We start from the raw sequence: 117,046 nt of genomic DNA, 5'->3' as shown, positions 1-117,046 counted from the left end.
TTGACTGAAGTTGACAAATCAGTGGTGATCAACTTTGGTGGGCTGCTCTTAGTCCCTTCTATATATGACAGCAGCTGCTGGCCTTCAAAAAAATGGAAGATCAATCTTTGTGTACATTCGAGCTGAAGAAAATAGTAAATTTCTGGAGATTAATCTGTTATCTGGAGTCTGGACCAAGAACAAAAGTTATGTAACATCGATTTGAGGTTCTTATAAAAACCCCATTTGGGAGGGTTTTCCCACAGCAGCTTCCAGTATTGTAACTCGTAAGGTAGGCCCATATACAAAGCTAGGAAGCTGTGTCTGATGAAAATCCCTGAAAGTCAAAGTATTTATGGTGAAGCTAGTTTTGTTAGTTTTCTCCGAGGCAGCTCAATCAACGCAGAAGCCCTCCCAAACGGGCCCTTAAAAAAGATTACTTGAAAATCTGAAATACGATTTTAAAGCAATTGAAAGGTTGGTGAGGGCAACAAAACATAAGATTGCAGCAGAAGAGAAACCCATTGGCCACAAGATTTTAACAAATAAGTCCAATTACTCTTGCAATGAGCTTTTGCAACATCCAAAATATACAAGGCGCATTTCCCTCTAATGTTCTTTATAGAATGCACCACCCCCTGTACACAAATTTGTCTCCTCTGGGAGAGGCGCTTTGGCAACGGGAGATTAGAGAGAGAGAGAGAGGTCTACCAATTATTAGCGCAAACTGAAACTCTTAGAATCATCTCTGAAATTAAGATGAATTCCAAGTGCAGTGGTTTCTCCCAGTGAACACAGAACACATCTAATAGTTTCTGCTGATCAATTTACACAGCAACTACAGTTCCATCATTTCGATGATCATTTCTCTGATTTGTATATAATATATCATGAAATACATAAAAAAAAACAATAATTAATTATGATCTAATCTTTTTCTGATGGAACAACTATGATCTAATCAAACCATAAAAATTATGGGATTATAATAAAGTAAAACAAAAGATCAGTATCAAAAATCTGGGTTGACTTTACCTCTCTCAACGTTCAACAATGAATAAAGGAGAGTTATTTTTTATCAAAAATAAAGGGGAATTATGATCAACTCTACATGAATTGTGTTAGGTGTCCAATCCTTCATAAAAGGGTAGGCTCCATAATTTAGTTCCTTTCCCAGTCCTTTGGTTTCGCCTAAAAATGTGTGGGTTCAGAAAGAAAATTTGAATGCACCCACTTTGGAATCTGTCACAGAATCCCAGAATGACAGTTTTTTCTGCTTAGCTGCCTTCTCTTCAGTTTTCAATACCAACTGGTCAATAGTCCCAGGAAATGAAGCTTCAATGGCACTCCTAAACTTATCGTACAAAGTTACCCTGTCTCTTGTTCCAGATACGAGGTCATTTGCATTTGGCTTCTTGAGAAAATCCAAAACATTCAATAGATTCCTCCTACAATACAGAGGACACTAAAAAGGTTATAACACAAAAAAGGGAATAAAAACTGTAAGAACACAAAAAAGATTTTTAAACATTGAAACACAAACAGCAAGAATCACAATAAAAGGGGATGGAGTAGAGTTGTTAATCTCGTTTTACCCTATCCATTACATTGCATTTGCTAACTTAAATAAAAAATGTCATTTTTATTACTGTTCTTACTAAAAGCACAAAACAAAGAAAAAAGTTGTTTCTATTTCATCTACCTTCTCATTGATAACTAACTATTCATTCATCAATAAAAGGCCAAAAAGAATGGGTAACACCACATGACTCTCTGCCTAAAGAAAAACTTCCAAGAAGAGCCTAACACCAAATGTGACAAGGGAGAGATTGAGGAGGATCAGTGTTGGGAAGTCAAAAAACATGTCCAGAAAATGTGTGGCAGAAGTATGTATGCTGAGGTAGATGGGTGGAAAAACCATATAAAGGATAGGATAAAAAATAAAGTCATTCATAGGAACTTAGGAGTAGCTCCAATAGGTGATAAAATGAGAGAAAGTAGACTAAGATACCTTCAACACATGTAAGAAGAAGTGATTTGTTACAAGTTGAAGGGACTAAAAGGGTAAGGGATAGACCAAAAAGGACAAGGGTAGAGGTAGTAAGAAATGATTTAAGCACCAACAATTTAACAATGGATATGGCATTAAACAGAACAGACTGGAAAAACAGGATTCATGTAGAGAACCCCATATAGTTGGGATAAGGCTTGGATGATGATGATGATGATGTCAGAAAAACACCAGGCTGTCCAAGTGTCAAAAGTTTTCACCAGATAGAATGGGGGAGTATTTGGGGTTGGACTCAATAAGAAGGGAAAGAAGACCAAGAGGAATGTAAAAAGAAGCAGAGAGGTTCCTGTTACAGACATAAAAGACAGAGTATTCAAACAAGGGTTACAGTTTCTACGAAGTAGCATGTGAATGATGGGCTTTGGAAGGTCAGAGGTTAGGCAGTTTCTATCAGGTGCTCCAGGGGTTTAAAAATCAAACTAGTTGTTTTGTTGGGATCTTTGTTGGTCAGTGTTCGGTGTTTGTGTTCTTTGTCCTTGCTTTTTTGCAAGCTATTTATTGTCTGGAAGGTAGGAAGGTTCCAAAGGGAGGTCTGGTTTTGGGGTCTCTTTTTAATTTATCTTGGGTGATTTCTTATCACCTCTCTTGCAATAAATTTTCTCTTTTATCTTGGGGTCTCTTTTTTAATTTCTCAATAAATTTTCTCTTTTATTTATTACCGAAAAAGCCCAACAAATGATGAAACTGGAGGAATCCTGTTAAATAAATGAAAACAAAAACTAATTCTAGGTCGTTCCAAAGGCAAAACAAGTGAGAGGCAAACTGTAACAAAATAAGTGAGATTCTTCAATCACATATTATGGATGTGACAGAAAGGAAGACTCCTCTGAAGTGTAGTGCTGGTATCAGTATCCACATGTATCCAACATCACCCATTTTGAAGTCTCAATGTAACATAGTTAAAGACAGCTTTCTAGTTTCTTGATGATGGACCCATGTTTTAAAAGTGCAAGGTGCAAAAAAGGCGCAAGGGTCAATTTGCGCCCAAGGTGCGTGCCTTTTTGAATTAAGGTGCAAAAATTAAAAAAAATCTAAAAAATCAAAAAAAAATGTCGGAAAAATCAAAAAATGCAAAAAAAAAACATAAAAAATATTAAGCATAATATTAATAAAAATATAAACTTTAAATTTTAAAATAAATGTTTTAAAAAACCTATTGTCTAAAATTAAATACATAATCATAACATGTAAAGCATATTCAAATGTGAATTTAAAAATAAAACCAAACATATAAATTTTTTTTTTGATAGATAAACATATAAAACATTTTCAAGCATGTAAAACCCACAATCTCTTTTTTTCCTCAATTGCATTATACTTAAAATAGTGAGCAAAGCGAGCGAACCGGAGCGGAGTGGAACCCCCTATTTGGTAATATTGTTCATTCATTCATCCTACTAAAATATCTTCTTAAAAAGCAATTAAAATTATAACTCATTATTTTTTGTGTGAGAACTAAGAATTTAGGACCCTAACATGAACTTGTTTGGGCTTGCCTCGAGAGGCGTGGCACAGGGGTCTAGGGGTGGAGCCCCCGCCCAGCCTTTAGGTTCAAAAAAAGCAAAAAAGCGTCAAACTTTCTAAAGGCGCACACAGGCTGAGGCGCAAGGCGCATCAAGCACACGTCTAGGCGCACCAAGCATGCACCTTTTGGAAGGGCTGCGCCTAGGACCTGGGCAAGGCGCCTACCTAAAATGTGCCTTGCCTGTGCACCTAGGTGCGCCTTTTAAATCATTGGATGGGCCCAATGAACAAGTATTGTCTTTGTTGATTCACTAGGATTATGTTCATTCCAAGTTACTGACATAAAGCAAAGGCCAAAGAGGACAAAAGGTAGAGCATCCAGGATCTTGCCAAGTTGCCCCTCTCCCAAACAGAACAGAGTTCCAAGCCTAGATGTTCAAATGGGAAAGACAAGGACATGGAACATATGGCATTCACTCCAGAAAATGGCAGCCACCGGGAATGCCTAGGTAACAAATTATGATGCAGCACACAAATCCAAGTAGGATCTTAGAAGTCACAATTAAAAATAGAAAATGTAAAGATAAATTAATAAAAAAAAAAGATACGAGATCTATCAAAACAAAAAAGAAGATATGATGTGAGGATGCAAGCAAAAGTCTCCCTACCTAAGCCCTAAATCCTAAAAGACCTCTTAAAACACTAATGTTCTTAGCATTTATCCCCTAGTAAAGTCGAAATCTTACTAAAAAGATGCTAGCATTTGTGGGGCCCAAATGAACAACCAAACTAAAGCAGGCAAGATTCATTGGTCTAATTAGTATCCCATGTGGGTTAATGTTCAGGTCATGATTTAAGTAGTAGATTGTGGCGTGCACTAAACCATGAAACCAAGGTTTTGTGATTGAGAAAATTCCATTATAGATGCCTAGTAATGGCAAAGTTATAGTCTTCAAAATCTTACAATTTATGATGCAATTTTTTTGATAAATAATTTATGATGCAATTCATGATTTGAATCATGAATTTTTTTTTGTAGTAAAAATAAAATTTACTAAAAGAAAAAGAAAGTACAAGAAAGGCGACCAGAAGTCACCCTCACCCAAGAGAGAAAACACCAAACACAAAGAAAACAATTTTCTTCTAACCCCTCTTTATCTACAATTTTGAACTCTGTCAAAGGCTTTGAATCATGAATCCCAAAGGGTTTCGATTCAAATCTTATGTGTAAATCCTTTTCTGAAAAAGCCTTACAATTTTTGTTTGAATCCTATGATTTATCCATGAATCTTTGGACTTATATGATTCATGTCATTCAAATCAATTTAATTAAGACTATGTTCTTTACTTCATCATCTCTTTGTTTCTTTTAAAAAGAAACATTTTTTTTTGGAAAAAGGTAAAGTAATTTTATTCAATGAGAAAGCCAATTACAACAAGACTTAGGCCAACTAGGCCTTCCTGGGCCCAAAACATATTACAAAAAACATCCATGATTTAGTACAAAGAAGGAGAGAAACATTCTGACTTTTAAACTCCTCATTCACCGACGCCCAGGAGCAAATCTTCCCCACCACTTTCTGCACAATCTCATCTGGACTTTTAGATTGATTACAGAAAATTCTATTGTTTCTTTCCATCCAAATGGACCAAAGAACAGCCTATGGAATAGTATTCCAAATAAGCCTGCCTTTCTTGCTAAGACCCTCCAATCTCCAACTCATAAACAGCTCCTTCACAAACTTTGGCATAGCCCAACACACTTCTAGTTTCTTGAAGAAATGTCCCCAGATTGAAGAGGAGATCGGACAGTGAATGCACAAATGATCTATAGATTCAGCACCCATGCCGCATAAAACACAAGAAGGATCAGGAATCTGAATACCCCTTCTCTCCAAGTTGACCCTAGTTAGACATTTATTCAAAACCATTGTCCAAACCAGGAAGTTAACCTTGGAGGGACAGGTGGGGTTCCAAATCTGCCCATCCGGGAAGTTCTCCTGACCTGAGCTGCACATCTTAAGAAAAAGGGATTTAACTGTGAATCTACCATCTGCATTCCACTTCCAAGTCCATTCATCTTCCATACTCATATCAATTCTCTGATTTTGAATCTGCCCCAATAGACCTACATACTCCTCCACTTCCCAGTCTAGCAAATTCCTCCTACATAGGGGAGTCCAAGAAAAGGAGCCCCCAAAGGTACTAATGTTATCAGCAACTGAAGAATCTTGATTCACTGCAATTTGGAACAGCCGGGGAAAAGCATCAGCCAAGGGGCCTTCCTCACACCACGAATCCTTCCAAAACTTAATTCTATCCCCTTTTCCAACTTTAAACTTGACCCCGTTCATGAAAAGAGTACTAACCTTAGAAATACCAGCCCAGAGTTTTCCAATTAGAGTACTGACCATAGAAATACCCCCAAATGAAAGGGGATCGAGAGTTTTCCAATTTCCCCAATCCACACCATACTTAGACGCAATGAGGCACCTCCACCAAGCATTTCTCTCATAAGCAAATCTCCATATCCATTTGCTAAGAAGAGCAGCATTGAAATCTTTTACTTTCCTAACTCCCAAACCACCCTTCTCCTTAGGCTTACACAATTGCTCCCACTTAATAATGTGAATTTTCTTCTCATCCACCCATCCCCTCCATAAGAAGTTCCTTTGAAGCTGTTCCAACCTCTTTGCAATTTTATTTGGAATTGGAAAGAGAGAAAGAAAGTGTGTTGGGAGGTTGGATAGGGAGCTCTTAATCAATGTAACCCTAACGCCAAAAGACAAATATTTAGCCTTCCAAAGAGCCAACCTCTTCTCCATTCTCTCAATGATTGGACTCCAGATTGAAGAAGAGGAACATTTTGCCCCAAGAGGCAGCCCCAAATACTTAACCGAAAGGAGCTCCATATGGCAGGCCATTATCTGTGCACAATCCTCCAAATTTACAACTTGACCCACTAGGATGATCTTACTTTTGTTCAGATTGACTTTGAGACCCGTAACCACTTCAAACCAACTCAGAATTCCAATAACTGTTTCCAACTGAGGCAGAGATGCGTCCACAAAGCAGAGGGTATCATCAACAAACTGAAGAATATTAACTTTCTCTTTACCTGGAGAGATAGCAAACCCATTCCATAATCCCGATTCTGCAGCCTTCTTACTAAAAAGAGTGAGGATTTCCATAACACAGATGAACAGCAAGGGTGACAGAGGATCTCCCTATCTCAGCCCCCTAGAACTACCAAAGAAACCCATGGACTGCCTATTAATTAGGATTGAAAATTTAGAGGTCTTAGTACAAAAACTAACCCAGTTTCTCCATTTCTATCCAAAATTCATGCAGTCCAACACCCTATCCAAACAATTCCAATTGACATTGTCATAAGCCTTCTCAATGTCAAGCTTACAAACAACCCCCGGAATACCCTGTCTTCTCCTTGAGTCAATTAACTCATTAGCAACTAAAATTGAGTCTACCATCTGTTTGCCCGGAATAAATGCACTCTGATTATTTGAAATAACATCACCTATCACCCCTTTCATTCTTTCTGCCAAGACTTTCACCAAAATTTTATAGAAACTGTGAAGTAAGCTAATCGGCCTAAACTCCTTAATATTCACAGCCCCCTCAATTTTTGGAATAAGGGAGATAAAAGTGGCATTTAGACTTCTTTGTAGGGACACATTTGCATGAAACTCCTGGAACACCTTCATCACATCTTCTTTCACAAAGTCCCAGCACTTCAGATAGAACAGATTGGTAAAACCATCCGGCCCAGGGGATTTATCACCTTCAAGCTTCTTAATTGCTGCACTGACTTTTCATTCTTTCTGCCAAGGCTTTCGCCAAAATTTTATAGAAACTGTGAAGTAAGCTAATCGGCCTAAACTCCTTAATATTCACAGTCCCCTCAATTTTTGGAATAAGGGAGATAAAAGTGGCATTTAGACTTCTTTGTAGGGACGCATTTGCATGAAACTCCTGGAACACCTTCATCACATCTTCTTTCACAAAGTCCCAGCACTTCAGATAGAACAGATTGGTAAAACCATCCGGCCCAGGGGATTTATCACCTTCAAGCTTCTTAATTGCTGCACTGACTTCCTCTTTTGTAAAAGGCCTTTCAAGCCAACTTTTTTGGGTCTCACTCAGTTGCCTAAAGGAGAGATTGAAGGGAAATGGTCTCAGCTTCCACTTTTCCTTGTAAAGTTCTTTATAGAAAGAGGTTGCAACTACTTTAATCTCTGAATCAGATTCACCACATCTCTCATTCCATGTCAACTTCTTAATAGCTGAAACTCTAGCTCTAGCATTAGCCACTTTGTGAAAGAAATGTGTATTTTTGTCACCTACCTTTAGCCAATTAACTTTAGCCCGCTGTCTCCATTTCAATTCCTCTTTCACCACCAATTTTTCAATGCTGTTTTTTGCTTGAAGTCTTTTCAGCCTTAACTCTTCAGAAATAGGAGCCATTTCTTCTGCTTTATCAATCTCTTCAATAATACCCAATAAAGCTTTTCTTTCAGTCCCCAACCTTAACTTATTCTCCAAGTTCCAGATTTTAATTCTTTTTTTTATAGCCGCCATTTTTTTTGCCAGAACAAAGGAACTGGATCCCTCCACCTGAAGTTCTTCCCACACTTTCTTCATCAATGGTCTGAGAGTTTCCTCCTCATACCAAGAGTTTTCAAATTTAAAGGGAGATTTGACCTTCTCCCTCTCCCCACAAATAAGCTGAATAGAACTGTGGTCTGAGACAGGTCTGGGTAAAGATATCTGCCTAAAGTCTAGAAAGATGTCCTCCCAATTTGAGGAAACAAGAAATCTATCCAATCTGACCAGGGTAGAGGTATCCTGGTTATTTGTCCAAGTGAACCTGTTACCTTGAATGGGAATGTCCATTAGATCCATATTATTAATGAAATCTGCAAACTGCCTCATCGATACAGTTCTGCCACTTCTTGTATTCTTCTCTTCCACCGACAAGGTGACATTAAAATCTCCCCCGATAACCCAAGGATGAGTCAAAGTCCCCCTCATATCAGCCGGTTCCTCCCAGAAACTCCTCCTAAGATTAGAAACTATTGGACCATACACATTTGTGACTTGAACTATATTACCATCTTGCAGCTTCAAGACAAGAGAGATCGAGAAATTCCCACTTCTGCAAGAAATCAAACTACAAACTAGGGGGTCCCAAAGACATAGCAAGCCTCCCGGACTCCCATTGGCTGCCTTTGCCCTCCATCTTACCTGACCATCTCCCCAAATACTCCGAATAATACCAGCATCAATTTTCTCCAATTTGGTTTCTTGAATCAATACAATTCCTGAATTTGAAGCCTTTAAGGAATCACAAACCACCATTCTTCTTCTCCCAGACCCCAGCCCTCAAACATTCCAAGAAAGAATTTTAATATTCATTGATATGACAAAAGAAGAGCCAACACCTCCCACTCCTAGAACTCACTCCCCCCACCCTCTCAGTTTTTCTTCGACCCCCTTACCGCCCCAACACTGCTCCCAGCCTTCTCATTCAAGCCCCAAGAGAGACGCATCATTTATCTGCTCCTCTTGGAGTTTGTCCCCCCTCTTTTAGTCCTCATCTTACCCCTTTCCAACAGAATTCTTTGTTCTATCTCTTCCAAGAACTTCACTGTCTCCGCTTCCATTCCCTCCATCGAGACCCCCAAAAAGCTCCCCAACCCTAGAAGTTTAGAAGTGACCCAGGAAGAGGACTTAGAAGTGCTGCTACTAGACTTACCTGCTTCAACGGTCCCAAGATTTGAATTTCCCACACTCACTATCTGGCCACTTTCTTCTCTCCTATCTGCCGCAGCATGACTTAGCTCATTTTCCTCCACCACTCTATGCTGATTCTGAGTATCGCTCCTAATTGCAGACTAATCTTCAACTTCCACTACTGCCAGCGGCATCACCTCCATATTGAGTTTATTTCCATCATATGTAGGTTAAAAAACCGCGATAAGTGGATTATTTAACATTCAAGTTGAACTTGATTAGATCATCATAAATTTCTAGTGTGCAAGTGGTAAACTCTGATAAAATTACTCTTCAATATATACTTAAACTTTTAATGTATCTGTTTTTAATTTTAGACAAGATTGTAAAAAACTTATTAAGTCGTATATTTTACAATTTACTCTATGATTTATGATTCGATTTGATTCTCCATGATTTACAATATGATTACAGTTTTTAAAACATTGTGAAGAACTAATGAAACTTTAGACCTGCCAAAACACTACAGAGGAAGTAGAAGAGAAAAGTTCTATAGAGGTCCATGCAATTGTATTTGTATATAAACTCTATAATGATCCATAGCAAAACAATTTATCATCAATCCTAAGAAAAGCAGGCACTAACACATCCAAATTTAAGACTAACAACCAAAGCAAATCATTCCACAAAACCAAGAATTTTTCTATAAACTCTCTAATGAGTGTTGGATCCCAAAACAGCCTATCATGAATCCTGTTCGGCTGTTCGTACCAAAATAGACATTTACACATGCTTTCAACTCAAGCTTATATAACTATAGAAAACCACCCCAAGGATCCAAACTTAAGTTCTTAGGAATACCAGACACAAAGACTCAAAAGAATAATAGAACACAAGAAGCAAGACAAATTAGGGGGAAGGAGAGTTAGAAAGTAGCCTTTGGAAGTTGGATATCACTCAATTCCACAATTGCATCTGATTCTTAAATCTTCCTTTTCTCTTGCTACCAACTACATTAATTTGATTTCAAGAAGAAGAAGAAGAAACTACTTCCAGACAAATGTTTTATTTCTTGTAGGTATGTGATACATGCAGAAAATCCAAAATCAAAGATAGAGAGAGTTCCAAGTTCCAACCAACATGTTTTTTATATTTAATTATAGCTTGCAATGACCAGTTGAGCTTTTCCCTATGACAATTTTGAGCTTCACTAAAAAGACAAGTATTGAAATCAAAATAAATTAGATTTATATCAGAATTAGCTAGCAAAAGGTATTTTATTAAGTTGTTAATTCTTTTTTATCTTACAAATTTAATATAAGAAATGCCAAAAATATGAATTTATATGACATGATATCACATCCATAGGTTTCTAGACTTCTATTACATGGTATCTCTAGAAATAAAGTCAGTTCTAGTAATATCATCTAAAACTTCAGAACACCAACCTATCTATAAGAGATAGGAAACTTGAAATATTTGATGAAAAGTCATTGACATTGGTTTTTCTGGCTATCTGAATATTGATCTAAATTTTCACTTTATGATCAACTAACTCAATCTTTCAACTGAGTTGAACCCAGAAAAGAAGTTACTTTTCTTTTTCAAACTGAATTATGGAATTTACCTGATCTTAGTTAAAGTAGCAATCTTTAATTTATGATTGAAGAATACTTAATGAGTTACTTTTCTTTTTCAAACTGAATTCATAATGTCTTCACTTGATCTTAGTTAAAGTATTGATTTAATTGCAAGAATAAATATAAAAAGAAAACAAGTTTATCAGAATTTTTACCACTCTAGCAAGCAAAGAGGAAAACAACAAGAAAGAACCTTACCTACTAACATAATTCTGTGTGATGGCAATAGATTCCTCAAGGTTGATCACCAAATGCCACCATCCATTAGGCACAAAGATCACCTCCCCTACTTTGCACACACACTCAACGGGCCTCTTCTTCCAATTCTTAGTGGCACCATAGAAGTTCATGAACCACTCAATTATTGAAACAGGGCATGCCACTTCTGCACCATCAGGGCTTGGATGGACTCCTGGTGGCACTACATCTGGTGGAAACAAGATCCATTTTTTGGATCCCTTGACGATTGCATTCCAAGCTGATGTTGAATTTGGATCAATGTGGAATGAAGAACCCGACCCAACAGGTCCAATTATAATCCATTTGTAATCCGGTCTCTCACTACCCAAAACAGAAAATAAATCCTCTCTGAAGTACACGGGAACTTCATAATCAGAACCTAGTTCAGGTACCTTCTCTGCAAACTTTGGGTCGAAGAGATACAATGGCCTTTCCTCTTTCGCCCCATCTGCATACCTAAAATAATCCTCAAGCTTCATATTAACTGGCCCAACTGAAAACTCAAAATCCTTGGAAACCCGAATTAGATAATCCCTGCCCCACTTCTTCATAGCAGCCCAATTCTCGAGGCAACCTTCCAACAAAACTGGTTTATTTGGTTCTTCAAAGTTCAGTATAAACTCCTCCACTGAAATCCCTCTCCTTCGCTCAATATTATCCCTTTCGAGCCATTCCGGTTTCATTTCAAGGTTCGCACAGAGCCAACTTTGGAAGAGATAATCGGAATAAAAATCCCTCACTTTTAAACCCGACGAACAGTTAATCAACGCAGAAGACAAAGGCCTGTGTGCAGAAACGTAAGTAGATTTCCAAGACCCATTAAAGGAAAACCCTCCCTTGAAATTTTCCAAAACAAGATTCCTCCAAAGAGGTTCATGGTTACAAAAAATATAGAAAGACCTGCTCACTGTAGCTAAAACACCTAAATGGGTACCATCAAGAAACCCTAAAATATCAAGAACAAGTTCATCTGTCAGGATTCGAAGATTACCCAGGCCTGTATTTCTGGAGTTGCAAGGTGATGTACTAAGGAAGAAGTTTCCTAATGGCTGGACACCATGACTGTGTGAAGGAGCAGAGCTTTTCAAGTCGAATCCTTCTTCTCTTTCTTCTTCTCCCTCTAAGGATTCTTGTTTCTCTAGATCAGAGTTCTGGGTACTGAAAGAGATCTCTTCATTGTTCTTCATCTTCTTCCTTTTGTTCTTCTTTGTCTTTCTCTTGATGACTTGAGATAGTAAGGACTTCTTGCAGCTTAACATTTTCGTAGTAACAAAACTTTTGATGGCGGGAGGAAGATGGCGTCCGTCCACTCGCAACACCTTATTGCTGTGCTTGGGTTTTAGGCGCCGGCAGCTGCCGTAAATGATTCGTCTTTTTTTTATAGTTATTTTTTTGCAGCAATGCAGTGTTCCTCGCACTTATTTGGTTGGCCAAGCCCGTCCTGTGGGCGGCTCATTGGCCGTCGTAGCCCAAGCCCCATGGTTTTGTGAAGCAGCTCCTTTGAGCGGTTAATTTGCAATTTTTTCCAGCTTCTATGCAAAATCTACGGTGGAAAAATAAAAGATTAACAGAAAGATTAAAAGACTATTCTACCCATCGTTTTTTCCTTAATTTTCAAAATGTAATATTCCAATAAATTAACCTGCAACATTTGAATAAATTTGCTGTTAACACAGCTTGACTTTGGCGCAGCAGTTACTGGTTCAGAAGAATCAGAATGCTAGACGGAAGCAAAAGTTGTTTGTTTGTTTAATTGAAAACGGGAAACCCATTCGCATGCAGTTGTTTTTCTTCGAAATCATCCTGCAAAAGCAATTCCATCTTCTTCTATAATTATTTATAATTTGTCCAGTTTTTTATCTTCACCTAATCTGAAAAATAATAGCGGAGATTAGCCGTTTTTTATCTTCACCTAATGTGAAAAATAATGGTGGAGATTAGTCAAAGAGAGGGGGGGACTAAGAAGAAGCTATGTCAAAATATCTTATAGAACTGATTGCGGAACGAACGGAATCCTGATCAATCTATCACAGCGGAGATTAGATAGTCAAAAAGCGCATTTTTAAGTCTGAACGCGGTGTAAGAAATTGAAGTGCCAGCCAATGAAGACAATATATAATGTAATGCATCCAATAAGAACAATTTTTCTTGGGGAGTTTCTTCGGCTAGAACTGAGCAACAATAGCAATGATGATGATGATGGTGGTGATTCCTATGAACAATTTGATATTGCTCATCCTATCGCCTTAATGGAATTTGGATCTCAGTAATGGATTCATCGAGAAGATGCTTAAATCGTCGCTCGCCATCAGGTTCGTCGGAGATTCGACAATTTTACAAACCACGCACACGCACAACCGTGAATATAGATAATAGAATTGGGATGCTCAGTTGGAAACCCACTTGAAGATGCTTTTCTTATGATGAAATCGTTGAAGCTACTAATGGTTTAATTCAGGTTTGTTTCTTTAAATTTACGAAGACCCAGTTTTTCTTTTTATAATATCGATTCTTGTTTGTTAAAGGAGTTGATTCATGTGTATTGGTTTGATGGGTATCAAATAATCTGGTCGGAAAAGGTTCTGAAAGATGGATGGGTAATTGCTATGAAAAGGCTAAGCAAAGCTTCTACAAATGAGAGGAAAGAGGAGTTCTTAAAGAGAGCTTGGAACAATTGGCCATATTCACCATCCAAATGTGTCGGCTCTGCTGGGTTGTTGTATCAACAATGTTCATCTCATCTTTGAGTTCTCCTTCCACGGCTCTGTTGCATCTCTTCTATATGGTATTTCTGTGAAAAACACAATCCATATCGTAATTTCACCAGAGTTGGCAAACAATGTCAAAATCACATGGCCGGCTGCCCGCTCCATATACTCTGAGAGCTTTATCACTCTCTGATGTATACAAGACAACCATTCGAATAGATTGGGTTAGGATTTAAGGTAGAAGGTTTTAGAGAATTGTCCAATTCTAATTATCAAACCAATATTTAAATATTTAAATACACAGAAAAACTACCATCTTTATCTATCTGTATTGTAGCTGCACTTCCGGCCTCCAGGCGATGTGAGTACCTCCGAACCAGTCTTACCGTTTAAAAATGTATAACGTGATGGTGGAAGCAACCACTCGCAAACAAGGTCAATTAGTTGAAAAATCATTTAAAGGAAAAGCTGGCAAAACTCAAAACCCAGCTTGCATTTGCAATGAATCCCAGTTTCTCAGGAAAAATACAGAACATGTTAATGGACTAGTTCCCCACCCAGGTCCCATTTTCAAGCTTCTAACCATCTCCGAAACCATTGGAGGAATCTAATCATGAATGGTTGTAGCAGCAGCAGTAATAGTGGTATCAGTAGTTATGTAGTTAGAACACTCAGATTAAAGAACCCAAAACTCTTATTGTTGGAAACTTGTTCCAACATTTCTCACCTGAAAGTAATCCATGCCTATATGATCAGAACCCATATCATCACCGACTTATTCGCAGCTAGCCGACTGATCGCCTTTTGCACAAACCCCACCTATGGAACAAGCTTTCTGGATTACGCCCAACGAATCTTCTCCCAAATTCAAAACCCCAACCTCTTCATCTACAATGCAATGGTAAGAGTTTATTCAGGCAGCAAGAACCCCCAACAGTCCTTCCAATTCTATAGAAAGCTTCAGCAGGAAGGCCTCCTTCCGGACAATCTAACATTCCCATATTTAGTGAAATCATGCGCTGAATTTGGATGTGTAGGAATGGGTATTCAAGCCCTTGGTCAAATCATTAAACATGGATTTGAATCTGATGTATATGTACAGAATTCTCTAGTTCATATGTATGCTACATGTGGAGATATAGGAACAGCAAACCGGATCTTCCGTGGGATATATCATCTGGACGTTGTTTCTTGGACTTCCATGATTGCAGGGTACAACAAATGTGGGGATGTGGAATCAGCACGCAGGTTGTTTGATAAGATGCCAGAGAGAAACTTAGTAACATGGAGTATTATGATCAATGGGTATGTCCGAAACCACCATTTCAACAAGGCAATTGAGCTGTTTCAAGTTCTACAGTCAGAAGGAGTACAGGCGAATGAGACAGTCATGGTTAGTGTGATAGCTGCATGTGCTCATCTGGGAGCCCTTGAACAGGGAGAAAAAGCGCACAACTATGTGCTTAGGCATAAGCTAAATGTGAATTTGATCCTTGGAACAGCTCTTGTGGACATGTATGCGAGGTGTGGAAGTATTCAAAAAGCTATTAGAGTTTTTGAAGAACTGCCTGAAAGGGACACACTGAGTTGGACAGCCGTAATAGCAGGACTAGCCATGCATGGCCATGCAGACAAAGCACTGGAATACTTCTCAGAGATGTTGAAGACAGGTATAACACCAAGGGACATCACCTTCACAGCAGTTCTATCAGCTTGCAGCCATGGGGGGTTGGTGGACAGGGGTTTCCAAATCTTTGAGAGCATGGAAAGGGAGTATGAAATAGAACCGAGGCTAGAGCACTATGGGTGCATGGTTGATATTCTTGGGCGTGTAGGGAAATTGGAAGAAGCTGAAGATTTTGTAAGGAAAATGCCAATGCAACCTAATGCTCCAATTTGGGGAGCACTGCTTGGGGCTTGTCGAATTCACAGAAATACAGAAATCGGGGAAAGAGTGGGGAAGATTCTGATTCAGTTGCAACCATGTCATAGTGGGTATTATGTGCTCCTCTCAAACATCTATGCTCGTGCAAACCAGTGGGATAATGTTACACAACTGAGGCAGATAATGAAGGAAAGAGGAATTAAGAAACCGCCTGGGTACAGTCTGATAGAGATAGGTGATACTGTTTACCATTTCACCATAGGGGATAAATCACACCTGGAGATTGAGAAGATTGAAGCAATGTGGGAAGAGATTGTTAGGAGAATAAGAATGGCAGGATACACAGAGAATACTGCAGATGTTCTTTTTGACATAGATGAGGAGGAGAAGGAGAGTGCGTTATACAGGCATAGTGAGAAGCTTGCAATAGCCTTTGGGATGATGAAGACCGAAAACCATACACCACTCCGGATCGTGAAGAATCTGAGAGTATGTGAAGACTGCCATACAGCCACAAAGCTGGTTTCCAAGGTCTTTGGCCGGGAACTAATTGTAAGAGACCGGAACAGATTTCATCATTTTAGAGGAGGTTCCTGTTCTTGCATGGATTACTGGTAATAAACAGCCATTTTGAATTTTTCAAGGCCATTCTTGTTCTTAATATTCAACATAACTCTAGATTAAGGTTTTCAGCTTTTTCCTATGATCTAAGCTTAACAAGCAGTCCAAATACTCAATAAACATACGGTTGATACAAATTATACAAAAACTTTAGGCTCAGTTTGGAAAAGAGTACAAATACAAATTTGTAGAGTGCAAAACCTTGTATTTTGTATTATTTTTATGTATTTGCACTGTACATATTCGTATTTGTACTCTTTCCAAACTGAGCCTTAAGTCCAGGGAAAATTAGGACCCGTAAAAAGGAGAAACAGACCAATTACTTTTCCTGATAACACCTCAAAAAATTGTTGAAGCAACATTGTGGAAACATTGCAACAAAAAATGCCATAGTATGATCAGTTAAAGTTACAGCTGTAAATGACTTGAGCTAGCTAAGTTGCCAATCCACAAAAGAAGAAGAAGAAGAAGAAGAAGAAGAAGAAGAGGAATCAGCCCATGCTAGCTGAGACTCATCTTGAATCCGAGCTTGGGTCCACTCATAAGGGGGTGTTCAATAATGAGAATGTTTTTGCTTTAACTTGTTTTCAGAACTGATACATCATCAAAAAAACAAAATAATGTTCTTCAACTCTGCTTTTGTTTTGAGAGGTGAAAATAACAGTCATATTTTTGAAACCATCAAAATTATGTTTTCTAAAACAAAAACAAATTTTCAATCTCCAACTTCTTATTACAGTGTTTGACAGAGGAACAAACCCTGTTGCTCCACCTCTCCTATTTAGCTTGACTGGACTCCAACGGATACAGTGAAGTCCAACAGATTTGGTATTATGATGGTAACGTAGGAGCTTAGAACCAATGAGAAAGCCATTAATCTGGAAAAGAGGGTTTAGATCAGAGGTAAACGAAGCTCTCACGGAACTGGTTTCAGAGATACATCCAACAACAAAGCAACTTAGATCAGATAAATCTGGTTTCAGAAATATATTCAACAAAAAAGCAGCTTAGATCAGGTGAGGTTCAGAACTCTGAGATGCTTTTGGTGAGTAGACCTATCATCTTATTTTTTTTCCATATCTGCTAATCTTACTACCTTGAAGTCCTCCTCTGTTGAGTAGATCAGGCAACGACAATAAATTGTCTTGGAATCTCATTTGCAAATTGTAAACCTGGTATCAATGTTTTTCAACCCGCCATTGACCCGGCCAATCGAACCGTCACCTGGTCAGGATTCCGGGTTTGGTTCAGTTAAGACCCGTCAGATGGTCAAAAACTGTTTACTTGGTTAAGAATCGTTTGACCCGGCTGGTTCGACCGTTGATCCGTTCGACCCAGTGACCGGGTCGCGGGTTGCACAATCAATACACGCAAAACTTTTGGAGGCCATAACTTTGCATTCCGATTTCTGATTGGGTTTTTTTTATTTTGGGTAACTTTTCAAGATCTATGCGTCCCAAGATGCCGTAGACGCCTTGCCCCGCTATTTTCGTGAAAAAAAAACCCCTTTTTTGGCCTCAAATTATAAATTTTAATATTTTTATAAATACAAAATTAAAAACATAAAATAATACATATAACATATCTAAAACATATTTATTATTTACACACACATATGTGTGTATACTTAATACATATATGCGCTGATGTGGCATGGTCTGAACCGTTCGACCCAGCCAGTCGAATCGGCGACCCACGACCTGGAGGCAAAAACAGTTCGGCCTCCGAATTGGTTTTTAAAACATTGCCTGGTATGCAAGGACCTTGTCTAAAGACTTGGCATCCAATTAGGCTTCTAGGAACAGCCACTTCACCCTCTTGACATCCGAGGGAGAGCCATTAATCAAAATCCGACAAGACATCGACTTTAAACAGGCCATGATCCACTTAATCCATTTGCCATGAAAGCCAAACTTTTGAAACACCTTCTCAAGTAAATTCCATTCTATGCTGATGAAAGAAGATTTGGCCAGACCTCGTAACCACTCAACACGTGGCAAAGGCAACAACTCGGCACAACAGCATGCCCAAGGCGCGAGCTCCGAAAGGAGGAACCAGCGGTCCGAACTCCCCACAAGGAGCCTGAACTCTCCGCAAGGAGCCCGAGCTCTCCCTTAGACCCCGAGCCTTACGAACACAAAGGGCAACAACCCGAACTGGCCCGCCCCATGGCAGTTCGGGCCACACCTCTATCCGAACCCAAGACTTCACCTCGCACACCACTCCAGCACTTCACCTCCAGGACGCCGAACTGAACAACCGTATCGTACCTGACACCAAAGGAGTCCGTATCCTGAGGCGGCACACCTGACTGACTTGGGATCTGACACTTGACAGCCGCACTTCAACGGCCACCTACCACCGCCATCTCCAGTTATAGAGACAGCTCCGACAAAGAGAGCAGTGGCGATTCTGCCCCAGCAGAGGTGATGACACCCGAACTGGTAGAAGCGCAAAGGTAATCATACCCGACCTGACAGAAGCTTAGGAGTGAGTGCGCGAAGTGGTTATAAAAGGCCCCCTTCCCCCCAAGAAGAGAGGTATGTGATAACTTTGCGCCATCTGGTTTTATCTTGCCTTTGAGGAAAAACAAACTTGAGCTTCGGAGCATTCTCACCGGGTTCTTCCCCGGAGATTACTCGCTTTCTCCTCCGTTTCAGGCACCTTTTGCTCCAGCCCGAGGCAAGATCTTTGACAGCTAGGACCGGCCGGATTGCGCACCATCAATTGGCGTCGTCTGTGGGAAACGCTTCTAAAAGCCTCCCTCTAAAACTCTCATAACCCCTTTTTTCCAAAAAACCCCAACACTCATGGCTTCTTCCAGCAATGTCAGACATAGCACGGAGATGAACGCCCCCGGGGAACAACTTCAAGTCCCTGTGGTGTGCATCGGACAGTTCACCATCCCCCTTCTGGTGGATGGGATCCCCAGCCTGAATGCGCCAGTGAACTTTCCCGCCGTGAATGTCCCCCTTCCTCTCCCTGTCGAGACAACCTTTACCGAACCAACTGTTGTCCCCCTGGCGACTAGCCAGAGCCAGTTTGACGACTTGATGCAGTGCATGCGGGCAATGCAAGCCCAAATGCAGCAGTTCCAGCAGCATCAGCTCCAGCAGCACCAAGTATTGCACCACCTCTCTCAATATCACTATCAGTAGCAGTTCCCCCAATTGCCTCCTCTAAACCAACCACAGCTTTCACCTCGGCATCCTGCTCCAAAGTCGGTTAAGCCCTCCCCTCAGGGTGGATGCCATCACCGAGGAGAAGCCTCCCAACTTCAGAACCCCCCTAACAGCCAGGCCTCATTCCCAGGCCGGAGGGAAAGAAAAATCACCCCCGCCTTGCAGCTCGCCAATGGGTCAGGAACCTCGCTTGCCAAGTCAACACCTCGGCGCTCCAAGCCAGAGCTCCCGCTCACAAAGAACCGATTCAACGTCCTAGCAGCGGACTACCAACAGTCCGGGCCCATCGAGCTCGGCAACACAGAGGCCAACAGCGCCAGTACCAGGCCCACCCAGCAACGAAGACGCCGGCGAAGTTGCCGAACTGCCACCTGTGTCCTGCCCGAACTCAGAGGTAAAGAAGAGACAAGTTCGGACGAGGTAAAAGCTGCCCCTATTCTCTCAGTTCCTTCCCCCCTCTCATCAGAACTCCTCGCAGTCCCCATGCCCAGAGACTTCAAACTCCCCCCTTTAGACAAGTATGATGGGTCCTTCGACCTCAACGACCACGTCGATGCCTTTCAGTCCCAAATGCACCTAGCAAGGGCCAGTGAATCGTGCATGTGCGTGGCCTTCACCACCACCTTCAGGGGGGTGGCCCGCACCTGGTACAGGAACCTGGCCACCGGGTCAATAAGAAGCTGGACCCAGTTCGTGTAGGTCTTCACTGCACAGTTTGTTACCAACAAACAGTGCCCCAGAATCGAGGAAAGCATCTTCGGAGTAGTCCAGAGGGAAGGAGAGTCCATCCGGGGCTACATCAAGCGGTTCAATGACGCGTGCTTGCAGATACCGCGACTGGACCCCGCGGTGCAGCTCGTGGCGGCCAAGAGAGGAGTAACACACAAGGAGTTCAAATGGCACATGGTAGCTAGCCAACCCGCGGCCGTGGTCAAATTCCTCAAGCTCGCGGATAAGTTCATGAGAACAGAGGAAGAGATCAACCAAAGGACCGAAGGCGGGATCCAGAAAAGGAAGAGGGAAGGCAAGCCCTCCAACCCAGATGACAGAAGAAAAAACCCGGCCCGGGAGGCGAAACCAAGCCAGCCGTTCCGAGCTCCCTTAGCAGCTCGGACGAACTACACACCCTTAAACACGAGGCGGGCCGAGATCTTGATGACGATCAAAGACGCCCCATACGTAAAATGGCCACCTCGCCTAAAAGGGAACCCAAACAAGAGAAACAAAAGCCTGTACTGCAGTTTCCATAGAGATCACGGTCATAGTACCGAACAGTGTAAAAATCTCCGGGACGAGATAGAGGGACTCATCCGTCGCGGGTACTTGAGAAATTTTGTACAGCACAATAATAACAATAATAATAAGACAGGTCGGCAAGGGGAACACGGTAGGGACGCCCTCGAATCCAGCAGCAGGCCTGCCGAACCGTCGCAAAAACAACCTCCAGAAGAGAGGCCAGTTCGGGGAACCATCCACGTGATAGTGGGAGGTTTGGTGGTAGCAGGTTGTACTTCGGCGGTAGCCCGGGCGTCAGTTCGCGAAGCTGCCCGAGAAGAACAGAACCCTCCGAAGAGGCCGAAGACGAAGAAACCGATTTTCTTCACGGAAGACGATGCGCGAGGGGTCCACTACCCTCACGATGATGTGCTTGTCACAAAACTAAGGATCAGCGACTTCGAAGTCAGGCGCGTACTTGTTGATTCGGGCAGCTCGGCGGACATTCTCTTCAAGTCAGCGTTTGACCAGCTTCAGTTGCAGAGAAGCAAGTTGAAGCCCGCGAACACTCCTCTGGTAGGCTTCAACGGAGAGGAAGTCAGGCCCCTCGAGAAAATAACAGTACCTGTGGAAGTCGGCACATGGCCTTGTGCGGTGAGACTCAACCACGATTTCCTGGTGGTCGCGATCCCCTCCCCATACAATGCCATAATAGGGCGGCCAATCACGCATGTCCTACGGGCAGTGGTCTCCACCTACTATTTGGCAATGAAGTTCCCTACAGACTTCGGTGTGGGGGTAGCGCGGGGCGACCAGCTTGAGTCCTGCAAGTGTTATGTTGTCGCCCTGAAGGGAAAAACCAAGGTGGTCGACGATCTCGAACTGGAACGGCCTACGGAGCAAGGCGAAGAACGAGCTGCGCCCACAGAAGAAATGGTCGCGATCCCAACTTCGGCTGCGGACCCAGCTCGGACGCTACAGATCGGTGCTTCCATCCAGGAACCTCTACGATCCGAACTGGTAAGTTTCTTACTTCAAAATTGAGATATTTTTGCATGGTCCGCGGCCGATATGCCCGGCATTGACCGCAGCCTTATAACCCACAAACTTAATACTGACCCTGTAGTGAGACCCATTAGACAGAAGAAACGCAACTTAGCCCAGAGCGCTGGAGGGCGGTCAACGAGGAGGTCGAAAAGCTCCTCGCAGCAGACTTCATAAGGGAAGTTCATTACCCGAGCTGGGTAGCCAACCCAGTGCTGGTAAAAAAGGCGAACGGCAAGTGGCGCATGTGCGTCGACTACACCGACCTGAACCGAGCTTGCCCGAAAGATTGCTTCCCCCTCCCCAGAATTGACCGCCTAGTGGACGCGACCTCAGGACATGAGTTGCTAAGCTTCTTATACGCCTACTTGGGCAACAACCAAATCAAGATGGACCAGTCCAATGAGGAAAAAACCACCTTCATAACCGAGTTCGGCCTGTACTGCTACAAGGTCATGCCCTTCGGACTGAAAAATACTGGGGCGACCTTCCAAAGACTTGTGAATAAGCTATTTCGGCCCTTAATTGGCATGAAAATAGAGTGTTATGTAGACAACATGGTCGTCAAAACACAGTTTTCACAGGAATTAATACAAGACTTAGATTTTGTCTTCCAAATTCTGCGTCAATTTAGGTGTGTCTTCGGTGTCACCTCGGGTAAGTTCCTAGGGTACATCGTCAACCGGCGCGGTATTGAGGCCAACCCGAACAAGATAAAGGCCATCTTAGATATGAGACCACCCCGAAAAGTAAAAGAGGTTCAGAGGCTAAATGGCCGCATAGCCGCTCTGAGCCGCTTCATGTCCAAGTCGGCAGACCACTGTCTACCTTTCTTTAAAGCAATCAAAGGCAAAGGGTTTGAATAGACCCGAGACTGCCAGCTCGCGTTCGACGAGCTAAAGAACTACCTCGCTAGTGTGACGGTCTTAACCAGGCCCGAGGGGGGCGAGGTCTTAGAACTGTACCTCTCAGCAAGCGACGAGGTGGTCAGTTCAGTACTAATAAAAGAAGTAGATCGGGTCCAACGACCCATCTATTATGTTAGTAAAATTCTACAGGGAGCAGAGACGAGATACCCGCAGATAGAAAAGCTGGCATACGCACTGATAATTGCAGCTCGGAAACTCCGCCCATATTTCCAGGCTCACACTGTCATCGTCTTAACTGACAAACCTCTGAGGCAAGTCCTACTCAAGCCCAAGGTTTCCGGTCGGCTGACGAAGTGGGCCATCGAGCTCAGCGAGTACGACCTCCAGTATAAGCCGCGAATTGCTATTAAGGCCCAAGCCTTAGCAGATTTCATCGCCGAGTGCACGTTCAGCTCCGAAGTCCTTAGGCCGGTTGAGCCCGAGATCCCCAGTTCGGGTGAGCCCGGAGCTCCCAAGCCAATAGAGTCCGAACCCCGTGAAGTAGCAGCCAGGGTGGCATCTCTCCTAGTTTGGCCAAACGCGAACTGGGATGAGGAGCCCTGGATCCTTCACGTAGATGGCTCCTTGAACCAACAGGGCAGCGGGGCTGGAATAGTGTTGCGCGGCCCGGGTGGCACGAAATTGGAATACGCACTACGCTTTGAGTTCGCAACATCCAACAACGAGGTGGAGTACGAGGCATTGATAGCCGGGCTGAACCTAGCGCAAAAGGTAAGAGCAAAACACATAGTTATCTGCAGCGATTCCCAACTTGTGGTCAACTAGGTTACGGGTGAATACGAAGCACGCGAGCTAACTATGATTGCCTACTTAGCAAAAGTAAAGGAGGCTATGCTCAACTTCCAGTCACACTTCATCAGGCAAATCTCGAGGTCAGAGAACACTGAGGCCGACGCCCTGTCCCGGTTAGCCAGCATCAATCACAACGCCATGAAAATCGTGTACATAGAGAACTTACCTCGGCCTAGCATTCTCGGTGGGGTAGAGGAGGTCGCTCCCGTCCTTGAAGCAGAGCCGAGCTGGATCGATCCACTCGCGAACTTCTTGCTAGATGGAACCCTCCCTGTGGACCGCAATGCAACCAGGAGGGTGCAGCGCCAGGCAGCCAAATATGTCATAATAGACGAACGGCTGTACCGACGGTCCTACACGCTCCCCTACCTGCGTTGCTTGCGACCTGCCAAAACCGAGCTCATACTCCGCGACACTCATGAAGGTCTGTGCGGCGGACACTTGGGGGGCAGAGCCCTCGCCCAAAAGGCACTTCGACAAGGGTACTACTGGCCAACGATGAAGGTAGAGGCTGTTGAGATCGTCAAAAAATGCGACAAATGTCAGAAGCATGCCAACATCCACCATCAGCCAGCCGCCGACCTCAAGTATCTCACCAGCCCATGGCTCTTTGCACAATGGGGCATCGACCTCCTGGGTCCATTCCCGCCAACAACAGGTGGGAGGAAGTTCCTAGTGGTGGTGGTAGATTACTTCACAAAGTGGATAGAAGTTGAACCTCTTGCAACAGTTACAGCTCGAAACGTACAGAACTTCATTTGGAAGAACATAGTATGTCACTTTGGGTTACCTCGGGTACTGATCTCCGACAATGGCAAGCAGTTCGAGGATATCAAGTTCCACTTGGGCCGCCAAGGCATGGATAGAAGAATTCACCTACCAAAAGGAAAAATAACAAATGATCAAAAGAACGATAGCAAGAAAGATAATAGCAAAGAGCCCGACAAGAAATCGCTGACTTACCACCATGGCATGAGTGACAGCACGACAAGCTACCTGGTTCAAAGGAAGCTCGGTCCATGCCGCGACCTCCTCAGGGTAAATGGCCTCCCTACTCTTCTAAAGAGCGTGGTTCGGCGACAACACGCTCCTGAACTCGCCTTGGGCTCCCGAGCCTAAAGGCCCTGCTCGCATATAAGCAAACTCAGAATAAGCGGGAGCCCCCGTGTAAGTAGCCTCGACGTAAGGGGCCCCTGCCGCTTCTTGTACTGGAGGGGCCATCTTGGGCTCCCTGGGCGGATCCACTGACGGGTAGTCTAGTACCTCGGACTCCGCATCTCGGGGCAGCTCGGCATGAGTTCGTTTGGTGACTCACTTCCTCCTCTTCATGGCGTGAAACAGGTCCCCACCACAAGTCTTCTATGCGTCCATCGCACCTGCAAAAAGAGCTCGGCATCAAGAAAATGAAAGAACAGAGCAAAACAAAAGGCAAGCCTTTGAGTAAGGAACCTACCCGAACTCAGACCGGCCTCGATGAGCTTGGCCTCCGTCAGATAATGGTGGCATTTTAGCCCAAGCCGTGCCCATTTCCGGAGGCCCTTCGCCGTCTCCCTATCAAGCGTAACACCGACATTAGGGGCAGCCATCCCCCACCCGGTTTGGAACGGCCACCCCAATGCACTTCGCACCCCGAAGTAGTCCCGTTTCCACGTCGGGACCTTGTTGGGAAGATCGTGTAAAAGCTTAAACCCCGGGTGAGGAGACAGGTAATACGCCCACCTACGCCCGGGAAGGGGACCTGCTTGCTTCTTAAGCATTAGAATGGAAGAAAATATCTCCAGGTCTAAAGGCAAGATCTGTTCGCAAAATAGGGAGATTGTCCCCACCAAGTTACGAATAGAATTCAGGTGAAGCTAGCCGACAGTAACACCGAAGTGGTTCATAACCTCGACAATGAGGGGTGGAAAGGCAGGCGCAACCCAACAACGAGCTGCTCCCGGAAAATCACGATCTCATTAGGACCGTGTTCCCAAGGGAAACTGCTCAAGGGTATAAAATAGGTGTACTCCCTAGGCAAGTTGAACTGGGAGTGAAGCCCCTCAGGCGTCATGGTCGAGGGCCCAAACTTGTCTAACGTCCGACCTCGATGGGAGGACGCCAAACTACCCGAGGCGACTCGGCCTATGGGTTCGAACTCTTCCTCGAGCTCTACCTCGGGTTCACTAGGGCTGTCGGGGGATGCAGCTCGGTTCGTAGAACCTGCATCTGACCCCCTCGAAGAATTGTCTGAGCTATCCGAGCCAGACATCGGGAGGAGAAGGATTCCAGGAAAGTACTCACCCGGAAAAAGCAAACGGACTACGGGAACTTGAACGCGAGCTAAAGACTTGGACGCGAGCTCAAGAAGCAAAACGCAGGAAAATGACAAAGCGACTGGGGTCCCCCACTATTTATACCCACAGTAACCAAAAATCAACGGTTCTGATCAAAGCAAATCCAACGGCCCGCAGTCGCGCTGACCGCACGTCTTCTGAGACCGAGACGTGACTGGCCGCACGTCTTTTGAAACTGAAAGAGCGCCAGCGCACGTCTCCCCGCGTTAAAGGCGGCAGCGACGCGTTTTCTCAAATTTGAAAAGACGCCCATTGTCACGTCTCCCAGTGGCGCGTTTTTTAAATTTTGAAATAAATGCGCGTTGTCACGTCTGTCAGCATTTATAGATGGATTGGCGCGTTTCCCAACTTTTTGGCGCTCGAGAAACCCGGAAAAATCCTGACGAACGCGCACTTCGTGCTATCAGTCAAACTAGTTCGAAGTACAAGTCAAATCCACCCGCCACCTCGCGAACTCCCCGCGCCAGGGCAAGTCCCTTTGCGCGAGGAGTGGGGGGCAATTGATGAAGGAAGATTTGGCCCGACCTCGTAACCACTCAACACGTGGCAAAGGCAACAGCTCGACACAACAGCACACCCAAGGTGTGAGCTCTGAAAGGAGGAACCAGCGGTCTGAACTCCCCACAAGGAGCCCGAGCCTTACGAACACAAAGGGCAACAACCCGAACTGGCCCGCCCCATGGCAGTTCGGGCCACACCTCTATCCGAACTTAAGACTTCACCTCGCACACCACTCCAGCACTTCGCCTCCAGGACGCCGAACTGAACAACCGTACCGTACCTGACATCGAAGGAGTCCGTATCCTGAGGCGGCGCACCTGACTGACTTGGGATCTGACGCTTGACAGCCGCACTTCAACGACCACCTGCCACCGCCATCTCCAGTTACAAAGACGGCTCCGACAAAGAGAGCAATGGCGGTTCTGCCCCAGCAGAGATGATGACACCCGAACTAGCAGAAGCGCAGAGGTAATCATACCCGACCTGACAGAAGCTTAGGAGTGAGTGCGCGAAGTGGTTATAAAAGGCCCCCTTCCCCCCAAGAAGAGAGGTATGTGATAACTTTGCGCCATCTGATTTTTATCTTGCCTTTGAGGAAATACTAACTTGAGCTTCGGAGCATTCTCACCGGGTTCTTCCCCGGAGATTACTCGCTTTCTCCTCCGTTTCAGGCACCTTTTGCTCCAGCCTGAGGCAAGATCTTTGATAGCTAGGACCGACCAGATTGTGCACCATCATATGCTATTGTAGATTTTTTCTATGTCAATTTTACACGCTTGAAGTTCCTTTTTCTTTTTCATGGAAAGTATCATTTCATGCGCAATAAGGATATTATCATTAACATGCATTAGGAATAAAATGCACTTTGAAATAAGGGAATAATATTATCCAAAAGAGGTTTGGTTCTATTAATAAGAATTTTGCAAATAAATTTATACACCCTATTGTATAAGCTAATTAGTGTAAAGATGTTGATAAAATCAGGTTTCTTTGTTTTCAGGAAGTCATTAAGGTCTCATTAATGATTCTGTTCATTCTACTCGAGTGGAAGAAAGCTTTCACAGCATTACAGATCGACTCCCCAATGGTAAACCAAACTTAAAAAAATAAATAAATAAGGTACCCAAACCATCAGGGCCATTAGGAACTTTAAAATCCTTTATAGATGGAAGCACTTCAAAATTTCCTCATTTGTATCTTCTCTAATGATAGCTTTGTTTTGACACTCAATGATACAGTTATTAATTCCACTAATAAATTCATCAATACCATTTGTGCCCTTGCACTTGAACCTCTCCTCAATTTTATTACAAAAGAAACTTGAGATATCTCCCAAGCCATGGTTCCAATTACCATTATCATATTCCCAAAATTCTATTCTTAATTCTTTTAACTGTCATCATGGTGTGAAAAAAATTATTATTTATCACCCAATTTAATCTAATCATTCTAACCGTTTGAGCCCAAAATATCTCTTCACGTTTAAGAATATTTTTAAGCTAATTTGAAAGGCATTTTCCATTTTTTTTCAAGGCAAATTACTTGGGTTATCCAACATTATCTTGGACTTCTTTCAACCTTAACATAATATTTTCTTTCTTCTTGATAATATCCCCAAAATGTTTTTTAATTCCTGAGCTAAATAATTTCTTTACTTAATGAACTACATAATCCTTGATCTCATAGTACTAAGGTTTCAAGCAAAATTGACAACTTCCTCTAAACTTGGATCCAAGCACCACAAGTTTCAAATCTAAAAGGCCATGGGCCCAAAACCAAGGCAAGTATCCACTTTATAGTAGCATGGATATACAAAAGTTTATCGAACCTACACCCATACCCATTACATAACTAAAAATTGACAACATTTTCAGTAAAGACAAATCATTGATTCGAAGTTTCGAACATAGGGCTCAGTTTGGAAGGAGTACAAATACAAATATGTAGAGTTCAAAAGCTTGTACTTTGTATTATTTTGTATGTATTTGTACTCTTTCCAAATTGAGCCTAAGGCTGCGTTTGGAAACAATGCAAATGGAGTGTAAATCCTGGTTTGGGGTAAATTTGCACTCAGGTTCACTTTTGCCTATGTTTGGTAACACTACATTTATGCATTGACAAATGACAGACCAATGCATATTTACATTGATAATAAAATGTAAAAGTACATCAATAAAAAAGAAGTAAATTTGCATTCAAGTGGGATTTTGATAAAAAAAAACCATATGCTTTATTGGAATTCATGTTTGCATCAATTACAGCTAAAAGTTTGTTTGGTAAGAAGGTAAATTTGTCATTGCAAAACGAACTCAATTTTACAATTTATATGAACCGTTTTACACTCTACATATTTGCATTCACTTATTTGCATTGTTTCCAAACGCAGCCTAAGGGATCATCCCCGATACAAATATGTAGATCATTAATTACAAATTGGAATATGATTATTTGGAAATGAAAACCAACGCCCATCCCTACATTATTTATTTATTTATTTATTTATTGCCCCCATTCCCACATTCATGACTTAGCCAAAAAAATGCACATAAGCATTTCTTGATCTATCAATATGAACACTACTTGTTCAAAAAAAGAATAAGTTGGCAACCATCCATGATATTTTGCAAATATGACAGTAGAATAATTATCGTTTGAATGTTACTATGTTAGAAATCATCTAATCCATGCAAATATAATCACTTTTACACTTACCTAGAAAATGGAAATTTTCAGGTAGCTTAAGCATTTTTATCAAGCCATTTTACAACAATGATTTCAAGTTTTGTTACAGTATGATAAGTCACCCAACTCAAACCCACAAAATTAAGACCACCATTGAGAGTTTCTCCCAAAACCCAACTGAAACCCGCAATTCAAACTTTGCCCGTGGATTTACCCGTAGTATTAGCTTTGTTTAAATATCTGATAAAAGTTGTTTTTCATTAAGAAAAAGTCTAGAGGACAGAAATTCCCGGTCTCTTCCTTGAACCTAACACAAACTCAAAGGACAAAAATTCTTTATCTTCTAATTCATATATTCTGTTTTTCTGCTAATGGATTTAAGTCCTATCCTAGACAAATATTTACAAAACTTAAACTTACAACCATACTCGGAGATAGCAGGGTCTAAGATTTATCCATGATTCCAAGTTGTCAATAAGTTCCACGCCTAGATAGGGTGCTTCCATTGAACACTGATAGCATGGAAGAGAAGATACACATCCCCCATGATCTTAAGGCTGCATTTGGATGTGGTGTAAATCAAGAACCGATGTAAATTTATATCAGTTCGGTTTTGTAGGCATTTGGAAAGAGGGTATAATTATTATCGATGTAAAACTCTATTTTGGTTCAGTTTTACGTGCATTTGGATGGAGTGGAGTTTTACACCCTTTCACCCATCGCTATTTTCAAAAAGCAACGATCACTTTCTTGGTTCAATATAAAGCGTCATCAATGTATTTTTACACCGATAACATTTTACAGATTCCAAACGCAGCCTAAGGAGTAAAGAGGTGAAGAGCCATACTAAAGAACCCTACTCAGAGCAGGAGTAGAGAGGAAGGGGAGTCATTGAGGACTAAGGATGAGCAACAACTTTTGAAAGGTCCAATTGAGATTAATGTCCAAACTCTATTGCTCCTCCCACCTTCATAAAGACACATCCCTAATTACTGAACCATAAAAAAAAGCACACACACATCCTTAAGGGTCTCAGTGAGAGATAACACCTCACCAATTTTATAGTATTTAACCTCAAACCAAATTTCAAATACATCACTAAGGGAGGACGATACAAGAAAAACGGTCCAAGTGAATGGTCCAACCACCAGCTTAGGTAAAGACCGTCGCATTTGATTGTCAGTCCAAGGTGATTCAAACATCTCTAACGCGAAGATATGTCAAAACCGCCGGCTTAGAATTGTTAAAAACAGTGGTCTAGACCGCCGCCTTAGACAGGCAGCGATCTACCACCTTAGGTTTCGACAAACATTATGTGACCCTTTTAGACGGCATTCCGAACCACCGCCTTATACTTGGCCTCAAATTGCCTGACTCTTCTAGACAGCGGTCTGGACCACCGCATTAGTTCCTTTTAGACGGTGGTCTTAACAACCGCCAGCTTAAATCCTTTTTTTTATTCGAACACCAGGTCAACATTTTTTCTGTACTTTTGTACCTGCATTTTTATTGATTTATCACTTTAATACGTGCTTAATTCAAATCCCATGACAATTTATACATAAAAGCTTAAACAATTTATATAAACATGCAATTTAAAACAAAATCTATAAATTTCACGATTATTATAATATCCAAAATAAATTGTTCAAATACATCTTCCAAAAAGTCCACTTGGTATAATGGTTGAACCTACAAATCATAACACTAAATTTCAGTACTTATTACTAGAGATAAGCTAAAAGAGCTCCCTAATAAAAGTTATGGTGTAGAGAACAGACTGTCTCAGGTAGCCAGGTAATAGATAAACACAGAACTCATAATATTTGCCATGGAAAAATCCTGCCAAAGAAGAAATTAGAAATGAAGAACAAAGAACCAAGACTGCACATGATACTAGAATATCAAATTATTACCTCTCATCATATACATTAGATTTCCCAACACTTTCGAATCCTTCTGTATCAAGGTAAAGCACAAATGTTCTTACTCCACCAATATCCAACTTAATGGGGTTTCCCATACCCATATACCTGTAACCAAGGGAAAAAAATGTCAGTCAAAGGTAGGGTTATTAAAAAAAAAATGCTAACCGAAGGCCAGAGGGGGAGAGGGATAGACAGGAAGACAGAAGATTAACCTTTTATTTTAGTATCATGCACGTGACCTGTGACCAACACCAAATCCTGAAAAGAACACAAGGTTCCAAGAGTTGAAGAAACCAAAACTTACACAGAAATACGACCAGATGAGAGTACCAAGCTCTAATATGGGGAAAAACATTAAGAAAAGATTTGCCTGACCGGTATGGACCAATTACCTAAGAAGGCAACCATGAAGATAAAGTCAAAAGAATATTGATCAAAAAAAGATAAAGTCAAAAGAAAAACAGTATAATAAAGGGAGGTAGTTAAATGGCCCTTGATGTGTAATGATACCTATAATAGGTAAAAAGATAGATCACTGGTTATCATTCAAAAAGGAAAATAACAACAATAGTATTTACAATGGCAAGCTAAATTATTTCTCTTTTCAAAGAATAGTGACACATGCACCTCAAAGCATCAGCTAAGCCAAGTGTCAGTAGAACACCCAAAAACCTTGAAATCAACTTAAATTCTTATTCACAGTACGTTTTCTAAAGCAATTGAAGTCATGAGAATGATTTGTTGCTTTAATCACATCAATGTTTGCGCATCAGACTATCCACAAAATAGATACTTCGTCAGATTGTAATTGCAAGGTCCAGCTCACCTACATTATACCAGCCCCATGGGCCAGTCCTAGACATGTTTCAGTGGCTGATTATATATTATAATGCATAGGGAATATCTCGGGTTGGGAGCTCAGTGATGCAGGATGCTTATATGGGTTTGGGCCCTATAACTTGCCACCTGTCACATGTATAAAGACTCAAGACCTACTATTGAATGGATCCCCTCCCCCCTTTTTGATCAGTAACTGAATTCATTTATTAATATATAACACCACTTTCAATTTGGTTAGAAGAACAGCTAACGGAAGGGCTAAGTATCGGCTAAACAGGTGGTCAATGGACTTTAGTTTTTCTGGTTCATGGGTACCATGATTCATAGGCACAGCAACTAATTTACAAGTATAGGCAGCCTATTAAAGCAGTCTAATTGTTTCCATATGGATCCCAATTTCAATGTAATTTCCTCTAGGGAAGTTTTAAAACGTCCTCTATGACAGTTTTAAAGGAAAATGAGGATACTTTTTTTATCAGCAAAGAAAATGATATATTGATTTAAATCTGAAGGGCTCTTAGTTATCTCTATCCAGTTTGACAAGTATTGAACTTTTACTAGTAGTACTAGGATGGGTGACCTCCTGGGAAGTCCTTGTGTTGCACCCCAACTTTTATTTTATTGATAAAAAAAATAAGTATTAAACTTTTACTATTTTTAGCAAACATCTGTTTTTATTGATAATAGTTTTCGGATCTAACATCTATGACTTACTAATCCTAGCAAGTTTAAGGCAGAAGTGTAAAACAAGGTTCTAGGAATCTTACAATGTCAAATCACCAAAAAAAACTCTAAAATTGTCTATTGGTGTAAAACCTTGTTGTAATACCTCAATTGAAGTTAATAAAATCTTTATTTACTGATCAAATGGGACCAGCTAAGCCTTATATCAACTATATGGGCCAGCTACATGAATCTTGTTGCCACTCGACTCTATTCAGAGTCATCTGTTGTTAAACTATAAGCCTTCTAATCATTTCTTGCTACTCCAAACCATGTCCTTTGTGGCATGACATGAAATAGACAAAAGTAAAACAAAATGTGCAAAACTCTTAATTCTTCCCATTTAAAATCAAAGTCAATTCTGTTCATGTTGAACTACTTATGAGCCAAGACTAATCTATGATATATGAACTGATTGAGATCTTTGGAGATCTTATGCAACAGACAGGATTGTTTTACAAAAATTCTGTCCTTCCAAGTTCCACAATGAACAAGCTTGTATTGCAGAAGGAAAAATTCTCCATAATGATCCCTACAGTTCAAAGGGCTTTTTTTATCAATCAGTTCAAAGGCTATTATCATAGACAAGATTGTAAAGTTAAGGCAATTGACTAAGGCTAAATCTGGTGCTCTTAGGGAGTCTGTATAGTGACAGTTCTTTGCCTATGTAATTCTAGAGTTCCCTTGTCTAAGCCTTGATGCTGTTGTACATCTTCTCATGTAGCAGCTTCCATCTTAATGAGATTCTGTCATCTTCTTTCCTGAAAAAAAAAATTACTGAGTCTCCAATCCACATAATTATTTTGCTACATCTAATTGTATTGACCATATTCCCTTCACTTGCTAAGGGCATTAGACGATATAGGTTAGCAACCTGAGCTACATCTGATTGTATTGACCATATCCCCTTCACTTGCTAAGGGCATTAGATGAGATAGGTTAGCAACCTGAAATCCTATGAAAAAAGTAAGCACCTCAATCTTTCTCAAGTGTGCACTAGATGGAAATTGGAACCAGTAAAAAACCAAAAAGGTATGTGGGCCTTGTCAACTTTTACCTAAATTTTCCGGTTTCCTAGGGTGATCTCAAAGGTCTAGGTCATGGTCTTCTTAAATACTAAAGCAACTGAAACAGTGAAAGAAGAGTCTTAAGTTCAACCTAGATATCATAGTAAAAAGATTAGAAAGAGCATAGAGTTGATGATCTTATCCTAAGAAATAGAGTGAAGTTCCCCATGGAAGTAACAAGACCCTAGATCTTTTTTCTTCAGCTCAGATATCCTATCCACCTAAATTAAACAAACCAGTACCTTCTCGATCACCACAAGGTAGCTGCCACATATGTCTGGATCCAGCCCACTTAACAGCAGTAAATGGACGAACATTCATTTCATATTTAACAAGATTTTTCTGTACATAAGACACATATAAAATATAACTGATGTCAGAACATAACAAGATGCACCAGACACAAGACACATGTAACTTGGATACAAATGCAAGGTGGTGAATGCAGCTACCCACAAAACCAATATATTGATTCATCCAATATGGTTACATGATGACAATACCAAAGAATACATTACAATGACAAATGGTTTTCAGTTAACATAAAAAGCACTTATTCAAAAATGTTTAGATTAACGGATATACATTAAAATGTTGTCCTAGATTAATAGCAAAAGCAAAAGAAGTGTGCAAATAATCTGACTACTCACTTGGACATGCATCCAAGAGCAGATTGAACTTATACCTGATATAACAATCAGTCATGGAAAAAAATGTATATTTTAAATAGAACAATTGAAACAGAACCATACATAAAACTTATTTAACTTACCTCAGGAATGCTTTTGGAAATTTGTAATTTTCTCCCTCGGCAAAAATGTATGATGAGTAATTGGAGGACAGTTGCTATCTCTTCCTCGGCAAAAAAGAAGGTCCTGAAGGAGTGGGTGCCCCCTGAACCAGGTTTTATCAAATTAAACTTTGATGGAAGCAGTTTTGGAAACCCAGGAAGATCCAGAATTGGAGGGGTTATAAGAAATGAAAGAGGAAATGTGTTGGGGCTGTATTCGGGTCCCATTGGAATTGGAAATTCCACTACAGCTGAACTGAAGGCAATGGCATATGGGATACAAAAAGCTAAGGAGATGGGGGTGGAAAGGCTGGTTGTGGAAGGGGTTTCCAAAGTTATCATCAGTTGGCTAAAACAACATGACAGCACACCCTGGATATTCAGAAATGACATCAAGAAGATTAAAAGTCTATCCAAGGACATGCAGCTTTCAATTCAGTGGACCCATAGAGCAGCAAATGGATTTGCAGACCAGCTAACCAAACAAGGGGTAATCAGGGATCACTGTTTCTGGGCTCAACTGTAAGAATGAAAAATCAATTTAATAGTGGATACATTACATTGTAGTGGGGTAGCCGAGGCTACTCATAAACTGTAACCCCTGTAATTTCTATTTTCATCAATGAAATTTCTTTTTACTGATTAAAAAAAATTGCAATTTTCTCCCCAATCAAAAGGCAAGCTAGTAAATTCATAAATTCCAAGAAACTTAGAGAGCTTATCTTTGACATCTCCAAAAAAAATCTGCAACCTTCAACTAGTTTTGCATAAGGATCTATAAGGACAACACTGCTGTCAAATCAATGCCCTTGCTTCCATCCTCGAGGACCATCAATATGATAACCATAAAGAACACCATGTCAAGGCAGGTCCTACATTTCATAGATGCATACTTAAATGATATTAATATCTCCACCCAGCCTACACCTTCAGTTCTTTCAGAAAAGCAAACTGCTTCTTCCCTTGCCCAAAATATTGATAGAGAGCTATAAAACTTTATCATTGCTTTTTTTATCAGTGAACTTTATCATTGCTTTTTCTTTCTACAAATATCTTCTTTCATCAACTTCTTTCGCTGCTTTCCATTCACCATCCCTTTTGGAAGAAATTGCACCCTCTATAAATCCTCCGGACCAGTCTATAGCATCTCCCACTAACAGTACCAATGCTACCTTAAACTCCTTAATCTTTACTGCAGGTTTTCCATTGATTCTAGCTTCCTCAAGTAGGAAATTCTTTGATTCGATCTTCAACCTCTTTCTCCAGCTAAACGCCATCTTGCTATCTTTCAGGATCTGTCCCTATTGATCCTCTATAGTACAATCACTGTTCTACTTCTCTCCCTCCTTCCACACTCAGAGCTCCCACCTTGAGCACCTGGATTAATTGATTGTCTGATTGATTCCTCCATTTCTTTCTTCTTTGCCACAGAAATGGAAGCTTAGACTGGCAAGTGGAAAAATGCACTATTAAGAAGATACTACCAAGGAATAAATACAATTTGAGTAGCTCCTATAGCTTCTTTGTTGCGGTGCCCACCTTTCAGTAGAAAAATAAAGCTAAATTTTGAAAGTTGCATGTTTGGGAACCATGGCATTTCTGGCATTGGTGGTAAATTTAGGAACAGTGCTAGGCATATTTTCTGTTGTCCTGTGGCAACTCCACCACAGCAGAAATATTAGCAGTGCTACAAGGGCTAAAAATGGAAAGACCACTCAACTATGGCAATTTAATTGTGGAAGGGGACTAAGGTAGCTGTGGAAAGGCTTAAAAACAAGCAAAAAGGTGCATGGAAGCATAGAGACAACATGATAAAGGTGCAGAGACTAGTTGAGGAGTTGGCAGTAAGTGTAAAATGGATTAAGAGGTTGGGTAATGGCCTAGCAAATATGCTAGCTAGGCAAAGTGTGCAAAGAAATAAGAAATCACATGTTTTGGAGTTTTCTTTCCTAGGAGGGAAGAAAATTATAAAAGGGCAAGTAGGATGGGGCCTAGCCTAAACAAGAAGGGTGTCTTAGACCACACATTATGCATTCTGTGTACTATCAACAATTGGTCTTTAATGCTTGCTAAAGCAATACAAATATACCCAAAATTAGAAAGATACCACCCTTAAGAAGGTAAAAATAAATACAACAAGCTTCTCAGGGATAGCCAATCCCCAATACCCTTCAACCCCTCACCTAATCAATTAAGTCAGTTTCTCTAGGTATCCATCTGAACAAGCTGTCCACCCTAGAAACCTAGCTCTACTTTCTCCAATATGATGACTCAAAGATCATAGACCAAGAGGTCTGTTTTTTTTTTTTGGTAGTTATAGACCAAGAGGTCTGCTGTGCATCCACCTAATGACTAACAGGAAATAATTCTCAATTTCCAGTTTTCCACTCCCTCTACACCAAGGAGAATAAAAGTCTCATGCATTGGAGAAATGCGAAAGATCTAGCTGAAAATAGAACCACCCTAATAATGGACCTAACCAAAATAATATTGCTACTTTGGTTTCCATAAGCTCCATCATTACCAGTTTTTTTTTTTTTTTTTTTTTTGGAGGGGGGGGGCGGGGGGGGTCACGCCATCATGCCATTCATAAGGTGTAACCAACAGCCAAAATTTTTTGAACAAAGGAAATGCTAAGGCATTAGAATTTACTTTTGGTTCAGTCCTATAGCTTTATGACCTTTTTTTGGTAAGTTCATAGTTTTACTACTTCTAAGAACCCAGTTTTATAAATACAGTTTATCCCTACTCAAATAATAAACCAATCCAAACTTAACAATTCATCAAAATACTTGTTATAGTTGAAACAAATTCTCCAAAACTTGGTCCAGGAAAAATAGGTTATTTGGATTTTGGACCAATGTTTTAAAACACAGAATGACAGAGGTGTGAAGCCAGGCTTCCACTACCCGGAGGCATGAGGTGTACTTCAGAATGCAAGAGGTGCAGTAAGCCTCCCAAGCACAAGAAGCATGGTTCTTTCCTTTCTTTCTATCTTCCTTTGCTTTTCTTTTCTTTCCTTCCTCCCTTCTGCAAGAGGCACATGAGGCATACCAGAGGCACACGCCTCATGGAAAAGGTGTTTGAGGTGTATGCCTCAAAATGCTTTTAAAACATTGATCTGAACCACATTAAAAAACAAAACAAAAAAAAAAAAGTGTTCTCACAAGGTGCCAACCAGCTGGTTGGTAAGGTCTCCTGCTGGTCGTAGCAGAGATTTAGGACCGAATCCCGCCTGCACATGAGTTGGGGGATGAGCTACCCCCCATTGTGTAGCCCTTCAAAAGAAATTGGAAAAAAAATAAATAAATAAAAAAAAAAGTGTTCTTGAAAACAACCAAATAAGATCTATGTGAAGTTCCCTACATCAAGTCTTAGTTACCTTGCCAAGACTTTTCAAATAGACTTAACAGAATGCAAGGAGATTTGTAAATGGTGGCCAAATAATTGTATCAATTTCATTATAATAAAAAAAGCAATCCATGAAACATTGAAAAAAAAAAGATAAACTCAGTGAAAATGTATGCCATTTCTCCAGTAAATTGATGAACCAACTTACAATTGAACTTCTAGAGCTATTGGTAATCCTTTCAAAAAAATAATATCAGACTTTACGGGCTAGGGTTCTTTGCTTTGTTGCATGCTGGACCACTTTTTCCTCCACAGGGAGGCCTTTCCGCCGCCTCACAGCATCAATAAGTTTCCTTGCTGTGTTTGGTAGAACACTTGAACCATCTCCAAATTCTTCAATCTCCTCTTCTGTTTTGGGTACAAAAAAAGGATCCTCAGAAAGTACCTCCCAATGGCTAAGTACAAGTAGAGCACTTGAAGCTCCAGAAGTCCATCTCCTAAGCTCATCTGCAAACCCAAAGCTTTCAGCAACTGGTACATATGCATGCACACTAAATAATGGAGATCCTTCTTGCATCTCTTCCTTCAAAACTCGGGCCCGTCTCCTGGCGAGAACAGCATACATGGGCCCCAGATATTCAGTTGGTGTGTTCAGTTCACAGAAATACATGGCTTCCACTAGCCGAGGTTTCTTCTGAAGCACAGCTGCTCTGCATGCATCTTTGACAGCCGTCATTACCTGTCCTGAAAACATTCCATATTGGTCTAATTGCTGAGCTGAAGATTCAGACTCATCAGAATGCACCCCTAATGGAACAATATAAGCTTCTACAAGAAATGCCAAACCCCACATGGGTTCATCACACAATGGTCCAGCTGCCATAGCTAGTTGGAACCCAGATACCACACTGCTCTCAAGATTCTCCGCCTCCATATACAATGCTCGATCAGGTATATCTTCATCTCTATTTTTCATCCTAGCTACATCCACAAACCCCAATCGCTCTGATACATTTGGAGAGCCCCGAATAAGAACAGAACCACTGATCTTTGAACCTTTGGAATCAGGAACAAGGAGGATATTAGGACCCACCTGCCTAGGCCCAAGTGCCCAAATCCTCTGAAGAAAATGATGCCACAGACATCTATATTTCTCAATTCCTTCCTTATCTATTTCTTTACTTCCAGTCTCGATTTCACTCCCTATGGCATTGACAATGTATTTCTTAAGTGTTTCAATTGGATCATCACCTTCAACAGTACACTTTCCTCTCTGTGTTCCCAAGATTTGGTTTCTCTGTCCTGGTTTGCCTTCTATTATTTCACCAAGTATATCTGCACTTTCATCAAGCAGCTTAGTGAGCATAGGTGGAAGTTTCATGACATGCACTCGAATAACACATCGTCCATTTGGTGTTGTCTTCTCAATATAATCAGAGCTAGCAGTTAATACCTTCAAATTCTCTAGTGGATTAGATCCCTCCCCTTCAATGGTTTCTTTATAAGAGACAAGGGGTGGTGAGACTTCCAGCCTTACCCTCGCAAATCTCTCTTTCAAATCCTTTATGCATCTCTCAAGATGAACCTCTCCTGCAGCTGCAAGTACCTGTTCCCCCCTTGCAGAAACAGTAACCTCTACAAATGGATCTGCTCGATTCAGAAGCCTGAGACCCCGCATAAGTGCACCCATATCTGCTGGATCAGAAGGTTCAATTGCCACTCTCAAAGTTGGAGCGACTTGGAAAACCATACTTGAGAAAGGCCAACAGTTTCTTGTGGATGAGAGAGTGGCACTTTTCAAGATATACTGCCCAAGACCTCGAATTGCCACAACATTTCCTGCCTTTGCAGAAGCCACAGGTTTCAAACCTTGGCCCATCATTAGATACAAGGAATGTATCTCTGCTTCCTGTACATGCTTCTGCATTAATTCCCCTCTCAATGGATCATATAAAGCCGAAAGTACAAATATTCTTTGTCCTGAATAAAGAATCCCACTGAAAATCCTTGCAAAGGCTAGGAAAAACTCATCTGATTCCCCAGCCCCTCCTTCCATTAAATTGTTCACAACTTCTCCATTTGGCCCCCATTGGGGGAGCATTTTTAATGGCACAGCAAACATCTTAGATACAAAAGCAACACATGGCGCTTCTGGGCTAGAATCACAAGCCTCAACAGATTTTCTTATTTGTTCTGCCTCTACAAGCACATCAGAGTGATCCCCATTATCCACTACCTCCCTCTTTGGAAGCAACCGTGAGATCCGAAAAGACTGAGCTGTAATGGGATCAGGCATACATTTAACCACCATGGATAAGATTGTATTAGACAAAGGAAGCCAGCGGCTCATGATAGCTTGAAGCACAACTTTTGGATCCTTGTTCTGAAGCTCGCGAGAAGGTATAGACAAATTGAATGACTTGGTGACTTTCTCCAGCAATTCCTTCTCCCCATCAGATTCAAGAGCTGCCCGATAGACATTCCAGAGTGGTTCAAGCACAAACTGCACAAACATAGGCCGTGCCTTACTCAAGCCACTGATTCCCTTCTTTCCCACAATCATCTTGGTCTTGGGATTATAATAGTGAGGACCCCACAAAGCCTTCTGCAACGCAGCTGTACTTGCCCCAAGTTTTAAAGCATAGAAATCAGCGAACTTGCTAATGCAAAAGCCCCAACCATCCAAAGCACAAACAAAAGCCACATTTCCCTTTTGGGGTTGGAAAGTGTCTTCCTCATCGTCATCCACAAACTCCTGACTCTCAATCCCCACCTGACCGGCAGAGGCAGCAAGTATGGAATCTACATCAGAAAGATACTTCTCTGACTTGTATCCACTTACAATCCCATTAACTTCGTGAACAATCCTCTGCAACCGATTATAAGCTTCTTCTGGACTCAATTTTAGTTCTGTGATTAACCGATCAACTTTGTTGAGGACCAGACAAAGCGTAAGCTTCTCTATCCATGCCTGGCGCAGAACAGCATGGGTCTGTATATGAACTCCCTCAACAGCATCGACCAGGATCAAGGCACCATCACTCAATCGAGCAGCAGTCGAGACCTCGCTACAGAAATCCATGTGCCCCGGAGAATCTATTAGATTGATAGAGTAGTCCGTGTACTTCAGAGCTATTGAGGAACTCTTCATTGTAATTGCCCGCCTCTGCTCTTCGTCGAGGTAATCCATAAACCTCAGCCGACCAGCTTGCTTCGGGTGGAGTAACCCACCAGAGTAGCCCGCAATGAGATGATCAGCAAGTGTAGTCTTGCCATGATCAACGTGGGCAAGAATACAAATATTTCGAACTTTCCGGCAATCAAAATCACTCATTTCAACCACAAATCAAACTCGAACCCAATTAATACCACCGAGCAAACACCAGAAATTTGTCGATTCAATTTAGCCAAAACAAGAAACCATCAACTGGGTTTTCCTCTCTAAGAGAAATTTGAGGGTTTTGTTTGGTACTCAAATCTTTCAACCAAAAGGAAAGGGAAAAACGATTTCTTTTTGGTTGAAACCTCACAGAACCAAGAAGTTATCTGTAGATTGCTTAAGGATGTAAAATAGTGAATTAGTTTTGTTGGGTTCTTTTCTATGGAGGATTCGAAAGACCCAAGTAATGATTCGGTTCTCTCTGCGGTTATTTTGGGGAACTCGAATAAACATATCGATGACGTATAAGAAGGATAAGCACTTGAGAGAGGAGAGGGGGGAGTTGCAAAGAATACCTTCTGATCTGAAAAGATACAGGCGAAGCGGGTTCACGATTTCTCCTTTTCACCCAGAACAGAGAAAATTCGCTTGCTGCAAATTAGCAAATATTGCTGCTAGGGTTTTACAGGCTGAAACTTTATTCCCTCTTCTATGGTTTTACAGAGGAAACTCCTGAGTTTTCTGATAATCTTATAAATTTCCCCTCTGTTTTTTATACTAACAAAAATCTCCCATGAACCTTTAAAGAAAGATAAGTGCCAATAATCCGCTTGTTGGTAAGGTCTGTGCTTGTAGCGGAAACTTTGGAATCGAATCCGCCTGCACCTGAATTGGGGTCATGGCTTGGGAATGGGCTATCCCACGTTGTATTAATAAGATATCAATTCAGTACTCAAACTTTGGTTCTAATGCCAATTTGGTCTCTGTAAAACGTAATAATTCAGCACCTAAACTTTCAAAATATATCAATCAGTAATTGTATTAATCAATTCGTTAATCAATGTTAAGTGATATTTGAAAAGACATAAATGCTTTTTGAGTATCATCTAATTTTCTTTATCAACCATCACATGTTGATAAAATTGAACGGTCTCAAATCTTTACCTCTTCTATTCAAGAAAGTTGAGGTTATGTCTCAGTGGGTCTTAGTGGGCATTCTGGTAACCTTAACTTTCTTGAATAGAAGAGTCAAGGATTTAGAACTATTCATTTGTTGTCAATGTTTAGATGGTTGATAAAGAGAATTAGATGACACTTAAAAGGCATTTGTGTCTTTTCAAATAGCACTAAATGGTTAGTTAACTGAGTGGTTAATGGCAGGTACTAGATTGGCACATTTTGAAAGGTAAATACTAATTGTCGCATTTTAAAGTTTGGAGACCTAAGTGACACTAGACCCAAAGTACAAGGTATTAATCTGAAATTTTCCCAAAAAATAAAATATGAATACCTTCCCCTCTGAAATCATCAAAATGCCTTTCTTTTTTTTTTCCTTCCTTTTCTCCCCTTCTGCTATATCCCAAACCATTGTTCAAGATATAGCAATCAATAGTGTTACCACAGGTATGCCCGTGACTTCTTACCATTCTACTAAATAAGAAAAGGGTAATTTAGGGATTAAAAAATAAGCAACTAAATGAGAATCTTTTTCAAAATTAACTGTCGGAATACTAACAGAAGGGATCTTTGTTTAATGGCCAAAGTTCAGCCAGGGCCTTTGCCTCAAAAAAAAAGTATAGGGGGTATTGTTACAAACCCCATAGTGCAAGGGGGTCCATGTAATATATCCTTTTTATTTCTCTCTTCCCTTATGCACTTTAAGATGGACCCACCGAGCTAAGTTTGGATTTCCTACCTATAACAACTCTACTCACACTTACCCACATAACATCACACAGCCACACATGAATAACATCTCATCCCCTTACATGTTACTATGCATAGTGAGATGCTCTCAATGCATGGAGATAGTATTTTGTGGGTAGACATGGGTAAAGTTCTTCTTATAAGAGATCCGGAGTTGACCAAACCAAGGAGCAAGCCGATGCCTGGTCTTATGGGGTAAACTTGTTTGTTTTACTCGTTGGGTTTCTAGTTTCTACCATTCGGTGATGAATGGATTCAAGATTATTTCATTGTTTAGGATTGGATTTATTGGAGCGCTTTGAAGCAAAAAAAGGAAGAATACCAAATGATTAGCTACAATGGGGCATGCAATCACCCAATAAAATTGTGGAGAGTACTTGTTTGGAGAAGCAAGGGAAGAGATACAATGGGTTTGGGGAAGGGAAGATTAATAATGTTAGTTTAAGGCATCGGAAGTGCCACAATCAGACGTATAAGGGATTGGAATTTGGTGAGGAAGTGGGGAAAGAGCATAGAATGAGGAAACTCAAAGTTGAGCTTCAAGACATAGTTTTTTGCTGAAAAAAAAAGAGGGTGTCTCTGAACCTTGAGGAAATTTTGTGTTGATGGTTTGATATAAGCATGACCTATATTGATCAGCAGTTTTGAAGGCCAAATCAATGGCGAGATAAGGGATTCAGGTGTATTTTAGTAAATTACACCCACAAGGTTGGTTGAGGATAGATATGTTTATGGGTCGGGTCGGGTCAGGTTTTGCCTCTTTAAAACTAATATTATATTAATTTAGTAATAATTTAATAAATTAATTTGTATTTTATAATAGTAAATTAATATTTATTAATAATTTAAGAAACAAATACATATATTATATATTTATTATATATAACATAAGTACTTTTTTATTATATGTAATAGAGTTGGGCCGGGCTTATTTGAGAAAGCCCAAACCTGGCCCAAAAAATGATCAGGTTTGGTATTTAAAGCCCAAGCTCGAGCCTGCGCCCGCAGGCTTGAAATTTTGTCCAACCCCAAAAAATAACCGGCTAGGTCAGGTCGGGCTGTCAGGCTAGCGGACCCATGAATAGGTCTAGTTGAGGATAAACCTAGTACTTTAAAAAATTAGAATATTATATCAGTCTTTTATGACCGGAAAACTACGATAAGGGAGGTATTTGCATCTTTTTTAAAATGTTAGGAGAGGTCTTTTGCAAGGTTTTTAAAACTAGACCAGACAAGGAACCGTTCTTGGGTCTGGTTCCTAGGTCAAACGGTCTGACCGTCCAATTCAAATAGATGGCCTGTTTTTTCAAAAAAATTAAAAAACAAAAAACAAAAAACAAAACCAGCAATTCACTGACCAAATCAACATTTTTGGCCAAAAAGTGGTTTTGGGTTAAAACAAAACCGATCTTCTAGTTCTTCCAATTCGGTCTGATTTTGAAAACACTGGTTTTTTGTTAAGGTCAAAATATAAGGGAGGTTTATAGGATTGTCAAAAAACTCAGACAGGTTTTTATGGTTTTTACTTTGAAGCATGTTTGGATGGGTTGGATTTAAGTAGGGTTGTACTTGGATCAGATTCGGGTCAAAACAAACAAAACCCAAGTCCGATCCTATTAGTGAAATCGAATATATATATATATATATTTTGAAAATCAAACTTGGATTTTATTCGGATCAAATGGGGGTTAAATCCATAGGCTTATCATTTGAATGCATATCATAAAATCTGAATTCAATACAATTATATAAATCGATCCTCCAAATACTAGATACTAAATATTGGATGTTGGATCGATTTTTAGACTTTTTATTCCATTAACAACCTTGGATTTTAGCAACAAGCTGTAACATTGTATGTAGATGGCATCAATTTCAGTGATACTACTTTTACCTCACATTCAAATTTAGCCTTGTAAAATAGTCCCCAACCAATCTAGCTTCACAAAGAAGCCCCTAACTAATACGGCCTCGCAAAATAACTCCTATACAGATACAGTATAGCCTAGTAAAATACTCCACATACCAATAGCCTTGTAATATATATAATAGCAATCATCAAGTTTGAGGGGCTAATACTTTAACAAAATTTTCTAAGAATTTTGGGGGTTAAATTTTCAAAAATCTTTTACAAATTTTCTTAAAATTTCGGGACTAATCTTTCAAAATTTCCTAAAAAATTAGGGGCTAATCTTTCAAAAAATTCCCCTCAAATATTCGGATGCTAATCTTTCAAAAATCTCTTCGAAATTTTGGAGATCAATTCTTCCCAAAGCCTTTCAAAGTCAAATTATTTAGAAGTTTGGAGGTTAGTCTCGTAACGAAAATTCTTCAACAAAACAAAATAAAACCTAAGAGTCGAGATGAATGGTCATGTTATTGATTCTTTGTCAATATTGAGTGATCATGATATTTCTCAAAACAAAATAAAACCTAAGGGGATGCTTGAAACTTCAATCATGGATCTATGTGTAGTCTAAATCCATTCAAGAAAAATTGAGTGTTTTGTTGAAGAATTCCCTTATTAGCCCCCAAACTTCTAAACAATTTGACTACACGTATGATTTAAAAAAAAAAAAAAACTATACAAAGCTGTTGTACTTTTTCACTATTTATATTTTAAAGAATCCTTTTTCTTGAAAGGATTTAGACTACACGTATGATCCATGATTGAAGTTTCTAGCATCACCCTAGGTTTTATTTTGTTTTGAGAAGTAACATGACCATTGATATTGACAAAGAAGATTCCTGTTTTGATACCACACTTTTTTTTCTCAATAACAAATAACATTCATTAATCATTAAAAAACTTTAAGTACAAGGAGGGAGAGATAAACTGTCTTAAGTCCCCCAAAAAAGGCCAAGGCCACCGAAAGGAGTACAAAAAATAAGAATAATAAGAATAATAAGAATGAGACCAAAACAAGGATTTTCTATTTAACCCTTGCTTGGCTAACCCATCAGCAAACAAGTTTTGCTTGGTTAATTCATCAGCAAATGAGTTAGCAATTCTCTTCACCCAACTACAGTTTATCTCAATATCCTTGGCCAGATTGTCTTGAATTCCCAACGCTGCTACCATTAAAGTTTAGTTTTATAAAGCCAATGGGAAGAGTGGTCCAATGACTTGAAGCCCTCTTAACCTACGCAGATCTTGCTATATCCCTTTCCAGTTTCTCAGCAAATCAGCCAAGATGAAACCTGTGAACAGGTCCAAACGTTTCAGCCGTTGTGCCACTCTCAAGTGGATCAGCTTATTTTGTTTTGATACCACAATTATTAGAGGACCAATTGAACAGGATTTACCTCCAGCAATGTAACAATGCAAGCATGGCAATCGAAGGTTAAATACTGATGTTCAGTTTGAGTGTAAAATGTACAATAGTACTTTATTCAGTCTAATGTAAAATATACTGTAGTACTTAATTCAATCTGACATTTCAAGAACGTTATTATTATAAATGGAAAAAAAAAAGTTATTATTATGTGGATTTCTAACATTTAAATCCATAGAAACCCCTAAATATAGTGTTTAGTGTCTCTGTGACGCTGAAATCAATACATTTCATACAATACAATACGTGCCAACCATTCCATGACTGCTTCAAACAATGAGCTACATAACCAACCAAGACAAGGGAAAGAAATAATCAATACCCCTCCCCTTCAACACACACAAAGAAGGGAAAGGAATAATAAAGAATGAATGAGATTAAACTTTCCGTGAATAACAAGTTTATGCGATCCATACCGAACCAAAGTGCTCAAGGAATTAATCCTGTTAATGGTAAATCAAGACCAGTTTTCAGCCTGTCTTCATGGACATGGAGTAAACCTAACAAAAGGAATTCTTGACATGTTCTCCATGAATTTTTATTAAATTGTTAAATTGTTACATGTAGAGTTTCTATAGCATTAAATCACTTTGATTGCTTTGTTAACATTCAGCCGACCAAAGAAACCACATCGGAAGGGCTGTAATAAGTTGCTTGTGACATGCCCTCAAAAAAATTGGGAAACAAATGAATCATGATTAAGGTTGAAAAATAAGGAATATCCACTTTGATTTGGAACACTCAGTAAAACTGCACTTCATCATATATCAACTCAACTAAATAAGCCGAGAAGAATCAGTATACAAAGTTGCAACCAAATACCCATTGAATCAATTATGTCTGTCAAGAAATTTCTCAATCAGAACTGAAAACGTAGCAAAACCTGCACAACCAACACATGCCGCCTTTGGTCCTCCTAGAAGCACAGATATTAGGTGTCAGAATATGAGTCAACAGGAAGGAAGACCGAACAGCCAAAGTGAATGGCCAAACAATATGGATGAAAGCCTAAAAACCAAACTCCTAGCATGTGATTTCAACAGGCACGGTTATCTAGCTTCCCAAAGAATGGCACTAAATAGGGGGAAAGATGCAAAATGCCTCTCTACATGTTTCGCTGCAGACATCAATAACAGAAATTAGAGTGCCCAAATACATAGCCCACATTCACACCAAACAGACAAAACAATGAAAAAGGGACTTTACTCAGTATAAGAGATCCCATAGATGCCTAAAGAAGTTACTGATGCAAGTAAACTGAAGACAGGATTTCACACCCTTGAGGATCAGACCCACCACATCAAAAACCCATAAAGCTGATGCATTGTCATTTATATGAAATAAAAACCTCCAATAACCTTAAAGATGATGCTCTGGAAGCAAATAAATATATCCAAAAAACAAAAATGCCTATGTAAGTATATATCTGAAATGCATAATATGCAGTCAGTTGTCCTTTCCTTCTAGTTAATCCACCTACAAAGAAACTTTCTATCATATAAGTCAATTAGGACGAATTAAATAGCATAATCATTTTTTTACTAATTTACTTTCAAATACCATGTAGTCCAATTAGGCAAAAAGAGTAAAAACTTTTAAGAGTTCAAAACATAATTAACATCGTAAAGATTATTATAGAGCTAAAATAACTGTAAGAATAAATTGGTTTGAAGCTATGGTGCTGCATGTTTGCTGTAGCATGATAATATGTACAAGATCCTGCACGAATTGGTTAAACAAGTATTTGGAAGCTAAATAATTGCCTCCACAGAATTGCACCTCTCTTTCAATCCACATTCTTTTCTCTTCTAGGCTTTCAGAAGTTGCCATGTCCCAAAATCTCTTTCTTTGAAGAGCACAATCATCATTAGATAAGGGCCTTACCCAATGTTAGTCCTGGGGTCTCTTTTTTATCAGCAGAATGTTTATTTTACTAAATTAGTTATATATGAAAAGTCCTGGGGTCTCTTTTTTATCAGCAGAAAGTTTATTTTACTAAATTAGTTATATATGAAAACAGTACAATTTGATGACAAGAATGTCATCCCAAATATCATAAGCTAGGTTAAAAAGAAGCCCAGTACAAATGGAGTTTTACTTAGCTCCTCAAAGAAAGGATGCTTTCGTCCTAACTGTGTTTATTATTGGTCCACATCAATTTTATTGCCACGTCAGAAAATAAAAAAACAGAAGTGACTTGATAGCTCTACAGACATAACTTTAAGAACGCGTTAAGTTGGTTCTTTTTTTTTTCTTTCTATTTCTAAATAAAACCCTAAAAACAATCTCACTCTCCAAACTGAAGCTCATTCTCTACTGACTAGACTTTTCATCATTGGTGAAGTAAGGCTAATTAACCATCCATTGTCTTCATAATTTCTGGTGAAAAAATGGTAAACTTATACCTCTGCTATTGTCTTCATCATCTCTGGTTTGCAGAGAATAAGCTTCAGTAGTGAAAACTGAAAAGTGGAATTTTGTTTTCCCGTGAAGTAAGGCTAATTAACCATCCATTGTCTTCATAATTTCTGGTGAAAAAATGGTAAACTTATACCTCTGCTATTGTCTTCATCATCTCTGGTTTGCAGAGAATAAGCTTCAGTAGTGAAAACTGAAAAGTGGAATTTTGTTTTCCCGTTTTTTTTTTCACCAGACACCAAGAAAAGGACGGCTGGTGAACATGGACTCAAAGTATGAAATCTGGTTTACAAAGAATAAGCTTCAGTGGTGAAAGCTGCACAGTGGGATTTTATTTTTAGAGTTTTGTTTAAAATTTGAAAAAGCAACAGCTAACGTCCATTATGCATTTCAGTCCGTTTGCAAACCAGTTATATCTATTTTCATAAATATTACTTGGCACTAGAAGTGATGTGGGCCAATCATAAACATATTTAGGACGAAAGCATCTTTTGGTTAAGGAGCGAAAGTGAGTACAAACGCTGCCTTGTTTATAAAGGGTACCAGCTTAACCCATTTGCACTCCTTTGCAACCCTTTCTACTTCTTAATAAACATGTTTGGGAGTCCATGGAATATATCTATTACATCTCGCCCATGAAATAATTACTTTTGAATCCACTTCCACCTCCACCTGTCTGAAACCTAGGAGCTTTGCCAGCTGGAGACCAATGGCTCAAAAACCAAATTCTGGAAAGACCTTTGGTGGGGGAATTCTACCTTAGCAGCTTCCTTCCCTAGACTTTTCAACCTCTCCCTAGATAAAGACTCAAGTGTTTCCTCTTGCATTCCTGGCCTTCTTGCTGTCAACAATCTAAATTTACAGCTGAGAAGACCCCTAAGGGACCAAGAATTCCCTGATCTTGTGTCCCTCTTCCAAGCCATAAAAGAGGTCTATATCTCCCCCCACTCCCTTGATACCCGAGTGTGGACCCTTCACCCAAATGGTGAAATCTCTTCCAGGTCGCTATTCAAGGCTTTAACCACTGGGGAAGACAGCTCAACATTCCCTTCCAAGAAAATCTGGTGCAGCAACATCCCCTCTAGAGTTTGCTTTTTTGTATGGGAAACCTGCCTTCAAAGAATAAACACCCGTGATCTCCTTCAGAAGAAGAGTTTGGGAAGACGTTACATTTCTCCTCACGCCTGTTGCTTGTGTCTGCAAGATGGAGAAACAACCAATCACCTTCTTATACACTGTAATTTCACTCAAAAGATCTGGTAACACTTCTTCAACCTGATAGGCTATCATTGGGTTTTCCCAGAACATATTCAAAACCTTACTCATCAGTGGCAAGGTTATGATCTAAGCAGAAGACGCAAAGTCTACTGGAAAACGGTGCTACATGCAGTAATGTGGGAAGTTTGGGAGGAAAGAAATAAGCGATTATTTGAAAATAAACTCAGATCTCTCGATGAATTGATTTCAGATATCTTCTATCTCTGAACTTCTGGGTGGCTAATTCAGAGCTGTTCCAAGATCTCTCAAATGATGATCTTAGCAGAAATATTCAAACCATTCTTTTTCTTCCACACTTCACTCAGACTCCCATAAGACAACCGGTAGTATTCAGGGACGGTGGGATGATCTTACACTTTGACGGGAGTGCTGCAGGTAATCCAGGTTTAGCTGGGATTGGGGGCATCTTAAGAGATGAAAGAGGTGATATTCGCTGGGATTTCAGTGGGTCAATTGGATTTACAGATTCAACCAAGACTGAAGTGCTGGCTGCTCTAACTGGAATCAGAATAGTAAAAAGTTTGGGTATTCAGAATCTCTCCATAGTAGGGGACTCAGCAAATACCATCAAATGGATGAAAGATAAGGAAAGGGGTCCTTGGAGGTTGAACCATTACCTGGCAGAAGCAAGGGACTCCTTGAATTGTCTAAATGCAAATCTGTTTTGGATCCCGGCGGAGTTAAATCCTATTGCAGATGGCTTAGCCAAGCTAGGTGCTCGCTTAGAAAATCTGTGTAGTGACAGAATTCCCCTTGTAATCTCTTTGGGGTTCTCCCCTGTTTTGTACATCCTCTCATATTCTCTTCTAGTTTAATGAAATTTGATTAAACTTTTCTCAAAACATCCTCAAATTTTCCCTTGTTATGAATTATTGAACCAAGGTAAAAGAAATGGTCACATTGAGTTATCTCTTCCTCTCCAATCCTAAGTGGAACCAATTGGCCCTAAATAAAATGACAGTATGTAAAATAAATATATATATATATATTTTATATTTATAATTTTTTAATTTTATAGGAAGCTTAGCTCATGGTCGAGCTCGAGCTTACGAGCTTTTGAGTCAAAGCCGAACTCGAGCTCAACTCTCTAGCTCGAACTGAGCTCTAGATCAAGCCTCATGGCTTTCTGGTGAGCCGAGCTCGAATAGCCAAATATTCAGCTTGGCTCAGCTCGAATTAGGGGTGACCATTCCGCCTGCACAAGCCCGGCCCGGAAATTCCGGGCTTGGGCCTGGGTTTTGTGTTCAGGCCCGGCCCGACCCAACCCAAGTATATTTAAACTTACACATTTTGTGTATAATGTATGCATATGTATACATGTTATTTTACATTAAATTATATATTTTATATATAAATATTATAACATGACATGTATAATTTATATTATATGTAATATTTTATATTATATAATGTATAAAATAAGTTTATATGCATGTTATGTCATTTAATATAAAATATTATAGATATGCAATGTTTTATATATGAAAGACATTGGCCCAAAATCAAGCCCAGCCCGGGCCCGGGCCCGTTTAGACCTAGGCTAGGGCTAATGTTTCAGGCCCGGAACCCCGGGCCGGGCCGATCCCGGGCCTAAGCTATAGCCCTTATCATAAGTGCAAAGCCCGACCCGGCCCATGATCACCCCTAGCTCGAATCCACCCCTACCTCCTCGAAAGTCCTATACTTTCCTATGAAACTTCTATTATTCTTCTCTTCCCACACCACCCAAGTAACTGTTGTCTTAGTAGCTCTCCACATTATTCTCCCTCTCTTCTTTGGTTACCTTAAGAAGTTTTAGTTGAAGATGTCCACCACCTACCTATCAAAACCAAAAGATGTCCACCACCTCTTGAGGGAGTCTTACCTACAGCTAAAAAGAGAACAGAAAATCTCCCAAATACAAAGTACAAAGGAATAAGAGATTAGTAAATGGGAGACGGTTTCTCCACTACCCCTACATAAGAAGCACATATGAGGAGAAAGGCAAGAAGAGGGCCTTCTTCTCTACAAAACATCACATGTATTACCTTCCAAGGAAAATTTCCCAGCAGCAAGCTTGAATTATTGGTGGGATGGAATAGGCTTACTCCAAATTTCTTTCATTGGGAAGCATGGTTTAAAATGTCCCTAACTTCCCTAATATTTCCATGACATTTTTCCATTTCCATGGGTAGCAACACAAAATTTTACTGGAATCAACATTTCCCCAATGAACACTACCAACACTGTGGAGTACAAGAGATAGCTTCCACGACATATTTTCATTTCCACTTCCATGGGTGGCAACATGACATTTTACTGGAATTGACATATTCCCCAATGAACACTACTAATACTATGTGCAATACAAGAGATAGTATTATAACATAAGTTGGTGACAATATTGTAGGTATGTGAAGTAACAAGTTATTGTCCACCTAACTTACATGGTTACCAGTTTGATCTAACACAATATTCATTATTTCATTTCAAATGTGAAGTTAAATATTAGTTTTTATTTGTATAATAGATTATTGGTTGATCTATTACAACTATTTACATCTTCTATGAGTTCAAATTTTGCTTTAACTCATTTTATCATGAAGCTCTGAATCTTAAGGTTTGCAGGGCAACTTTGAAACGTACTCTTTTGTCCATAACCTTAGTTTCATAGCTTTGTTTAATGATTTAGAATAAGATAATAATTTAAAAAGGTGTGCCTATGCTTTTTTTATCATTTCATAAAATACCGTTCTATATTTTGCATATTTTACAATGTTTCCACCATATCTATAATTTTTACAATATTTCCATTTGATATTTCCGACATGTTTCTTATATTGGATGACTGACATCTCCATCGACATCGATATTTCAAACCTTGCTGGGAAGTCCACCCCTTGAGAACCAAGTAATGCATGATTCTTGATAAAGGAGGAGCAAGAAAAGAGTCCGTCTGGGGAGACTACCCAAATTCTAGACTCTTCCAAGTTTGGATCTAGGAAAGCTGCCTCCAAAATGTCAAGTAGGTCACTCAAAGAAGTACACTCACTCTCCCTTAGGCCTCTTCTAAAGCCAAGGTTCCAGTTGAAACTTGAAGGAGAGGGTGTTCCCGATTTAGACACAATTTCATCCTTGAGGTTAGAGAGGGCAAAAGGTTCAGGAAACTGATCTTTTAAAGGTGTTTCCCCTATCCAATAGTCTTCCCAAAAACAGATCCCTTCCTACATCATAATGAATAGAGATAAGAAACAAAGGATATACCTTATGAATTGCTTTCTGAGGAGAGCACCAAACAATGGAATACCTATCATAATTCATAGTAATTTCTTCAAAGATAAAAGTTTCACTAGTGCACATGAAGACTCCATAAATGAATTCTTAACTCTAGATAACATTGTTCCATCAATTCCTATTCCAGAATTCCTTCAACCTCTTCTTTACTAAACAATATAAAAGGGAAAAGATCTCTTGGTTTTCTAACCTCCACTGCTTTAAGAGCATTCCATTCCTTAATCACCCATTCAGCAACAGATTCCTTATAAGGATTATAATTTACAAATATCTGACAAGATACGCTTGTCTTTCAGCAGCCTTAAACACTCTTTTGCCTTTCAAAAGCTTAACTTCAACTCAATACATGGATGCACTCCTCAAGCTAGACTCAATAATCAAATCAAACCAATGGATTATCAGGTTACAACAGAAAATCCATAGAAGATCATTTAATCAAGTCAATCGATCAAAAGAGTTACAAGTGACCTCATTTTGTTTTCTAGAAATGGATGCTGAATTTCATTCAAATTATCCTTATATGACAAGTATATGTGTTATACATTACAATAGTTCATTTTAGGACATTATGACTTCAAGATTCCATATAGCTGGTAGGAACATGAGTACCTTATCCTACAAATTTGCCAATTGCCATACAACAGTAATTATCAACTGCATATGTTACCCATAAATGTAATATATCAACTTTCTGGAAATAATAGAGATAAAAAGTTACCCTTTGCTGATAATGACCCTCCAGTTGCACACCCAGCAACAACAGTATTTGTCATGTCATGCTTCGCCCGTGCCTAAACACATAATCATCAATCAATTCCAAGGCAAAGAAATATAATCTTATAAACATTAGCACCTTCAATCAGTTATTTATGCATTTATTTCACCTTCTCAACAACACATTCTGCAGCTGAGAAGATCAGTCCCATCAATGCAAAGGTCTTGGCCGAACTAATACTCCTTTTCCCCATTTGCTTTGCCGTATAGATGAATTGTTGCTTTGCAGTCATTTCCTCTTGCACCAGGGGGTTCGTCAAAGGATTATCCAGTGCCCCAAAAAACAGACCCATGAAAAACCCTAACCCACCTCCTACAAATTTCCATACAAGAAAACCAATACGCAAAACTTAGGGCCTACAACTTCATAACTCAAAATCCATAACCTATCCAAATGCAAATAGATATCAAAGAACAGTAAATAGAACTCACAAGGACCAAAGAACATAAAACGAAAAACAAAAACAAAAAAGCAGCATAATATCAACAAACACCAGTTAACAAACCAAAGCTTCAAAAGTTCCAATTAGAATCTTGCAGGAAATCTATCAAAAGCTTAGCATTAAAACAATCTACACAAAAGAATATTTTAAGCATAAGTCTATTTTATTACCCAATACTCCACTAACTACACTCCGGACAGCACAGTTGTTCCAGATGTCTTGGCCACGGATTTCCTCAATTGTGGGCAGCCGTAACGGCTCTATCTGAGGCTTCTCTGCTTCTTTTGAGCTCAATGAAGATATCGGAGTTTCAGTAGATTCAGTTCCTGAAGTGGATGCCATGGTAGTCTGTAACTCAAGGACTTCAGGAAGTACCAACAAGCAATTAATAAACCCTAGTTTCACCGCCGCAAGAAACTTGTGGTTTTACTGTAAAAATAACGTGACATGTGGATTACTGATACAGCCAACACAAAGGAAAAAGCAACTAAAGAAAGTAACAAATATCAAAAAATCTAAAAAAAAATTACAGAATCCTCTTTCTGATTTTCCCCCGCTTTCCAAGCTTTCTTCTCTGTTTGATTCCATCAAAATGCTATTCTTTTCTCCTCCATCTTCCTCTTGTTAAAAGAGTTTAAAAACAAGAAACCAAAACCTACATGAATAATGATGATTTAAATCAGATCTACGTCCATTGTTTCTTGCTGAAATAGCTTGAAATATTCAAGAGCTCAGATTTTGTCATCAGTTTGTTACTATGTTCATGAAATTCTTTTGGGTTTTCCTTTTTCCATTCAGATACTATGATGGATCTCCCCCTCATCCATAATGAAGAGAGAAAAAGGGGAAAGTACATAACATAACAAGGATCAAAATCCAATATGATATGCTCCATATTGGGTGTATCGTATCATATTGGCAAGTCCCCGATACCTCAAATATGAGGCATTTGGGGTTTTGACCAATTTCAAGGGGTAGGCACTAGGCAGGCCTAAGGCTGACACCCTGACTATTTTTTTGAAAAAAAAAAAACTAAAAAAAAAAGGAATGTGTGGTTGAAACACCCGATACACACCATCCAGTGTATTGAGGTATATCAATATTTTGAACCTTGAACATATCTATGAATGAATACAAAGAAAACATCAATCGTGGCACTTTTGCCAAACTTTTTGTTGGATATGTTCTAAGGACAGCTACAAAAGGAATATGTAAGGCATTCTCTGATTTCTTTCTTTAACATGCCGGAAAAATATTCTGATTTGGTTCTACAAAGAAAAGAAGGGATATATGCCTTTCCACATCATAAGAAGCCTATTATTAGATGTCTCACAAGAACCTTTATTATATTTATATCATGAATCAATTAATAAAATCATTTCTTTCTTTCTATTCTTCTTGTTTCTTTGTTTTGTAATTAATGATTAAAGAACGAAAGTGTGCAAGAGGATTAGTTTTCAAGAAGGTAAGGGAATGGAGTTCGTGCAGGCAGGTCAGTGGAGGAGATCCTTGAAGATAGAAGCAAAAAATTTCCTGTTCGAAAAAATGAGAATCAAGGGGAAGGTAAGCCTGAAGGTAAGGGGAGCGAAAAAGGGTACAATATTGCTGGAATGATTAGAAGTGATCGAGTGGCTAAGAGAGTTCATAGCTGGAGCCTGTTCAAAAGGTAAACAGATAAACTGGCAGGATTTTAGTACATTAGAAGGGAGAAGATATGTTGTTGAATGTAAGAGGAATAGAAAAAGGTTTCTTCATAGCTTTGTCTGAATTTTTTGGTAAGGGACGAAGGCAACTGGTGTGTCTACCAGCAGGAAAACAGAGCCAAGGATGGGGGGAAGTTGACTAGTTGCTCAAAGAGTAGCAAATGATAAAAAAGCCTCCATAAGGGAGGAGAAGGCGTATCTCAGCAACAGCAGAGTAGAACAAGGGCCAGTGGTCATGGCAAAAACAAAAGGCCAATGCAGAATGGTGGGAGGTCTAGAGAGAGAAGAGTGGGATAGTAAGTTTGTGATACAAGACAAAGAAAAGGTTAATGATTGGAGGAGGGTAGCTGACTTACTGGCAACCAGGTTGAAGCTGAAGAGTGTCTTCATAGTAACCCCCTTCGATAACTGCAAAGCCCTCCTAGATCCAGTAGAGAATGAATTGGAAATATCAGATATCAATATTCAGGCTGATTTCGGATCATTCACAGTTTTTAAATGGAATTCAACATCCAACTCCAAGGATTTCTTTGTCGAAGATGGTGTGGTGATGCATGTAATAGGCTTGCCATTTCATCTGTGGAAACAAGAAGTAGCAGAGTCTATAGCAGTATTGTGTGGAGGAATCTTGAAAGGAGTAGCAGTGGTGTGAAGCCAGAAGACATTCCACGAAAGGTAGAGGTACGAACAGAGGGGAGTTTTGTCTCTGTGTGGTTAACATCCTCCATTGAAGCAGGGCTGTGGAAGGAGGCTCGTATGGTAGGCGGGGAGAAGGAGGAAGAAGAAGCATTATGTGGACTTGTGAGATTGGTTAATTCAAATGGGAAGGAATGTTTCACTAAAAAGGGCCAACAAATTCTGGGAAGCCAAAAAGCTTTGGGGCAAATGGAAGGTCAAACCTGTAGAAAGCAAGAAAAGGCTAAGACAAATGGCAGATCTTTTGCACAGGTGGTGTCAGGGGAAATAGACAAAAATATACCAGTGATTAAAGGGAGAGGGCTGAACCAGCAACCTCAGACTGATACAAAAGAGAGGATTGCTGGTTCGACCATTAAAACAGGGGGCCGTGACTTGTTAAGATGTCACGTGGGAGGAAAAGACTTAGAAAATGGGCCCAATCGAGTGGATCCCTTTTCTGGTGGGCCGGAGAAGGCAACTCAAGTAAAGGTTTTAAAGCTGGGTTCTTATGTTACAAGTTTTGAGCCCAAGGCCCATTACAAGACAGATGGGCCAAGGGACCCTTTAAGTAAGCATGTGACTGGGAGGAGGGATGAGCTGATAGACGAGATTAAGCGTCTATCTTCTTCTACCTCGAATCCCTCCTTCCGGTTGAACAGTTCAGGCGCAAAATCTCAAGACTCTCAGTCTCGAGGCTCTCTACAGTGGGTCCCATCCAACCTGGCGAACCGTCTCTCACCAGATAGGTGCAACCTGAAATACCTGAAGCCTAGTGATTTGAACAGAATAGGGTTTGAAGATTGGTTGAGTGAACAAACAGCAGTGACGATTCTGATAGAGACGAAACTGCAAGTCTGGGAAGTCTGTCTCCGAAAAGCAACAATGATTTACTTGAAATAGAAAGTTTGCATACAAAGTTGTTGTTTTTAGAGGAAGAGATTGAAGAGGAAGGTGGCAGGAAAACTAGAAATGGCGAAGAAAATGGTCCTAAAGCTGTGAAAACTCCTCTTCCCTTCGTCGAGGGAGCTGACCCTGAGTCTAATGTATTACAGGATCTTGGTGGAGAGGGACAAGAATCGGCCGTGATGATGGATGTGGGTATTCCAGTGTTGTAAACACAGAGAAAGGATTTCCAAGTGGGTAGGTCGTCAGGAAGTGATTCTTTCACTATGTCTACTTCACAACTTTGTCCAAAAAGGGGAAAGGCCTTAAAACCATTTGTCGCCTGTCAGCAATTCAATTCCAGTAATTCTAGTCCTGCCCCCGTCCTACCAGGTATGGATGTCAATTCTTTTTTAGGTACTGACTTGTGTGTTATGCCTGTAACAGATATTCCAGCTTCCCATCCAAAAGGTTCTGATGCAAGAGAGAGGGCGATGGAAGGAAGTAGTAAGGGGGAGGTGGACAGAATTTGGAAGTTGATCTGTATAATGATGGAGAACTAAAAAAAAGGAAGGATTCTTAGAGAGATGTTGTAGCCAAAATAAGTGTGAACAGGGTAAAATTCTTCTTCAGACATTGGCTGGAAAGGATGGAGAAAAGAAAGAGGATGATTGTTGTATTAGGAAGGGGGGGGGGAACAAAGAAGAAAAAAATAGCTGAAGTGGAAAGGCTAATCTCAGACATTGAGGGAGATTTAGAATTTAGAGGTAGAGGGGATAGGAGGAAGGGCCTAAAATGAGGAGATTATGGCCTTTTCATGGGTGTTTTTGCTATTGTCTCGATGAAAATTATTAGCTGGAATGTAAGAGGGTTAGGGAGTGCAAGAAAGAGAAGGGTGATCAAAGACCTACTCCAAAGGGAAAAACCCGATATTGTGCTGTTACAAGAATCCAAAATGATGGAATTAGATGGGAGATGGGTGAGGAGTTTTTAGAGGTCTAGAGGTTTAGGTTGGAGTTCGTCTCCTTCTTGGGGAGCCTCGGGGGGGATCGTAACACTGTGGAGGGAGGTTGTGGTGGAAGTAGTGGAAGTAGTGGAAGAATTGACAGGCAGATTCTCAGTTTCCATTAAGTGTAAGAATGTAGAGGATGGGTGTGTATGTTTAACCAATGTTTACGGCCCTAATTCCTATAGAGAGAGAAATGAGATGTGGGAGGAACTATATGCAATCAAGGGGCTATGGGATGGCCCTTGGTGCCTGGGCAAGGATTTTAATGTCATTAGATTCTCTGATGAAACCAGTAATCCCCAACAGGTAATTACAACAATCATGAGAAAATTTAATGGTTTTATTGAAGAATGTGAATTGAAGGAAATACCTCTATCGCAAGCTAGTTACACTTGGTCCAACCTTTAGGAAACCCCTTTGTGTTCGAAGTTGGACAGGTTCTTATTTAACCTAGCCTGGGAGAATAGTTTGGAAAACTTGGTTGCTAGAGCGTTTACCTAGGGTCACCTCTGATCACTGTCCTATCCGGATAGGTACTGAGTTTTTTCCTACAGGACCCAAACCTTTTAGATTCGAAAATATATGGCTTACTCATCCAGATTTTGTGAAAAAAGTGAAGGAATGGTGGGGTGAGTAAGAGAGGGGGGTAAGATGGAAGGGGATCAAGTTTCGTAAGAAATTAAAAAGGTTGAGAGCCAAAATAAAAGAGTGGAATAGAGATCATTTTGGTAGATTTGAGGAGCAAAAATTGTGCCTAATCTCTCGAATAGAAAACTTGGATGTAAAGGAATCTCAAAATGGGTTGACCGAGGGGGATAGAGTGTTAAGGAGACAATCGAAAAAGGATTTGGAAGAGGTGTTACTAAGGGAAGAAATCAGTTGGAGATAAAAATCTAGACACAAGTGGATTAAGAAAGGCGATGGGAACACTAGATTTTTCCATGATTTGGCAAATGGGAGACGAAGAAAGAATCTTGTGACCAAGCTAGAGATAGGAGAGGAGGCGATTACCAACCAGGATGACATAGCCAGAAAATTTGAGGAAATTCAAATCGATTTATAGAAGACCTTTGAGTGAAAGAGCAGTCGTGGAAGGGGTGAAATGGCCAAGAATTGATGACGGAATGGCAAGGTGGCTGGAAAGGGATTTCAAGGAAGAAGAGATTAAGAAAGTTGCCTTTCTAATGGATAGATCCAAGGTTCCAGGTCCAGATGGCTTTACAATGGGTTTTTATCAAGACTGTTGGGAGGTGTTGAAAGAGGATTTAGTTGAAGTCTTTAAGGAATTTGCAGACAATCACATTATAAGCCCTGGAATCAATGCCACCTTTTTGGCCTTGATACCTAACAAGAATGATGCCAACCACCCAAAAGATTATAGGCCTATTGATCTGGTGACAAGCATCTATAAAATTCTGGCTAAAGTGCTCTCATTGAGGATCAAAACAGTTCTCCCTTCTATCATTAGTGAAACCCAGGGGGCTTTCATTCAAGGGCGACAAATAACATATCAGATCTTAATTGCGAATGAGTGTGTGGAGGAAATGAAAAGGTCTAGGAAGAGAGGTTTCATTTGTAAATTGGATCTTGAAAAGGCCTATGATTTGGTGGATTGGGAGTTTCTATTAGAGGCTATGCGAAACTGTGGATTTGGGGACAAGTGGTGTAGTTGGGTTTTTTGGGTGTATCAGTACTTGTCACTACTCTATTTTGGTAAATGATATGGTGGGGGACTTTTTTTCCAGCTTGTAGGGATGTCAGGCAAGGGGATCCACTCTCACCCTTCCTTTTTACCTTAGTACCTGATGTGATTAGTAAGATCATTACTAAGGATGACAGTGAAGATGGGCCATTAGGGGTTGGAGAATAGGGAGACACCAAGTCCCCGTCACCCACCTTCAATTTGCAGATGACCTAATGATCTTTTGTGAAGGAGGTTTTAGTGAAAAGGTAGCAAACCTAAAGGAGCTAATCAAAGGATTTGAAAGTATTTCTAATTTGAGAATAAATTTGGAAAAGAGCTGCATAGCGGGTATAAATTTGGAGGTAGGGGAGGTCGAGGCTATTGGGGAGTGTCTCAAGTGTTCCACCTCTGCTTGGTCTATGTCATACTTAAGGCTTCCTTTAGGGGCAAATCCTAGGGAGAGTAGATTTTGGGCCCCAGTGATAGAAAAGTTTGAGAAGAGATTAGCCTCATGGAAGAGGAATTATGTCTCTTTAGGAGGGAGAATTACCCTAATAAGAGCTACCTTGGCTAACTTACCTACCTATTTTTTATTTGTATTTAGGATACCAGTTGGGGAAGCTAGGAAACTGGAGAAGCTGATGAGAGATTTCTTATGGGAGCCGGGACAAGAAAAAAAGGATCACTTGATTAATTGGGAAATTGTGTGCAGAAGTAAAGAAGAGGGGGGTTTGGGACTTGGGAGGGTAACTGGAAAAAATCAAGCTCTATTAGGGAAATGGTTGTGGCGATGGCCATTGGAAAGAGAGAGATTGTGGCATGAGGTGGTGGGAAGCATTCGTGAAAGGTCAAAGAATGGATGGGATGCTGGTGTATCAAGGCAGGCTAACCTAGTAACACCTTGGAAGGCCATTCACAACACCCTTCCTCAATTCCTAAATTTTATCAGGCATGAAGTTTGTTCCGGCAACGCTGTTCATTTTTTGGAGGATATTTGGATAGGAGACACACCTTTAAAGGATCTGTTCCATTTGTTATTTTCTGTTTCTTTGTACAAAAAAGAGGTGGTCTCAAAATTTGTCTCACCTTTGGGAACACCCTTAGATCTTACTTGGGATTTTGGGTTTCATAGAGGACTTAGGGATGATGAAATTGAATCTCTTTTTGTCTTGCTTGGTTGTCTTAATCAGGTTTGTTTGGATCCCTCCAAGCCAGATAAGAGGGTATGGACTCCTAGACCCAATGGAACCTTCACTTGTGCTTCTTTCTTCAAGTCCATCTCTCAACTTTCTACTCACCAACCCTTTCCGTCAAAAGAAATTTGGTGCAGGCCAGTTCCCCCAAAAATTATGGCGTTTTGTTGGGAAGTATTCCATGGGAAAGTAAACACTCTAGATAACCTACAAAAGAGAAGACCTTTCCTCTGTAGTTCTCCTGATTGGTGTATCCTCTGTAGAGCTCACGGTGAGGATTGTTACCATCTATTAATATCTTGTCCCTTTTCTGCAGACCTTTGGGCTTGGCTACTTTCGTTGTTTGGGAGTAGTTGGAGTCTACCAGCAGAAGTTCGCATACTCTTCAACCATTCTACCTTTTATTGGCCTACAAAAATAAGGAGAATTATGTGGAGATGTGCTCGTGCTGCCTTGATTTGGACTCTTTGGGAAGAAAGGAATGCTAAAATTTTTCAAGAAAAGGAAAGGAGCAGTCAGGAATTGAAAGACTGTGTGCTGAATAGGGCAATACCTTGGCTGAAGACCTTGGAAATCTTTCATCAATTCTCTTTTAATGACCTTTGGAGAAACTGGTCAGTAATAGCGAGGTGTTCATCCCTAAAGGACAAATCAATTACAAGCTGGTCTCCTCCATCCGAAGGCTCACTGAAGTTTAACTTTGATGGAAGTAGCATGGGTAATCCAGGAATATCCGGAATGGGGGGTGCTTTGAGAAATGAGAAGGGAGAGATTTTGTTGCTCTACTCAGGTCCCTTAGGAATTGGGGACTCCATCAGGGCAGAACTATTAGCTATTATACAAGGGGTGCAATTTGCAAACCAGCTGGGGGTACAACACCTAACAATCGAGGGGGATTCCAAAGTGGTGGTGGGTTGGTTGAAAAATCCTGAAGAGGCTATGTGGCATTACAAGAATGAAATGAAGAAATTTAGTTGGTTGACAAGGAATATGTTGGTCACTGTACAGTGGGTGGGGAGATCAGCAAATACTTTGTCAGATGTGTTAGCCAAGCAAGGGGTAAATAGGAATTGTATGAACTCACTCTAAATTTGTTTCTCAAATTAATAAAGTTATTATCATTCATCAAAAAGAAAGTATGAATGATCCAGAAAAATCAAGTACAATGATGGTTTGAAAGGAAAGAAGAACTTGTGCAAATAGGAATTTCCAAGGAAATTTAAAGATATATCAATTAGACCTCCTATGAAGTACAAGTTATTTGTTTGAGTGACACATGAGAAAATAGAATTTGTCAATTGATTCACTTTGGTGGTGGCTGAGAGTTCTACTTTTCCCTGAAAGCCCTTAGGCTGAATCCATTAAACATCAAACATAGTTACATCCCTCTTCCACCAAAATGTGTCTAAGAAAAATAGGAGGATCATGCCACCATTCATTACAAATTTACAATGGGTAGCTTAGGATAGGTTTGATTTGGTAGAAAATAAGAGAGAAACAGAATCTACAAACCAAAGACAGCCTTTTGAATATGACAGGCTAAGAGATGTGTAGATCTCTTACAAGAATGAGGAACAAATTTATAATTGATGGGGACAAGTTCATTTATTGGACTCCTACATTCCAAAATGGTAATTTAGATCAGCAGATAGCAGATTGCCCATCCAACAGGTAGTTCAATAATCAATTGAGAATCACCTTCAATGCATAGCCCAAGTGTCTTTCCAACTGAATAACTGATTTGCCATACTATGAATAAATAAAATTTATATAAAATATTTAATTGCGTTTTAAATTCTTCTAATAGTAATATTACTACTATCATTAGTACAAAATGAATTGTAAGATTGTCATGTAATGTTTTCTACAATATTGCTTGGGTTTTTTACAATATAAATGATAAGGTTTGGTAAATTGATGATTTCAGTTACTTTTAGAAAACAGTAGTGAAATCAGTGAAAAGGAGAAGAGTTAAGCTATATCAGATAAAACCGCCCTTGTATCTAAGCTACAGTGTCTTTGTTTCTTCTCTGCTATGGAACAACTATGGAACAAGATCTGCAACTGAAATGGGGAGAAACTTTAGAAAATAATTTCTGCCTTTCACTTGATTGAACAATCTTGTATTGGTTGGATAAGTTCTGCCTTTTACTAGATTGAACAATCTTGCATTGTTCTCTTTAATAATATTTACCTTACCTTTTTCAAAAAAAAAAAACAATCTTGCATTAGTTGAAGAGCTATGAATTTTGGAGTCCTTTGAAATGATGATGCCTCATCTACAAGTCTCTTTTACAGGATTCCAACGGGGGGGGGGAAATCACACAATGTTGTACCGACTTGGAAGCCTCAAAGTCTTGTACCTCTTGGATTCATTTATCCATGTTTCTTTAATGTGATCTGTTATCCTTAGTTCCATTTGAAGTATAAAGAAGAATGATTTACAAGCTACATAAGATCTACTGCACATCTGAGAAAATCTCTGATTCATTTGGTAAACTATTAGAATCTGTTTTAACTTTTTTTTATAAATAGAATCTGTTTTAACTTTTTTTTATAAATAGAATCTGTTTTAACTTTAGGAGGAGTAAGACAGTTGTCAATAGGTGACCAAGCGTTTTTTACTGCTTGCTTCGCCCAAATGCCAAGCAGTTTTATATAAAGCTTTTCAATATTTTACAAAATTTTTATATTTTGAGCTCATAATATTAACATAGCCAATGATACACCGTAACATTTTTTTGATCAGTAACAAAAAACTTCATTAATGATGTGAATATTTATGAAGCTTTAGATACAATAGGGGAAGTAAAAAGTCTTAACTCCCCATCAACAGAATACAATGACAGAAAGTTAAAAATTAGCCCAAAAGATAGCCTCCCCATTCACCCCCTGCTTGGCCAGCCCATCTGCAAATGAGTTAGCAGTCCTCTTCACCCAGCTATATTGTATCTCAATGTCTCTACCCAGCCAACTGAATTTTTTTCTTTTCATTGTTATAGCTCCACAAGCCACTGTCCTCTTCCTTCAGCCAGCTAATCACCACCTTCGAGTCACCTTCCAGGACCAAACGTCTGATATTTAATTCCCTTGCTCTTTGAATTCCTTCCAAAGCTGCAAGGATCTCAGCCTTAAGAGAGTCTCCTTCCCCAATGGGGCCTGAGAACAAAGCAATAACAACCCCTTCCTCATTCCTGAATACTCCCCCGATCCCAAAAGGCCCTGGATTCCTCAAACTACTGCCATCAAAATTCAGTTTTATAAATCCAGAGGGAGGAGGGGACCATGAGGGACTAGGAGTCCTCTTACACAAAGCAGAGGTAGCTATCTCTTTCCAGTTTCTTAATAAGTCTGCCACAGGAAAGTCTGAGAACAGCTCCAAAGATTTTAGCCAATGGACAGCCCTTAAAAGTATTAGATCTAATAGGTTTTCCAGGGTTCTTTCCTTGTATGAAAAAATTCGTGAGTTTCTTTCTTCCCATAGGGACCAACATACAGCTGCCCTAATGCTCCTCCACATAATCTTCCCTCTCTTCTTAGGCCATCTGAAAAACGTAGGAGAGAACAGAGTTTGGACACTCTCGGGGGGGTTCCAAGAACACCCAAAGAGGGAAAGATCCAACTCCCATACAGTTTTAGTGACCTTACAAGAAACCGTAAAGTGATAACTAGTTTCCCCATCAGCTTTACATAGAGTACACCAATTAGGAAGTAAACAAGATGTTTTTGTTTACTTCAAAAACAAGATGTTTTTGTTTACTTCAAAAACAAGATGTCCATTTTAGCCAATGGACATCCGTAACATTCTTTTAATTACTTCATAAACCAACATGTTTTTGTTAGTTTCTTTTTTTATTAGGGTTCTAATGATACAGAACTGAAGTTTGAAAATTTTGAAGACTTGAACAGTGAAGAATTAGAGATATCAGAATTGATGACTTCACCTTGTAAACAAGGAACACCAATCAATTGCAGGTATGTCCTCCTCCTTGTCGTCTCTTACTCTCTTTTTCCAAAAACCAAATTAGAGTATGGGAATGAACTATGGGAAGAACTCTATGGAATTCAAGGAGTATGGGAAAGCCCTTGGTGCTTGGGTGGAGATTTCAATGTAATAAGGTTTCTAAATGAGTCAAACAATCCCCAACAATCTATCACAACTAGCATGAGGAGGTTCAATGGATTTATAAACAGTTGTAATCTGGAGTTCCCTATGCTATAGGCTAACTTCACTTGGTCCAATTTCCAGGAGAATCCATCTTGTTCAAAACTGGATAGATTCCTTTTCAATGAAAGTTGGGAAGTACACTGGAGGGGTTTGGTGGCTAGAGCTCTGCCTAGAGTTACCTCAGATCATTGTCCCATAGAGCTAGGCCAAGAGACCTTTTTGGGATTGAACCTAAACCCTTTAGGTTCGAGAACATGTGGTTGACACACCCGGACTTTGTGCATAAAGTGAAGGAGTGGTGGAGAGAAGAGATTAGGGGAATGAAGTGGAAAGGGGTTAGATTCCACAAGAAATTAAAAAGTCTGAGATCAAAAATAAAAGATTGGAACATGGAGGAATTCGAAAGATTGGAAGAGTTAAAAGCCAAATTGTCAACCCAAATTAAGGATTTAGATTCAAAGGAACATCAAAGGACCATTAGTGCACAAGAAAGAGAACTGAGAAAGTTGAAGAAAGATTTGGAAGAGGTCCTGTTGAGGGAGAAGATATCTTGGAGGCAAAATACTAAGCATAAATGGATCAAAGAAGGGGATGGGAATACCAAGTTCTTTCATGCTATGGCCAATGGGAGAAAGAGAAAAAATTTTGTGGCCAGTGTTTTAAATGAGCAAGGCACAAAAAAGGCGCAGAGGTCAATTTGCTCTTGAGGTGCAAGGCGCAAGGTGAGGTGCACACCTTTTTGAAGCAAGGTGCAAAAATACGAAAAAAAATGCTAAAAATTAAAAAAATGTCAGAAAAATCAAAAAAAAACAAAAAATTCAAAAAATAAAAAATATTAATAAAAAATATAAACTTAAATTTTAAAATAAATGTTTTAAAAAACCTATTATCTAAAATTAAAATACATAAATATAAGATGTAAAGCATATTCAAATGAGAATTTAAAAATAAAATCAAACATATAAAATATTTTCAAGCATGTAAAACCTCTAATCTCTTTTTTCACTCAATTGCATTACTTCAAGTAGCTAATGTAATAACTTATTACATTTCTCATTCTACGAGCTGCCTTTGTGCCATGCCCCTCGAGGTAAGCCCAAACAAGTCCATGCTATGTGTTAAATTCTTAGTTCTAACATGGACTTGTTTGAGCTTGCCTCGAGGGGCGTGGCACGGGGGTATGGGGGTGGAGCCCTTGGCCCAGCTGCTATGTTAAAAAAAAAAAGCAAAGAAGGCATCAAATTTTCAAAAGGTGCACGCTTGGGCTGAGGCGCAAGGCACATTAGGCGTGTGCCTTTTGAAAGGGCTGCACCTAGGACCTAGGCGAGGCACATACCCTAAAATGTGCCTCGCCTGTGTGCCTAGGCACGCCTTTTAAATCACTGTTTGTGGCCAAGATTAAGGTTGAAGGAGTAGAAATTGAGTCACAAGAGGAGATAGCCAACTGCTTTGCAACTCACTTCAAATCCATTTTGAGTAGGCCGCTGGAGAGACGGGTGAGAGTGGAAGATCTAGATTGGCCAAGTCTATCAGCCGTTGAGGCGGACTGGTTGGAAAGAAACTTTGAAGAGGAAGAGATAAGACAAGTTGCTTTCTCTATGAACAGATCAAAGGCTCCTGGACCAGATGGTTTTACCATGGCTTTCTATCAAGAGTGTTGGGACATTATCAAAGAAGATTTGTTTGAGGTGTTTAGGGAGGTTGAAAACAACCATGTGATTAGTCGCGGAGTTAATGCCACTTTCTTAGCTCTCATCCCGAAGAGATTAGATGCCTAACACCCTAATGATTTCAGGCCCATTAGTTTGGTGACTAGCATCTATAAGATTGTGGCATAAGTGCTTTCTTTAAGGATTAAAAAGGTCCTCCCGTCTCTCATTACTCAAACCCAAGGAGCCTTTGTACAAGATAGGCATATTATAGACCAGATCCTTATAGCAAATGAATGTTTGGAGGAAATGAGGAGATCAGGCAATCAAGGTTTTATTTGGAAGCTGGAAATTGAGAAGGCCTATGACTCAGTGGATTGGGATTTTCTATTAGAAGTGCTAAGAAAATGTGGATTTGGGGATAGATGGTGCAGGTGGGTGAGTGGATGCATAACATCTTACCAGTTTTTAGTTCTAGTTAATGGAGGGGTCAAGGATTTCTTCCCAGCATGTAGAGGGCTCAGGCAAGGAGATCCCCTTTCACCCTTTTTGTTCACACTTGTGGTAGATGTGCTCAATAGAATGATTTCTAAAGCAGATAGGGAAGGGCTAATAAGTGGTTGGAGGATAGGCAAGAATAATGTCTTGGTGACTCATCTTCAGTTTGTTGATGATATCGTCATTTTTGTGAAGGGGGAGACTTAGTGAGAGTGAGGAACCTAAAAGATCGTCTTAAATCCTTTGAGTATGCTTCAAACCTGACAATTAACTTTGACAAAAGTTGTGTGGTGGAAATCAATTTGGAAGTTTGGGAGGTAGAGGCTATAGCAGGTTGTCTAGAGTGTTCCATGTCTGATTGGCCTTTAACCTACTTGGGTCTTCCGTTAGGAGCTAACCCAAAAGAAAGTCGGTTTTGGTATCCAGTTGTTGAAAAGTTTGAAAAGAGGTTAGCTTCTTGGAAAAAAAGTTACATTTCGATAAGGGGTAGAGTAACCTTGATTAGGGCGACACTTGCTAGTCTTCCGATTTATTTTCTTTCAGTATCCAAGATGCCCTCAAGGGAAGCCAAGAAACTAGAAAAGGTGATGAGGGATTTCTTGTGGGAGCCAAGGGAAGAGAAGAAGGATCATTTGATTAGGTAGGAGATAGTCAGTAGGAAGGAAGAAAAGGGATTAGGATTGGGAAACCTAGTTCTTAAGAATGAAGCTCTACTAGGGAAGTGGCACTGGAGATGGCCATTGAAAAGAGAGAGGTTGTGGCACAAGGTGGTGAATAGTATTAATGGTTATTCGCATAATGGTTGGGATGTTGGGGTATCTCGATAGGTGACTCTTGCAACACCCTGGAAGGCTATACACGGAATCCTTCCCCATTTTCTCAATCTGGTCAGGTATGATGTTAATTCTGGAAACAATGTTCTTTTTTGGGAAGACATTTGGGTTGGCAATCAACCTCTTAAAGACCTTTTTCCCTCTCTTTACTCTCTTTCCCTTTATAGGGAAGAGCTGGTTTCCAATTTTAATTCCTCCTCAGCTTCTTCTGTGGCCCTAAACTGGGCTTTTAGTTTCCGTAGAGGGTTACGTGATGATCAAAGTGCTTGTGTTTCAAAACTATTGTCTTCACTTGAACCTATTTGTTCAGATCCCTTCAAACCTGACACAAGAATTTGGACCCCTAACCCGAAAGGCTTTTTCACTTGCTCCTCTTTCTTCAAGTCCCTTTGCTCCACTTCTGCACCCCAGAACTTCCCAGTTAAAGAATTCTAGACTAGTCCCATTCCCCCAAAGATTGTTGTTTTTTGTTGGGAAGTTTATTATGGTAAGATTAATACCTTCGAAAACCTGCAAAAGAGGATACCAAAATGGTGCTTATCCCCTAATTGGTGTGTTCTTTGTAAATCTCAGAATGAGGACTATCACCACTTACTGATCTCTTGCTCCTTTGCTACAGCTTTATGGAATTGGAGTTCTATGTTGTTTGAGTGTAGGTGGAACCTGCCATCTGATACTAGCTTATTGTTTAGCCCGTCTATCTTTGAATGGCATACAAATAGAGGGAGAATTATGTGAAGGTGCATAAGAGCAGCTTTGTTGTGGACAGTTTGGGAAGAAACACTATAATTTTTTGTGAAAAAGAAATGAGCTTCTCGGAAATTAAAGAATGTATTCTGACAAGGGCAATTCAGTGGCTAAAAACTCTAAAGCTCTTTGATGCATACTCTTTTAATGACCTATGGAGAAGCTGGTTAGCGGTGGCTAATACTTCTACCAAGAAGGACAGAAATGTGGTTGAATGGATGCCACCAAGGAAGGAGTTTATTAAGCTAAACTTTGATGGAAGTAGCCGAGGAAATCCAGGACCTTCAAGCATAGGAGGAGTGCTGAGAAGCAAAGACAATAGCATTATATTTTTGTACTAAGGTCCTGTGGGTGTGGAAGTCTCTTTAAGGGTCGAATTACTTGTTGTTGTACAAGGAATCCAGCTTGCAAATCAGCTAGGCATAGAGCATCTGATTATTGAAGGGGATTCCCAGGTGATAGTGAGTTGGCTAAAGGATCCGGACATTGTGATCTAGGGTTTTAGAGATCTTCTCAAAAAGGTTAAATGGTTAACAAGGAATATGACAATCAGAGTTCAGTGGGTAGGCAGATCAGCAAACTCAATGGCTGATTCACTTGCAAAACAGGGGGTTCTTCGGGCTACTTTATTTTGGGCTTCTGTGTAATTTCTTTTGTACTTATAATTCTGTAACTAGTTTTAAAGGAAAGGTCGCATCTTGTGCCATTCCATGGGTTACATGTAACTCTTATTTGCTGGTTTAATAAAATCTTACTCATTTATCAAAAAAAAACAAAAATAGAGGATCAGTGCCCTCTTTATCTGAGATAGGAAATAACCCTCTCTGCTTCAGAAATTTCTGATTCTTTTCCTTCCTTTTTTAGGAACAAACAGGGGCTCCGCTCCTTCACAGGGGCTCTGCCCCTTCATCATTTTCAAGTTTCTTTTTGTGCATTCTTTTTTTAAGACAAGAACAGGGGCTTCACCCTTCTCCTTCATCATTTTTTTGGGGTTTTGCTTTCTTTTTTCAGAGACAAAAAACAGGGGCTCTGCCCTTTCTTCTCCTTATTTGTTGTTTTTTTTTTGTTCTTTTTTTTCTATGACAAAAACTGAGGCTTAGCCCCTTCTTTTCTTAGACGACAGTGATTTCTGAGACACTACCTTTAAAACATTAGGAAGAAAAGGGTTATTTTTGAGACATTAACCTTGAAACATTAGGAAGAGAAGATTTATTTCTGAGACACAAGCCTTGAAACACTAGGATAAGCAAGGTTGCCTCTGAGACACTAGGTGACTAAGTGCTTCCCTGTCGCCTAGGTTCGCCTTGGCACCTTAAAACTGTGGAGTAAGATAGTTTTGCCTAGGTTAGCTCAGCATAAGGAAGTATTGATGGGGCTTCTTTGAAGTTTCTCAATGCTTCCCCTTTTATCTGTGCATAACCCACTTCAAAAAACATAAACCCAGGAGACAAGATTATCCCACACTTGGCAGGGATTCAGTTTCTTTTGGAGAGGGCCAAGAACTTCTTTTCTTTTTTTTTTCTTTTTTTTTTCTTTTTTCTTCTTTTTTCTTCTTTTCTTTTTTTTTCTTTTTCTTTTTTCTTGTCTGAGAGTGCCAAAACCCGAAGGTGTAGATTAGAAGAGAAATGTCAACAGGGGGGACTCTAGTCTCATTTTCTTATTCTTGGAGTCACATAGGAGCAATCAGCCACCCACCCATTTGGAGTCAAAATCAGATGACCATGGAAGCTTGCGACCTAGGAGATAAAAATAACTCTACAAAAGAAAATAAACAAGAAAAATAAGAATGAGAAAGTGGGATGAATAGCAACCTTGATGACAATAGAAAAATGTAGAAACAAAAACTGAGAATCAGAGAAAATGCAGAAAATTGCAGGAAATTGTACGGAAATGTATAAAATTGCAGAGCATTTGTAGAAATGCAAAAAATGCAGGGAAATTGCAGAAAAAAATGCAGTGAAAAACCATAAACAGAGCCTCCTTCTCAGGTTCAGATTTTCATATTTACATAGGAAAACTTTGAAGAGGTATATCAAACTACCTTAGACAATGTGATTACATCAGCCAGATGAACAGAAGTTAACTCTAAGTGAGTTGCCATCAACATTTCTTCTGACATTCTGCATTAACCTTTCTTCCAAATGTTATTCTGTCCATACTCTACTTGTAGCATTTAAGTTTTGCTACTTTGTAGTGCATCTGTATACATGATGTAACAATTCCTTTACATAAGTGAAATCTTAAGCACAGCATATCAGATTTGCAGAATTGGCATAGCTTTCCATATATGATTTCTATCACATAACCCACTTAAATGTATATTAGAAAAAATACTCATGGATACCAACTAAAAGCCAGCCACTAAATTGTGATATATGAATATAAAACAAATGATAACAAATATTCAAATTCCACACATATCATTTGCTATTGTGATGCAAGAATATGAACAAGAATTGACACTAGGAGAAAAAACAACTTATAAATATTATATATTCAGCCAAAAAAACAGAAATTCTGGAAAAATACATAAATTGATAAAAATGACTACAAAAGGCATAGAAACAAGTGAATTGAGAGCCGATTAATCGAGCAAACAGAATTAGTAGTATTGTTTGGGATATTTGAGGGCCAAGACCAGTAGAAACAGATAGGATTTTCATCCATTTGCTCTTGTACAAACAAACCACAAAGGATTATTTTGTATTGGTGTACCTAGCAACCACTACACTAGGCTATTCACTGGACTGGAGTTGCATCCATTGAATTAGATTTATGATCGTTTTCAATTCAGCTCCTCATTCTCACCATTTTGTTTCTTTGTTTGACTGTAGTAACTTGTATACTATATTTTCTTGTTGAACTTCTTATATACTCCATAAAAGAGTCTGAACACCAAGCACCAGGCAATTGTATTTGTGATGTTCTGTTACAAGATAATATGTTGGGTTTTTTATATGGCTGGAGGTCTCTGCCTACTTATTATCAAGGTGTCACCTAGGCAACTAGGCGCCCTTGGCTGGGCGCCTTGCCCAAATGCCCTGAGATATAGCAACTAGTTGCCCATCTAGGGGACTAAGCACCTGCCTAAGCAATAAAAATGACAAGGAAGGCACCATATTATAATATCATTTTACTGCATCTTATTAATATGTGTTGTAATGTAATACATTCTATTATACACTATATTATATCATTTAGACTTTGTTATAATGTTTTACTATTGAAATTTAAAAGATCAAAGGATCTTGAGAAGAGAAAAAGAAAGTATGAATAAATAGGTGTATAGAGTGGTTTCGTTTTTTCTATTCTCTCTCCCTCTCATCAATTAAATAAAATAGCACTCCAGCCTTGTTTTTTTTCTATTTTACTTTCCATCTTGAAATTTTATCTTATAAAGTTAATGACCTTCTTTAGTTGCTAATTGATATGAAATTGCTCTACTAAATACTTATAATAGCAGTGTTTAAAAGATTTTTATCTTTTAGATAAGATAATTTGCCACATTTTTAGAGGAAATTTAATGTTCTTAATAAAGAGACTTACTATTGTTTCAATTGATATGCATGCTAAATGGTCAAGGCAGTCTCTAGTCGTCTACACAGTATGGTCAAACTGAAGACAACAGAATATGGTTGGTGTCTTTCCCTAGTTGAAGGTGCATTATTATCACTTCTATTTGGCCATACTGTTTTTGTTGTCTTCAATTTACCTGTACTGGTTGTGTTTCCCAGTATTCTTTGTGTAATATTGTTGTGTGGTTAGAATCTACTCAGGTCTAGAATTATAAGATTCAAAGACATGAGTTAATAGGATGATCAACTACTATGACTTCTGCAGCAACCATATTAATCTTTTTTTTTTATCAAAAACAGAATTTCATTAGAAATATTTAAAAATTACAAGATAGGGAGAGGTAAACTTTCTTAACTCTCCACGGACATACATCTATTACAGTTGAGTCCAAAATAATTGGTTCCTCCCCACCCCATGTTTTGCTAAGACATCAGCAAGACCATTTGCTGCCCTTTTAACCCAACTGAACTGCACTTTTATTTCTCCAGTCATCCACTTGAATCTCTTTTTTTCATTATTGAAAGTCCAGAAACCTTTTTCTTCCTTTTGCAACCACTCCAATACCAACTTTGAATCACCTACAATCAGCTTTCTTACATTCAAACCTTTTGCATTTTGCAATCCTTCCAATGACAGCCATAACCTCAGCCTTTATGGAGTCACCTACTCCAATTGGGCATGAATATAGACCGATGATCTTGCCTTCACTATCCCTAAACACCCCACCAATACCAGATGGGCTTGGATTTCCTGCACTACTCCCATCAAAATTCAGCTTGATGTAGTCAACTGTTAGAGGAGACCAAGCAGGGCTTATATTGGATTGTGGCAATCAAAACTAGCCACTTCCTTCCATTTGTTCATGATATCACCTGTTGAGAAATCAGCAAACATCTCCATAGATTTTACCCAATGAACCACTCTTACCATAATGGTTTCAATGACAGTTTCTCTTATTCTTTCCTTGTCTAAGAATAGTCTTGCATTTCGTTTTTCCCATATAGTCCAGCTCACAGCCATCCTTACACATCTCCATAACACTCGTCCCCTTTTCTTTGGCCATCTCAAGAAAGTAGAAGCAAATTAGCTTTGCACATTAGCCAAGGGAGACCGTCTACACCCAAACAACAAGAAAAACTATTCCCAAATAAAAAGCTACAAAAAGGCAGGAAATCAATAAGTGAGCAAGTTTTTTTAATAGATAAAAATTCAATTGATTTCATTAGAAGCAAATGATAAGGAGTCTGTTACAAGCATCCTGCATCCCAATATGAGGTGCGTAGTGCAGCCTCACTCATTAATACAGAAACATCATAAAGTTACAAGTGGGCCCAGTACAACCGATCCCTAGTTACTTCTTGTTTAGCTAGGGAATCAGAAAAAGCATTTGCCTCCCTCCCCACCCATTGTATAGTTACATCCATCTGCTGAGTTATCCATTTGAATTTCTTCATTTCATTTCTGTAAGCCCAAATCACTGAATCTGGATTTTTTAGCCAACCCACCACCGCCTTGGAGTTCTCTTCTATCACCAAATTTTCCAATCCTAACTCTCTTGCAATCTGTACTCCTTGTAAGTGAAAGCAAGTTTCTCCACTAGCCTTACACATAACACACCAATGTGGGGATAAGCACCAATTAGTTCTTTCCCTTTGGAGTAAATTGCAAGTATTAATTCATTCCAAGAAGACTTCCCAACAAAAACCTCCAACTCTTGGAGGGATGGGATTACCCCATACCTCTCCTTCACCAGGAAAGGTACCCCCAAAGAGTCAAGAAGTTGAATCAAGGCCTTAAAGTAAGAAGCACAAGAAAAGACCCAGAGGAGGATAGGATCCAAATACGACTGTTAGAGGAATCCAAGTAAACCCACCATTAAGGATGCAACCATATTAATCACCTTAATTGTAAGTTTGTAACCATACTTGTACAATCCAGACCAGGCTTGTCTAGACCTAACCCCAATTGTCATGTTACACATTAAGTATTTACATATAAGATAATTTTCATGGTTCTAAGTCTAAACTTCTTGCCTAAGGCCATGGATTGGGAAATGAAGGCCGCATGTCCAACTTAGACGGTGGACAATCATCTAGAAAAGCCTAACCAATCCACTAATCTCTAAATCAACAGAACTTTTAAAGTAATCATTCATTGAAAGGTGCACCCTTATCAACTTCTAAAATGCAGCAGCCTCTAACTCTACCCATTTGCTAATGTTGTTTTCATTCATTCCAATAAAATATCTTCTTAAAAAGCAATTAAAGTTATAAAATCATTATTTTTTATGTGAGAAATGAGAATTTAAGACCTTAACATGGACTTGTTCGGGTTTGCCTCGAGGGGCATGGTACAAAGGCGACTCATAGGATCAAGAATGCAATATGTTTTACATCACATTAGCTACTTGAAGCAATGCAATTGAGGATAAAAAAGAGATTGTGGGTTTTACATGCTTGAAAATGCTTTATATGTTTGCTTTTGTTTTTAAATTTTCATTTGAATACGGTTTACATGTTATGTTTATGTATTTTAATTTTATATAATAGGTTTTTTAAAACATTTATTTTAAAATTTAAGTTTATATTTTGTATTAACATTTTTTTGCATTTTAAACTTGGCATTTTTTATTTTTCTGGCTTTTTTTATTTTTTGGCTTTTTTTTTGTAATTTTGCGCCTTGCTTCAAAAAGGCACGTGCCTCACCTTGCGCCTCAGGCGCAAATTGGCCCTTGTGCTTTTAAAACACTGAAGTTAAGCAATGACCCAATAGGTATCCTCAACCTAACCCACCATAACTCTTTTCCCCTAACCCCAATGGATTACTCTATCCATATTTGACTCGCGTGATAGATGGGTGGATTTCAAGTGAGTGGGTTGGGTAGGTCAAATGGATTGGGTGAAAAATTACCACCCCTACAATAGAATAACTTGGTTCATAGAGAAAGGTGTCAGCAGTATTGTTCTCTAAAGCTAGAAGGTTTAAACACAAACACAAACAAAAATAGATGAGCTACCATGGAAAACCATGGATAACTAAGAACATGGTTGAAAATATGGATTGAACACACAAAATCTCTTCCTCCAACATATAATGAGTTAAAGCCACTGTAAGAGCATAAACATGTGAACCAACAGAGACCCGGTTTAATCCATTCTGAACCTAAACTGAGTCAAACTGAGCCAATAACCAAACAACAATTCAGAGCAAATTATAGGAGTAATGTAAAAATAAGCTAGTGGCCGACAGCTAACCACCTTAGCTGACATGGCCTGGAAAACTCTAGAAACCTGACTTCACTTAAGAAAAGAGGATGAGAGTATAAACAATAGAAATATCCTAGAATCTAAGGGGGGGTCTGGCTGTCTTTCACTCTCTCACACACCCTCTCAGTCTCTCCCTTTCCCTCTCCAAAGAGTAAGTAGTGCAGCCCCTCCGGGGTCTGACCACTACCTTTCATCCTCCGACCAACCCTGCCATCTTCCCTCAGACTTTTGGATAACATTGGCCACCGCTAATCCATGTTGAAACACCCACCAAGGGTTACAATCATTCCTGGCAACTTGAAATCTTTTTTGGATTCAACAAGCAATGCATTTGCATGGAAAAGGTCAGTAAAATGTTTCTCTGAAAAAGGAAATCAGGAAGACATTGTGCTTTCAACTTAATTAATGCCACTGAGCAAGGTACTCTCAATTCTCAGCCTGGTTTCACGTCCCCAATGATCAAGGATCCTTCAGTTTTTTTTTTTCTTCACTTGATTGTTTTATATATTTTTCTATTTGTTTTTAGAACCGGGTTTCCTTGGTTTCTGCTTCGTAGTTAATTTCTGTCTCTTTTTCTTCTTCTTTCATGAAGACCCATTTCCATTTGGTAAAACTTTCCAATGCATCATTTGCTTTGTTGGGATTTCCGAGTTCAACTCCTACAATGGTTGGTTCAATTTCCAAAAGAAGAGCACGTTGTTACGACTGCTTTGAAGTTTGAAAGAATCTATCTTCATGGTTGTTTAATGAAAATTTTTGAGTTGAAACTTGTTGTAGTTGAGGTCTTACTGGGCTGGTTGATTTACAAATAAATATTGCAAATAAACTGCAGATACGGAGGTTTCGTTCCTAAAATAGAAAAAAATTACAGAGTGGCCTTCCTTATGTCCTTAGCACTAACATGCCTTGAAACAAAATCTCTAAGATTGGAATCGGATGAATGAGTTCCCAGTGGAGTTCTATCTTGAATTTTGGGACAAGACAAGAGAATCGCTTACTCATGATTTATTCCTCAGAACAGAAGAGACATCAAAATTGAAAGAAATTCGGAAAACAGACATGAAACAGTTAAAATTATTACAAGGGCAGAGGGAGAGATGAATTGTTATTTCTAATGAGAACTGTGTCAGGTAAATCCCCAATACAAAACACAGGAACCGTGAAAAGAAAACGCAGTTCAACTTCGTTTTGCTCAATGAAGAAGGAAATACCTGAGGTTGTTTGGAGCAAACTGTGAGAAGAAAACGCAGTTCAACTTCGTTTTGCACGGCGTCTGAGAAAGAGGACGATGAATACAGAGATTCCGTGAGATGATAAGCGGCGAGTTGGAAGAGAGAAGGGTCGTCGCCTCGTCGGTGGTGCTGAAGATAGAGTTGTAGACAATGGTGGCGTTGAAGCTCTTCTCCTCCTCTGCAAACAGTGAAGAGCGGCGGTTAAGATTGGAGAAAACTCGGAACAATCGACCCTTAAACCTAACGACCCGATGGGCGATGGTTCCCTCGATCCAATCCACCTAACCCATTTTCTGACGACCCCGATGGGTACTCGATCCGTAGTCGACCCAGAAGGGTATGGATGAGATACAAATGGGTGAAATTGATGGATCAACTGGAATCACTATTCTTTGATTTTTTTGGGGTAAATTGCTGATTAGTACCTATAATTTGGGGTTAGTGTCACTTTGTACCTAAGGCTATATGTTTGGTTACAGTGCAAATTTAATACCTAAGGCTATGTTTGGATTTTACTTCATTTTGCTTCATGTTTTAATTTACTCAAACAAAATAAGCTAAAATTTATATGTGTGTCAGAATCTACACTCAAATCATTTGTATTGTGATGGTTTTGCACCAGTGCAGATTTATTTGCATTGCAACCAAAGACAGAAAATTCTTTCCCCTTCATCAAGCTTTGCCATGCCCAAGAGGGGTGAGCTTCCATATCTGCCCCCCAAACTCCTTGTGATAAAAATACTAACCCTTCAACACCTTGAACAATGAATTATGATTCTAAATGAGATTCCACACTATTTCGCAAAAAGAACCCTGTTAAAGGCTTTGAGATCACGAAAACCCAAATGCCCCTCCATTGATTTATAGATCCCCTCATCTAACCTAGTGAAACCCCTTCATGTTTTCCCTGTCACTGATAAAATTTTGCCATTCTACTATTTATGAGAAAACAGTGCCATGTAAGCGCCATTAGAGAAAGCGGTGCTTCAAACAACATCATCTTGTTTGGTACCATTTTTCTAGGAAAAAAACATTGCTCCAAACCATACCTTGGAAATTGGAAAAGTGTGGTGTGGAGCAACACCAAATTCAATGTTTTTTCTGAGAAAACAAAGTATTGTTATCAACAATGCAATGATGTGGCATCATCTTGGACGTTAGATAATATAGACTATGTTGAAAATGTTGCTGCCACCATGGTACCAAACAAAACCAGTGCTGTTTTCTCATAAAAATAGTCTATGTGGCAGCACTGGTTCCAAACAAAAATAAGCACTGCTTACAACTCCACATTCCCAGCATCATTTTCTCATAAACGGTGTGATGTTCCTAGAACCGATGCCAAACACCTACTGAAAATGTTGCATTGTTTAAGTGGGAGTTGTCATTGCTACAACATTGATTAATACCTCCTTACTTGCCTTAGAAAGTATATCACTTTGCTAGTTTGCCACTCTTGCATCCAATCTCTCTTGGATATTTGGAAAGACCTCTCTCCTATGCCTCCCTATTTCATGGGGAAGGCTTGGATAATTTGATTAATTTCCACCCATTGGAATATGAAGAATTCAGACTGGAATACATTCAACGTATTGTTGATCTCTTTACATTGGACTAGATTTACTTTGGTTAAGATTAAAGTGTCATCTCCAAAAAAAGGAGGTGGGAGAGCTTTGGGCCACTTTTGCTTAAGTTAACACATTCTACCCTTATTTTTACCATCTATTGCTTCCCAAATTTAGAGAAACCTTGCATCACCATCAAGAATATGCAAGGGAAAGGAGGGTTTTCTTACCTAATACATTTTGAAGGTTTAAATTCCCCATACGGGCTTTCATGTATTAATATTTAGTAATAAGAAAAGAGGGGAATGCACACCTCATCACCAAATCAATCCAACCATCTTTAAAACCCAATGTTGTATTACCATAACTAGGAAGGGCCACTCCACACTATCATAAGCTTTCTATCTATCTATCTACATATCTATCTATCTATCTATCTCTCTCTCTCTCCCCCTCTCCCTCTATATGTATAATTATTTTTTGTTTGTATTTTTGTGTGTAAAAATAATTATGATATGTCACACTTACTTTTTGTTTAATATGATAATTATATGATGTTATATATATGCACTATTTTTTTTTACAAAATTGATGTATTTTTTCATTTTTTTATATTTTTATATTTCATTAATTGTTTGATGATTTGTGAATGATAGTAACAGTAAAAAATATGATAGGAAGACAAAAGAGAACTTAGTGGATCAAGAGAAAAGATTTGAAGTTGTATTCTAATATTTTTCTTTGATGAACCGAAGCAGTACAGAAGGGGGATATATATAGTAGATGGAGTCGGTTGAAGAAGAACCGATGTACATTGAACTGAGACTCACATTAACTCACCTTGGGAGAGGTATCGACTGACTTTGGAATATACAACGACTTTCATTGGAATGAAACAAACATTGAAAGGGGCTTAACTTTACTGTTATTCGAGGGGACTGATTCAACGACTTCTGGAAATGTGAAGCAGCATTTAATACTCCTCCTTGGTGCACATTTCAGCAATTCCAATCATGTCTCGTAACAATTCGAACTTGCCTTTTGGTAAAGCCTCTGTGAATACGTCAGCTAATTGTTCTTCAGTTTTGCAATGTCAGAGCTCTATTTCTTTGTTTCCTTCTACTTCTCTGATAAAGTGATACTTGATGCCAATATGTTTGGTTCTGCTGTGAAATATGAGATTCTTTGCCATTGCAATAGCAGATTTGCTATCGCAGTAGATTTCAGTAGCACCAACTTGTGGTTCTCCCATGTCATCAAATATCCTTTTGAGCCATATAGCCTAGTTCGTTGTTATTGCTGCTGCAATATATTCAGCTGAAGATGATGATTGGGCAACAGTTGCTTGCTTCTTTGAAGCCCAAGAAAATATTCCTGATCCAAGTGTGAAAGCATAACCAGATGTACTTTTCATGTTATCTACCGATCCTGCCCAAACACTGTCTGTGTAGCCAATGAGCTTAGAGTCATGTGTGACTCTGTACCAAATTCCATAGCTCTTTGTACCTTGCAAATACCTTAATATTCTTTTAGCTGCTCCATGGTGGACTTGACTTGGGTTCTGCATGAATCTCGATAGTAGACTAACTGCATACATGATGTCTGGTCTTGTAGCAGTTAAATAGAGAAGACTACCAATCATACTTCAAAATTGTGATTCATTTGCCTTTGGTGAGCCATCTTCCTTTTTGAATGCTTTAGTGTTGTCTAGTGGAGTGGAGACTGTTTTGCACCCCTCCATTTTGAATTTCTTCAAAAGAGTTTCTGTATACTTCTTTTGTGAGATGAATGTCCCTTCTTCTTCTTGGGTTATTTCAATTCCAAGAAAATAGTGCATTAGGCCTAAATCAGTCATTTCAAAAGTCTTCATCATGTATTATTTGAACTTCTTTACCATCTTCTCATTATTTTCAGTATAAATAAGATCATCAACATATAGAGAAACAATGAGAGTGTCATTTGTACCTTGAGTTTTAATGTAGAGTGTTGGTTCACTATAGCTCCTCCTGAATCCTTGCTCCAATAAGTAATTGTCGATTCTGTTGTACCAAGCTCGTGGAGCTTGTTTTAAGCCACATAGTGCATTATTTAATCTGAGAACTTTGTCTTCTTGTTCTTGCACTACGACCCCTTGAGGTTGCTCCACATAGATTTCCTCTTTAAGATAGTCATTGAGGAATGCAGATTTTACATCAAGTTGAAAAGTTTTCCATTTCTTCTGTGCAGCTAGTGCTATCAATGCCCTGATTGTGTCAAGGCGAGCAACTGGAGCAAATGTCTCATTGTAGTCGATACCGTATTGTTGTGAGTATCCTTTGGCAACTAGCCTTGCTTTAAGCTTTCGGATCGAGCCATCTGAGTTGAGCTTTGTCTTGTAGACCCACTTAACTCCAATAGTGTCTTTGTCTTGTGGACGATCCACAAGCTCCAAAGTCTCATTTTTTTCAATCATTTTTATTTCTTCATCCACTACTTTTCTCAAATTTTATTCCTTAAAAGCTTATTCAAAGCTTTATGGTTCTATGATCATCAAATTGCATGTTTCATATATTTTTGTTAAGGATTTAGTTCGCCTTGGTGGTGAGTCCGGAGTAGACTGTGAAGCTTATTCCGGTTCCGATTGTATTGGCGAACTGATTTGATCATGATCTTCTTCAATTCTTTGACTTGGTAATAGAGGCAAGTTGATAGTCTTTATTTCAACTTCTTTTGTCTCCCAATTTTATGCAGTATCCTCGTCAAAGCTTATGTCTCGACTGATTATGAGTTTTTCTTTCCTTAAGCTATAGACTCGATAGCCTTTTGATTGAGTGTTATAGCCTAAGAAAATTCCTTTCTCACTCTTCTCATCCAGTTTGCCTATTTTCTCTTGTGGGACATGGGTGTAGCATATGCATCCGAAAACTCTGAGATGCTTTATTGATGGTTTTTGCCCACTCCAAACTTCAATTGGTGTCCTATCTTGCACAACTTTAGTAGGACATTTGTTGAGCAGATAGACAACAGTGCTTACTGCCTCTGCCCATAAAATTTTGGGAAGACTCTTTTCCATGAGCATGGCTCTTGCAATCTCCATAACTGTTATGTTTTTTCTTTCGGATACTCCATTATGTTATGGAGAGTACCCGACTGTAAGTTGATGCTCCATGCCTTCATCTTCACAAAACTTGTTGAATTCATTAGAAGTGTATTATTTGCCTCTGTCACTTCTTATGGTCTTTATGTTGTGACCACTTTGCTTCTCAACACGGGCTTTGAATTTTTTAAAAATATAAAAAACCTGCGATTTTTCTCGCAATAAATAAACCCATGTCATTCTAGTATAATCATCAATGAAGAGGATGAAATACCTGTTTTGATTATTTGACGGAGTACGCATTGGACCACAAACATCTGTATGAATTAACTCCAATGGCTCTTTGGCTCTCCAAGCTTTGCCGGATGGGAAGGGTTGTCGATGTTGTTTTTCGAGCATACACCCTTCACAGACATTGTTGAACTCCTTGATAGCTGGTAGGTCACACATCATGTTCTTTTGTTGAAGAATCCTTAATCCATGGAAATTAAAGTGTCAGAATCTTCTATGCCATAGCCATGACTCATCCACTTGTGCTTGCATTGCTATATAACTTGCATCTTTCCATTGAATGGGGAAGCATCTGTTTTCTGTCATTTTTGTTTTTGCAATTTCCAGGGACTTGTCTTGCTTATCATAGATTGTGCAAGAGTTTCCCTCAAAATGTAAAGAGTAACCTCTTTCTATCATTTGGCCCACACTGAGTAGATTTTGATCAATTGGGGACCAAAAATACATCATTTATGTATTTCTTGCCTTGTTTGGTGTCAACAATAATGGTGCCTTTGCTGGTTGCTTCCATGAAGTCGCCGTTACCAATTTTGACTTTTTTCTTGATTTTATCAAGACTATGAAAGATGCTTTGATTTTTAGTCATGTGGTTACTGCACCCACTGTCAAGATACCAAGTATCATTTTTTTCTTCTACTGCAGAATGACAAGCATAAAATATATTATTTTCCTCATTTTTCTTTTTTGAAAAATTAGCTTGATGTGTTTTCTTGAATCTACAAACTTTTTTAACATGGCCAAATTTTTTACAGTTTTGGCACTGTGGTTTTCTTTTAAACCAACAATCTTTCTCCAAGTGGTTTCTCTTATTGCAAATACCACATGAAGAATACTTGCCATTATTTTCTTTTGGTTTTCCTTGTGACTTTCTCCCATCAACTTTTGGTTTATGAGACCGCAGATTAACTTTAGACTGAAAGACAGCTTCAACCGAATTTTCATTTTGCCTATCATGCCTATTTTCATGTCTCGAGAGAGCCCATTAATTCAATTGGTGATAGTGTTTCTAGATCTTTTGTTTCTTCTATCACCAAAATTATTGCATCATATCTCTATGTACAAGAGATTAAAATTTTTTCGACTATTTTCTTGTCAGAAATAGTCTCTCCATAGGCTCTCATTTGATTTACTATTTCTTTTATTCTAGAATAGTAATCTTTTGCAGTCTCAATATCCTTCATCTTAAGATTTTCAAAATCCCTTCTAAACTTCTGCAATTTAACAGTGCGTACCTTGACAGATCTTTGAAACTCCTCTTGTAGTGTATCCCATGTTTCTTTTGCAGTTGATGCGCCCATAATTCAAGGAAATATCTCCTCAGCCATTGCTTGCTGCAAGCAGAATAGTGCTCGACAATCCTTTTGTTGATTATCTTCATAGATCTTCTTTTGATTTGCTGAAAGAGTAGAGGTATCTTCAGCAATGCAGAATCCTTCCTCAACGATTCTCCATAAACTTTGTGACCGAAAATATGTCTTCATTTTGATGGACCAGAAGTCATAGTTTTCTCCATTGAAGATTGGAAGAGAAAGGGTGGAACGATTGGCTTTTGCACACATAATGTTTAGAAGAAATCACGCCCAAGAGATTGATCGAACGAGCTCTGATACCACTGATGATTTGCGGATGATAGTAACAGTAAAAACAGTAAAAAATATGATAGGAAAACAGAAGAAAACTTAGTGGATCGAGAGAAAAGATTTGAAGTTGTATTCTGATATTTTTCTCTGATGAACCAAAGCAATATAGAAGGGGGATATATATAGTAGATGGAGTCGGTTGAAGGTGAACCGACGTACATTGAACTGAGACTCACATTAACTCACCTTGGGAGAGGTATCGACTGATTTTGGAACTAATTAACTTTGGAAGATACAACGACTTTCATTGGAATGAAGCAAACATTGGAAGGGGCTTAACTTTACTGTTATTTGAGGGGACTGATTCAACGACTTCTGGAAATGTGAAGCAACATTTAATATTGTTATTACTTATTTATAAAATTAAATGTTAACACAATTGATAAAAAACTTGAACTATTGGTCTTTATCAAGCAATAAGATAATTTCATTTTTGGTCAGTTCTAAATTATGTATTTCATTTTCAGTATCAATAAAAATAATTATTGTTTATTACACTTATACTCTATTTTGATTAATAAAAATATTACATTTGTGCATATTTTCTTTTGCATTTTTTGTAAGTTGATATATTTACTTATATTTTAAAAATTTTACTACCTAACTATAACTTCATAGGTTGATCAATTTGATTTAGATGGTTGAATTACTTAGCCACCACTTGGATAAATAATGATATTCTTTTTTAGTCATTTTTAAAATAGATGTGTTTATATTGTTAACTATATTGATATAGATCTAATTGATAGTATTTATTAGTGAAAAATAACTTAAATATATAATTTAATAAGAAAAAATTGGAGTTAATACTTTAAGTATACAACTTAATGAGAGGGGATTAAATAAGGTGGAAAGTAATAATTGAAGTTATATTTTCAACCAAATACACAAATATAAATATTTTAATATCCATTAAAATTGTAATAAAATGACTTTTATACTCATTCTCACATAAAAAATCAAAAGATAATTTTAATAAAAAAAACCCTCCAATTTACATCAACACTTTTATATATTGGTATAGATATAAATGGTTTGAGCCAGCCTATGCAATGACCAATGAGGTCAATTCTTAGGTTTGGTCCAGGATTGGGCTGGGCCGAGCCAGATTCTTTTTTCGCGGGTTTCAGATTCCAATCCAATTGCATCCCTCCAGCGTGGTAGGTGGGACCCAATCAAATCACACTAAACGAAAATACAAAATGCAGTGTTTTTATGTTATTTAATAAATATTAATTAAAATAGGGCGCCCATTAAAATATGGGAACCAACGTAAACCTGGTGACTGGGGTTTGTAGCGGAGAAGCCTGTTTCTCTCCTTCTCTTCCCAGCCTAAAAATTAAAAATTAAAAAATAAATAAAAAAAATAAAACACAGAAATAAAGCGACATCTGCATCTTCTTCTTCTCCTTTTCGACTCAAAAACTTGGGAAAGAAAATTTGATCCGGTACTGTGTTCATCTTCACCCTGAATTTATTTATTATTTTTTTCTTTTCCCCCTTTTTTGTAATATTTATTCCCTGCATTCCAATTTATTGTATTTTTCTTTTTTTTTCCACAAAATTTGCGGTTTTTCGTTATTATTTCATTTATCAAATTGTTTCCGAAATTCAATATTTCTGTTTATTCGAATGAGAATCTTGACGTAGAAAACATTATTCTTGATTCTTTTTTGTATTCATTACGTTTTGGATCGGCAAGTTTGAATTTTTGCTTACCGAATTGAGTTTCCGTTGTTTTTTTCTTGCGAATTTGATTATTCTGCGAGAAAATTTATTGAGTAATAGCTTATTTTTGTCAATTTTTTTCTGTTTTTTTTTCTCATTGTTTATTTGTATTATATTCAATTTTACAGAAGAATTTGATCTTACATTTCACGATCTTTTTGAAAATCTGTAACTTGAATCACATTGTTTCTCTATTTCGTTTTTGATTTTGGTGGGCATCGTTTTTCATATACAAATTACTTCTGCGACGAGCAATCAATAAACTCTACCGATAAGGGGAGAGAAAAAAAAATCTTCCCTTTCTTCCATACTATCGTCCACATTAGCTGCATTTTGATTGACAAGGTCGACCTTTAATTTCCATGCAACGTATTGGGTTGCAGTTAGATTTTCGAGCTACGTTGTTTTTCACCGGAATACTGAAATATTTAAGGGTTGTCTTCTTGAGGTGTCTGGTCTGACGAAATTAGGCCTTTTCTTTTTTACGTTACTCTTTGATGGGATTGAGAAGGTTGGATTTCGATGTTGGAAATCAAGAAAGAGAATTCAGAAGGATTTGAGATATATTTTTGATGGGGAACACATGTGTTGGACCGAACGTGGGGAACAATGGATTCTTACAGTCGGTCTCAGCTGCAGTGTGGCGACAACGTGGGACCGAGGAATTGGTCCCTACTCAAAAGGAAGCGGATGGTAGCAGTAAGGCTTCTGCTGCTGCTGCAGCGACCTCTGCCCCGAAAGAATCTCAAACTGCTCTGCCTGTCCAAAGTACACCACCTGAACCAGTTACGATCAGTGAAGAGGTACCTAAGCGTGTAGAAGCAATAAGTTCTGATAAGCCAGGTGAAAAAGTGCAGGAAGCTAAACCAGTGGAACCCACAAAACCTAAGAAACCTCCAAATTTTAAGAGAATGGCAAGTGTAGGGCTTAACATAGATTCTGTGTTACAGAGGAAGACTGAGATTCTGAAGGAGAAATACAGTTTGGGGCGGAAGCTCGGACAAGGGCAATTTGGCACAACCTTTTACTGTCTGGAGAAAGGAACTGGGAAGGAATTTGCATGCAAGACGATCGCAAAAAGAAAGCTCACAACTGCAGAGGATGTAGAAGATGTGAGAAGAGAAATTCAGATAATGCATCACTTAGCAGGCCACCCAAATATCATCTCAATTGTGGGTGCTTTTGAGGATGCTGTTGGAGTTCATGTCGTTATGGAGTTGTGTGCTGGTGGAGAACTCTTCGACAGGATTATTCAGAGGGGGCATTATTCAGAAAAACAGGCAGCTGAGCTTGCGAGAGTTATAGTTGGTGTTGTTGAAGCATGCCATTCCTTGGGTGTCATGCATCGAGACCTGAAGCCTGAGAATTTTCTATTTGTCAGCCAGGGAGATAACGCACTGCTTAAAACAATTGACTTTGGACTGTCAATATTTTTTAGGCCAGGTACATGTTTGAGAGTCTCTTTTTACGCTTACATTCTTAAGTTTGAAGTGTTGCTTTTGGAATACTTGCCGACTAGTGTTCTAGTCCTATTTATGCACCAAAAATTAAAGATAAAAAGCACCGATTTATTTTGGTTTTCTGAATAGTCCATCTTACATGATTTTTCTATCAATGCTATGTTTTTTTTTTTTTTTTTTGATAAATGTTCTATCAATGCTATGTTGCATGATTGGCTTCAATAATTTAAACTTTTGGGTTCATTATTTGGGTATAGATATTTGCTCTAAGAAGGTGTAGAACAAACCGCTAAATTTATTTAATTCCTTCTTTGCCTATAACAAATTTTGAAATGCAATAATCAACAATGAATAATTTCAAAAAGAATGAAAGATACATAAAAAAAGTCATTACCCAATGCTTGTCCTGGCTATTCAAGGTGTAGGGAGGGGTGGACTGGATATAGATGTAACCTAGAGGACTATTCCACATGAAGTGGCCACTCTCAGACTTGAATCTGTACCATTGCACATTTGCACCAAGCAATGACCCTAATAAAGTTACATAAATAATGTACTAGTAGTACATAAATAAAAAAAATCTCAGTATATTGTACTTTTCAATTATTAGTTGTCAAAAGGATGTGTAATTGTAAATGCCATTTAGTTCTAAAGTCCAAACCATTTTTGTAGGACTGCATGAAGCTAAAATGCTTGTGAATGAAAGGTATTATAAAAACAATTGGTTTTAGATTTATTAACACAATTTATTTACTTTCAATAAGGACTCAGGAGGGAACATTACTTTGTAATGGTAAAATATCAGGCTGACAAATGTGAGAATGCATGCTTGAGGTTGAGAGCAATCACTTTGTGAAAAAAATGCCAAAGGTTAGGTCCATATCCTAGTCTACCCCTCCCAAGATCCCAGATAGCTGGGACCAATATTTGGTAATGACCTTTTTTAAGGACACTAGGACTTTTGATTGATTAAGTATTGTGGTTGTAGTTTCTCTTTTTATATATTTTGAAAGCAATCAAAGCATATTAGCTAGAGTATGTGGTGGTGATGTAGAGGACTAGAATTAACAGACACAAGATATAAAGAGAGAAGAGTAGAGAGAGAGAGAGGAGAAAGAGAAAAGAGAAAGAAATGCCAATGAATCACTCACTCTAAGGGTCCTAGAATCACTCCATACAGCAAACTTGCAAAAGAACTTTCAAGAAATCTTCATTCATTGGAATCTTTTATTTTTTCATCCATTGGAACCAAGAGGAAGAGAATATATCTATTTTTTTCTTCAAAAAAAAAAGAGTGACTTGTGTGATCTGGAATATTGTTCACAATAACTTTCTACCTACAAATGCAAACAAACTGAAAAATGAAAGAGAAGCACTAATAAACTAGAGGAACAAGATGTTATAGCCCAGGACCACATGGGGCAGGTTAAAATTACGAAAACACCCCTGCATTAGATGGTCAAGACTGGATCTTATGCAGTAAAAAAGTGAAAAGCTATGGTTAGATTGGGTAAGGCACTATGCCTTAGAGGCTTCACTGCCAATGTGTTAGGACATGATATAGCTTTCATTTTCTGTGTTTGAAGTTGTATTATGACATTGTATTAAGTTGAATAATTTCAAGCTGTACCATGAATTCAATGGCTGTAGCAAGAGTGCTTTCAGAGAATTTTCTTGAACATGGCATCCTTAGAACTGTCTCCATCCATCACAACTTAGTCTACAATCTACATGGGTATAAATAGATGATACGAGGTAATGGCTACCTTGGTTTTGTGATTTTATATGGTTGGAAATGATAAATCTCATTCCAATTTTTAGACTAAAACATAAAAAAAATTAAGGTTGTTTTTCCCCTAGGCCTGTCAGTGAGAGATTCAGTCAACTTATAAGTATGGTTCTCAGTTTTCTTTATCCACAAGTTATTATGGAAGGCATTAATTGATGTCATGGAAAAAGATCTAATATATTATATATTAAGCAAAGTGGTTTTGTTGTATGCATTTGGAGGCTTTTTTTTGGCCAAAAAAATTCTTTTGTAAGTTCTATCTTCTAATCTAATATGTTTAAGTAATCATTGTCTGTTAGTTTGGCTAAAAACAGTAAAAACATGTAATAAACTCAATTCGATTTTACAAAGATTTATCTAATTATCCATGTCAGATACGTGAATATTGTTTTGTCATTCTGATATCTCAGGATTGATTTCTTTTCCTAACTGTGAGCCCTTAGGCCTTTTCCTACTTCTCAACTTATTTCCTTTTCACCCTTCCCCTAGCTCAACTTGCACCAAATCAGTCTCCTCTATGGTGCAATTCATATCATTCCGTACACATGGCAAAAATATTCTATTTTATTTTCTCTCATTGTTACATATTGGGGTTATTTTTATGTTCCAACAATTAATTAATTTCTAATTCTATCCTTTCCACTCTTTCCATATATTCTCAGCATCCTTATTCAGATACTCTTCTATGAACATGGTGCTGTTGGCTGCCAACATTCTTCTATATAAGAATTTCTGCTCTTATAACTGCTTTATGGAATTGCTCTGTGATCATAAACACTCTAGAAACACATATTCACTTCATCCATACTTCTTCAATTTTGTGGATAGCATTGTATTAACCAGGGTGTGAAAATGACATCTGAGGTGTTTCTTGGTCATCAATGTGAATTATTTGGTTCTACTTTTATTGCTAAAATTATCTTTCAAAACTAATCTAAAGCAGTTAACAGACAAGCAGGAGGCAAAAAGTAATTGAAAGAAATGGTTTGGTTGCAACTCCAGGTCTTACTTTTTTGCCTCCTTATGCATCTTTAAGACTCCAATGCTTTTGGTCCTGCAACGAACACAATATGATTTTCTATCTACTGAACGTGCTACTCTTTCTTTCTCCATCAAACATGCAAATCTGTTCTCAACCCAGTTGAGGGTCATCTATGCTGTGCACAAACCAAGAATAATATAAGAGTTTTGTTCTAGCCTCCTAAGTTTTTGCCTTTGAACAGTTGGGTTTTGCTTGATTTCATACATTTTCTAAGAAAGACAATGCACAATATTTTTGACTGATTAGAGGACCTGTATCTTTGATAAATCTGAAGGATCATGCATGATCTTTGCGGCTAATGCTCAAGTTAGAAATTGTTTTCTCCCTTTTATTTTCCAAATAAATAAGTAATAGAAATTAAGCTTGAAACATAAAATATAGTATGGAATTCTTAATAGTTGGATATTCCCAACTGCCTAGTGGTTGGGGGAAATTTAAAGTGATAGAACTTGATTGATTGAAACAAACCATTTTTATATTATGTATCAGTCTTATAATGATTAGACTGATTAGTTGGGACAGATATCTGTTGAGTATCTGTCTTAGAAGACAATTAAACATCACATTTCATTGGTATTTTTTCGATTTCTTATTATTTCTGTCTTTTCTGTGAGACATTAAACATTCCTGTATGGCACAAGCCGCACAACTCTATGCTGTCAATTACAAGATTGTCTTTTTTTGCTGTATAGCTATTAATTCCTGTAGAATGTATGTGCTTAAATTTTCTGAACATGAGTTATCCTCTCCCTTTTGTTGTCATGAGGAGGTAACAAATACAAGAGATAAGGGCAGGAGATGAAAGTGGTTCATAGGAGTTCTGAGTTGTTGTATAAGTATAAGCGATTCTGTGGAAGATGAAGACATGGAAATTAATACCTTCTAAAGAGCACAAAAGTGTCAATATGGTTGATGAGATTGCTTATGAATTCATAATCAACAAAAACTTTGTAAATTTCCTTTTAATTTTCATGCACAAACAAATAACAGAAAAATCTTTTGTTTCTATAATTTTATTTTTTTCTTATTCTCATTTCTCTTCTTTCCTTTTCTCTCATTTTCTTTGCAACCACAGTGCAATGAATAGAAGGCAAGGATACTCCTTAGGACATAGAACATAAAAGGATTACCACGGTTATAAATTATGCTTACCATTGTACTGTAAACCACACATTGTATGCATTATTCCCTTGTGGCTGAAAAATAGATGTCAGACTTGACCATGTTGAGGACAAATCTATCTGTAAGCCATTTTAACAATATCATCTAATTTAGCCTCTGACCAAATAAGGAGTCATTAGCAACATAATGCATACTTGCTCATGTAAACATTATGAGTAGCTTCTGTCAATGTCAAACATGGCTATATTATGAACAATACAAAGGATTTTGGGTGTAGAGTCTGTAGACTTTTGGTTGAGTTTACAAATTGTTTCTGTCGATGCATAAAATCTTGGTTTCTGGATTGTTTCTTGTATTCTGGTCATTTTTTTCTGTTTTTCTCATGTAAACAATTATGAGCTGCAGCTGGGAAGGTACTTATCATATGCTAATCTCTTGTTCATTTGCATATAGTATTTGGGATTGGGTTTTTGATCTTTTTGGGTGCAGTGGATCCCTCCATCAGAACTGGTGGCTCCATTCAATAATGCCTTGTTCAATCAAACAACAAGAGAGGGAAAATATTATGGAGATGCACTAGGGCAGCAGTGTTTTCATCCATTTGGGAAGAAGGGAATGGGAGATTATTCAGAGATAAACGCCGAAGATAGGAGAGTTATCATAGACAATATCACTATGGAAGTGGTTTATTGGATAATTTGGATTAGAATAGTGGAGATATTTTACTCATTTCCACTGGTAACATTATTAGAAAGTAATCAGCTGGTTGCAAACTCCTCCGTTATGAGAGTTTTTGTTCACTCTCAATGTGAACCTCCACCAGTTAACTCAATCAAACCTAATTTTGACAGATGCAATAGGGGTATCCTAGGCCCATCTAAAATAGGATGGGTCTTTAGAAAAGTAGTATGAAAACCTGAGAATAAAGTTAGAAAAGAGAAGAAAAATTAGGTTGTGTTTGGTTTGAAGGAAAAAGTAGGGAAAGGTAAGGAAACCTTTACAAATCTTGTATAGGTTCCCTTGCCAAAAAGTACTAGATTACATATGGGTACAGAAGAACAAACAGCTGATTCAGGAAGCTCTAGTCACTTGGCAAAGATTTCTGCCTCAAGAAGATGCTACATGGGAAGACTGTTCACTGCTGTGCCAACAATTTCCTCACTTCACCCTTGCAGATGAGGATGCTTCGGGGGTGGGGGACCTGTTAGAAACCAAAAACAAAGCAAACCAATTATCCAGAAGGTCTACTCAAGGAAGAAAACACGTGGGGTTAAATCTGTTGTACAACAAACTAACTAATGCAAGTGGGATTCTTGAATTCTTAATTTTGATTCTTGAACTACTACAGATGTCATTGTACAAGTATAAATAAGTGGGCTGGGAATAAGAGAGGTTACCTTGAGTTCGAATAGATCTGCTCTCTCTCTCTCTCTCTCTCTCTCATTCTCGCTTCTTAGGAGATTACACTCTCTCGAAGTAGTATCTGAGTTGGGCAGGAACCTAACACATATCTTGTAAACCATGCAAGATCATTGTTGAATTGCCATAGGGTGGATAGCCTACTTAAAGTGGCTCTGGAGTCCTAGAACTGTGAGCTTGGTTGAATTCTCCATTGACCTTCTTATGCCTTTGGGTTTGGACCTTTTGGCCTGTGGATCCTGCTATATTACAGTTAGGTTCATATTACATTTCAAAATATTATGCCTTTTTGTTTACCATGCAACTTTATTTCTGCAAAATATGTACTAGATCCATTTCCACGTCCACATGAAAAACGTTTTTTGAGTGTTCAGAGCATAATTTCACCATATGGATGCAAGAAAGTTATAGTTCTGGACTCTCAGTGCAGTTGATACTAGATTTTTCTTATTTTTTAGTTAAAAAGATTTTATGTGTCATCCCACATTGATAAAAAATTAATAAAATATTCTTCAGGGGAAACATTTACTGATGTGGTTGGAAGTCCTTATTATGTTGCCCCAGAAGTTTTGCGAAAGCATTATGGTCCAGAATGTGATGTTTGGAGTGCAGGGGTAATTATTTATATTTTACTAAGTGGCGTCCCTCCATTTTGGGATGGTAAGGATTTTATCTCTCTTTTTTTCTTCTACTGACTAACATTGATATAGCAAGCATATCTAATTTTATTTTATTTTTTGTTATTCCAATATTCTTGTACAGAAACGGAGCAGGGAATCTTTGAACAGGTTTTAAAAGGTGAGCTTGACTTTGTATCAGATCCATGGCCTAGCATCTCTGAGAGTGCAAAAGATCTGGTCCGAAAAATGCTTGTAAGAGACCCCAAAAAACGGCTAACTGCCCATGAAGTTCTCTGTGAGTATATTACCTTGTGATATGAATTTTTTATTCAATCTGCAAATCTCAAAACAGTTCAAGGAATCGGGACATCGGTTAGTTTAAAAAAGTTTGTGTCCTTTTTCCACTCTTCTCTACTGCGAATTTATAGCCTTGAAAAAGCCATACATATCTTTCCACCTTTGTATGGTTGAAAACATAATACCAAGGTTCAACATTTCAATAAATACGTATCTTTTAGTTTCCATTACACCTAATTTAAGGTGTTTTAAGATACTTTTTTAATAATTAAAACACATAAAAAATGGCCCCCTCTAAAATTTTGAAAAAAACTAAAAAAATAAAAAGGCACAAGGTTCAAAGTATCAATACACCTCTTTCGGCATTTCAGGGTGTATTGATATTTTGAACCTTGCATAATACTGTAGAGGCACAGTACAATAAACTGGTGTGGTCGCTCCTTATGTTTTATGTTATGGTCTTCTGTTTTTTTTTTTTTATTAGTTGCTGTTATTATTTTTTTCTTTTCTTGTTTGGGTGGCAGGGGTATTAGTGCCTTTGTACTGCTCTTTAATTTGCTAAGATATAAATGCTAATAGTGGGGTGGCAGGAACACAATAACTGCACCCCTTTTTTCTCATTCTCTTTCTCTTTCTCTTCTCTGTTCTCTTCTTCTCTTTTCTCTTTGTTGAATTCACATCAGAACGTAGATCGGCCGTGAACCCATTCAGCCACCTTGGTATCATAGCCAAGTCTAGGGTTTGTAATAGGGTTCTCATGTGGGCTTGGTCCAGCCGGCTGCATGAGAACTTCTTAGGGCTGGAGATTTCAGTCTTGTTTGCCTGATTCTTGGAGGTTATTGGAGAGTCCTGTTGGCTGTTGCTACCCAAGACTTATGGAATCTTGGAGATTGCCCATAGCCAGGAAGATTCAAAGATTTTGGGTTGATCAAAGGTTTAGGGATTAAACTGTTATGCAGGAGAGAAGAAGAGAGGAAGAGATAAGAGAGAGAGAAGAAGAGAGAAGAGAGATCTGAGAGCCAAATGTACTGCTGGCGGTGCCAGCTTTTGGTATATATACTAGGGCGACAGGATATAAAAAAATAAAAGGAGAAATTTACAATAGTACCCCTGTAGTACTATACTTAGAGAATTAACAGCTTTTAACACTCCCCCTCAAGTTGGGACATAGATGTCAATCATGCCCAACTTGTCACATAAATTATGATGCCATGAGTGGTGTAGCCCTTTTGTAAAGATGTCTGCAAGTTGATCTTCAGAGCTAACATAAGGAGTACACACTTCCCCTGTGACGACCTTTTCTCTGATAAAGTGTTTGTCGACTTTGATGTGTTTAGTTCTATCATGCAGCACTAGATTAGCAGCAATGTTTATGGCTGCTTTGTTATCACAGAATAGGGTCATAGGTCCATCAACTGGAAAACCCAACTCACTCAACAAATTTTTTAGCCACATAATTTCAGCCACTCCATGAGACATTGCCCGATATTCAGCTTCAACACTAGATCTAGCTACCACATTCTGCTTTTTGCTTCTCCAGGTAACTAGATTACCTCCTATAAAGGTACAATAGCCACTAGTTGGCTTTCCGCCATTCAGGGATCTTGCCTAATTTGCATCAGTATACACTTCAACTTTCAAATGTCCATGCTTTTGAAACAACAAGCCTGCACTTGGGAACTTCTTAAGATATCTGAGAACTTTTTCTGCTGCTTCAAGATGGGTAGTCTTAGGGGCATGCATGAACTAGCTAAGAACACTCACTACATAAGCTATGCCTGTTCGAGTCATAGAAAGATATAACAATCTTCCTACAAGTCTCTGGAATTGTTTCACATCCTTGATGGGTTCACTTTGACAGTCACCTAGTTTGTGGTTAGGATCAATAAGGGAATCAACTGGCTTCACTCCCAATTTTCCTGTATCCTGGAGTAGATCTAGGACATACTTTCTTTGGGAAATGAAGATACCCTTTTGTGAGTAGGCCACTTCAATCCTAAGGAAGTACCTTAAAGGACCTAGATCCTTCACTTCAAACTGGGTAGCAAGAAAATTCTTCAACTTCTGAATTTCATCCTTCCAATCACCAGTGATAACTATATCATAAACATATACTATCAGTGCTGCAATTTTCCCTTCCCCTCTTTTCATAAGCAATCAGATTGACATTGCTTGTGTCCTCTTTGTTGTACTGCTACATGGAACGTACTGAAACAGGCTCTTGGTGATTGTTTCAGCCCATATAATGATTTCTTTAACCTGCACACTTTCTGTTCATTACCTTGATCCCGAAAACCAGGGGATTGTACTATGTATACTTCCTCTTCAAGGTCACCATTCAGAAAGGCATTCTTGATGTCAAGCTAATGGAGATCCCAGTCAAGATTAGCAGCTAGGGAGAAAAGGACTCTAATGCAGTTCATCTTAGCAACAGGTGCAAATGTTTCTGCATAATCTACTCCATACACTTGTGTAAACCCCTTTGCTACTAAACGAGGTTTATACCGCTCCACCATGCCATCAACCCTGTGTTTAACTGTGAAAACCCATTTACATCCAATTGGATCCTTCCCCTCAGGAAGATCTACTAGTGCCCACGTGCCATTTTTATGTAACGCATTAATTTCTTCCTTCATAGCATTTGTCCATTCAGGTACCGAAAGAGCTTCTACCACATTCTTAGGGATATTAACATTGTCAATGGAAGAGAGAAAGTCCCGAAAGGAGGGTGAAATGTTTTCATAGGAAACAAAGTGGGAAATGGGGTGTTTAGTGGTGCAAGATCTAACACCTTTCCAGTGAGCAATAGGAAGGTCAAGGTCATTAGCAACAGAAGTATCAATAGCAATAGGGTCAGGAACATCAACAAGAACCAAGGTACCTGAATGGGTATGACCTGCCCCCGGAGAGTCTGTGGCATTGGTGGTACAACTTCTAGGTGCCCCATAGCTCTTGAACATGGTTGGCCTTTGTGACGACGAAAGAAGACATGAAAGGGAGGAGGATTAGGAAGAGGAGGGAGCTGAACCAGTTTCTCCTCATTCCTACACTCCCCCTGAGGAGAAATAGGGAAGAAAGGCTCACTCTCAAAGAAGGAGGCATCCATAGAAACATAAAATTTCTGAGAAACAGGATCAAAGCACCGGTATCCCTTCTGAGTGAAAGAGTACCCCAAGAAGATGCAAGGAATGACATGAGATCTAATTTTCCACGAGTGGGTGATAGATTTTGAACAAAACAACGACAATCAAACACACGAGGAAGAATAGAAAGAAGGGGAGCCTTAGGAAAAAGAAGCTGATGTGGAGCTTTGCACTCTAACCAACGAGAGGGCATACAGTTGATGAGATAGGTAGCACAAAGGACAGCATCAAGCCAAAAACGTTTCGAGACATTCCTATGAAATAGTAACCCCGGGCCACTTCAAGAAGGTGTCGGTTCTTTATTTCAACAACACCATTTTGTTGTGGTGTTTGGGCACAAGAGCTACGGTGAAGTGAACCACGCGAAGCAAAAAACTCCGTAAGATCACTATGGAAATATTCTTTGGCATTATCTAATTGAAAAATTTGGATTTCAGTTTGAAATTGGGTGAAGATCATCTGCTGAAAATCTTGGATAATTTTTGGTACCTCATCCCTGGTTCGCATGGGATATATCCATGTATATCTGGGGTAATCATCGATAATGGTAATAAAATACTTGTAGCCACTCTAAGATGGTAAAGTAACAGGGCCGCAAACATCAGAATGAACAATGTGGAAAGGAAATTCAGATTTATTATTCTTTGAAGAGAAATGAGTTCTACACTGCTTACTCAATTGACAAGTTTGACAAGTAAATTCTGACACTGATACTTACTTAAACAACTCTGGAAACACAATTTTTAAAGACTCTAAAAATAAATGACCAAGACGACTATGCCATAAATAGACCCGACTCTTACAAGACCGACCCTTAGACTTTGTGACTTGAAGACCAGCCTTATTTTTTTTTGATCAATAACCACATTTCATTAATTAATCACAAAAATATTACAAGGATGAAGATAAACTTTCTTATCTTCCAGCTGGAGCTTGAGCTCCCAAGAACAAAAAACGGAAAAATTACACTTGTGCCCAAAACATTAACTCCCTCTCGACTCCTTGCTTAGCTAACCCATTAGCAAAGGAGTTAGCTGATCTTTTCACCCAGCTGATCTTGATTTCCATCTCTTGAACCAGCCATCTAAATTTCCTCCTCTCATTACTGTACATCCATAAACTGCTATTTTCTTTATTCAGCCACCCTACCACCACCTTCGAGTCCCCTTCAATGATGAGTTTTCTTATATTCATCTCCTTGGCTCTTTGGACTTCTTCCAGAACTGCAAAAATCTCAGCCCTGAGAGAATCACCCACTCCAATTGGGCCTGAAAACATGGCTGAAACAAGCCCATTCTCATCCCTAAACACACCTCTAATCCCTGATTGTCCAGGATTCCCCTGACTACTCCCATCAAAGTTTAGTTTTAAAAAACCGGCTGGTAGGGGGGGTCCAAGGCACACTCATTACTGTTTTGAGTTGGGTGCAACTAGCAATCTCACTCCACTTCCTCAATAAATCATCCACTGTGAATTCTGTAAATGAAGACCAGCCTTATTCTCTAGCATGTAAAGCCCATCCACCATACATCCTCTACCAATCATCTTCCCCGAGGCCAGATCCCGGATCATACAGTAAGAATGGAAAAAGGTCATTGAGCAGTTTAAGGAATTAGTAATACTACTAACAAAGAACAAATTAATGGGGATTTTTGGGACATGTAAAACATTAGACAGGGTAAGGCCAAAAGGAAGAGAAATGGTTCCTTGACCAGCTATGGTAGAGTATGATCCATCAGCTAGTCTCACCTTGTCTCTTCCAGAAAGGAGGTGATAGGTTTGAAAGTAAGAGGACTTACCAGTCATGTGTTTAGACGCTCTAGAATCAATGATCCAAGGAGTGTCAGGGGTATGAGATGCTACATGGAAAGCTGTGGAAGAGTTACCTGATTTAGACGCAAATGAAGTTGAGGGAGGAGCATCCATCTGACAAATTACTCTACCATAGAGCTCTAAATGGTCACAGAAGGAATTAATAATATCCTCCCTTGGGTCAGATCCAAAGGCGTTTGTGTGAGTCACAGTACTAATGGGGGGCTGATTCTCTTGAGTAGCCATATTTTCCATAGTGTGCTTTCTTGTACCTTGTTGTCCTGACTTTATATTCAGATCTAAACCTTGCTTCTTATTCAGATCTTGAGCCCATTTCGGCTTCCCATGAAGATCCCAGCATGTGTCTCGGGTGTGTCGGGGTTTCTGGCAATGAGTACACCACAATTTGTCCTTGTCATCCACCTTTTTCTGAAAATCCCCCTTCTTAAAGGTATTCCCCCACCTGTAGTAACACTCCCTTTCGTTGCCAACACAACTACATCCCCTCAAGAATTGTTCATCAAATTTCTTCTACTTTCTTCTGATTGTACTAGAGCATAAACTTCCTGGACGGATGGAAGATCCTTGCTACCTAGGATCTGGACTCTGATAGATTCATATGCAGGGTTCAAGCCATGTAGGAAAGCAAACACTCTTTGCTGGGAAACAAGTTTTTTTATACAATTTTGCATCTTCATCACACTTCCAGTCCACACTTTGATAATGGTCTAACTCTTTCCTGACAGAGGTCAAGTCTGAATAGTACACAGACAAACACCTCTCCCTCTGTTTACAAGTGGACGATTCTGCCTGTAATTGGTAGATTTTTGCAGTGACGCAGTTTAGATGTTTAGGGCCCACGAATAGGATCTCGTCACGGGTCGGTCCACGGGGAAAACCTCATGTTTTCCCTTGTTCCTCCCTTTTCTTGAAGAACCTATCTTGCCGCCATAAAGGTGATTTGTTCAAGAGATCACCAACTCTTCTTTGCTCTCTTTCTTGACTGAAATTTTCGATGATTTTATTCAATATTCTCAGCTCCTTAAATAGGAGATTACAAGAGATAAGAGTCCTCCTTGTAGGAAGACTCCCTGCTAATCTATACCACTTACAAATAAGATAGATAAGACTCCCTACTTAAGATAGATAAGACTCACTACTTAAGATAGATAAGACTCCCTAAGATAGATCAAACTTCCTACTAATCCTTACTGAAAACAGATAAGATAAGATGGACTGTAACTAGCTAGAATCCAATGAGAACACCAAATCACTGCTGCTTCCGGCGGCGATATTTCTTCCCAATAAACGCGTCCATATCATTACTCCCCTCTTGGACTAAGAGCTTGTCCTCAAGCTCGAAACCGGATACGTATCTTGGAACTCAATCAAGGGGAGCCAGGTGGCCTCGGCTAATGGCAAGCCGTCCCATTCCACCAGGACTTCGAGAACACCCCGATTGATTCTGGAGCGAACAAGGGCCCGAGGTTGGGGGATGAGTTTGCCGTCTTTCAAGGGTGGTAAGGGGGGAACTCGGTCAGGAGGAATACCCGTAAATGGCTTGAGCAAGGAAATGTGGAAAACATCATGGATTCTGCTGTGCTCGGGCAGTTCCAACTAGTATGCAACCGTACTGATCCGCCGCAAAACCTTGAAGGTCCATAAAATTTAGGAGCTAATTTAGGAGCAGCCCTGTGTCGCAAGGAGCGTTGCCGATAGGGCTGAAGCTTCAACCACACAAACTGTCCTGGGTCAAATGACAATTCCCGATGATGCTGGTCATAGGCATGCTTCATGCGTAGTTGTGCCTATTGCAAACAAAGAGAAACTTCAGCTAGAAGGGCATCGCGCTCTTGTAGGGAATGATCAATCTCCTCCAAACGAGTAGAACCGGGCTCATAGGATAACAAACGAGGAGGGTCACGGCCATAGACGACCCAGAAAGGTGTCATTCTGAGGGAAGAATGATAGGCAGTGTTATAACAATACTCGGCCCAAGGAAGCCAATCAACCCATCGTCGCAGTTGATCTCCAACAAAACAACGGAGATACATTTCGATCGTACGGTTCACCACCTCTGTTTGGCCATCTGTCTGAGGATGATACGCGGAGGAAAAAGCTAAGGCGGTAATATGTAACCGAAACAATTCCTTCCAGAAGGCACTAGTAAAAACTAGGTCCCTGTCGCTGACAATAGATTCCGGCAACCCATGTAAACGGAAAACATGCGTAAAGAAAATGTGGGCGACTGATGTAGCACTATATGGATGTGACAGAGGGATGAAATGGGCGTACTTAGAGAAGCGATCCACAACCACGTAAAGAACTGATTTTCCGCCAACCTTGGGTAGGCCCTCAATGAAATCCATGGAGATATCAGCCCAGATTTGTGCTGGAATCGAGAGGGGCTGAAGAAGGCCAGTCGGGTGTAGATTCTCCCATTTGTGCTGTTGACACGTGGAGCAATTATGGATAAAGTCCCGAATAGAAGTTTTCATACCTTGCCAATGGAAATCAGCTTGGACGCGATGCAGTATCTTCTAAATGCCTTCATGGGTGGAGTTATGAATACTGGAGATGATGGAAGGAATTAAAGAGGAATTTGCTGGAAGATGTACCCGACCTTTGTACAGCACCAGACCGTCATGAAGGGACCAAGTGGAGTCGGCGGCTCCAGACTGAATTTTCTGAACAAGGGCCGTCCACTCTGGTGATTGTGGCAGCGCCTTCTTGATGTCGTCTAACAAGGTGATTCGGGGATGGGAAATCCCACAAAGGAGCATAGTGTCTTCGTCACGCCTAGACAAAGCATCCGCGGCACGATTTAAGGATCCTGTCTTGTAGTCTACCCGGAAATCAAAACCAAGCAGCTTGCTAACCCAATGTTGTTGAGGAGAAGTGGTGAGTCGCTGCTCCAACAAGTACTTGAGGCTATAGTGATCAGTTTTGACGACGAATGACCTTCCCCACAAGTACGGTCTCCAGTGTTGGACTGCTCTAGCTAACCCAATCAGTTCGCATTCGTAGGCGGGTAATTTTAAATGTCGGTCAGCAAGTTTGCGGCTAAAGAAGGCAATCGGGTGCCCTTGTTGTTGTAATACAACTCCAATACCTATTCCGGATGCATCGCACTTAACTGTAAACTCGAGGTCAAAGTTTGGCAATTGCAGAACAGGGGTGGAGGAGAGGGCATCCCTTAAATTTGCAAAAGCTGCATCGGCTGCGTCGTCCCAATGATTCTTCTTTAGCAGGTTGGTTAATGGGGCAGCCAACAGGCCATAATTTTGTACAAATTTGCGGTAGTATCTTGTTAGACCCAGGAACCCGTGGAGAGCCTTGGCGGATTGGGGTTTGGGCCATTCCTTGATTGCTTGGATTTTGGAACTGTCCACCGTGACACCTTGCCCATTGATGACATGACCTAAGTACAGAACTTGGTGCTCCCCGAAAGAGCACTTGGACCGTTTAAGGAAGAGCTTGTGTTGGCGCAGGAGCTCAAAAACAGTCCGTAGATGATGCACGTGTTCTATCCAAGATTTACTGTAAACTAAAATGTCGTCAAAGAACACTAAAACAAATCTGCGAAGGTGGGACTGAAATACCTCGTTCATTAGAGACTGGAATGTGGATGGGGCGTTGGTGAAACCGAACGGCATAACTAAAAACTCAAAGTGGTCATGATGAGTTCTGAAGGCAGTTTTCTCTACCTCCTCGGAAGCCATTCGGACCTGAAAGTATCCCGACCTGAGGTCTAATTTTGAGAAGTACTGGGCACCATGAAGTTCATCCAACAGCTCGTCCACAATGGGAATAGGGAATTTATCCTTGACAGTTCGGTTATTGAGCTCTCTGTAGTCCACACAAAACCTCCAAGTACCATCCCGTTTTGCTACCAACAGAACCGGCGAGGAGAAGGGAGAACGGCTAAGGCGGATGATCCCCTGTTTCATCATTTCAGCACACTGCTTCTCTATCTCGTCTTTCTGCAAATGTGGGTAGTGATAAGGCCGGACGACGACTGGTTCTGAACCCGTCACTAGAGGGATCCAATGATCGCACGCTCGGGAAGGAGGAAGTTCCTTGGGTTCTTGGAACACATCTGAAAAGTTGGTGAGGAGCCTTTCCATATTTGCTGTATGCGTCGTTTCCCCCTGAAGCGTATGAACCTGTGGTTTTTTTGCTTCTACCCTGGTTCCCTGCCAAGTAACTTATTTCCCATTCAAGCGGAATGTCATCGTTAGGGTGCTGAAATCCCATAGGATTGGGCCTAGGGTGATCAACCATTTTACTCCAAGAACTATATCAAATTCATCCAAGCACAAATAAATCAGCAGAGAAGGATTCATATTCGACCTGCATTTGGGTGTCTTTATAGATTCCGGGACTGTGAACCCTTTCACCGTTTGCTACGGCTACCTGCAGTCTTGGTATGATTTCCATAGGTAATTTCAACTGAAGGGCAGCTTGCTCACTTACAAAATTGTGTGTGCTTCCTGAATCAATGAGGATCCGTACTGGTTTCCCTGCCACCCGTGCCCGTAACTGCATAGTCTGAGAGGTCTTTATTCCGGTGATTGCGCGAAGGGAGATCTCGGGTTCGAACGTTGCGGGTTTATCCTCGTCTTCCTCTTGTTCGTCCACCAGGAGGCAGAAAAGTCTCTTGCACCTGTGTCCCGCCAAATAAAGATCGTCACAGTTGAAACACTGCCCCCTTGCCTGACGATCTGCCATCTCGGCTCTGGACAAGCGTTTAATGGGGGGTGCCACCATGCTGCTTCCCATACTGGATGCCGACCTGGGGACATTGCTCGTATGAGGCTTCTGTTCTCGGCTAGTTGCAGAAGAAGGGGCCATTCCGGGTGTTTTCGGGGGTGCCCATGATGTCGGCGGCCGCCCCATACTGAAGGTTCCGCGACTGAGTTGCAGCTTTCGTTCGAAGGCGTGAGCTAGATTCATGGCTGTAACTAGGTTGGGGGGGTGTTGCATCTCCACATCCACCCTCAAGGGTTCTGCTAACCCTGTGGTGAACATGTCTACCTGCTGGTCCGGTCGCACCGAAGCTGCTCTGGCAAGGAGAGTTTGGAATTGGCGTTGGTATTCAGCCACCGTTCCCGTCTGTTTGAAGTTGATCAGTTCACCTAACGGGTTGCTCTTCAATGGGGGCCCAAACCTGAGGAGGCAATAGGATTTGAATTGGGTCCAACTGAGCCCGGGTTCCTCCTGTTCCAATCGATAGAACCAGAGCTGCACCTCTTCCGTCAAGTGGAATGCAGCTAGGCTTACCTTGTCTCTGTCCTCCGTCCGCTGGTTGCGAAAGAACTGCTCACATCGGTATAGCCACCCCAAAGGGTCTCCGGTGCCGTTGTAAGAAGGGAACTCCAATCTGCTGTACTTGGGAACGACCGCGGCTACCGGGGCGACGACCTGCTGTTTTCCGGACGACTCCGTCAAGTCTGGTCGGCGGCTGTTTGTGGTTGCAGCCCCTTATGGATTCCTTTCCTTGTTAGAGAAATACAACTCCATCAAGCACCGTAACTCTCGGACATCGTCTTTGATTTCGTGTACCTCCGTCAACTACTCCAGGTCGCCCATGACGTTTGGCTCTGATACCAAATTGTTTAGGGATCGCGAATAGGATCTCGTCATGGGTCGGTCCACGGGGAAAACCTCCTATTTTCCCTTGTTCCTCCCTTTTCTTGAAGAACCTATCTTGCCGCCTTAAAGGTGATTTTTTCAAGGGATCACCAACTCTCCTTTGCTCTCTTTCTTGATTGAAATTTTCGATGATTTTATTCAATATTCTCAGCTCCTTAAATAGGAGATTACAAGAGATAAGAGTCCTCCTTGTAGGAAGACTCCCTGCTAATCTCTACCACTTACAGATAAGATAGATAAGACTCCCTACTTAAGATAGATAAGACTCCCTAAGATAGATCAAACTTCCTACTAATCCTTACTAAAAACAGATAAGATAAGATGGACTGTAACTAGCTAGAATCCGATGAGAACACCAAATCACTGCTGCTGCCGGTGGCGATATTTCTTCCCAATAAACGCGTCCATATCATTAGAATAGGTTGATTTTGCTTGTTCCCAGACCTCATTTGCCATTTCAGCCCACATAAAATTCCTTCTTATTTGAGGTTGCATAGACACTAAAAGCTAGGACATGACCATGCTGTTTTCCTGGTTCCATCTGTCATATTCAGCACTCCCAGAATTAGGTTCTTTGATTCTCCCATTTATATAACCTATCTTTCCCCTTGCAGTGATGTACAACTTGATCCCTGTTGACCACTCTAAATAATTTAAGCCCTCGAGAGGAATAACAGCCATGGGAAAGGATAGTTCCACACCCCCACTCATCCCATTCTGCATTAAGGAAACACTGGATGTAGCAGAATCTTCACCACTCATGATTACAGATTCAAAAACTCTTAAGGTGGGCACAAAACCTTAAAGAAAAAGGTCTAACACCAAAGGAGAAAGGAAACCCCTTTTTTCTTCGGAAACACAACCCTTTTCTGTAAAACACAGGTGCTGTTACAGCACTAATAGGTCATCTCTTGACCTACGCATCAACAGAAATGCTGTTACAGCAAGTACAGGTCACTCTCTGACCTTCAGTGCACCATAAAAGCTGCTATTGCAGCACACAAAAGGTCTTCACGACCTACAGTTTATACAGGGGTTAGTCGACCCCACAAAAAAGGAAAGAAAGAGGTGTTGATCACCTCACATCCAACCAGCAGACCTAGTACAGGTTCTGACCAGAAAAAAAGGAGAATGAGAGAAGTTACTTCAGTGCGTGAGAAAACCTTGATCTTCAATCAGCCGAACAGTAGATGAGGGTGGCAGATCTGGAAATCTGGTGCGAAGGAAACTGTTCACTCGACCTCTCCTTTCAGATCTGATAGTCCCGCTTTGATACCATGTTATGCAGGAGAGAAGAAGAGAGAAGAGAGAGAGAGAAGAAGAGAAAAGAGAGATCTGAGAGCCAAAAGTACTGCTGGCGGCGCCAGCTTTTGGTATATATACTAGGGCGACATGATATAAAAAATAAAAGGAGAAATTTACAATAGTACCCCTGCAGTACTATACTAAGAGAATTAACAGCTTTTAACATTAACCTTTAATTGGTAGTGGCACTCAGTGTTTTCTGAGCAGAAAATACATCTCTCTTGAGATTGACAGCTTGTAAGAGTTGATTGGATTCTTCTGGAAGGACTGGCTGAATTTTTTGTTTTCTCCAGGGCTGGTTCTAGGGTTTTCATTTGGGAAACTGATCAGTTCTACAGTTCCAGCCTCTCTTTAGCTACTTATTCCGTCCTCTTGGTTTTCTGAGAGCCAGCTTGAGAGCTGTAATTCGTGTCAGGTTGCTGTGCAAACATCTTTCAGCCTGAAATTGGTGTGTTTCCGAACCTCTTCCCTATAGATTTGTGAGTTCTTGGTGGTTGTTCAGCATGGAGACAATCGGGAAGGAATCAAAATCACTTGGGGAAGAATTCTATGGGGTTTGGAAATGTGTTTGACAACTCTTTTCAAATTACTATTGTTAAATTTGATGGCACAAATTACTTGGAATGGTCTCAATTGGCCATGATGGCTATTGGAGGAAGGGCGGAACTTAGATATGTTATTGGAGATACAAAGAAACCAGCCAAAGAAGACCTAACTCATGCTAATGGGTTTAGAAAAATTATTTAGTGATGACTTAGCTATGTAATTCTATGCCACTTCACATTAGTAGGAATTACTTATGGGTGAAGACTACTAAGGAAATCTGGGAGAGTATAAAGGAGACTTACAACCCCTTAATATTGCTAGGGCTTATGAGTTGAAAAGTGAAGTGAATAATCTTAAACAAGGGGAGAAACCTGTATCTGTTTATTTTTCCACCTTGAAATCTTTGTAGCATGAAATTGATCACTTAAAGACTATTGAATGGGAAAGCCATAAGGATGCAACAACATATAGGAAGTTGGTTGAGACAAATAGAGTGTTTGAATTCTTTGCTGGCTTGAATTCAAATTATGATATTGTGAGGCAGCAAGTACTTATTAGAGACAGTATCACTTTATCTCAGGCTTATTCATTAGTACATAGTGAAGAGAGTATGGAGAAAGTTATGTTACAGATTTCACCCATGGAATCAGCCTTGGCAGTAGTAAAACCAAAGCTTGGTGGTGATAAGGAGAGGGATATGAAGAAGGAAGACAAAAGAGAGATAGTCTGTGATTATTGTAAGAAGCCAAAGCACACCTGAGACACTTGTTGGAAGCTGCATCTTCATCTTATTCTAATAAGAGTGAAAGACTCAAGAATAAGAAGGGGAATGCCAATGCAACTGTTACTATTGATGGTGCACCTTCCTCTAGCCCAAGATCCACACCGCTGGATGCTTTAATTGTAGTTAGAGCTGCCTTGACTTAGTTGGAGAGTGTGGTTGGAGTTTCAGGATCATCTCATCCACCAGCTACTATACCCATTATTCCTACCTTAGCTTTTGCTCACTCAGGCACAAGGGCTACTGTCTATCATGCTTTAGTCCAAGGTAACACTACTCTTTTTTGGATTGTTGATTCGGGTGCCTTTGAGCATATGACTAGCTTATCCTCTTTGGTTACCTCTTATTGCTTATCTTCTATTAGACAGTTTCTATTGTTGATGGCTCTCTTGTTTCTGTTTTTAGCAAGGGAGATATCAAAGTGGGTCCCTTATTCCTATTTTTGGCAAGGGAGATATCAAAGTGGATCCCTTGTTCCTATTTTTGCAAAGGGAGATATTAGAGTGTTTGATTCTATTTCCTTGTCCTCAATCCTACATGTTCCTAAACTTGGTACCAATTTGCTTTCAATTAGTAGTATTACTAAAAAATCATAGTTCTCAAGGCACCAATGTTTTAAAAGTGTAAGGCGCAAAAAAGGTGCAGAGCTCAATTTGTGCCTGAGGTGCAAGGCGAGGCGTGCACCTTTTTAAGCAAGGTGCAAAAATTAGAAAAAGGCTAAAAAATAAAAAAATTCAAAAAATGCAAAAAATCAAAAAATTATTGAACATAATATTAATAAAAATATAAACTTTAATTTTAAAATAAATGTTTAAAAAACCTATTATCTAATATTAAAATACATAAATATAACATGTAAATCATATTCAAATGAGAATTTAAAAATAAAATCAAATATATAAAACCTTTTCAAGCATATAAAACCCACAATCTCTTCTCTCAATTGCATTATTTCAAGTAGTTAATGTGATGTAAAGCATATTACATTCCTGATTCTACGAGCCGCCTTTGTACCATGCCCTTCGAGGCAAGCCCAAACAAGTCCACGTTAGGTCTTAAATTCTTAATTCTCACACAAACAATAATGATTTTATAGTTTTAATTGTTTTTTAAGAAGACATTTTGTTAGCATGAATGAATGAACAACATTACCAAATAGGGGGTTCTCGAAGCATTGTAGATAAAATTATTAGGATGAATGAATGAATGAATAATCGATTGGCTCATTATCTTTTGGGTCTTTGAAGAGTCTTTTTTTTCCTACTTTATTTGAGTCAATCCAAGTGTCCAATTTGAGGTGTGAGAATTATGAATTTGCAAAGCATTGTAGATCAACTTATTCTTTAAGTAATAAAAGAAGCGTTGTTCCTTTTGAAATTTTATACCGATGTTTGGGGACCATATCATATACTGTTATGGGGTGATACATATATTTCTTGTTATTTGTTGATGACCATTCCCATTTTTTATGGGTTTATCTTATGAGTTCTTGAGATGATGTTCCTTCTTTAACCTGTGCTTTTCACTAGATGGTTTTGACCTAATTTGCAATCAGAATCAACGATTTTAGGTCAGATAATATCAAGGGAGTACTTAGCAAAACCCCTGGCTTCATATTTCCTTGAGTATGGGGTTATCCATCAAAGTACTTGTTCTCATACACCTCAACAAAATGGACTAGTTAAGAGAAAGAACAGACACATCTTGGAAGTTGCTAGAAGCATCATGCTGAATTCTACTATTCCATACATTTCTAGGGGGACGCCATCCACACAGCCGTGTATCTCATCAATAGGTCCCCTTCACGAGTTGTAGATATGAAATAATCTTTTAGGCTATTGTATCCAGATAAATACTTGTTTACTATTCCCCTTAAGACCCCTGGGTGCACTTGCTTTGTTTAAATCCTTGCACCTCATTGCTCTAAATTTGATCATAAGGTTGTAAAGTGTATTTTTCTTGGGTATGCACAAAATTGAAAGGGATATTGTTGCTATGATTATTGATAAAAAAATTGTTGCTATGATCCAGTCTCTGGGATTTGTTTCATCTCTATGATGTTATCTTCTTTGAGGATGTTCCTTGTTATCTTAGGGTTTCATCTCAGGAGGAGAGTTGCGAGAAGGTTATTTTTTCCCTGGAAGTTCATCACCTGTTCCAATCACTGAAGGGGAGAGTTGTGAAGGGGATTGTTAGGGGTGTAAAGAATTAAGGGTGTTTCATAGATGGTGGAGGCAGGTTGATTTTGGTCATGAGAAATCCATACTAGTTCCTCTCTCCTTTACAACACTAGATCCAGGTACTACAACCTTTTTGCTTATTGCTATTGCAAATGACATTCCTACTGCTATTGAGCCTTAGCCTCCCTCAGATGATCTTGACCTTCCTATTGCAATTTGCAAAAAGAAGCGCTGTTGTATCTCATCTATTGCTCATTATTATCTCAATTTCTTTCTTATGACCACTTCTCACCATCTTATAATTCCTTTTTGGCATCTATTGCAGCTATATCTATTTCTAGAATAGTGCAGGGAGCTTTGTTGGTGCTTGAGTGGAAGGATGCAATGGGGGTGGAGAGGGATGCCCTCATTAAAAATTATACACGAGAGTTGGTAGATCAGCCAAAAGGGAAGAAACTTGTTGGGTGTAGATTGGTACTTATAGTGAAATACAATGCAGATGGCTCGGTTGATAGATACAAGGCCCGATTAGTTGCAAATAGATACACATAGACTTACTGTATTGATTACATGGAGACCTTTGCACCAATCACCAAGATGAACACAATTAGGTTATTGCTATCTCTTGCTACAAATTTATCATGGCCACTATTCCAGATGGATGTTAAAAATGTTTTCCTTAATGATGATCTACAGGAGGTATATATGGAATTGTTCCTAGGTTTTATGACGTAGATGCAGGAAAGAAAGTCTATTGGTTGGAGAAGGCTTTGTATGGTCCAAAGCAATCTCCAAGGGCATGGTTTTCCAGATGGATGTTAAAAATGCTTTCCTTAATGATGATCTACAGGAGGTATATATGGAATTGTTCCTAGGTTTTATGACGTAGATGCAGGAAAGAAAGTCTATTGGTTGGAGAAGGCTTTGTATGGTCCAAAGCAATCTCCAAGGGCATGGTTTGATAGATTTAGACTTGCCTTAGAGAAGTTTGGCCATGTGTAGGCCTAGTTAGACCATGCTCTTTTCATCAAGAAGGTAGATGCTTCCTTAACTCTCCTTGTAGTGCATGTTGATGATATTGTGGTGACAAGCAGTGACATTGGTGAGATTCATTCTCTTAAGTAATTACTTAACAAGGAGGTTGAGGCAAAAGACCTGGGTGCTTTGTACTATTTCTTGGAAATTGAAGTGGCTTAGTCTAAACATGACATCTTTATCTCCCAAAGGAAGTATGTTTTAGATCTATTAGAGGAAACTAGGAAATTAGGAGTTAAGCCTGCCGAGACACCTATTGAATAGAATCATAAAATAAGTGCAGAAGGTGGTGAGTCTCTTGAAGACAAAGCTATGTTTCAGCAGTTGGTAGGAAAATTGCTTTATTTGTGTCTAACATGGCCCGACATTTCTTATGCTGTTAGTTAGTACATGCATTTTCTCAAAAAATCCCATCTACTTGCAGTTGAGGAGATTTTTGCTTACTTGGAAGAGATGTCTAGGCTGAGGCATACTCTTCAATGATAATGGTCACATAAAAATAAAGGTGTACACAGATGTTGATTGGGCCAGGTGTGTTGATGATAGACGATCTACCTCAGTTTATTGTGCCTTTGTTGGAGGGAATCTTGTTTCATGGAGTAAGAAACAAAATGTTGTTGCTCGTTCCAGTGCCCAAGACAAAGTATAGGTCCATGGTTAATGGTGTGGCTGAAGTGTTATGGCTAAGATCCCTACTTGGAGTTAGGAATTAAATATGAAAGACCCTTGATGTTGTATTGTGATATCCAGGCCACCATTAATACTGCTCATAATCCAATACAACATAATAGAACCAAACATATCGAGGTGGACTGGCACTTTATTAGAGAAAGAGTTGCTTCTCAAGAAGTGTGTCTTCCCTATGTTACTTCCGATATGCTGCTTGCTGATCTCTTCATCAAAGCTGTTAAAAAGTCAAGTTTGAGGCAGATTTATGCAAATTGGGAATGACCAATATCTATTCCCAACTTGAGGGGAAATGTAGAGATACAGTACAGTAGACTGGTGTGGTCCCTCCTTGTGTTTTATGTTATGTTTTTCTATTTTTTTTATTAGTTGCTGTTAGCTGTAGCTGCTATTATTATTATTTTTCTTTTCTTATATGCGCGGCAAGGGGTATTAGTGTCTTTGTACTGCTCTTTAATTTGCTAACATATAAATGCTAATAGTGGGGCGGCAGGGACACAATAACTGCACCCCGTTTTTCTCATTCTCTCTTCTCTTCTCTTCTCCTCTGTTCTCTTCTTCTATTTTCTTTTTTCTTTGCTGAATTCACATCAGAACATAGATCGACTGTGAACTCTTTCAGCTAACTAATACAACTCCATTCAGTAGCTTCCTTTTCTTTCTTTGGACATATACATGCATGTATTGTGTTTTGGTATTCTAGTCTATAGTTCAAAACAATCATCAATGATAATTACTATTCTATATTATAATCCTTAGCTTAAATCTATCCTTGCTGTATCATAAAGGGTCTCGTGGGAGAATTGCTTAAAAATTGTTATTATCATATTAGGTGGATGCCCTTTCATTTAACTGGTGGTTATATTTCTTGGTAGGTCACCCTTGGGTTCGGGTTGGTGGTGTAGCTCCCGATAAGCCCCTTGATTCTGCAGTTTTAACTCGCTTGAAGCAATTCTCTGCCATGAACAAACTCAAGAAAATGGCAATCAGAGTGAGTATCTTAATATCTCTGAGCCTGTGGTTGTCAAAATGAATATTCACGACTTCAAAGTGAAATTTGCACTCCAAAACTAAAAGGTGCACTTATATTGTGCTCTTAAATCTCTTGCTGACAATCTTTTCTAAAATAGTGGTCTACTACATTTTTTTATAATATGATGTGTATGTCTGGATATTTCTGATAGAGAAAAAAAACATACCAAATTTATTTATGCAATTTGCCTTTGGCCACTTCCTGGATGCAGGCCAAGTATTATGTATCACGTTTGAGTTCTTCAGAATAGTTAGAGACATGTTTGAGATTCGAGATGGCCCAAACATGGTCATCATCTAAAGATGCTTCACATATTTATCTATTTACCTCCAATGATATGTTGTGAGTCTACAAGGATTCTTTATCTCTTAGGGACTAGGCTGTGCCCCCCCCCTAAAGCCCAACCACGTCTTCATCTATTTTTTGGCTATGTATCCATCCTTCTATTTATCAGACTGTCTATTTGCTGGTTGATTATTTGAAAATTCTCATTATTGTTTAATATGATTGATTTTGGAAACCTTTTTGCTTTTCTATGGGTCAAATGTTTAGTTCCTTACATTAGGTATTTGTCCTATTCATATAGGTTATTGCTGAGAATCTGTCTGAAGAGGAAATTGCTGGCCTGAAAGAAATGTTTAAGATGATAGACACAGATAATAGTGGACAGATCACTTTTGAAGAACTCAAGGTTGGTATGGAAAGAGTTGGTGCAAAACTCAAGGAGTCTGAAATATATGCATTAATGCAAGCTGTAAGTTTCTATTCAGAATCCACTTTTTGGTTTTCTATAACATGTAGGGTCTATTGCTTGATGTAATGGTAAAATCTTGGTTTGACAAGCATGATAATTTAGATTCAAGTATGAGAGTGGTCACTGAATGCTAAAAGTCAGATGTTAGGTCTGTATCGATTTGATGCCATAGCCACACCTTGAATAGATGGAATGACTTCTTGGTGGGGCCACTGCAGTAGATCCAAGGCCGTGATTTTCTGTTTTAGCCCTGCGCTACGACAATGCTGTAGCAAAAGTGAACACATTTAATCAGGATTGGGTAATAGGCTTTTGTTTGGTCCCTGCAATAGTTTCCCTTTTCTATATATTATAAGGAGGTTCTATCATTAATCTCACATTGCTTTGTCAGAAAAAAAATTACTTAATGTTAATTATTTTAATGAGTTCATCACATGGTTGTAAATTTCTATACATTCATAAAAGCTCCATTTTATAAATCTATATAACACTGCATGATGCTAGCAAAATTTAGAAAAATATAAAGATAGCAAAACCAAGAAGTAAATGGAAGATATAATTGCTTCTGTCTGGGAAGGCATAGATTCAATTTCTGTTGAATATGGTATGCTTTTGTTTCTCTGACTTTAGAAAGTTAATAATTATGATGTCTGGTATGATTCAAGCATTCATAGTTTAACAATGGATATGCCATTGTACAGAACTAGGGGTATAAATGGAATGGGTTTGAATAGAATCAAACAATATTTGAATTCGAATTTAATTAAATATTTGAATATTTGATTGGATTTGAATTTGATCAATGAATTTAGGAAGTATATAATATAAATATTTTACTTATATAAAGTATATGAACACATAAATTATTTATATAATTTAAATATTATATAATTATATAATCAGTCGAATTTGGATATTTATCAAATTGAATCAGGCCGTATCTGAATTCGAACTCAGATTCTTGAATACCATTGAAACCCCTGTACAGAATGGAATGGTGAAATAGGATTCATGTACCCACCCCATATAGTTGGGATAAGAATTAGATGATGTTATGTTAATTTATCCCATTCTTATGGTCATGGGTCCTGATTAAAGTGCTCCAACTTGCTAAACCATTAGTTTCATGCAATTGATGGTGAAGACTCAGGAAAGAACTTGATTTCACCCTCTAAGCATAGTTTTCAAGGCACCAAGGTGAGACTAGGTGACAGGGGGGCGCCTTGTCGCCTAGTCACGTAGGCAATGGATTTTTTTATGTTGAAAATATAGATCCTAGGGTAGTTCCCTAGGTACCATAACCATATTTTCTTAATAATTATTCATAATTTTCATAAGAAAAAGTATAAAGTTCATATTAACGTATAGAAAATCAACATATTCATGAGAAGAAAAAGAAGGAAAATAGAATTCAAAAAATATAGGGGCTCAACCCTTATTTTTGTTATAGGAAAATAAGAAAAGAAAAAGTATTGGTAGTAGTAGTAGTAGTAGAAGAAGAAGTAGAAGAATATATGGAAGAAGAAAATTTGCTGATTAGATAAAATTTTTAGTTCTTCCTTACTTATTGGTTCAGGTTTTGAAGTCATTGAGGGTTCAACACAACATTTAGCAATGTTCGTGTTGATTAAATCCTAATAAATAAGAAAAAAATAAAAAGAAATTAGTATATAGACACAAAATGATTATTTTAGTTTAATAATGTCTATTTTATAATTATAATCTCAAAAGTAAACAAAAAAGTATTTTATAGTAGGAGGTAAAAAACTGATTGGCAATTAGGCGAGGCGAATCTCAAAGGGCGCCTTGTCGCCTAGGCGCCCGCCTTGACAACTATGCCTCTAAGTCACTGAGCAATTACCACCAACCCCTGTGCCTTCTATAAATGAGAAAATATCATCCCAGACAAATGATCAAGACCCATCTAGGTCTTTGAAGATGCCTTGACAACTATGCCTCTAAGTCACTGAGCAATTACCACCAACCCCTGTGCCTTCTATAAATGAGAAAATATCATCCCAGACAAATGATCAAGACCCACCTAGGTCTTTGAAGATGATAAGTGCAAATTTATGCTTAATTTGATCTCTATGGCATCTTTTCATGTCCTTTTCTATCATCATACCCTATGGTTCCAGAGTTGTTTTTATCTAGTTTTGGTGGGGGCCAGGAGGAATTTTATGATGGCACAAGGAACTGTTTATTTAGACATTTGTTTAACCTTCCACTTCTACTGAAAATCCACAGGCTGATATTGACAACAGTGGTACCATAGATTATGGTGAATTTTTAGCTGCAACTCTACATCTAAATAAAATCGAAAAAGAAGATCATTTGTTTGCGGCTTTCTCATACTTCGACAAAGATGGAAGTGGATATATAACTCAAGATGAGCTCCAACAGGCTTGTGAGGAATTTGGTATAGATGCTCATCTTGAAGATATGATACGAGAAGTGGATCAAGACAATGTAAGTGGCTTTCTTTGAAGTTCCTCTTCTGTTTTCTGGAGAATAAATTGTTAATCAAAATTGTTTTCCCAGGATGGGCGCATAGATTACAGTGAATTTGTGGCTATGATGCAAGACAAAGGTTTTGGCAAGAAGGGGCTTTTCAAATGACTATGGCTCTGGGTTTAAGAAACCGTAAAGCTTGGTTGATGCCTAGTCGTGGTCATGTATTTTCTAACCTTTTCTTTTTCTTTTTCTTTTCCATTTTTGTTCTTGTTATCAGTAGAATTGGTTGGGACAAGGTCTTACCAGAGTTGAGTTGGATAACAGTAGAACCATGCATAGCCATTGTAAAGATCAGACACTTACAAAGCTAAAATAGGTTCATAGAGTTTTTTTTTATTATATATATGAACTTTTGTTATGTTTTGTTTTAGTTTAATGGTAAAATCTTTGGGTTGACAAGCATGAGAACGTGGGTTCAATCTGAGAGTGGCCATTTTGTGAAAAAAAATTTCCAGAGGATAGGTCTGTCTCCAGTCCACCCCTCCCAAGATCCGAGATATCAGGGACCAACATTTGGTAGTGGTACATATTTTGGTGAGACTTAATGTCCTAATTGTAAATTTCTTTTTCCCCCTCCATGTACACTGTCCATGATAATATCTTTCAAGGAGCAGACTGACTAAAAACACCTTGTTTTCCTTATTAGTTTTAGTTTTGAATCTTTAAAATCTTATTGATATTTTCTTGGAGTGAATGTAAGAAAGAGATATCTTCCTGATGTTTCCAAAATGTAACTTAAGATCAAAGTCACTGGATGTGACAGAGGAGACGGTTTCTGATGGAGATTGAGTGCATGTATTTGGATACGTTTTTCTTTTACCACAACATATAATGCTAGGAATGCTATGTTGGTATATGAAGTTTGATCATTTGGCAGTAGAACATGTCAATTGTAACAATCACCAACTTTATGAGATTCAATTTTGACTGTAGTAAATATTTCTTATTTCAAGTTCACAAAATTACTCTGCTGGTACTTTTCACGACAGTGAACACAACAGTTGCCACAATAGCAGTAAAGCACAAGCAGCTCTAAATTGGATTCCTTTGCAAATGGCAAGTATATTCTATAAATAATTGTCTGTTTCTTTTTCACCTGGTTTGCTCTCATTTCATTCAAAGTTTATGCAACAGTGTATCCAAGGTTCAAAGTATTGATGCATATCGGCCTATATAGGTCAATACGCGTTGGATGTGGGTTGGGCAACACGATACAGAGCTGTCATCCCAAATTCCCAATTATCTAAAAGCAATTCCACCGTTTCCTTGATTATTGCTGTCTATTGACTTGATATACATCAATACGGACTGATGCTGATCTATATAGATGGACATGCATGCTTAAAATACTAGGAATGACCCCGTACTAAGTACGGGACCTTTAATCTGAATTATTTTAATTATTTATATTAGACATTTAGATTAGGCTTTTTATGTGATTTAAGAGATTTACCATGTTTTATTTAGAGAATGACCCCATATTAAGGGGCAACTACAATATTATTTAATTTGAAATTTACTATTTAACTATAAAAAATTAAATTAGAAAAATTAACATGGGTCTTACATCTTTGTAATTGACAATCTATTCTGATCTACTTTGTTTGAAAATCACTATTAATTTATATTGTTTTTAATATGATTTAAGAGATTAAATGAGGTCTTATTTGTAAACAGTAACCCACTTTAATTGGTACTTACTATTTATTTGATAAATTTATTTTTCAAAGCTAAATTAGGTTATGCTTCCAAAAAAAGTTAAATCTAGTTTGTAATTAATAAACTATTTCATTTAAAAGAATGAAACTCACAGTCTCACACCATTTGTATTAATTGTTTAGTCATTTTTATGCATTTTATTTTTTTTTTTATTTTTATCTATTTAATATTTTGAATATTTTGAAGTTAAATTATTTGTTTAATCGTTACTTTTGAAATTGTTGTGTTTGAATAAAATTTAGTTACTCCCATAACATTTGAAATGACCACTTCTTAGAGATTAAGATGTTACGTGTGTGAGTTTTAAGAGAGTGGAGTTATCACTTTTTTGTGAGTGAATAGACTTTTTTAAGAGTGAGAGCTTAACCTCTT

General features: G+C 39.1%; 5 protein-coding genes and 1 pseudogene across 14 annotated transcripts; 2 read left to right on the top strand and 4 right to left on the bottom strand.

The window, feature by feature from the left end:
- Positions 1-940: 940 nt before the first annotated feature.
- On the bottom strand, positions 941-12,623 carry LOC104591085 (transferring glycosyl group transferase). Its single transcript, XM_010249880.3, has 2 exons — positions 11,104-12,623; positions 941-1,427 (listed from the first exon to the last, which is right to left on the bottom strand). The coding sequence occupies exons 1-2, from the start codon at positions 12,402-12,404 to the stop codon at positions 1,187-1,189; spliced, it is 1,542 nt and encodes a 513-aa protein (XP_010248182.1). The 5' UTR covers positions 12,405-12,623; the 3' UTR covers positions 941-1,186.
- Positions 12,624-12,824: 201 nt separating this feature from the next.
- On the top strand, positions 12,825-16,386 carry LOC104591077 (Pentatricopeptide repeat (PPR) superfamily protein). The gene is made up of 2 exons (XM_010249873.3): positions 12,825-13,603; positions 13,725-16,386. The coding sequence occupies exon 2, from the start codon at positions 14,467-14,469 to the stop codon at positions 16,354-16,356; it is 1,890 nt and encodes a 629-aa protein (XP_010248175.1). The 5' UTR covers positions 12,825-13,603; positions 13,725-14,466; the 3' UTR covers positions 16,357-16,386.
- Positions 16,387-30,631: 14,245 nt separating this feature from the next.
- Positions 30,632-37,663, bottom strand: LOC104591066 (uncharacterized). 2 transcript variants are annotated; one of them, XR_016077649.1, is made up of 5 exons: positions 34,368-37,663; positions 33,838-33,937; positions 31,178-31,223; positions 30,954-31,070; positions 30,632-30,879 (listed from the first exon to the last, which is right to left on the bottom strand). XR_016077649.1 is itself a non-coding variant. In XM_088890304.1 (4 exons), exons 1-3 carry the CDS (start codon positions 34,806-34,808, stop codon positions 31,192-31,194), a joined length of 573 nt encoding a protein of 190 aa, XP_088746430.1. In that variant the 5' UTR covers positions 34,809-37,663; the 3' UTR covers positions 30,632-31,070; positions 31,178-31,191. The 2 variants fall into 2 exon arrangements, 1 of the variants encoding a protein (XP_088746430.1); XM_088890304.1 differs by having other exon boundaries at positions 30,632-31,070.
- A 155-nt stretch (positions 37,664-37,818) lies between these two features.
- LOC148790637 (uncharacterized) lies at positions 37,819-41,796 on the bottom strand (annotated as a pseudogene). The gene has a single exon (XR_016077648.1). The product of XR_016077648.1 is annotated as an uncharacterized LOC148790637 (transcript).
- Positions 41,797-45,689: 3,893 nt separating this feature from the next.
- Positions 45,690-77,776, bottom strand: LOC104591031 (mitochondrial import inner membrane translocase subunit TIM22-4-like). Of its 8 annotated transcripts, XM_088890223.1 has the most exons (8): positions 77,441-77,773; positions 71,429-71,586; positions 71,083-71,142; positions 54,874-54,998; positions 54,514-54,772; positions 54,011-54,213; positions 53,845-53,917; positions 47,281-49,772 (listed from the first exon to the last, which is right to left on the bottom strand). In XM_088890223.1, the coding sequence occupies exons 5-8, from the start codon at positions 54,683-54,685 to the stop codon at positions 49,657-49,659; spliced, it is 564 nt and encodes a 187-aa protein (XP_088746349.1). In that variant the 5' UTR covers positions 54,686-54,772; positions 54,874-54,998; positions 71,083-71,142; positions 71,429-71,586; positions 77,441-77,773; the 3' UTR covers positions 47,281-49,656. The 8 variants fall into 8 exon arrangements, with proteins under 8 accessions (XP_088746353.1, XP_010248131.1, XP_010248155.1 ...); XM_088890227.1 differs by lacking the exons at positions 47,281-49,772; positions 71,083-71,142 and adding an exon at positions 45,690-46,023 and having other exon boundaries at positions 77,441-77,763; XM_010249829.2 differs by lacking the exons at positions 47,281-49,772; positions 71,083-71,142 and adding an exon at positions 46,671-47,073 and having other exon boundaries at positions 77,441-77,753.
- Positions 77,777-85,309: 7,533 nt separating this feature from the next.
- Positions 85,310-115,357, top strand: LOC104591028 (calcium-dependent protein kinase 20-like). The gene is made up of 7 exons (XM_010249802.3): positions 85,310-87,204; positions 93,110-93,253; positions 93,356-93,508; positions 111,530-111,645; positions 112,274-112,441; positions 114,689-114,910; positions 114,983-115,357. The coding sequence occupies exons 1-7, from the start codon at positions 86,334-86,336 to the stop codon at positions 115,058-115,060; spliced, it is 1,752 nt and encodes a 583-aa protein (XP_010248104.1). The 5' UTR covers positions 85,310-86,333; the 3' UTR covers positions 115,061-115,357.
- The last annotated feature ends 1,689 nt before the right edge of the window (positions 115,358-117,046 follow it).

Source organism: Nelumbo nucifera, chromosome 6 (genome assembly GCF_055504915.1).
Source record: "Nelumbo nucifera cultivar China Antique chromosome 6, China Antique-T2T, whole genome shotgun sequence".
Taxonomy (NCBI): Eukaryota; Viridiplantae; Streptophyta; class Magnoliopsida; order Proteales; family Nelumbonaceae; genus Nelumbo; species Nelumbo nucifera.
This window is presented reverse-complemented; position numbering and strand designations above follow the sequence as displayed.

Excerpts from the sequence above, each read along its gene's own strand:
- LOC104591085 (XM_010249880.3), bottom strand. The coding sequence starts at position 12,404 with ATGTTAAGCTGCAAGAAGTCCTTACTATCTCAAGTCATCAAGAGAAAG. Across the intron at positions 1,428-11,103 it reads ACACAGAATTATGTTAGTAG|GAGGAATCTATTGAATGTTT; the intron begins GTAAGGTTCTTT and ends TCTGTATTGTAG.
- LOC104591077 (XM_010249873.3), top strand. The coding sequence starts at position 14,467 with ATGAATGGTTGTAGCAGCAGCAGTAATAGTGGTATCAGTAGTTATGTA.
- LOC104591066 (XM_088890304.1), bottom strand. The coding sequence starts at position 34,808 with ATGTCCTTGGATAGACTTTTAATCTTCTTGATGTCATTTCTGAATATC. Across the intron at positions 33,938-34,367 it reads TTTCCAAAAGCATTCCTGAG|AAAAATCTTGTTAAATATGA; the intron begins GTAAGTTAAATA and ends TCTTATGTACAG. Across the intron at positions 31,224-33,837 it reads ACCTTGTGGTGATCGAGAAG|GATTTGGTGTTGGTCACAGG; the intron begins GTACTGGTTTGT and ends TGTTCTTTTCAG.
- LOC104591031 (XM_088890224.1), bottom strand. The coding sequence starts at position 54,685 with ATGGCATCCACTTCAGGAACTGAATCTACTGAAACTCCGATATCTTCA. Across the intron at positions 54,214-54,513 it reads TGTAGTTAGTGGAGTATTGG|GAGGTGGGTTAGGGTTTTTC; the intron begins GTAATAAAATAG and ends GGAAATTTGTAG. Across the intron at positions 49,773-53,844 it reads AGGGTCATTATCAGCAAAGG|ACACAAGCAACAGGCGTGAG; the intron begins GTAACTTTTTAT and ends TCCATCTTGCAG.
- LOC104591028 (XM_010249802.3), top strand. The coding sequence starts at position 86,334 with ATGGGGAACACATGTGTTGGACCGAACGTGGGGAACAATGGATTCTTA. Across the intron at positions 93,254-93,355 it reads CGTCCCTCCATTTTGGGATG|AAACGGAGCAGGGAATCTTT; the intron begins GTAAGGATTTTA and ends ATTCTTGTACAG. Across the intron at positions 114,911-114,982 it reads GAGAAGTGGATCAAGACAAT|GATGGGCGCATAGATTACAG; the intron begins GTAAGTGGCTTT and ends TTGTTTTCCCAG.